Genomic DNA, 144179 nt, shown 5'->3' with positions numbered 1-144179 from the left:
TACCTGAATTTTGGCACACCCAACCGAGTTCGGCCTAGAAGCAAGTATATCAAATTTGGAGAAAATCGGTTCAGATATAGCTATAGCTCCCATATATATCTTTCATCCGATTTGATCTTTAAGTCCCTCACATTCCTACTATGCACTCCACAACCGTGATATTTGGTACCAGGTATTAGATGGAGCACAGAAATAGCTGTTTTAAATTTTATCGAAATCGGTTCAGATTTGGATATAGCTCCCATATATATCTTCATCCGATTTCGCGTTAATTGAGCACCAAATGGACAATATCAGTCCAAATTACCTGAATTTTGGCACACCCAACCGAGTTCGACCTAGAAGCAAGTATATCAAATTTGGAGAAAATCGGTTCAGATATAGCTATAGCTCCCATATATATCTTTCATCCGATTTGATCTTTAAGTCCCTCACATTCCTACTATGCACTCCACAACCGTGATATTTGGTACCAGGTATTAGATGGAGCACAGAAATAGCTGTTTTAAATTTTATCGAAATCGGTTCAGATTTGGATATAGCTCCCATATATATCTTCATCCGATTTCGGGTTAATTGAGCACCAAATGGCCAATAAAAGTCCAAATGGACTGAATTTTGGCACACCCAACCGAGTTCGGCCTAGAAGCAAGTATATCAAATTTGGAGAAAATCGGTTCAGAAACAGCTATAGCTCCCATATATATGTTTTATCCGATTTGGTGTTTAAGTCTCTCACATTCGTAATATGCACTCCACAAGAATGATATTTGGTACCAGATATAAGATACAGCCCAGAAATAGCTGTTTGTAATTTTATCGAAATCGGTTCAGATTTGGATATAGCTCCCATATATATCTTTATCCGATTACGGGTTAATTGTGGACCAAATGACCGATAAAAGTCCAAATGGACTGAATTTTAGTACATCGGACCAAATTCAGCCTAGAAGCAAGTATATCAAATTTAGTGAAAATCGGTTCAGATATAGATATAGCATCCATATATATGTTTCATCCGATTTAGTGTTTTAGTCCCTTACATTCGTAATATTCACTCCACAACCGTGATATTTGGTACCAGGTATTAGATGGAGCACAGGAATAGCTGTTTTAAATTTTATCGAAATCGGTTCAGATTTGGATATAGCTCCCATATATATCTTCATCCGATTTCGGGTTAAATGTGCACTAAATGGTCAATGTCAGCCCAAATCACCTGAATTTTCGTACATAAGACCGAATTCAGTCTAAAAGCTAAGACGTAAAATTTGGAGAAACCCTGTTCAGAGATAGCTATAGTTCGTAAAATGCACGATAGAATTAGATAGATTTTGATTTTGAACCAAATATCTCATAGAGCTCTGAAATGCCCTGTATAAGCCTTTTTACGAGAGCTCTACTAAATATGCATTGTGGTGTAGGGTATCATATAGTCGGCCCCGCCCGACTTTTGAGCTTTCCTTACTGGTTTATCTTCTATATATATAAAAATCAATTTTTGTTTGTTGGTAACGGCTGGGCCGATTTGCATAATTTTTTGCACAAACGTTCGTCATACCCCGAGTTAGGTTTTTATACCCTACAACACTATGTGTTGGGGGTATTATAAGTTTGATTGGGCCAGAATTTATGTAACACCTCGAAATATTGATTTCCCATATAGGAAAGTATATATGGATCTTCCTAGCTCGCCGAGCTGAGTCGATCTAGCTATGTATGTCCGTCCGTCCGTCTGTCCGTCTGTCCGTCTGTCCATGTTAATTTGTAATCACTCTACAGGTCGCAATTATGGCCCGACCTTCACGAAATTTAGAATGGAGGTGGGGCTTAGGTCAGAATAGAACCCTATTTCTTTTGGAGATGATCGCATAATATTTAGGGGTTGAAATGGACCAAATACTGAAAAAATGTCGGATTTTGAAGTAGCTATACAGGTCGCAATTATAGAACAATCGACGCGGAATTTCGCATGTAGCTAGAGTTAAGGGCGGAGAAGAAGCCTACCAATTTGGGTGGTCATCGGATAATATTTAGCGGGTAAAATATACCATATCTTTTGTGTTGAAAAAATTCAAAATTTTTCATGAAACCGCGAATATTTTAAATACCGGCGAAATCCCTAAGCCATGACAAGGTTACTTCTGACCTTTACATTGATGTTAACATCCAACAAATCGGATATATAGCGAACTATGTGCGATATATATGTCTATAAAAGAAGATATGCTTGAAAGATCTCTTATATGTCGACAACGGCTGAACTGATTTCGACAGTTCTCATTAATTCAGAATGGCCTCTTGGCAGGAAAGAAAAAACGTCTAAAAAATCGCATAAAAATATGTCTATGAAGATGAAAATATTGATTTTTTTAAATTTTCTCATATTTTTTCAATTTTGTCATATTTTTGGCATATTTTCATTTTGAATTAAACATTTGGTAATATGTCTACGGCTAACAAAACTAAGTAGTTAGGATATCAGGATATCATATACAGATCGCATTTATGGCCCGATCCTTACGAAATTTTGCATGGGTATAAGATGAGGGTCAGAATAGAAGGCTACTCTTTTTGGAGATGATCGCAAGATATTTAGGGGTTGAAATGGACCAAAAAACTGCAAAATTGTCAGTAGGTCGTAATTATCGCCCGATCCTCAGGCACATTTGAATGGGGGTTACCGGACATTGCAAAAGCCAAGCAGTTTTGGATGGCCATCCAAAAATATTCAATGTGTGAAATAGTTTGCCAACTTTTGTAGACAAAATACGAAAATGTCTATTCCAGTGACTTTTTGGAGAATTCACAAATAACGCTGATTTCTTTGAAGAATATAGTCAAATGTCTGTACCTCATATAGATGCGTTTCAGTCAAAAACCAATAATAAATGTTAATCTTTTGCCACTTCTGGGAGATTATAGGTCTTTGGGAAATATTGGTTCCAGATCTAGGAAGACCATTTACGTGCAACATCTGCCAATAAATTGGAAATAAGGAAATTAGTTTAAGTTGCTATTATTCAAAAATTAGAGAACGAAACCTGATGGTTTTCTTTTATTATTTGTCACAATATCTTGTGGAATTCTTTCGAGTATCTCGCCTATATAAACTGTATCGTTTATTATAGTGTTGTAGGGTATTCAACGGTCGGCCCCGCTCGACTGTAGCCTTTGCTTACTTGTTAAAGAAAAAATATTGACCACGCCTCCTTTTACGTCCACTATTACGATTTATCTAAAATCTTTATATTTGTCAAAATAGTGAAGATATCGGTTTGAGAATTATTACACGAGATGCTGTTGGCTTTCCATAAAACCCTAAGTACTTATTTAGGGGCTGAGGAACGCGCCTACTTTTAAATCTATCTCTCTATATGTAAAAGAAAGTTGTGTTAGTTACTACTCTTATAACATAAAGACCGCCGGTCTGATTTTAACGATTTAGACAAATTCGGAATTGCCTCTTGGCAGAAAGGAATAAAATCCAAAAAAAAAATCGCGTAAAAATGTTAAATTTGAACATTTTTATTTTGACTTTTAAAATGTACAATAGTAATGTTTTATATTGCATATTTTTTCCATTTTGACTTACTATTTTCGAATGTACATTTGTAGTTTTTTTTTTTTTTTTTTTTTTTTTTTGAATTCTAATATGATGTGTAGGTTTTTTTGGGTAGTATAAAGCCACAACGGATAAAACTGTTATTTATAGATTTGATGTATTTATTCGTAATACCCAATAAATACATAAAATCTATAAATAACAATTTTATCCGTTGTCGCTTTATATGAAAATTCTAAAATCGGAAAAAATCGACAATTTTTCAATGGAATCGAATTTCAAAATAATAGTACATTCTACCGACAAACTTCATAAGGACCTTTAAAAATTTGACGCAAAAAAAAAAAATCAGCGAACCAAATGAAGATTCTTTTTCTTTTTTCTATATTGAAGTGTCATTTTTTTATTGGTTTGAATTCTAAATGAATAATACTAAAAATGAAATGAGGGCGCAATACGATGTTAAATGCTTTCTACTCCAGGACCTACATCGGGCTTCAGCTGGAAGATGCGAACACATTTAAACAAACAAATATGACCAAAGAAGCGTTATGGGGTTCATTTCAAAAGTGGACCTTCTTCTTTCATATGACAATAAATTGTCAAATGAGAACACAAAATGCAAAATACATTGGGACTGTAATCAGTCAAATGCCGACTATAAAGAACGCAAAATAGAAATTCTACCTAAACATTCAAGATACCTTTAATCGCTTTGGCAGGTCATGATATGGATCATAACCCCTGATAACGGAAGAACCCGATTTTAAGTAATTTTAGCTTATGTTGATAATTTAAGAAGAAACCATCTTTGCAAAAAATTATCACGTTTTGGTATCACCATCATATGATTTAAGGTATTTTCGGGGTCTTGGCCACTTTTTTCATTTTTTGGCCCTTATTTGACATCTTTGTTTCTAAGGGGGAAGAAAACCTCTTCTTATAAATTTTTATTTTTCGGAAAAGTGCGCATCTTAGTCTTGAGGCTAACTGGGGTAAAAAACCCTGGGGTAGAAAATCATCTTACAGATAATTATCCTCATAGGAATTTATTTAAGTATAGGCCCCACATTAGCATACCCCCAAGTCCACTTTCACAACCAATGTGTGGTCAGAAACGAAAATTGGGTATTCTATTGAATTTGTAACCCCCAAGAGAATATTGGTTGGGAACGTAGATTTGGGATGTACGTCTATATGAAATAAACTCTGAAATGTCAATCTGGGACTCATTCAGTCGGAAATTGTGGCAGAATTGTGTGAAGTAACTTTATTGGATCTTCACCGCACTATTTAAATGACAAATGATTTAAATGACGGAGCAAAAGAGTAATTTTTTTGGCTATTCTGACAACATTCTGCCTTCAAGTATGAGGTGGACAAAACTGAATACCATGAAATTCGGACAAATACCAAAAAGCCGGGGGATATTGTCATACAACGACGCATTGATGGTTCGGAGGATTTCTTCCGACCATGGGCTGATTATAAAAAGGCATTTGGCAATAGTTCTAGAGAGTTTTTCATTGGCATTGATAAATTGAATAAACTCACCAATTCCCGTCCCTATGAGTTGCTGATTCTTATGGCAGATTGGGAAAATGATAGTCGTTTTGCCAGATACGATCAATTCATAATTGGCAACGAAGCTGATAAATATGTTCTCAAGGAATTGGGTAAATACAGTGGTTCCGCTGGAGATGCCTTGGGCTATTCCTTGGGTCAGAAATTTACAACAAAGGATGAAGATAATGATGTTTGGAATAAAAATTGTGCTGTTGAATGTACCGGCGCCTGGTGGTATAAGGATTGTCACAAAAGGTGAGATGACTACTATTTGTTATTTTTTTATTATTGACTATCAATTTTTTGTGGTTTCTCATTGTTCTGGTAGCAATCTCAATGGCCGTTATATCAAAGGCGGCACCACCACTGCCTTTGCCCAAGGCGTTGATTGGGATCCATGGAAGGGACAATATTATTCGTTGAAATTTGTTAAAATGATTTTACATCTCACATAGAAAGGACAATTTATGCACCTAAACTACAAATATAAATACTTAAATAATGAAAAAAATGTGAATTTGAAAATATTTCTTGATGACAATAAAAATAGATTTCAAGATAATGGCAAACCAGTGTAGACATTTTTTATGATATTTTATTGTTGGAATATAATCAAAACAAGTAAACAAGTACTAAAGTTCAACTTATAATACCCTCCATGGGTATTACACTTTTTTATACCCTCCACCATACTATGGAGGGTATATTAATTTTGTCATTCCGTTTGTAACTCCTCGAAATACTCATGTCAGACCCAACAAAGTATATATATAGAATTGAGATAGAAGGCTAACATTTTGCACACATGTATATTTTGCCAGTAGGCAGGTTAAGTTCGTAAATCGGCCATGTAGGTCCAAGTTATCATATAGCCCAATATAACATTACCTCCCGATATTCAGTATTTTGATGATTTTAGCGACATTATTCACTGGAATTGTTTCCAATTTGGCATTTGAAGTTCGTATTGGATACTACAGCCTAAGATAGAAAATTATCTGTACAGGTCCACGTCTTCATATAGCCCCCATATAATGGTACCCCCCGATATTCGGTATTTTGATGATTTTAACGACATTATTTACCAGAATCGTTTCAAATTTAATATTTGAAGTTCGTAATGGATACTACATCCTAAGTCAGAAAATGAGCCATGTAGGTCCACGTCTTCATATAGCCCCGATATAACGGTACCCTCCGATATTAGGTATTTTGATGATTTTAGCTACATCATTTAACGGAATCGTTCCAAATTTGGTATTTGAAGTTCGTAATAGATACTGCAGCATAAAGCAGAAAATGGGCCATGCAGGTCCACGTCTTCGTATAGCGCCCATATACCGTACCCCAGCAAAATCGACGCCAATACATCAAAGCCATTGAAAGTTTATCCTTGTGTGTGGTTTGATCCCCGATATGAATCATTTCTGTAACCAATACAAATCCATTCCAGTGAGAACAAGAGGGAGGCCCAATATTTGCAATCTGTTGAAGATAGTTCCAAATTGGACGGTTCGTATGAATGTATTTTGTGTGCCTCTTGCCCATAATACTTGTGGAATATCGAGTATTACTTGGGCCCTGCTGTGTTCATGCAGGCCTAACGCTGGATCATTTATTGTCTCATTTTTCTGTAAGAAATCGATTACTCTAAAAATTAACATCCACTTACGATTTGTGCAGTGCAGTTAATTTCGGTTTTTTTTTAAACAATTTTCACAAACAACAGCTACTACAGGATAACCATCAGGTGTAAAAGGATTTGTTTTGATATCATTCAGTCAAAATCTTAAAAACTCTTTTAATCCCGCTGGCCATTATAACAAGTCGTACTCATACGTTTCCGTAACTTTAATTTCGTCAAATGACAAAACACATATTTTACGCATATCTAACGAAATATAATTTACTTGGGGCATGATTTCAAGAGGTGACAGTAAGAATCCTTCTTTTACACAAATTTTATTGCATCAGCGATGTAGCGTTGAGATGCTGGGCAACGGATATCACTTGTTGTATAAATGCCTGTATACTCTCTGACCAGCCGTGTGCAAACAAACAGCGCTGGAAATGTCTTTCCACTCCACTATGCCACATTAATTTGTTTTTCATTTGACCATCAGAAATCAAGGCCCTTACTAGCTTGCAAAAGCTCTTAATTTAACTCCTTATTCCGGTTTCGCAGTTCCTTTATCAATTCTACGTATGTGTCCATTACAGCTGCGAAAGTTATGGGACTGTAAATATTTATGATAACTTTAAAATTATCCTGAATTTATTTACGTCTATTATTACCCGGCCTGTGCTTCCTAGTCTTTATACATTTTGGTCGGATTTTCTTGATGGATATTCCTTTGTGTATTGTAAAAATCTGTGCTTCATTTTAAAAATATAAATAACCCAATATTGTGTTCAAGAATTGGAACAACGTAATGTCATAATCCCTCACCTCAAGTTCGAAGTATTACCTATGTGCTTCAGTGGTATTCTGGGACAGCATTGACAATAATCTATTCCGGATTTTACAATATGATCCATATTGCAGCGGTTCGAACACTCGAACTTAACAAAGTGCACTCCATTTTGCCCTTATCCTTGGGGACGGCAAAAAATGATTTCTTCCCTGACACCTCTTTTTTTGTATATCTTGCTTCCTCCGTAATTTCTGTATTTCGAATCGGTTACTGTATACCCACAACCATATGGCTAGTTATACCCTTATCAATATGGCTAGTTATACCCTCAGCCATGCAGAGGGTATATATCATTTGATACGGTCACAACGTGCCTAGTCGAAATAACAGTTTTAAACCCTAGGTCTCCTTGGACCAAATCCGTCCGTCTCTCGAAGGGAGTATCCGATTTGGTCCAAACTTGGTACATCGTAATATTTTTGTCAGACTTATATCGAGTTCGGAGATAGACAATATCGGTACACTCCTTATAGTACCTCCCCCACAAACATTTTCAAAAAATATATTTTTTGCACAGAAAGGGAAACGATAACCCGATTTTGTTTCAACTTTCCGAATCCTAATATTTTCGTCAGTGCTAGGTCAAGAGCGAAAATGGACAATATCGGTCCACTCCATCAAGTTTTGAATAATTACAATTTTTATAAAATGTGATGTAAGAGCCCGATTGTCTTCAAACTTTCACTCATCCCAATATTTTTATTAACCAATGATCTGGTGTTAAAATGGAATATATCGGCCCACATATTCTAGTACATTCCCCACAAAAGATCGACATTTTGAGTATCCATTAAGCTCATTAAAACGTGAAATTAACATCCGATTCCACTTACACTTGGCACGTCTGAGTATTTCTATCAACACAGGATCTGTTATAAAAAAGGTAGACATAGGCCCATTCCTTCTGGTACCTCCCCATATGGGGGTTCAATATTTTAAAAAAATAAATCGCTAAGGAAAGAAGAGAAAAAAGTATTCAACTCTCTTCCGATTTCACACATACAAACATTTTTGTTAACACAAGATCTGTTGTGAAGTTGATATATATCTGCGAACCCCTTCTGGTACCTCACCCACAAAGGGTCACAATTTTTAATAATTTTATCTGTCATAACTTGCGAAACAATCTAGCGATTATTTACAAGTTGAAATGCCTAAATGTTACGTCAACAAGAAGCCTGATATTAATATGAAATTTAGCGGAATTTATGATTTCGCTTAAAATTGGATATAAATATTCGATTTTCTTCTTTCCCAATATTTTTATTTGTATTAGATGAAGTATAAAAATGGAATACTGGTACCTCACGCACATTTTAACATTTTCTAAAACTTATCACATAGGGTAAGTGTACCAGTAGTCGGCAATTTTAGGATTTTCGCCTTTTTAATCGCTCACCATTCTGAGTGGAACTTTTCAATTATTACAAAGTTAGTTTATTCAGATAGTTTTTTTCAATAATAAATAAAGTTTTTATATATTTTTATTAAATTTCATAAATTTGTAGTTTTATTAAAACAATGCTTTTTTGGCACCACTTGCCAATTGTCGGTATGGCATGTTCCAACAGTCGGCATACCAATTTTTTGTAAGAATAATTAATAATAATAATAAATTAATTCATTAAAAATATAATATTTTTGTTTAGTTAAACTGATTCGACGTCTTTATTGTACTTTTCTTAAGAATATGGATTGTTGAGGGCCTTCACAGACAAAAATTTAATTTTTATTAGAATAAATCATCTTTTCTTAGCGAAATTGTACACAAAGATAGCTGACAATATATTTGAAGTAAACAAAATACATTTAGTTATAAAAGTTTCATTTATTTGGGCTTAAAAATAAAAAGTGCCGACTACTGGGACATGCCGAACTTAGGCATATAAAGTGAAGGAAGAAGTGGATATAATCCATACCAGGCACGTCGCAATATTTATATCATATTAATCATAACACAAGTCAAAATATATTTAAATAATCGAACATGGGCTGAGGGTATACATCTATCGGCAAAACCGACTGATACTTTTTAACTTGTTTTTTATCTTTACAATGACCAAACAAATATTTTCGCATAACATTAAAAATTATATTTTGACGTTTGTTTTTTAATTGACAGATCTTTTGATAATCATCTGAGCTGGAAGGTGGTCTTATACTTGTATCATGGATCACTGCGATGTGAGAGTGAAATCTTTATTTGTTAATTTAATTTATAACTAAGATACATACAAGCTATGTGTAAAGAATAAAAGGCTTTCGCAGCGATTGTACATAACTTTGCCATCTAGATTACATTATTTGAAACACTCTTGATGCGTTTTAAGGTACTGTACTTCTAGGATTAAAATTGAAAATATATATTCTATTTTCCACATTTGCATATTAAAGTTAAAATTGAACTTCATCCATGCATATTCCACCAACATAATCACACACGCAGAGAAGAAAATATGTTTGTTCCAACAATATTCGAAGAGTAAAATATGTATTGTAAAGGTATAGTTGGATTTATTATGTAGTATTGTCAGTCCAACTATTGTTATTGTCGCACTGGTCTATAATAGTTTTGGTCGCAAGTAACAATACTTATTTTTGCAAATCACTATAGTTTAGATCAAAATGAAAAATGAATATTGTAAAATTTATAATAGTTTTTATCAAAAGTCACAATATTTATTTTTGCCATTAGCCATAGTTTTGGTCAAAATTGAGAATGGGTATTATAAAAACTTACAATAGTTTTGGTCGGAAGTAACAATATTTATTTTTGCACTTTTGGCATAATGGAAAATGAATATTGTTAGAATTTATAACACCCATAGGTTGGAATGTTAGAAATGCATTATTTTAATAAAATATAATATGTCATTTCGAAAAAAAATTTATTTCATATTCTTATATTCTTAAAAATTACAAATAATACTGAACAAATTATAATTAGTTTAAAAAATAAGAGTCTTCTTTGGATGTGCAAATATATGCCGTGTAACTTGATTCCAATGACAATACATTAACCGAAAGGAATTCATTTTCATATTCCATTCTGAAAGCATGGTAGTGAGCATCGAACCCATGCGATATTAGATTATATTGAAATATACAGTTTGTCAAGTAATTGTTTTCGAATAAAGAAAACGAACAATATTTGGATAAATTTATAACAAAATTCAGATAATTTTAATAAAAACGTGGATTTCAAAAATTAGTTGATCTACTTGCAACGTTTAAAATAAATTTAAAATTTACCTACGTAAACAAGAATAATAACGTTTACTGTTCATTTTCTTGGTTCAAAAATAAGTATTGAAGAACCTGTATATGTAAAATTGGGTATAATTACATTTTTTTAAATTTGTACGCCTATTTATAAGTCCTTGTGTGCTTAATTTAGTTCTTTTATTATTATAGGAGTCAAATAATTTTCCTTTTGCCAAGTGTCCTTTAGTGAAAGGTACGTAGTAAGTTTCAATTACTTCTGATGGGAACACTTCTATAATAGATTGTGAAAGTTTAAAAAAAACCTCTTTGTAAATACTGTGAAATAGAAACAAAAATCAGTGAAGGTAACTCAATAGTAAATTAATGTTATTTTACCGTCTATTTGGGTTTTCTCTCAAGATATGTGATATAATAATTTTTGCAATATTTGTTCTGTCTTTGTTTTCCAGGGTATTATATTTCATTAAATGCCGTATTTCAGCCAATTGTTTAATTTCCTATACCAAAAGAAAATCAAAAGGTTTTCAAGATTCCTAAGTTTTTCAATATACCTCTGTTGTAGGAATACTAGGATAAACATGTCTGTCAACTGAACTATTATGACTTAAGCATAAATCGTCATCATTAAGCGTTTGGTAAATTTCGGACGATGTATTTTGAAAAACGGGTTTTTGTGATAATTGCGATTCGATGTCTGCGGTCGAATTTGATGCTGAATTATCATCTAAAAATGAAAATGTGTGAGAAATATTGATCAATAATCATAAATTACTGAAATACTTACCACTTAATTTTATGTCCAAAACAAAATCGGTTGAAGATATGTATTGTTGAACCAAAGCGGTGAATATACTTGGAATTATTAGAAAATTCTTATTATAAATTTCCACTTCAGCTGCCGGTGGTATATTATAAGTTTTCTTAACTACAAATGTAAACAATAATATTTTATTTAAAATTAATTTTAACATCAATTTGAAATTCAGCATTCGCAAGACGTCAGCTTATTTATATTAATTGTAATTATCCACTTGAACTAAACTTGATGTTATTTTTACTTCAGCTGCTGTTAAGTAAAACAGATCTACAATTATTTGGCCACAATAAAAACAAACCAAATCTATTTCTATTGAAGCTTTCCTTTCGTTTTCTCTTTTGTAACGTCTGCTTCAACCAACTTTTTTTGTTTCAGCTATTCAAAACAACTCACACACAGATTGAAAAGCAGTGGTTTCTTTGATTTAAACTTTGCCGGTATTGCAAAACATATTGGGTTGAATTTAAAATCTAATTTACACGCAGGGTTTTCGACGCAGAAAGCTGGTGGTTTTCTGTTTCTAACAAATTTGATGACACTACAAGAAAAGGGAAGAGAGAGTAACGTTGTTTGTTTGTTTTGTTCTTTATTTCAACAACCAACCACCACGCTTCACAAAAAAAAAAAAAAAAAACACGCGACCAAAACAAAACAAAAAATACACAATGCCTACTATGCTGTCTTTGTTGTTAAATTTTTCACATACAATACACCAACAGTTGTAAAATATTTAAAGAATTCACTTTATTTAATGATGTCAAACTTTTATGATTTGAAATACTTTTTTGTTTAAACTTTTCACATTTGTATATTACCTTCATTTGCAAACAATTTATAATCATTAATTCCATCAAATAACACTGCAACAAATTCATTATTGTTTTGGAATGTTGTTTTTAAAAGCTTGAAGTCACTCATGTCTACTTTTTGTTTTGAACCACCTTCTTCAAATCCCGAACAAAAACTGATTTCGGAGAAGACACAAAAAACTTCACCGGCTGTTAAACACAAAAAAAGAGAGCACGACAAAGAATGCAACTTCAAATAGAGTAAATACTGAGCGAGTTAACGGCAGGGAGATAAGAAAATAGAAAATGTGTATCTCCTGAAAAAAAAGCAATTTCAAACACCAAAAAACCAGTTATTAATGACAATATTTTTTGTAAACATTCTAAATTATGACGAGTCTAACTATCGGTATTGTTAACGATTTTTACAATACTTCGGAATTAGGAAAGTTGTTTTTGTTTTTTATGTTTGGAGCAAAGATTGTGTTTTTGGATTTGCAATTGCAATGTTTGTAGAAAACAAATGAATTGCTGGAACAAAAACATACATGATTGTTCCAACAAAAGCGACAAATATTTTTTCTCTGCGTGCAGCTTCTCGTATATTAATCCCACCTGCATAATCGCTTCCGGATCAATTCGCTCTTCATTCCTCAGATTACGATAAAGGTTGTATATCAATACGAATTTCACACTTTCAATAACTGAAAGATAAGATAATGACACGTGCATGTAATGTCATATATATGTTTGCCAGACTATTACAAACTTAACTGACTACCTACCTATATTGATCGCACATACAAGACGCAGCGTTTCAGCTTTCACAGACCACAGAAATGTTGCAGTAATGCCACATAGATAGGCAACAATTTTCATAAATGTTACCACCAAAAAAGGGATCATTAGCATTGGTCTATTCTAAAGGAGTTAACATAAATAATGAGTGAGCAAGAGAAATTTAATTTTTCACAATTCCACATTGGGATAATAAGACCGTTCTATTTACAAATCTTATCGCGTTCTCAAAATGAGATGATCCACCCAAATGTTACTGTTACTCTTCTGTTAACTGTTATTGTTCTCTTATTGAGTCAACAGAGACCCTTTGTCCTATTTTAAAACTAGTTTTAAACAAGTAAAAAAGCATCTAAGTATGGCCTGGCCGAACTTTTTCTATCCTGCACCATTTAAAAAAAAAAAACTTAAATAATTTCAAAAAAAAAAAAAAAAAAAAAAATCCGTGAAAAAAAACCGCTCAAATGAAACCCGTTATATGGGGGATACACGAAGACGTGGTCCTGTATAAATAATTAGTGTCATAGGCTGTAGTAACGATTCAGAACTTTATGTACGAAATTTGAAATAATTCCGGTGAATAATGTCGCAAAAATCATTCAAATACCGATTATCGGTGGATATACTACATCGTGGACCCATGTAGACAATTCTCTTCTGGGGGGTATAGTACTCAGAAAGAATCCCTTGTTTGGATTTTAAGATAATTCCGTTGAAAAATGTGGTTAAAATCATCAAAATACCGAATATCGGCAGGTACCGTTAGATGGGGCATATTCGATATCGTGATAATTCTCTTCCAGGTTATAAAGTACTCACAAAGAACTCTTTGTGTAGAATATCAGTCAATTCCATTGAAAAATGTGGCTACAATAATCAAAATACCGAATATTGGGGGGTACCGTTATATGGGGCTATACGATATCGTGGACCGATATGGACAATGTTCTTCCACGAGAAAAAGTATTCAAAAGGAACTCCCTGTGTGGATTTTAAGACAATTCCATCGACGAATTTGGCTACAATAATCAAAATACCGAATATCGGGGGTACTGTTACATGGGGGCTACATGATATCGTGGACCGATATAGCCCATCTTCGAACCTCCCTGCAGACAAAAGACTAATTTGTGCAAAATTTTTACTTTCCATTTTAATTCGTTTTGACTCTAGTGTGATTACAACAGACGGACAGACGTCTTTGAATTTGTGCTGACCAAGAATGAGACTCAGTCAGAATTAAGAATGAGTTACGAACTTAATATACCCTCCAGGCTATGTATGGTGGAGGCTATAAAAAATGATATCTTGCGGAAATGTTTAGGAGAGACGGATCGGAATGGGTCATACGTTATGTTTACACTTATATTGAATATACTGAAAAACCGGACCAACCAACTTATTATCTTCCATCATTGCCAACTTTAATACTATCTTAAAATTTCCAAAAAAAAAAAAAACTTTAAAAATACCGAGTATTACACATTCAGGAATGTCTTATTTCTGATATAACATATCTTTTTTACTTACATTTTTCATACCTTTTATAAGAAACCCTGCAACAGCAACCATAATAGCACAATATAAAATGATGATTAAAAACGCGATTGCAATAGCAACTGAAATGATACAAAATTGAATTTCAGAACATACTTGGCAAATTATCGTTATGAAGGTTGTGTAAAAAATCTATAGTGGGTCTCCAAAGAGAATCATAACAAAATATCTAACCTATATAGTGGCTAGAATCTTAAAAAATTCTCGAGTAATATATGCCATGTTTTTTAATTAAAACAAGTTAAAAAGCTGTAAGTTCGGCCGGGCCGAACTTTGAAAACCCTCCACCATTTGGTACAAATTTAGCAATTTTCAAACAAATAAAATCCGTTAAAAATTCTGTTAAAATCTTAAAAATACCGAAACTAGCCGTGTATTACGTACGACGACGTGGACCTGCAAGGGCAACTTTCGTCATAAGCTATTACAATATTCAAATGCGAAACTTAAAAAAAATTGTTCATAATGTAGCTGAAATCATCAAAATACCGAATATAGGGAGGTACCATGGGGGTTATAAGACGTGGACCTACACACACAATTTTCTGTCATAGGCTGTAGTATCCATTACGAACTTCAAATACCGATTTTGTAACATTTCCGGTAAATAATGTCGCTAAAAGCATCAAAATACCGGATATCGGGAGGTACCGTTATATGGGTGCTATACGAAGACGTGGACCTGCACAGACAATCTTCTGTCATACGAACTTCAAATACAAAATTTGAAACAATTCCGGTAAACAATGTCGCTAAAATCATCAAAATACCGAATATCGAGAGGTACCGTTATATACGAAGCAAGGACCTACATGGCCCATTTTCAATACCAAAAGTCCCGCAGACATAATACACATTTGAGTAAATGTTTATCAACTTACTTCATTTCGTTCGGAAGCTAGAGTGATTTCCACAGACGGACAGACGGACGAACATTGCTAAATCGGCATAGAATTTTATGCTGATCAAGAATATACTTTGTGGGGTCTAAAATGTCTATTTGGAGGTGTTACCAACGGAATGACAAACTTAATATACCCTCCATACTATGGTGGAGGGAATAAAAGCATGCATGGCAGAAAAAGTTAATTAGCTGCTCTCCACACCATTAGTCAAGAGGACCTCTTTGTTAGAATTGCTACCTTATTTATAGGCTCTTTATCACTTATTTTGACTTACCTGTACTACTATCATCGATAATTTGATTTCCTCCATTAGCTGCACCGATCGCCATAAACAGTAAACTTATTACAATAGTGGCTCCTCCGGAATATACATCCCAGTATCCAATAAAATAACCAGCATTTACTTGAATCCCCATTTGTATTTTTTTGTTAATTTGCAAATTTGTTTTGGAATGTCTTCACTTAGAAGTGTTGTCCCCTAATGGCATCACAACACTCAAACGAAAAATATTTTGTTTATTATTTTTAAAACAGCCTTTATCATCGCTGAAATCAGTAGCTTAATTTGAAAACTGGCAAAGAAATTAAATTAGAAAAGAACTTTGTGATAAGTTCCACTTGGCTGAACATATGCGAAATGTGTTCTTATCATCCTCTGAATGTTTCCAATCTAAGAAAACCTATTTACTATTAGAATTAATTCTTTTTATTATTAGAATTAAAAGTTTCACATGGGCCACTTACACTCTATGTATTATCAGTAGCACCAAAAATAATTACAAATATACACCCTCTGTTTTGTCAGTAAACAAACAAATAATGTGTCATTCCTATAAAATTTACAAGGCAAATTAACTTACTTTTCTCATACCAAGTAATGAGTTAGGCCTACAGACGGGGTTTGAATATCCGTGCCAAAAATACATACATAGAAGCGAGAGAATACGAAAAGGTTGCCGACATACAAGTCGTTAAACAACAATTAATGTTTGTAGCAGTCGATTAATAAGTACTTGCTTATCGACTGTTGGCACTAAAAGTCATTAAATAAGTGATTATTTATTCGACGTTTAGTGGCAACTTTCGTGGAGTATTCCTACGTTAAAATAATGGGTTGGTAGGTCGAATAAAAGAGTGGTGATGAGTGGTTGCAGATACTAAAATCTCTTATTATACCCTATCCTAGTGGTAAGGATTTTATGTCTTCGTGCATTTGTTTGTACCATGGAGAAGGAAGCAAGATAAAACCAAAGTTACTTTTGAGGATCTTCAAAAATTCACTTTCTGAATCGATTTATACATGTCAGTCTGTTCATGTATTTTTGTGAACAAAATGCACGTCGCATTTATTATCCGATTGAGATGAAATTTTCTAAAGAATATTTGTTTGGCCCAAGGACGAACCCTATTGAAATTGGTGAAAATCAGTTAAAATTTAGATATAGCTCCCATACATATCTTCAACCGATTTCGGCTTAATTGAGCACCAAATAGCCCAATGATCTGAATTTTGACACATCCGACCGAATTCAGTCTGGAAGCAAGCATATCAAATTTGGTGAAAATCGGTTCAGCGCTTGTGGAGAAACATTGTATGTATAGGTCCACGTTTTTGTATAGCCCCCATATAATGGTACCTCCATTTTCATAGATTTGTCTAAAAATTGGTATGTGCAGTTCGTAGTGGATTCTTAATGTGTTTTACTTGTTAAAATTATAAATTTCCGAATTCCTGCTTTAAACAATTCATTGGCTCCAAACAATCCATGAATTCGCATGGCTCCATACAATCCATGTATCCCAACCAAAGCACAGATTAAACTCGGTAGTGAAATTTATCCGCTAGCAGGAGGGCTCGATGGTTGGGAGTTTTATATGGAGTTTGATTTTCTCTCTTTTATTTTTTGTAGGAGCGCTCCCGATTCACTCCCGTTTGAAAAATTGGAGTGGGATTCGAATCGCTTTAAATAGAGTTATAGTGCACTTTATTAGTGAAATCGGGCGACATATTTTTGTTGATTTTGTGTGTGTTTTGATTTAGCTGTGAAGAGTGTTCGGTAAGTGTAGTATATGCTCAGTTTGGGGTGAATTTTGCTCCCACCTTAAAAAAGTGAAGCATGCTCGCTTCTATTCGAGCGACAATTCAAACGAGTATCACAGTTTAATCGTGCTTCAACCGATTTTTTCGGAGGTCCGCTTGTCCTGCAAACATTTGGAAGTGAGTTTCTCACACCCTCTCCCAAAGGACACCTCTACGACGCTTCTTGTCTGGTAAATATCCGATAGGTTGAACTTTACAAAAACAAAACTACTGTTGTCTTCTTTTTATCGTCAATGAGTTACTACTTAGTGGCGCTCTCTGCTCTCTGAACACCCGGGATCTATTCCCAAGGAGGACATCATATTTTCAAACGAAGAAAATTTTGTAAAATATAAACAAGTAAAAAAGCAGCTAAGTTCTGCCGGGCCGAACTTTTAATAGCCTCCACCATTTTGAAGGATCTTGAAATTTTTCAAAAAAATCCGTTGAAAAATACCACTTAAATGCAAATTCTTATATGGGGGCTATACGAAGACGTGAACCAATATTCAAAGTTCTCTTTCAGGTAGTAAAGTACTCAGAAGGAACTTCTTGTTTGGGGGACATACGATATCGGAGACCTATATAGACTATTCTCTTCCAGGAGGTAAAGTACTCATAAAGAACTCCTGGTGTGTATTTTGAGACAATTCCATGTGACTAAAATCATCAAAATACCGAATATCGGGAGGAATCGTTATATGGGGGTTATAAGATATTGGGGACCGATATAGCCCATCTTCGAACTTGACCTGGGTACACATTTGAAGTCGTTTTGACTCTGTTGTGATCAGAACAGACGGACAGACAGGGTCAAATCTTCTTAGAATTTGACGCTGATCAAGAACAAATATACATTGTTAGGTCTGAAATGATTATTTTGATGAGTTAAAAACGGAATGACGAACTTAATCTTAACATACCCTCCATACTATGTATGGTGGAGTGTATAACAATAATAAAAATTTTTTTGTCTTCACCACAGTTTGTCATTCTGGTTGTAACACCTCGAAATATACATTTTAGACCCCACAAAGTATATATATTCTTGATCAGCTTAAAATTCTATGTCGATTTAACTACTGCTTTCTGTCCGTCTGTGGAAATCACTCTAGCTTTCTTACGACTTGAAGTAGTTTCGAATTTGAATATTGTAATGTCCTATGACAAAAAATGCATATGCAGGTCCACGTTTTGGTATAGCCTCAATATAAGGGTAACTCCCTATATTCGGTTTTTTATGATTTGGACGGATTTTATTTTATTTTTTTTTTTTTGTTAAAATTTCCAAATTTATTCTAAACTGTCGAGGAAACGACTTCCGTGATTATTAGAATTAACGCTGTGTGCGCTATTTAGTTAAACTAAACTTAAAATTATCGCGGACGTTGCTCATTTCTTTTCGAAGGATGTAACTTCTGCGATGAGAAAGTGATATCAACTGCGTTGATTTCAATCGCTTAGGTGTGACTGCTTAGTTACTTCCGGGATATTTTTTGCTCAGGGTAATACATAATAAACTACGATGAGTTGTTGATGTCGATTTAAGCTTTCAAACAATCTTTTATGTTCGTGTCCGTGGCCCAGTGTCTTCAACTCAAAACATAACTTTCGGATGACATTCCTTTTGTAAACGAAATGGGATTTGTAGGTTGAGTCAAGATTAGAAAACCCATAATTATGTTTTCTCAAAGAATATATCGATGAAGTAAAAGCTCGTTCTTCGGCGATCCATCCGAAATAGATATCCTATAAAGGCTATGGCCAGAAATAAGATAGAGACATCCTCATTACGTACATATGAATGTATATTTATTCTTATTATAATTAATGTTAAGTGAAATAGCGACAAAACGCTTTCTTATGTTGAACATCTGTGGTCAACCGCAAAAAAAGTATGGGTCATACGCTTGATCTTAAAATAGCGACCATGATATTAATGCCCATATATATAATTACATCAGTTGCAAGAGAAATAGCGCTGTGATCAAATCGACAATAATTTACGATAGAGTAACGTAGTAAAATCAATCATGGGCCTGAGAAAGATATTTACACGGCCAGTTTTTGGTTTATTTGTGACATTTGTTCACATTACAGCCTGTGTTTTATCGGTGGCCTATTTGGTGGGGTGCATCACTCACACCGTTGATGGCGATGAGACACACAAAAAATCCGTCCAGAATTATGTTATAATTCTGTCTGGTTATATCATCGTTTGTTTCGTACAAGTAACTATGTGTCTTATTTTAATTGTGGGAATTCTAAGGGTAAGTTTAAAAATTATTTTGATGTGATTTAAGTTATATTGACTTTTTTTCCAGAAAAATCACCATTTAATGGCCCCCTGGATTGCCACAACGTTTATCAGTTTGGTAGCGGTGTTTTTCTACACTCTGGCCATGGTGTGTTTCAGTTTCCTCAATGAATTCTCAACGAAAGATAATCCCAAGAAACTCTCCAGAAAAGAACATTTCGATCGAATTATACCGGGTCTGGGATATTTTTGTAAGTAGCAACTTAAATAACAAGATGGGATTGTACTATTAGGGTAATATTCTAGCTCAGTTCTCAGCTCAAGCTGAGTCTCTGGCATTTCATACAATTGTCTAAATGCAGATGATGATTAGTTCGAGACATCTAGAGCCATAATATTTTGTACAACACAAAACGATTTAGGGCGAGGCATTTTCGCTCTTATTCGAGTGGCATAAAATCTCGATGTCTTTTCGGAGCTATGATTCGAAAATGTTGACTCCCATTCTTACTTTTCAAATAGGAGTGTTCACAAGCGCTCTAACACAAAACCAAAGATTAGAGAGTGAAATTCCCTGTAAAATTCTTACTCTTCGAGCACTTCTCACTCACGTGTAAAATCGAGTAAATCTGAGATCTGGAAATATAAAACTACAACTGATTCTGTCCGAGTTACACATTTTTGTTCTCCCAATTACTCTCTGCCTTCACAGACACACGTTCTTGCTTTTGCCTTTCCCTGGTTTCGATATTTCTGTGGAGATGGGAAAGATCGTGTAGACTAAGAAGACAAAACAGCAGAGCAGAATATTGAAAGGTGTTTTTTTTTTTTTTAAACAAGTAAAAAAGCATCTAAGTTCGGCCGGGCAGAACCCTCAACCATACGGAAGGAACTTGACAAAATTCAAGAAAATATTCTGTCGAAAAATAGTTTGATACGGGGGCTATACGAAGACGTGGTGCTGGAAAGTAATTGTTTTTGAAGGTTGTTGTAACGATTCCGAACTTGAAATACGAAATTCGAAACAAATTCAGGCGAATAATGCCACTGATATCATCAAAATACCGAATATCGAGAGGTACCGTTGTATGGGGGCTATACTAAGACATGGATCTGCAAAGACAATTTTCCGTCATAGGTTGTAGTGCCCATTACGAACTTCAAATACGACATTTGACGCAATTCCGATATTTCGTATTTTTATGATATTAGCGACATAATTCACCGGAGATGTTTCAAATTTCGTATATAGACAGAAAACTGTCTATGCAGGTCTAGGTCTTTGTATAGCCCCCATATATCGGTATCTCTCTATACGCGGTATTTCCGATGATTTTATTTACATTGTTCACCGAATTTTTCCAAGTTTCGTAGTTGAATATTGTAAAGGTTGCCTATGCAGATCCACGTGGTCATATAGACTTCAAAATAACGGCTACAGGGTGAGATGAAAAAACTGCAACCAACTTCAGACTGCTGTCATTTCTAAGCCACTCGTCCGATAGCTGTTAAAATTATTCCAGTGGCAGCTCATTATATTCTTTACAAACGTGCAAAAGCATTTTGGTGAGAATTTTCCAGAGAAAAAAGTTATTCGTGATGGAATTCAAGCACGATAGTGTGATTTTTTTATATTTGGCTGGCAGACTACAATTGGCTATCGTTAGAGCACTTCAGCTTTTAAATGTGAATAAATCTTTTGTGTCTGGTACCATCGCTCGTTACCATGATACTGGTAGCGTAGGCCGACGTCAAGGAAGTGGACGGAAGAAAACAGCAACATCCGCAGAAATGGTTCGAAAAGTAAATAAGCGACTTGATCGAAGCCTACGAAAAATGGCTCGTGAGCTGAACATATCGCATATTGAAAAATGAGCTCGGGGTAAAGCCATTGAAATTCCGAAAAGTGCAAGAATTTACACCACAAAAGAAAGAAAATAGACTCAACCGAAAGTGGTGAACTGTCGAATTTGGTTTTCTCCGACGAGAAAACATTCGTTGTCCAGCAGTTTGTAATCAAACAAAATAATCGTGTTTACTTGTCAAAGAGGTCGGCTGAAAATGTGCACCTTCGGTTGGCCACCAGAACTCAAGCTCCGGCCATGGTGATGGTATGGGCCGCCATAACAGCCGATGGTCGCACTCCGCTTTTATTAATCGACCGTGGCATCAGAATAAATGCCGAATATTATAGCGAAAATATTCTGGAGTCGCACTCTGCACGCGCCACCCAAGGATGGTTACAAGCAAGCACTTCGCCGGGAATGTGCGAAAATACCGCTGAACAAGATTCAGGCAGCGTGTGACGGCTCCATTGGCCGTTGGAAGACCATAATTCGGGCCAAAGGGGACAAATTCAAACACATCTAAACTTAATCTAAAATTTGATGCAATTTCCGACATTTTTGCTTTCATTCGATAAAATTTAAAAAAAAAATAATGACGTTGTTGAAGTTTTTTTTTATCACACCCTGTATAACTGGCCCTTCTGAACTCCGCCGAAATATTAAATTGATGCTGATTTCGTTGGAAACTGTATCTGTGGCTGGAAACTTTAACGCAAGACATATCTAAAATCTTGCATAGCTTAAATTTTGAAATCCATAATTTGGACTATACACTTATACATACGTTCGCTGAAACTGTGCAGCTGTTCATCCGAATTTCAGATCGAAGAAAACTCTGCATTAATTTTAGTTTTCTTTTAGATTTTTTGATCACCAATAATATTAAAAACTAAATAGAAATGGTAGAGAAAGTGTAAATTTTTTAAGAAACAGCTTTTAATTGAATTTTAAATAAATTATTAAATCTTCTCTTTATAATTTGAGCTATCTATGTAACTTGTCCATAACGACTTTTTTAATATTGATTCTGTATCTATTTTCTATTGTTTCTTTACAGTGACTCACGTTTGCCTATTCTATCCCATCTATGTCCTATACAAAAGTATTTTGATTTTCCGTCTCAAAAAGGAGGGTTTATATGAAGATTCAATCGAATCTGAGGGATGCGATGAACTGGCCGATTCTGTAGAAATTCATTAGCATAGAATATGGAATATTGTATTGAATGTGATATTGTTATAGATGAATATATATATATATATATATATAGACTGTTTAAAAATCTACTAAAACCCACTCGACGCGGAGACATGTGCCTTCGATTTTTATAACCGACACCACTGAGTGTTTTGTCTTTGAGCTTTTGTTTGTAATATGCCAAATGAATAAAGATTGTTCCTTCTGATGATCTTCGTAAAATCACATTCTGAATCGTTCTATGCATGTCTGTCCGTCTCTCTGCCCATTTTGTTTTTGTGAACAAAACACAGGTCGCAGTTATTGCGATTTCACATTTAAGTCCTCTATATGCGAAATGTTCCTTTCAAAACAATGATATTTGGTACAAGAGAAATATCTTTGACTTTTTTTTGGATATAGCTCCCATATACATATGGGGGATACAAGATATTGTGGACCGATATAGCCCAGATCTGTGCAAAATTTTAGCTTCCTATCTTAATTCGTTTTGACTGTAGCGTGATTACAACAGACGGGTGGACGGACAGGGCTAAATCGTCCTAGAATTTTACGCTGATATATATACTTCGTTGGGTCTAGTATTATTATTTCGATGAGTTACAAACGCAATGACGAACTTAATATACCCTCCATACTATGTGTGTTGGAGAGTATTAAAAAATGACCGAAAAAGCATCATGGGGCTCATTTCCAAATGTGGACCTAATTCTTTCAAATGACAGTAATCCGTCCAATGGAACTTAAAATGCAAAATACATTGGAACAGCAATCACTGAAATGCAAATCGGAACCGATCTCTATAAAATTTGGCAAATATATTTCTGAGCTGTATTTGATATATTTACCTGAATATCGTTGTTATGGAGTGCATATTACGGCTGTGGTAACAAATATGACAAATCGGATGAACAGTATATATGGGAGCTATAGCTATATTTGAACCGATCTTCACCAAATTCGACATACTAGCTTAGGTCGTAAGTGCGAAATTCCATCCCATTTGGACAAATATTAGACGTTTGGTGCACAGTCAAAGATAAATTGGACGAAGTTATATATGAGAGCTATATCCAAATCTGAACCGATCTCGATAAAATTTAGCAAATGTATTTCTGAGCTGTATTTGATATATTTCCCAAAATAATGTTGTTACAGAGTACATATTACGGCTGCGGAGGACAAAAATAACAAATCGGATGAACAATATATATGGGAGCTATAGCTATATCTGAACCGATATATTCAGACTGATATTACACGTTTGGTGCACAATAAAAGGCAAATCGGACGAAGATATATATGGGAGCTATATCTAAATTTTGACCAATTATCTCCAATTTCAATTGGGTTCGTCCTTAGGCCAAAAAAATGATTTGTGCAAAATTTCATCTGGATAGGGCAATAAATGCGAACTGTACTTTGTTTACAAAAATACATGGACAGAGGGACGGACAGACGGACATGCATAAATCGACTCAGAATGTGATTCTATGCAGATCATTAAACGGAACTATGGGTCTATCTCGTTTCCTTTTGCCTGTTACAAACAAATGCACAAAGACATAATACCCTGACCACCTTGTGGTGTAGGGTATAAATATTCCATATCAAATGTTAGTGGAAGCTTCTGAGCAGAAGAAATCTTTATACTTAATATGTAACATAAACAATTAAAGAAGCAGCTAAGAAGCTTGAACATTTTTAAAGAATTCCGAAAAATACAGCTAAGATAAAAACTGCAATTTGGGGGCTATACGAAGACGTGGGCCTGCATATGAAATTTTTTGTCATTAAGATATCCACACACGAAATTTGAAACAATTCCGGTTAATAATGTCGATAATATTATCAAAATACCGAATAAAGGAAGGTACATTTAATTGGCTGCTATGCGAAAGCGTTGACCTGAACACGATTTTTTTTTCATAGGCTGTAGTACCCTTTGTCAACTTTAAATACGAAAATTGAAAAATTCCGGTGTATAATGTCGCTAAAATCATTAAAATGCCAAACATTATATTGGGCCTGTACGAAACTTAACCTGTCTACTGGCAATACACACACGTGTGCAAAATTTTAGCCCTATATCTTAATTTGTTCGAAAGATAGAGTGATTACAAAAGACGGACAGACAGACAGAAGAATATCGTAAATTGACTTAGAAATTTACCCTGATCTAGAATATATAAACTTGGTAGGGTCTAGCATGAGTATTTCGAGGAGTTACAAACGGAATGACAATGTTAATATAACCTCCATAGAATGAAGCTTTAAAGCACAATATTCGTGAAATCATTAGTGCAATACAGCTGCGTACAAACAATAACATGCCTAAAAATTGGAGCGATCGTGTAGGCTACGGCATGGCTAGCCGAATCAGCCATTTAAATGAAGTTATTTATCATAATAACCGGAAGGATTTTCAAATTCAATTCAATTGAAATAAAAAAGAATTGTAAGAAAATTCATTAGATTATCAAAGAAAATGTTGTTTGGCGGACCCTGTATATACTTAAAATAAACAACTAAAAAAATGGTGTTAAGTTCGGTCGGCCCTCCACTAGTTGGAAAAAAAACTCATGTAAAAATATATCTGTTAATGTCGAAATTCCAGCATTCGAGGTACATGCGTCACTCCTTTCATTAGGAACATACAATCCAAACAACTAGAATGTAACTTTCAAATTTTAAATAAAACACAGATAAAAACCAGTAAAGAAAGTCCTAAAGTCGAGCGGGGCCGATTTTATGATACCCTACACCACTTTGCTAATTTAGTTGAGCTTAACATAACAATTAAAAGTTTTTATGGGAGAATTCAATCATACACCCTGAATGAGAAGAGAAAACCAACCGAACGGTTTGGCTGTAGTTTCAATTCTAGTTTTATTTCAAAAATATTTTCCTTACGTACTACTGAAACTAATCTAACTTAACCTAGTCGTAGCCACACAATTGTTCTTATCTATTCTAATACTGAATGGAGAACATTGCAGGGCTGCTTGGCATCTCATTCAAGTGGTCTTGTGCATCTACTGAGCGCATCGATATCTGTGCGTGTGGGTCATAACCTTTATTATCTCACACATTATCGTATGTGTCAGCGCACAAGATCACTGAATACTTCACATGTGATATTTTATGGCGGCTGGGAAATATTTAATTTTAGAATATTTATTGTTTATTGCTAGATTTTCCCAGCGCCTCAACCGCACTCAAAAGTATGTACAAAGTATTTTGTACATTATCCCGGGCGGCTTAAATCTGTATGTTAATAGTGGACTGTATTTTTATAAAGTTGAATAAATGTATACTATAAAATATTTAAATATAAAAATATGAAAAGGAAACTAACTATATATGCTCAAACAATCTAAATATTCTATTAAGTAACTGCTTCCAGGAAACGACTCCATTTCTTTGTCCAGTCCTTCTTGCAATTTCCACCACCTTTATCTGCCGGCTTCATTCTCCATACCGCATTCATAGTCCATCGATGCAGACCGCCATCATTTACGTCGGAAAGGATTACCATTGGCTCCATGGTACGCTCTGCTTTGTCGTGTTCTACTTTTACGACCATCGATGATTTGCTATTGGTTTCTCTAAGGCAATACCGTTCAAGAACCGGAACCAGAGAACTTTGTTCGGCTTTACCCATTTCTTCGTTGTATTCTTTTCATATTCGTTGGAAATGAAGGGACCTTCTGTACGTAGAGGCTTTCCTTCTTTTTCCTCTTCTGCTATGTTTTCTTTTCCTCTAGAATCGTTGTCGTAATCAACATCCCCGTATCCGCCGAACATGTTGGGGCCTTCTGCACGTGAATCCATTCGTTCTTCACCGAGTGTTTCATTGCTCAGGGCGGATTCTTCTTCTTCTTTCCGTTCCTCAAAATGAGGACTTGCCGGCGGGAACAATTTCACAATATTTACTTCTAAGCAAGGAATCTGCTTTAGTTGAGCAGCATCATGTTTTATTCTTAAATTTTCCACTTGTTTAGACATGTCATCTCTCTCAGCTTCCAAGACTTGTCGCGCTCTTTCCGAGCTAGCCAATTTTTCATTGACTTTCTCTAACTTCATTTTCAGATGTCGCACTTGATCTTTCTGAACACGATGTTTTTCTTCGAATTGTTCATCTTTGGCCCGCAGGTATTCTTCAGATTTGGCGAGCAGATATTTTTCGTGGGCCTTCGCATTTCTCAATATCATTTCACTTTTTTCCACTTCGGTTGTTAGTTGAGAACGCAATTCGATTGCTTGTCCCTGCAGAGATTGAAAATTGTTTTCATAGGCTTGCATTTGTTCGTGCAAACCATCTTCTAATTCTCTGTCGTAATCTTCCTTTGTTTCGACATAGTTGAGTTGTCTGTTTTCTTCCACTTGCTCTTCCCAAGTTAAATGGTCATATTTCAGCGAGAGTATCCATCGTGATGGAGGTTTCATCGAATCTTCGATTTTTTCATCGATGTCCAAGCCTGTGTAATTGCGACTCCGGGTTGCTAAAAGCTTCATTGCTGATAACATACACATATCCACATCACAGGACAATGTCTTCATAAGGGTTGGAAGATATTTTTGGTGTACCCTCAAGTACCGTCGTAACTGGTAATATGTGTTTTCTACCAGTACCTTCCATGCCGCGACGTGTTTCACCTTTTCAAAGGCTGACGTCGACGTTAATAGCTGGAAATAGTCTGCCAAAGTGGTGATATTTTCTTCCATTTTTTTATTCATTTTTTAATTTTAATGTTTTAGATGGGACTATTTGTCCTCTTTTCAAAACTTTTTTATATTGCCTTCTTGGCTTTTTTCGATTTTTTGATTTTTTCAGTTGGGACTTTGATGTCCTCTTTTCCAAAATTGTATATTTTTATGTGGGACTGTTGTTGTCCTCTTTTTGTTATGTTTTTTTTTTTTTTTAGTTTGCCCCGTGGGTCTTCTTTTTATATTTTTAAATTTTGCCTTTATGGCTCTTTATAATTTTATCCCTCAACGGATTTTTATTGGTAGCTATTCTCCTCTTTTTTGAAGAACAGCTACTTCTGCTTGTAGTGAGTCTCTTACCACTGGTGGTGGAAAACTCCTACTATTTTCTTTTTGTGGTCGCTAATTCGTTTCACTTTGACAAAAGTGAAGGCTCGATTGACCAATGAATGAGAAGAGAAAACCAACCGAACGGTTTGGCTGTAGTTTCAATTCTAGTTTTATTTCAAAAATATTTTCATTACGTACTACTGAAACTAATCTAACTTAACCTAGTCGCAGCCACACAATTGTTCTTATCTATTCTAATACTGAATGGAGAACATTGCAGGGCTGCTTGGCATCTCATTCAAGTGGTCTTGTGCATCTACTGAGCGCATCGATATCTGTGCGTGTGGGTCATAACCTTTATTATCTCACACATTATCGTATGCGTCAGCGCACAAGATCACTGAATACTTCACATGTGATATTTTATGGCGGCTGGGAAATATTTAATTTTAGAATATTTATTGTTTATTGCTAGATTTTCCCAGCGCCTCAACCGCACTCAAAAGTATGTACAAAGTATTTTGTACACACCCTATGATTATAATTACAATTTAAAATTCAAAGGACTAAATATGTCGAAGCATTTGTATCTTTTAAATTCGGACTTGTATTGCCATTTGGTGCAAAATTAATTTGTAATCAGATAAAGATATATATGGGAGCTATATCCAAATCTGAACCGATCTCGATAAAATTTGGCAAAGATATTTCTGAGCTGTATTTGATATATTTCCCTGAATATCGTTGTTACGGAGTGCATATTACGGCTGTGGGTAACAAATACAACAAATCGGATGAACAATATATATGGGAGCTATAGCTATATCTGAACCGATCTCGATAAAATTTCCCCCAAATATTGTTGTTATAGAGTGCATATTACGGCCTTATTTGGTTGCGTGTGCAAAATTCAATACTATTAGGGGTGATATTACACGTTTGGTGCACAATAAAAAGCATCTATCTAGTTTCCTTTTGCCTGTTACAAACAAATGCACAAAGACATAATATCCTGACCACCTTGTGTTGTAGGGTATAAAAATTTATCACACACAATTTAAGCATTTCTCATTACTAAATCCAAAACACAAATGGCAACCCTTGTCCATAACCTTGATCTTGACAATCAAACGCGCTCACATAACCATCTCTTAAATACAACAACAGAAAAAATTAATTTATTTCAAAAATTTACAAGCATGTTTTCACTTTCGTTTTCATTTGGTATTCTGGCTTGTTCATCGTCGCATCACCCAGGCGTGTGTTTATGTTTTGGAATGCCCTTCCTATCCCTCTTCACCACTCACAATTGAAGTTGTTGTTATTATATATATTTTCTAATTTAAGAAATTCCACACACAATGCTTCTTTGTGGGATTAGATGAATGAGTGGCTGTCCGCCGGCCGGTCAGTCAGTCGCCCATAATATCATCAAATTTAACGGCAAATAAGGTGTGTCACAACACACGCTTCCCCCAATGCTGATAGCGCAGGTTTGTTGATGCCTCTCTCCCTCTATCAAAATTGTATTTAAATTTTCAAAATAAATAAAACGAAAAAAAGCCAAAATTATGTTATTTTTTCAGTTTTCGAAGCAAGGGAACGCATATAAAGCTATAAAAATTATGGAGAAGAATGGAGCAAAGCTATAGCTTTATTTATTTACTTTATGATGTTATCAGTGGCAATGTTCGTTATGTTTTGAAATTCATTGGCAAAAGATGAATTGTGCAATACATTAAATTTTAGGAAAATAATAATATAATAATAATTTTATACCTAACAGCGTACAATTCTACGGCGAGGTAGCCCTGCCTATCCCGTTGAAATCACGCTAGAGTCAAAACGAATTAAGATAGGAAGCTAAATTTTTGCAGAGATCAGTCTTTTGTCTGCAGACAGGTCAAGTTCGCAGATGTAGATATATATATATATATATATATATATACATATATATATATATATATATATATATATATATATATATATATATATATATATATATATATATATATATATATATATATATATATATATATATATATATATATATATATATATATATATATATATATATATATATATATATGGGATATTTTGATATATTGATGACTGTACCCACAAAAGAAGTTTCTTCTAAGTACTTTACTGCCTGGAAGAGAATTGTCTATATAGGTCTATGATATCGTATAGCCCCCATGCAACGGTACCCCTGGTATATTCGGTATTTTGAAGATTTTAGGGACATTTGTCACCGGAATTTTTCCAAATTTCGTATTTACAGTTCCTCATGGGTACTACAGACTATGACAAATTGCGTATGTAGGCTCACGTCTTCGTATAGCACCCATAACACGATACCTCCCTATATTCGACATTTTGATGATTATAGCAACAAATTCTTTACGGATACGACAGACAATTGTCTAAGCCGGTCCAGATCTTCGTATAGCCCCCATATATCGGTTCCTCCCTATATTCGTTTTTTTTTATGATTTAGCGACATTAGTACAGCCCCTATATATCAGTATGTAGTTCGATATTTTGATGATTTTAGGTGCAATATTCACATGAATTGTTTCAAATTTCGTATTTGAAGTTCCTGTAACAGAAAATGAAAGTGTCTATGCAGGTACAATTCTTCGTATAGCCCCCATATAACGGTACCGCCCTATATTCGGTATTTTGAAGATTTAAGCTAAAGTATTTACCATAGTTTCGTAATTGTAATTACCGTTCAGGACGTATTTATGGCATGGAGTTGAGGATAAGATTAGAATAGAATCCTATTGTTAGGGGAGTTAATCGCAAAATATTTAGGGGTTGAAATGGACCTAAAACAGAAAAAATCTAGTTTTTGCAATTGCTCTAGAGGTCACAATTACAGATAAATCGACTCGGTTTTATGGAAATTTCCATTAAGCCGTGAATTTGTCATTCCGTTTGTAACACCTCGAAATATACATTTTAGACCACACAAAGTATATATATTCTTGATCAGCATATGTCCGTCCGACTGTCCGTCTGTGCCTCTGTGGAAATAACTCTATCTTCCCAACGAAATGAAGTAAGTTGATAAAAATTTACTCAAATGTGTATTATGTCTTCAGGACTTTTGGTACTGAAAATGGGCCTTGTTGGTCCACGTCTTCGTATATCCCCCATATAACCGTACCCCCGATATTTGGTATTTTGATGATTTTAGCGACATTATTTAGCGGAATTGTTTCAAATTCGATATCTGAGGTTCGTTACAGATACTACAGTATAAAATTGAAAATGGGCCATGTAGGTCCACGTCTTCTTATAGCCCCCATACAACGATATCTCCCGATATTCGGTTTTTTATGATTTTAGCGACATTATTTACCAGAATTCTTTTAAATTTGGTATTTGAAGTTCGTAGTGGATACTACAGTCTTAGACAGAAAATGGGCCAAGTAGGTCCACGTCTTCGTATATCCCCCATATAACGGTACTCCCGATATTTGGTATTTTGATGATTTTAGCGACATTATTTAGCGGAATTGTTTTAAATTCGATATGTGAGGTTCTTTACAGATACTACAGTATGAAATTGAAAATGGGCCATGTAGGTCCACGTCTTCGTATAGCCCCCATACAACGGTATCTCCTGATATTCGGTTTTTTATGATTTTAGCTACATTATTTACCGGAATTCTTTTAAATTTGGTATTTGAAGTTCGTAATGAATACTACATTCTATGACAGAAAATTGTCTGTGCAGGTTCACGTCTTCGTATAGCCCCCATATAACGGTACTCCCCGATATTTGGTATTTTTATCATTTTAGCGACATTATTCACCGGAACTATTTCAAATTTTGTATTTGAAGTTCGTAATGGATACTTCAGCCTATGACAGAAAATTGTCTGTGCAGGTTCACGTTTTATAACCCCCATGGTACCTCCCTATATTCGGTATTTTGATGATTTTAGCTACATTATAAACAGTTTTTTTTTTAAATTTCGCTTTTGAATATTGCAATAGCTTATGACAAAAGTTACCTTTGCAGGTCCACATCGTCGTATATACCCTAATATACAGCTACTTTCGATATTTTTGAGATTTTAACAGAAATTTTACGGATTTTATTTTATCTGTTTCTCTCAACAGGTCATTCTCAATTGCTTAGAATTGTCCAAATCCATCCTGCCGTTCTGGAGTTATAAGCGGTCTGACAAACATCTCCATCATGAGATTGTACGTATTTTGTTATATATGCGATATCTTGGATATCAAAAGTGATCTTTTCGAGTGTCTGTGGTTTCCTTGGAATTAAAAACAAGTAAAGAGGTGTAAGTTCGGCCGGGCCGAACTTGGAATACCCTCCACTATTTGGTAGAAATTTGGCAATTTTCAAAAAATTTAAATCCATTAAAAATTCCTTTAACATCTTAAAAATACCGAATGTAGCCCTATATTAGGGCCTATACGACGACGTGGACCTGCATACGCAAATTTTGTCATAAGCCTTCAAAGACAATTTTATGGCATAAGCTGTAGTATTCATTACGAACTTTAAATAAACAAGTAAGAAAAGGCTATAGCCGTGCGGGGCCGACCATATGATACCCTACAACACTACAATATGTTAGAAGCCCCCTTATCTCCGAATCCATTTTGTAATATTTCCCTTTTCAAATTATGTCATGGACCACTGCCTAGATATTACCCTTAGCGTTTTGACCAGGGACATTTGCCCAATATTTACGCACTCCATCTAGCATATACCTATGGTTATCCAAAATGTTAAAAAATTCCGTGTGGATTAGTTTCCAATTGTGGTCTATGAAGCGACTACAAAAATAGAAAAAAATAATTCTATCTAGGTCTATGAAGCGACTACAAAAATAGAAAAAAATAATTTTTTTAGTCCATTTGCACCTCTAAATGCACATCTTAAGAACAATGGGCTTTAATTCTGACCCTAACCCTACCCCCATGCAAAATTTCGTGAGGATCGGACGATAATTGTGATATGCATATGTAGTGTTGGATGTATGTAGTGTTGGATGGTGTAAAAATTTAGAAAATTTACAATTCAAAATTGTAAGTCAAATTGAAAAAATCGCATGCGATAAAAAATATGACAAAAATTGAAAAAAATCGACAAAAGATATTGACTTTTTTATTGGTATTATTCCGCGATTTTCTTATAATTTATCATTTTCTGGCAAGAGACCATTCCGAATTAATGGGAATTGTGAAAATCGGCCCAGCGGTTCTTGATTTATAAGCAGAATAAATTCAATTCAATTCTTTTACATATATATTGTACCTATTTTGCTACATATCCGATTTCTTGGCTATTAGCATCACTGTAATGGTCAGAAGTGATCTTTTAATGTATTTGTGATTTGGCTGGGATTGAAAATATTCGCGGTTTAGTGAACATTTTCCTATTTTCTTACATAAAAGTTAGCGTCTATTTTACCCGCTAATTATTGTCCGATGATCGCCCAAATTGGTAGGTTTCTGCCCGCTCCTAATCCCTAACTCCAAGTAAATTTTCGCGTCGATTGGTTCATAATTGTGGCCTATAGAGCAACTGCGAAATCAGGAAATTTTTCTGGTTTTGGTCCATTTCGACCCCTAAATATCGTGCGAAGATCACCAAAAACAATAGGGTTCTATTCTGACCATAACCCCACCTCCATTTTCAATTTCCTGAGGATCGGATCATAATTGCGACCTGTAGCTTGATTACAAATTAACATGGACAGACGGACGGACGGACATACATAGCTAGATCGACTCATCTCGGCGAGATAGAAAGATCCATATATACTTTCCTATGTGGGAAACGAATATTTCGAGGTGTTACATAATTTTTGGCCCAATCAAATTTATAATACCCCCAACACATAGTGTTGTAGGGTATTAAAACACTACAAATATATGTTAGTAAAAAGTAAGTCAAAATGGAAAAAATCATTCAAAATAAAACATTACTATTGTACACTTCAAAAGTCAAAATGAAAATGTTAATATATCACATTTTTACGCGACTTTTTTTGGAATTTATCCTTTTTGCGGTTCTAAAGTTATAAGCGTAGTAACTAACACAACTTTCTTTTATATATATATATAGATATGGGAATGTGTCTTAGTGGAATCTTCATTCTAATCAAAAGGGTTTCAGATCTGCAGAAACTTTACCGCAAATTTTAATGCTGTAGGGTATCGAATGGTCTGCTCCGCCTGACTACAACCTTTGTTTACTTATTAAATTTGTATATATTGAAAAAATTTTCCGGCCAAATTGTTCTAATTATAAGAAACCTATATATAAAACTTATTTGTCTGCTATGATTTGGTTTGTTTAAAATCGGAAATTGATGATGACATCGAAAATTATGCAAACAAACGCTATGCTTTTGTTTTTGAGTGCCACTGAATTGGCTGTGCGAATGAATAAAAATGAATGCACAATAACGACTTGCTGAGAGACATCGTTCGAGAGAGAAAAACAAGAAGACTTTGTGAAATACTTATTAATTAGTCTGCTCCAAATGTTTATATACCCTTAGCATAGGAGGTGACTGATTCACCGACAGATTGCTAGATCAACAATATTTTGAATGTTTTCATCGAATTTTCAAATTAGGGGTAATTTAAACATTTTCATTTGGTACCATTTCGTATAATGTGAACAGTTAGAGCTAAAAACTTGAAATTTGAAGAGTAGAGTCGATGTAAGGAGGTATCTATTTGGGTAAACCGATGGAGGTGGAATTCTGAAATTTAGAAATAAAATTATTATTGCATTCTTGGACTGAGCTATATATGATGTAGTTTTGGAAATTCGTATCTATGTGTACTAAATGGTAGTAAATTTGGTGTCGTGGAACGGAGACTGCTTGAAACCTGAAATTTGACATTAGGGTCGCTGTTAGTGTATAGGATTGAGATTTGAAGGAGGTTTTGGAAATACGTACTAAAAAATACTAAATGGTACTAAAATTGGTTTTTGGGTTAGGGATTGACGGTTTGGATGATCCATGGAGGGGGGATTTGGAACTACCAAAATAGTACGAAAAGTACAGGGTGTTTTTTTAAGCCCGATAGAACTTGAAATTGTAAAAAATAACACAAAAAATTAAATAGTAATCAATTTTTTTTTATTCGAAAGATCAATACGTGACCTTAACAGTTTCGGGCATATGGGCACCGCGGCTGTTCTTGACGAAGTGCATTCTGGACGTCCAGTTTTTGGCCACTTTTTCGAGCACTGCTGGCCGTATGTCACGAATAACACGAACAATGCTGGCCTCCAAGGCGTCAATTGTTGCTGGTTTATCAGCATAAACCAGTGACTTCACGTAGACCCACAGGAAATAATCGAGATGTGTCAAATGGCACAACCTTGTAGGCCAATTGACAGGTCCACTTCTTGAAATCAACTCATCGCCAAATTTTGATTTCAATAAGTCGATGGTTGCGTTCGCCGTATGGCACGTAGCGCCATCCTGTTGAAACCACATCTCCTCCGGAACAATGTAGTCCATATTTGTAAACATAAAATCATTGATTATGGTGCGGTAACGATCTCAATTGGCCGTAACGCGAGGTCCGGCCTCATTTTTGAAGAAATAAGGTCTGATGATGCCACCAGCGTGAAAACCGTACCATACGGTGCATTTTTCAGGATGTAATGGAGTCTGTAGGATCTCTTGTGGATTGGTCTCACTCCACATGCGGCAATTTTGCTTATTAACAAACCCGTTAAGCTGAACACAATTTTGCGATAAAACAAAGGGTCATGTGCCAACTGCTCTAGAGCCCTAATTTTGTAGCGTTGTTCAAGCGTGATTCTATTCATGATGATATGTCAGAGTATACTAAAACAAATAAAAAAAAGGTTCATCAAAATTTAATTTTTATACCCTCCACCAAAAAAAGTATGGAGGGTATATTCAGTTCGTTATTCCGTTTGTAACTCATCGAAATAATGATTTTAGACCCAACAAAGTATATATATTCTTGATCAGCGTAAAATTTAGCCCTGTCCGTCCGTCTGTCCGTCTGTTGTAATCACGCTACAGTCTAAACGAATTAAGATAGGAAGCTAAAATTTTGCACAGATCTCTCTTTTGTCTGCAGGCAGGTCAAGTCCACGTTATCGTATAGCGCCCATATAACGGTACCCCCGATATTCGGTATTTTGATGATGTTAGCCACATTTTTCAATGGAATTGTCTGAAAATCCATACAAGTAATTCCTTGTGGGTACTTTATACCTCGGCAGAGAATTATCTATATAGGTCCTCCATATACCGGTACCCCCGGTATTCGGCATTTTGATGATTTTAGCTACATTTCTCAACGGAATTGTCTGAAAATCCACACAAGGAGTTCCTTGTGGGTACTTTATACCTCGGCAGAGAATTATCTATATAGGTCCACGATATCGCATAGCCCCCATATAACGGTACCCCCGATATTTGGTATTTTGATGATTTTATCCACATTTTTCAATGGAATTGTCTGAAATTCCACAAAAGGAGTCCCTTGTGGTCATTTTACCCCTTAAAAAAGAATTGTCTATATAGGTCCACGATATCGTATATCCCCCATATAATTGTACCCCCCGATATTCGGTATTTTGATGATGTTAGCCACACTTTTCAATGGAATTGTCTTAAAATCCACACAAATAGTTCCTTCTGAGTACTTTACCCCCAGACATAGATTTGTCTATATAGGTCCACAATATCCCCCCATATATCGGCACCTTCCGATATTAGGTATTTTAAAGATTTTAACAGAATTTTCAATGGATTTTATTTTTTTGAATATTTTCTAATTCGTTCCATATGGTGGAGGGTATTCAAAGTTCCGCCCGGCCGAACTTACTGCTTTTTTACTTGTTTGTGTTACTTTTTACAATTTAAATTTCTATCTAGCTTGAAAAAACACCCTTTACTAACTAATATTAATTTCGGTATTTGGGGAAGGAATAGAGCTGGATATCTGCAATTTGGAGTGAGAGTGTCTAATGTTGTGTTGGATAGACAAAATAAATATGCACCAAAAGTACTAAAATGCACTAAATTTATTACTACAGGGTGAGATAAAAAACTACAACAAAGTCAAACGCCATAATTTTTAATTTTCGGTATTTAATTTTTAATTTTTATACTCTCCACCTTGGAAAGGAGGGTATATTAACTTTGTTATTCCGTTTGTAACATCCTTAAATATTCGTCGTAGACCCCATAAAGTATATATATTTATAATCAGCATAAAATTCTAAGTCGATTTAACGATGTCCGTCTGTCTGTCTGTCTGTCTGTTGAAATCACGATACAGCCCACATTATTTGACGTAGAGCGCTAAAATTTATCAGAGCTATTTGCATTGTGTCTAAGTCCACGTTCTGGTATAGTCCCCATATAACGGTACCTTCCGATATTCGGTAGTTTGATGATTTATGCCACATTTTTTCACGGATTTGTCTGGAAATTGGTATTTGAAGATCATAACGGGTCCCTGAGCGTGTGGCAAAACATATAAAAGTACCTCCCGATATTCGGTATTTTAGTTTTTTTTGCAACATTTTTTCACGGATTTATCTGAAAATTGGTACTTGTTGATCATAATGGGTTCCAGCTCCGGTGGCGAAACATTGCATGTATGGGTCTATGATTTGGTATAGCCCCCATATAACGGTACCTCTCGATATTCGGTATATTGATGGTTTTTGCCACATTTTTTCACTGATTTGTCTAAAAATTGGTATTTGTGGGTCATAATGGGTCCTAGTTCGTGTGGCGAAACATTGTAATTATAGGTCCACGTTTTGGTGTAGCCCCCATATAACGGTACCTCCCGATATTGGGAATTTTAATGGTTTTTGCCACATTTCTTCTAATGTTTCTTTTACCCTAAGGTGGGGGGTATTAAAAGTTTGACCCGGCCGAACTTAATGTTTTTTTACTTGTTTATTTTAATTTTATTGAATGAAAGCCAAAAATGTCGGAAATAGCATCAAATTTCAGCTCTCTTTGGCAAGTAAACACGATCATTTTGTTTACAAACTATAGGACAACGAATGTTTTCTCATCGGAGAAAACCAAATTCGGCAGTTCACCACTTTCGGTCGAGCGAACCAAATCTTCATTTCTTTTGGATCTATTTTCTTACTGTTGCGGTGTAAGTTCTTGCACTTTTTGGATTTTCAATGGCTTTACCCCGAGTTCATTTTTCAAGTTTTGCTGAATGGAATATTGCGATATGTTTAGCTCTCGAGCCATTTTTGGGCCGCTGCGACACGGGTTTCAATCAAGTCGCTTCTTTACTTTTCGAACCATTTCTGCTTGTTGCTGTTTTCTTCCGTCCACTTCCTTGACGTAGGGCTACGCTACCAGTATCACGGTAACGAGCGATGGTACGGGACGTAAAAGATTTATGCACATTCATATGCTGGAGTGCTCTAACTATAGCCACTTGCGGTTTCCAGCCAAATATAAAGAAATCACACTATCACGCTTGAATTCCATCACGAATAACTTCTTTACTAGAAAATTCTCACCAAAATTATTTTGTACGCTTGTAAAAAATATAATGAGCTGTCACTTGAATAATTTTAACAGCTGTCGGTCGAGTGGCTAAAAAATGACAGCAGTCTGAAGTTGGTTGCAGTTTTTTATACCCTCCACCAAAAAAGGTATGGAGGGTATATTAACTTTGTCATTCCGTTTGTAACTCATCGAAATAATCATTTTAGACCCAACAAAGTATATATATTCTTGATCAGCGTAAAATTCTAAGACGATTTAGCCCTGTCCGTCCGTCTGTCCGTCTGTCCGTCTGTTGTAATCACGCTACAGTCTAAACGAATTAAGATAGGAAGCTAAAATTTTGCACAGATCTCTCTTTTGTCTGCAGGCAGGTCAAGTTCGAAGATGGGCTATATCGGTCCACGATATCGTATAGCCCCCATATAACGGTACCCCCCGATATTCGGTATTTTGATGATTTTACCCACATTTTTGAACGGAATTGTCTGAAAATCCACACAAGGAATTCCTTGTGGGTACTTTATACCTCAGCAGAGAATTATCTATATAGGTTCACAATATCGTATAGCCCCCATATAACGGTACCCCCCGATATTCGGTATTTTGATGATTTTACCCACATTTTTGAACGGAATTGTCTAAAAGTCCACACAAGGAATTCCTTGTGGGTACTTTATACCTCAGCAGAGAATTATCTATATAGGTCCACAATATCGTATAGCCCCCATATAACGGTACCCCCGATATTCGGTATTTTGATGATTTTACCCACATTTTTCAACGGAATTGTCTGAAAATCCACACAAGGAGTTCCTTGTGGGTACTTTATACCTCGGCAGAGAATTATCTATATAGGTTCACAATATCGTATAGGCCCCATATGACGGTACCCCCCGATATTCGGTATTTTGATGATTTTAGCCACATTTTTCAACGGAATTGTCTGAAAATCCACACAAGGAGTTCCTTGTGGGTACTTTATACCTCGGCAGAGAATTGTCCATATAGGTCCACGATATCGTATAGCCCCCATGTAACGGTACCCCCCTGATATTCGGTATTTTGATGATTTTACCCACATTTTTCAACGGAATTGTCCGAAAATCCACACAAGGAGTTCTTTGTGGGTACTTTATACCTCGGCAGAGAATTATCTATATCGGTCCACGATATCGTATAGCCCCCATATAACGGTACCCCCCGATATTCGGTATTTTGATGATTTTACCCACATTTTTGAACGGAATTGTCTGAAAATCCACACAAGGAATTCCTTGTGGGTACTTTATACCTCAGCAGAGAATTATCTATATAGGTTCACAATATCGTATAGCCCCCATATAACGGTACCCCCCGATATTCGGTATTTTGATGATTTTACCCACATTTTTCAACGGAATTGTCTATAAATCCACACATGGAATTCCTTGTGGGTACTTTATACCTCAGCAGAGAATTATCTATATAGGTCCACAATATCGTATAGCCCCCATATAACGGTACCCCCCGATATTCGGTATTTTGATGATTTTAGCCACATTTTCCAATCGTATTGCCTGAAAATCCACACACGAAGTTCCTTGTGAGTACTTTACACGCAGACATAGATTTGTCTTTATAGGTCCACAATATCGTATATCCTCCCATATATCGGCACCTTCCTATATTACATATTTTAAGCATTTTAAAAGAATTTTTATTGGATTTTATTTTTTTGAAAATTTTCTAATTCGTTCCAAATGGTGGATGGTATTCAAAGTTCGGCCCGGCCGAACTTACTGCTTTTTTACTTGTTTTTATCTCACCCAGTATTTGAAATTATTTGGAGTTTCGTATGTGAATCATGTGTGACAAATACGGTGGTATGGTAATAAATTTGGTACAATGTTGTTTTAGACGAATGGAAAAAAGAGGAACATTGAAATTTGTTATAGAAAGAGGTTGATCTGCGAAAGCGTATAATATTTGACGAGAAGTACTGAACGGCACTAAATATGGTGTAAAGAGTAGGAAAAGATTTTGAATTGATCATTCGGTGTTAAGATAAATTTGATATTTCTTTAGACTTTTGACATTTCTTTAGTGCTTTTTTATTTCAAGGCCTAACCAGGAATACAAGTAAAACAAATTGAAAACATCATTCATTTATTTGTTGTTTATTTGTAATAATTTACAAAACTTATATACGAGGTATAAATGCATGCGAAATAACATATTAATTATAATCAGTTTTATACAATGGCTGATTTGTGCTCAAACCATACTGTTCAGGAACGGAATTTGCTTTGCGTATTCTCTTATAGAGAATGTAGATGGGTGAGAAGGCCAATATTTCAATACCTGCAATGAAACGGTGGAAATATTTTATTAACAAAATTATTAAATAATTTAAGATATTATCTATGAACGAAATATATAATTACACATTAGGCGCTTTCATATTGAACTAAAGTTTATTGGTATATGGTTAAGCTTTAATTAATTCAAATAAAAAGACAATAAGTTAAAAAGTATCAGTCTGTTATGCCGACAGTCAATGTTCGGGGCCGATTTTATGATATCCTACACCACTTGGCTAATTTAGTTGAGCTCCACATAACAAGTAAAAGTTTTTATGGGAGAATTCAATCATACACCCTATGATTATAATTATAATTTAAAATTTAAAGGACTAAATACGCCGAAGCATTTGTATCTTTTAAATTCGGACTTGTATTGCCCATTTGGTGCAAAATTAATTCTTAATCAGATAAAGATATATATGGTAGCTAAATCCAAATCTTAACCGATCTCGATAAAATTTGCCAAAGATATTTCTGAGCTGTATTTGATATATTTCCCTGAATATCGTTGTTACGGAGTGCATATTACGGCTGTGGGTAACAAATACAACAAATCGGAGGAACAATATATATGGGAGCTATAGCTATATCTGAACTGATCTTCACCAAATTTAGCATACTACCTTCTAGACTCAATTCGGTCGTATGTGCCAAATTCCATCCCATTTGGGCAAATATTAGACGTTTTGTGCACAATAAAAGGTAAATCGGACGAAGTTATATATGAGAGCTATATCCAAATCTAAACCGATCTCGATAAAATTTGGCAAAGGTATTTCTGAGCTGCATTTGATATATTTCCCCAAATATTGTTGTTACAGAGTGCATATTACGGCTGCGGAGGACAAAAATAACAAATCGGATGAACAATATATATGGGAGCTACAGCTATATATAAACCGATTTCCATCAAATTTGGCATGCTTATTTTTAGGCCTAAATTGGTTGCATGTGCAAAATTCCATACTATTCGGGATGATATTACACGTTTGATGCACAATAAAAGGCAAATCGGACGAAGATATATATGGGAGCTATATCTAAATTTTTACCGATTATCTCCAATTTCAATAGGGTTCGTCCTTGGGCCAAACAAATGTTGTTGTCAGAAAGTGATTCTATGCAGATCATCAAAAGGAACTATGGGTCTATCTCGTTTCCTTTTGCCTGTTACAAACAAATGCACAAAGACATAATACCCTGACCACCTTGTGGTGTAGGGTATAAAAAACTGCAAGCAACTTCAGACTGCTGTCATTTCGACAGCTCATTATATTGTTTACAAGCGTACAAAAGCATTTTGGTGAGAATTTTCCAGAAAAAAAATTATTCGTGATTGAATTCAAGCGTGAGTTCTTTATATTTGGCTGGAAAACCACAAGTGTCTATCATTTGTTTCTCGTACCATCTCTCGTAACCGTGATACTGGAAAATGATACGAAAAGTAAAAAAGCGACTTGAACAAAACCCGCGCCGCAGTGGCCGAAAAATGGCACGCGAGCTGAACATATCGCAATATTCCATTCGGCAAATATTGAAAAATGAGCTCGGGGTAAAGCCATTAAATTCCAAAAAGTGCAAGAACTTGCATCATAACAGAAAGAAAATAGACTCAAAAGAGCTAAAGAGTTCCTTCGCTTGGCCAAAAGTGGTGAACTGCCGAATTTGGTTTTCTCCGATGAGAAAACATTCGTTGTCCATCAGTTTGTAGAGAAACAAAATTATCGTGTTTACTTGCCAAAGGGGTCAGCTGAAAATGTGCATTTTCGGCCATGGTGATAGTGTGGACCGCCATAACAGCCGATGGTCGCTCATATTAATCGACCGTGGCATCTGAATAAATGCCGAATATTATTGCGAAAATATTCTGGAGGGTGTATTAAAGCCTTGGACACGCAAACATTTTGGCCGCAGACCTTGGACATTCCAACAGGACTCAGCACTCGCCACCCAAGAATGGTTACAAAATGAAGTTCCTCGCTTCATTTCCAGCGCACAATGACCACCAAAATCTCCGGATACCAATCCATTGGACTATTGTGTCTGAAGAATTTTGGAATCCAAGTTTGGCACTAATACCAAAGTGTCTTTCACCTCAAGCAAGCGTTTCGCCGGGAATGGGCCAAAATACGGCAGAGCAACATTCGGACAGCGTGTGACGGTTTCATTGGCCGTTTGAAGGCCATAATTCGTGTCAAACGTGACCAATTCGAATAAATCTAAACTTATTCTAAAATTTGCTGCTATTTCCGACATTTTTGCTTTCATTCAATAGAATATAAAAAAAATTAAAAATTATGTCGTTTGACTTTGTTGCAGTTTTTTATCTCACCCTCAAGTTTGGACTATATTGGCTACATCATAGTATGGAGGGTATATTAAGTATATGGTTATTCCGTTTGTAACTCCTCGAACTATACATTTAGACTCAACAAAGTGCATATAATCTTGATCAGCATAAAATTATATGTCGATTTAACGTTTTCCGTCCATCTGCCTGTGTCTGTGGAAACCACGAATTGAAAAAGATTGATAAAGTTTTACTTAAATGTGTGTTTGGTCTGCAGGACTTTTGGTATTGAAAATGAGCTGTATAGGTCCCAACATAATAGTACCTCCATATATTCGGTATTTTGATGATTTTACCGATATCATTCACCAAAATTTTTCCATATTTGTAGTTCGCTGTTGGCAATACTGTCTAGGACAGAAAATTGACGCTGCGGGATCACGTTGGTACTACTGTCTATGATATAGCATGGATATTCAATATGTTGACCCCATGTGGGGGAGTTACCAGAAGGAATATTCCGATATATTCCATTTTAAAATCAGATCTTCTGCAGCTGGAAATTATGAGGTGTGTGAAATTTGAAGAGAACCGGATGTTTTTTTCGGATTTTAAAATCGTTTTGGTTATTCTAAATGTTGACCCTTACCAGAAGCAATGGTCTGATCTCTACCATTTCTATAACAGATCTTGTGTTGATAGAAATATTGGAATGTGGTAAGTCTGAATGGACTTAAATGTTAATTTCGTGTTTAATCAGTTTCATGGATATTCAAAATTTTTATCCTTTTTATAGGGTAGGTACCATTGTGAGGTGCGTAATTTGAAGAAAATCGGACTCTTACATCACATGTTATAAGAGTTATAAATATTCAAAATGTTGACTCTTTGTGGGGCAGGTACTTAAGGGAGTTAACCGATATCGTATATTTGCGCACCTGACCTAGCACTGATGCAAATATTTGGATTTGCAAAGTTGAAGCAAAATCCGATTATCTTTTCTCTTTCTGTGCAGTAAAATATTTTTTTTTTTGAAAATATCGGACTGATAATAACATTACGAGGTACCATGTTGGGATCGGATCGGATACTCCTTTCGTGAGTTATCGTGCGCACAGACAGACGGACGGGCGGACTCGCTAGATCGACTACAAATGTCCTGAAACGGATTTGGCCCTAAGAGACCTAGGGTTTGCAACCGTTATATCGATGAAGCACGTTTTGGCCGTATTAAATGATATATACCCTCTCTAGCCATATGTCTGAGGGTATAAAAAATTTAGTCAACACTTTTGAATTCAAAATGTATCTTCGATATTATGAATCGTTACGTTAGCTGAGACGATGACAGAGTGATAATCGAAATTTCTATTCAATAAATTATATTAAAACTAAATGTGCCAAGATTAATAGAAAACCCCGTTACAAGGTATTGTAAACAAACTCAAAACCTACAAGGCCTCTGCATTACCAATAAGCTAAAAATAATGATGTTGATAATGATGATGAGTATAAATATGAATGTAAATATTGTTTTTTACATTGTCAATATCTCAGCTTCAGTATATCGAAAATATTCAAATATTTATGTTTATGAATTTTCAAACTATTTTCTTCTGGTTTTTCGTTTGGCTCGAGGTCAGAATTTAAAAAAAAACAGACGAATTTGTTTTTTTTATATATTAATTTATTTGTCCGATATTTCGACTATCTTCGATAGTCATCATCAGGGATTTTCAAAATTTTCAAATTTCTTAATCTATTCCTCTTAACACTTACCAATACAAATAAGGCCGACAACGAGCACCACAATTGAATACACAAATTCGTGTTTAAGAATAATTAATAGGAATATGAAAACGCCAATCAGAACAATAACTCCAAGGACAATGCCAACAATTGTGGTATAGACAAAAACGGCCATTAGACGATGACGTTTCTGCAAAGAAGAAAATAAAGAAAAATACATTTTAATACGGACATCTGCCCATCCTCCATTTCAAATACATTGTATCTTTATTTTAATTTTGAATAACATACCTGATAGATGCCAACCAGCAGCAAGACATACAAAACTATGTTGATGATACACACGATGCATGGTATAAGAATATTCAGAATAAACATTCCCTGCCTTTCATCTGTTTAAAAAAGAAAAACAAAATGTTATAATTTCTACCAAATTCTTTGTGAATAAATTTGAGAGCAAGCCAATTTTAATTATCTCTTAGATTGCTCCCATTCAGTTGAGGAAGTAAACGGTCAATAAACGTCAGACCATTCTGCAATCTACCTCTTGGATTAAATTCTAACAAAATTTGAGGTGGTTTTGCAATTGTGTACTAAAAATGTACGAAAAGTATTTATTTAGTACGGCATTGGGGGAAAGGATATCGCTGGAAATCGGAAATTTGGAATATGGATTCTTAATTGGGTGTAGGATAAATGGAAATTCGAACTACAATTGTAGGAAAGGAACTAAATTTGATACAATTTGATATCATGTAAACATAGCTAAAATTTTGCATACAAATTTAATTTGATATGTAGGTCTGTACTAATTGACTAAATTTGATACAATTTGGTTTTAGGTGAATGAATTGAGCTGGAAATTAGATATGTTGGTATTGGAGTCACTACTGGAATTGAAATAAAGATGTGGTTTTGGAAATGTGTACTACAAGTATACGAAATGTACGAAATAGTACATAATTTAGCATTGGTTGAAAAGAGAGTTTGAAATTATTATTATTGTTATTATCATTATGGTCACTGTTAGTATGTAGGGTTTATATTTGGAGGAAGATTTGAGAATACATACCAAACCAATAAGGAAGGACAAAAGTGGGGGGTGGTGTCTACTATATGATACCATACACCACTATGTGTATTTATTAAAGCTCACGTAACAATAAATTTATATTAGGAATTTATGTGCCTCGTTTGAAGGATTATATATCGTTTGAAGGATTATATATATATTTCTGGAGCAAGATATATCGGACCGAGTTTTACCAAATGGTAAAGGTTGAAATCTATTCAATCTTGGGATGAAATTACATAAATGGTGAGCAATAACCGTAAAATCGGATGAAGATTTGTATAGAAACTACATAAAAATCATAACCGATATAGATAACATTTGGAAGGGGTATTTTCGAGCTGTATCTGATGTCCGGTATAAAATATCATTGTTGTGGAGTGCATATTACGCATGTGAGGGACTTTACTACCAAATCGGTTGAAACATATATATGGGAGCTATTGCGATTTTCACCAAATACTTTATGCTGAATTCCGTCGGATTTGCCACAACTCACTGATGTAAGCCATTTTGGGCTGATATTAGCCACATTTGGGTTGATATTAGCCATATGGTCCACACTAAACCCGATATCTGATAAAGATATACATGGGTGCTATATCCACATCCGATCCGATGAGGGACTTAAACACCAAATCGGAAGAAACATATATATGGGAGTTATAGCTATATCTCAACCGATTTTCACCAAATTTTATTTACTAGCTTTTATGCCGACTTCGTTCGGATGAGCCAAAATTCAGGGTTCGCCTTTGGGCCAAACAAATATTATTTGGGAAATTTCATCTCAATCGGATAATAAATGCGACCAGCATTTTGTTCACATGGTCTGTCCACAGAACAGACCTGTCTGTCGGACGAACAGACATGCTTTAATCGACTTGAAAAGTGATTCTTTGAAGATCCTCAAAAGTCGCTTCCTTCTCCATGTTACAAACAAATGCACAAAGACATAATATTCTGAGGTGTAGGGTGTGAAAAGTACGAAAAGTATTAAATGGTATTACATTTGGTTTTTGAGGAATGAATTGAGGTGGAAATCTGAGATTGGGAGTGAGGGTCTTTGATATTATTTAGGATTGACGAACCAAAGGGTTTCTTGGAATTTCGAACAATAATTTGGTAGAATTTAGAATTTAAACGGATAGGGATACAATGTAGTTTTTGGTGAATGGAATAAGGTGGAATGTGAAAGTGGTTGTTCAGGAAGGTTCACTGGATCACTGTGAATGCGAAGCTTTTAGTTGGGGAGGCGATTTTGACATGCTTACTATAACATGTACGAAAATTACTAAATTTAGTAATGGGTTGGGACGGGGCATGATAAAATTAAGAAGGTAAAATCATTTCATATAAGCATATCCATATCTGTATTTTCTTTAATTTATCTTTTAAAATTTCTTTGTAACTTGTTTTCATCGGATTTTTTTGTTTTGAAAAAAAATGCATCAATTTGAAGAAATTGTATGCAAAATTAATCAAAAAATTGAGGAAATATTTTCGAGCCCTTTTTTATACCCTCCACCAAAAAAGGTATGGAGGGTATATTAAGTTCGTCATTCCGTTTGTAACTCATCGAAATAATCATTTTAGACCCAACAAAGTATATATATTCTTGATCAGCGTAAAATTCTAAGACGATTTAACCCTGTCCGTCCGTCTGTCCGTCCGTCTGTCCGTCTATTGTAATCACGCTACAGTCTAAACGAATTAAGATAGGAAGCTAAAACTTTGCACAGATCTCTCTTTTGTCTGCATGCATATAACGGTACCCCCGATATTCGGTATTTTGATGATGTTAGCCACATTTTTCAGTGGAATTGTCTGAATATCCACACAAGTAGTTCCTTGTGGGTACTTTATACCTCGGCAGAGAATTATCTATATAGGTTCACAATATCGTATAGCCTCCATATAACGGTACCCCCCGGTATTCGGCATTTTAATGATTTTAGCCATATTTTTCAATGGAATTGTCTTAAAATCCACACAAGTAGTTCCTTGCGAGTCATTTACCCCCTGAGAGAGAATTTTCTATACAGGTCCACGATATCGTACATCCCCCATATAACGGTACCCCCCAATATTCGGTATTTTGATGATTTTACCCACATTTTTCAACGGAATTGTCTGAAAATCCACACAAGGAGTACCTCGTGGGTACTTTATACCTCGGCAGAGAATTATCTATATATGTCCACAATATCGTACAGCCCCCATATAACGGTACCCCCCGATATTCGGTATTTTGATGATTTTACCCACATTTTTCAACGGAATTGTCTGAAAATCCACATAAGGAGTTCCTTGTGGGTACTTTATACCTCGGCAGAGAATTATCTTTATAGGTTCACAATATCGTATAGCCCCCATATAACGGTACCCCCCGATATTCGGTATTTTGATGATTTTACCCACATTTTTCAACGGAATTGTATGAAAATCCACACAAGGAGTTCCTTGTGGGTACTTTATACCTAGGCAGAGAATTATCTTTATAGGTCCACAATATCGTATAGCCCCCATGTAACGGTACCCCCACGGTATTCGGTATTTTGATGATTTTTGCCACATTTTTCAATGGAATTGTCTGAAATTCCACAAAAGGAGTCCTTTGTGGGCATTTTACCGCCTCAAAAAGAATTGTCTATATAGGTCCACGATATCGTATATCCCCCATATAACGGTACCCCCCGATATTCGGTATTTTGATGATTTTACCCACATTTTTCAACGGAATTGTCTAAAAATCCACACAAGGAGTTCCTTGTGGGTACTTAATACCTTGGCAGAGAATCGTCTATATAGGTCCACAATATCGTATAGCCCCCATATAACAGTACTCCCCTATATTTTTTATACTTCAGGGATTGTCATTTACCAAATCTTCTCAAATACCAACTTAGAAACAATTTCGTGGGTAAATGTGACTAGGATCGTAATATGTGTGGAACTAAATATTTAATGTTCTGCCACTAGAGCTAGAGCCCATTATGAACTAAAAATACAAATTTTTATACAAATACCTGAAAAAGATAACAAAAATCATCAAAATGCCCAATAACGGGAGGTACCGTTATATGGGGGCTATACCAAAACATGGACCTATGCATACAATGTTTCGCCACACGAGGTAGAACCTATTAATCCGTGAAAAAATATGGCAATAATCATCAAAACACCGAATATCGGTGAGTATCGTTATATGGGCTTATATGTTAAATCGACTTAGAATTGTATGCTGATTACGAATATATATGTATACTTTATGGGGTCTACAACGAATATTTAGGGATGTTACAAACGGAATGACAAATTTAATATCCTCTTTTCCAAAGTGGAGGGTATAAAATTGTTTATATATGGAATTTCAGTGAAAAAGATCATATGTATATGATCGTATTTGAATGCGTATCATGTCTTTAGATCGGTTATAACATGAAGCCTAAAGGAACTAATATATGGGAGGTATATACTATACTGAAATTTAAAAGCGGCATTTATGTCTGAACCGATGTTCACCAAAATTCATCTCTTTGAACTGATATCACACTTCTGGTGCACAATAAACGTGAATTCGGACGAAGATATATGTGTGGGACCTATAGCTTTGTCTAAACATATTTTTACCAAATATGGCACACATTCTTCTAGTTTGAATTCGGTCGAATGTGTCAAAATTAATTAATTCGGGCTGATATTAACCACTTTGTGCACAATAAACTTAAAATCGGATAAATATAGGTGCAAATCTAAACCGATCTAGATAGAATTTGGCAAAGTTATTTCTAATCGGTATCTTATATTTTTCCTAAATATTGCTGTTATGGAGTCCATATTTCTAAATTGAGTGGATGCACTAGACATGCAAACTTTCAAAAAATTCGCCATGCCAATAGCCCTACATAAAGGGACACACTGATTTGAAATTACTTTAAAATTAAAACTATTCTTCAAAGCAGAAAATTTTTATAAACTGGTGCCTAATTGCCGCGTAATACCCCCATTGCGCGAGATGTTGGTGAAAAAAAGTTGTCATTAAAATTCGTTTTTCTCTCAAATATTGTTTCTCCTCTTTACGAATTGACTCATTAAAGTAACATGAAACCGAATTCAAGGCGAATGAAAGTAATATTCAACAATAAAATTTGATACTATAAGTTTTATAACTACATACATAAATGTATATGTAGACGCGAATATTTTTTTTTGAAAATTGCGATGTTTATTTGAGTATATAACAAAAAAATAAAAAGGAAATATTTGTTAACTTCCCTTTTGTATTAATTTCCTACGTTGCCCAAACTGAGCCTAAATCTCCCACAGAATTCGATTGTATGAGTATGGCGCCAAAGAATGAAATATTTTGCGACGAATTTAATTATGAGTCAGCGAACAAAAGAAATTTGTATACACAATATATATTATTAAAAAAATTAACACACATTTGGGTAGAGAGAATATTGTTTTTTGTAATTTCGCACTTGTTTTGAATAAATTGCAAATAATCGTGCAAATAGACACTTTTGGGAGGATGTTTCTAATGGGCGAATTATTCTACATTAGAATTCATTATCAGGCGCCTACATTTACATGCATACAAAACATACATGATGTCACATTAAAATATATTGGGAGATAACTCTTAAAAGCTCCTAGGGAGAGCAATGTTATCTTTGGACAACTTAAATTTAATATTTTGTTGAATTTGAAAATTAGACAATATTTTAATTTCTCTAAAGCAGCTAATGTCAAGGGGTTTATCCAAACAATTAGGCAACTCATTAAAGACGTGACCTTGACATACAAGGAGTACCAAAAGGAGGGCTATCGCATGTATCAGAGTACCACGTATATATCATTTGATACGACGAAAACGTGGCACAGCGAAATAACGGTTTTATACCCTAGATCTCTTTGGGCCAAATCCGTTTCAGGACATTTGGAGTCGATCTAGCGATGTCCGTCTATATGCCCGTCTGCTGGCTGGTGTGCTCGATAACTCTCTAAGGGAATATCTGATTTGATCGTAAAATTATTATCTAACTTATATCGAGTTCGGAAATATCGGCCTCCTTCTGGTACCTCACCCACAAAAGACAAAATTTTCAAAAAACATTTTACTGCACAGAAATAGAGATAATCCGATTTTTTTCCAACTTTGAAAAACCTTAATATTTCCATAAGTGCTCGGTTATGTGTGAAAATGGTCAAAACTCATTCTGGTAATTCGCCCACAAAGGGTCAAAAATTTGAACATTAAATGTGAAATTAAAATCTGATTCCTTTCAGACTTGGTACATCTCAATATTTACATCAACACAAGATCTTTTATAAAGATGGTAGAGATCGGACCATTTCTTCTGGTACCTCCCCCACATAGGGTTCAAGATTCGAAAAAATAGAATATTTTTAACTTACTAACTAAAAACTTCGCAAAATACCAAACCCGGCCCCCAAAACACAGATGTGGATGGGTTGCTCAAAGACAATGTTCCAATGCTTACCACTTCCACTGACGCATCAGGCAAACCAACACCTGTATGAATGTATGGGAAATAAATATTCGACTTAAATTAGAGGTTATTATATGGAATAGAAATAGTAACGCAGAGATTGACAGTAAAGGATCAATCGCCCATTGTCGATTGAAGGATATTAAAAGAATGATTTTCCTTGGTTTCCCGATTAAATTCTAAATAAGGAATTTATCCGAAACCTCATAACACCCGAGAAAGGCAGTGTGGAAAACGTTGGTGCAATAGGCATCTAAACTGTTATTGGAATGGACCCTTAGTTTCGGATCAAAGTCTTTGAATTAGTTAAGGCCATTGATTTTAAATTTTTCTGTAGGTCACCAAATAAAGAAAATCTATATTTCAATTACATATCAAGAAAATAACAATGTTTGTATCAATGTTGCCGGAAAATATTTCATAGTTTTTATGTATTTTTTCTGACCTGTTTAGAATTGATACATGAATGTTACCTAAAACTTCTTTTTAGATTGAACTGATTTTATGTATTTCGACGGTTCCAGCCGATTTTGGAATTAACCTGTTATCTTTGTTTCTCAGAGCGCAGAACACATTTTCGTAATTCAGTGCAGGTGCGTTTTTCTGAGTAGAGCCCATAAATTAAACCTCCTGTATAAATTATATATAGACAATTTTCAACACCAAAAGTCCTGAGTATCTACCTACTTCATTTTGTTCGGCAGCTATAGTGATTTCCACCGACGGACAGACGGACATCGCTATTTCGAAGTATTATTTTATGCACATTCTCTGTGGGGATCTTAAATGTACATTTCGAGGCGTTACAACGAAATGCCAAACTTAATATCAATGGAGGGTAAAATAACCAAAAAAAAAAAAAAAAAAAAAATTAAATAAAAAAAAAAATAAATAAATAAATAAATAAAAATTGTCGAAAATAATTGGAAACCAATAAAGAATGGAGACTGTACCAAAAACTTGGACCGGCATAAACAAATGATAATTCACGATCCCTATAAAAGTTCAAAACTCTACACAAAACTTTCCGAGATATATCTCAAAGTATTGAGGTTCTTTTGTATAGTAAAGTAGCTGTCCGGGCCGCGTTGCCGGCCCCTACTTTTAGTCATTATTGCATATTTTTTAAAACATAATAAATCACAGATCTGACTTATGTTAGTGGCACAATTTATTTTAGATATTTTGAATACATCTATAATAGCCCCATGTGAATTATTAACTTTTTCCATTCAAATAAGCTGTAATTTGGATTTTGTATTTCCAACATTTAGAATACCGTCCAGCGTGGCATTTACTTTTGTCCACCCCATAATTGAGGGCAGAATGATATTAGAATGTCAAACATAATTACTCTTTTACATGCATTACCGTAAGAATGGAATTTATTTTTCTCTATCAATCTCCTGTCAAAACTACATTGGAAAATAGTAAGTCAACAAGGAACAAGTAAAAAAGCAGTAAGTTCGGCCGGGCCGAACTTTGAATACCCTCCACCATTTGGAACGAATTAGAAAATTTTCAAAAAAATAAAATCCATTAAAAATTCTTTTAAAATTTTCAGACACTTCCGTTGAAAAATGTGGGTAAAATCATCAAAATACCGAATATCGGGGGGTACCGTTATATTGGGGATGTACGATATCGTGGACCTATATAAAAAATTCTCTCTCAGGATGTAAAGTACTCACAAGGAACTACTTGTGTGGATTTTCAAACAATTCCGTTGAAAAATGTGGGTAAAATCATCAAAATGATGAATATAGGGGGTATTGTTATATGGGAGATATACGAATCGTGGACCTATATAGACAATTCTCTTTCAGGGGGTAAAATGCTCACAAGGGATTCCTTATGTGGAATTTCAGACAATCCCATAGAAAAATGTGGCTAAAATCATCAAAATACCGAATACCGGGTGGTACCGTTATATGGGGGCTATACTATATCGTGGATATATATAGATAATTCTCTACGGAGGTATAAAGTACCCGAAAGGAACTCCTTGTGCGGACAATTCCGTTGAAAAATGTGGGTAAAGTCATCAAAAACCCGAATATCGGGGGTACCGTTGTATGGGGTATATACGATATCGTGGACCTATATAGACAATTCTCTCTCAGGGGGTAAAGTACTCACAAGGAACTACTTGAGCGTATTTTCGGACAATTCCATTGAAAAATGAGGCTAGCTTCATCAAAATACCGAATATCGGGGGTACCGTTATATTGGGGCTATACGATATCGTGGACCGATATAGCCCATCTTCGAACTTGACCTGCCTGCATACAAAAGAGAGATCTGTGCAATTTTAGCTTCCTATCTTAATTCGTTTAGACTGTAGCGTGATTACAACAGACGGACAGACGGACGGACAGGGCTAAATCGTCTCAATCAAGAATATATATACTTTGGGTCTAAAATGATTATTTCGATGAGATCCAAACGGAATGACGAACTTAATATACCCTCCATACCATGGCACAATGAAGAGAAGGTAGGTCAACTTTGAAAAAATTGCAAGTATAGAGGTCTACCTGTTTGGCTTGTAATGTCAGAATTACTATCAAAACAATAAAAAAGCAAACAACTTGTTGCATTGATTTTGAATAAATAATTTAAAACCGCGAAAACTGAATGAATGGTCAAAATTTCTTTTCAATATCATGTTCTATATATCTCTTATGGTTTATTTCGCGACAAAAACTGTAGATTTTGTCGATGCATTCGTTGCAATAAGCATTTTGAAAACACCCGAATTTGAATATTTTCTGTATAATTTTTTATTATTGAAAAGAAGACACACACATAAGCAAATGAAGTTGACTTATTAAGCCAGAAAAATAAAAAAAATTAAATCATATGGTAGTTCTGCCCTACCTTGAATTCATTGTACCATGCTCCATACTATGTATGGTGGAGGGTATAAAAAATCATGAAATATAAAACATTACTATTGTAAATTTCAAAAGTCAAAATGAAAAGGTTCAAATTTCACATTTTCTCGAAATTGTTTGGATTTTATCCATTTCTGACAAGAGACAATTCCTAATCTGTCTGAATCGGTTTTTGAGTTATAAGCGTACCCAACATACCAAAATGGCTTGAGAATAATATTACAATAAGCTTATGAACATAAGCCTTAAGCTTGAGAAAATCTTGAGAAAACATTGAAAAATGTTTGTATAACAAGTATAGAATAATCGAAACGGAACCCTTATTTATAAGCTTATACTTGAAATTGTAGAATAAGCTTACAAAAATAATGTTATAATAAGCTTATTTATGTAATAGTATAAAATATTATTTTTTTTTAGTTTTTAATCATTTTTAACATTTTTTTCTTGATGGAAATCCCAGTAGTCACTGCCTCATGTGGCCTTGATACCCTGACGTTTTCTTCTCCCTTATTTGAACTTCTGCATCTCTTCCACTAAGACTTCACATCTATTGAATTCCTGCAACTTTTTTGATGCTTCCAAACTGAAATGGGATTGGAATAATTTATGTGAAAGATTCCCGGATTTATTATTCAACCACACCTTAAGGGTTCGGTCCAGAAATGGGTGCTAAATTCGCGTGATTTTGTTTTTTGCCAAAGAAAATAATTTTTTTGCTGACAATTTTCACAAAAAATCAAAACTAATTTGTCAACAAGGGACAGACTTGAGAAATGTTTGTGGAACATAAGTGTTTCTCAAGCATTGTTGAAAAATTATATTTTTATAATATTGTTTTCAAGCTGTATTGTATTTTTGGTATGTTGGATAGTAACTAACAGAACTTTCTTTAATATATATGATGTATAAAAACATTTTTGGGCTAAGAACCCCGTTTGATCCGAGTCAAATCCAATCTACTTGGGATTTCCACAACCCATACTTAGAATGCACGCTGTATTCTATGGATACTAGGTATAATGAAATATTTTTTATTTTCACATGAAATTGCTCTCCTCACTCGTTTTCATTTACTGAACTTTTCCATCAAACTTTTCTATCGAATAAGATTTCGAAATAATTTCTGCAACTTATTGAGATATTGTTCAAACCTAATATTCACAGTTGATATACAAATCCCAAGTTCGCAACGTGACTTGGAATTCTTCATAAATTGAATGTTTGAGTGATAGTTTGCGATTAATAAAAATCCAGTATTAAAACTTTTGTGTACATATGTAAATTAATGTTAATTCCTTAATAATACACCTATTGTGTTTATATTTTTAATTTGATTTTCACTTGTAAAAATTCTACGTAGAATACTATTTGGGTGACAAAATGCTTATCGGATAAACAATTTTATTGGATAATTTGTCTCAATTTAATAACGTGTGAAAAAAAGTACATAAAGCACGTCAACTCTTTAGAATTCGATGGGGGAACTTGAATAATTTGATGTGTAATGGGGAGAGGACAAAATTGTGTTTGCCAAAAGTGAAGTACGATATTTGAAAGAACTGAAAAATACGTTTGCATTTCATAAAAATTATAAAAACACTACGCGACAAAATTAAATTGAGCAAAACAAAAACCGGTAAGGTATTTTACGGATGTGAGGGAGTAAAATGCAAAATCGGATGAAACATATATTTATGGGACCCATAGCTATATCTTAACCGATGTTCACCAAATTGGATACACTTTTTTCCAGGATAAATTCGTTCATATGTGCCAAAATCCATTCAATTCGGGCTTTTATTAACCATTTGGTGCACAATACACATGTATAGGAATTTCTGGTGTTTAGGTAGCATTTAGACACTTGACGTCTTCTAGGACCTACAGTAGAACTTTGTGAAAAATAATTTTGTAGGATATTTTGGCTTCCTACGATGAAGTTTTTGCCCACCAACCATAAAATAAAAAAAAGATTTAAAGGACCTCTTTGTTAAGTCGTTTGAGACCTAAAAAATTCTCCTTATTTTTATACCCTCCACCTTGGAAATGATATGGGTATATTAACTTTGTCATTCCGTTTGTAACATCCCTAAATATTCACCATAGACTCCATAAAGTATATATATTCTTGATCAGCATAAAATTCTAAGTCAATTTAACGATGTCCGCCAGTCTGGCTGTTGAAATCTCGATATAGCCCACATTATTTGACGTAGAGCATCAACATTTAGCAGAACAATTTGTATTATGTCTAGGATGGTTGGTTTTGAAAATGAGATTTATCGGTACACGTTTTGGTATAGCCCGCATATAAAGGTACCTCCCGATTCGGTATTTGATGATTTTTGCCACATTTTTTCACGGATTTGTCTAAAAAATTAGTCTTTGTAGGTCATAATTGGTAGTAACTTGTGTGGCGAAACATTGTATGTAAAGGACCACGTTTTGGTATAGCCCCCATATAACGGTACCTTCCGATATTCGCTATTTTGACGATTCTTTACCACATTTTTTCAGGGATTTGTCTAAAAGTTGGTATTTGTAGGTCATAATGTTTTCTAGCTCTGGTGGCGAAAAATTGTATGTATATGTCCACGTTTTGGTATATCCCCCATATAAAGGTACCTCCCGATATTTGGTATTTTGACGATTGTTGCCACATTTGTCTTAAAATTGGTATTTGTGGGTCATAATGGGCTCTAGCTCGTATGGCGAAACATTGTATAGGTCCACAATAATAAAAATATCGAATATCGGCAGGTAATATTCGTTATTTTGATAATTTTTGCACATTTTTCCACGGATTTGTCTAAAAATTGGTATTTGTAGTCCGTAATAGGTTCTAGCTCCTGTGGCGGAACATAATATGTATAGGTCCACGTTTTCGTTTAGCCCCCCCTTAATGGTACATTTTGATTATTTTTGCCACATTTTTGGCGGCAGAACATTGAAACTAACGATACCCACCTACACTTGGCATTTTGATAATCTTAGTCACATTTACGCACACAATTGTTTCAAATTTGGTATTTTGGAGGATTTGATAGATGAAAATCCTTGAAGTGAAAAATTGTCCATAGATGGTATGACCTCATATAACTGCCTCATTCACTTTATAGTTTTTTTATAATTTTTTCTGCATTATCCAAATGGTCTTGCTGGTACATGAAGTTTAAAGTAAAAACACGCTTGAGTTCAGATATTTTTATATAAAAATGTTTTCTTTTCCCAAAGGTGGAGGGTATTAAAAGGGCGGCCCTGCCAAACTTAATGTTTTTATTTGTTATCTACAGTATTACTGTATCACTATATTACTGTATTACTATATACTTAAAATGCACTGATTCCGAAAAACTGTTATTTGTAAGTTTCCGATTTCATATGCCAAATTCTGAGGCTATATATCTATTGGAACACGAACTGAAACTTTTTAACTTGATGTAAATATATATATTGGATAAAAAATAATAATTTTTACTTCAAAAACATTTTTTCAAACACATTAAGGACATACAGTTGGGCGCCACACTCACAATGTCAGTAGATAATAAACTGTTGATTAGGTCCTTGTTATCTCGTGTTAGAGTACAATAATTATAATCCAGGGATAGGCTTATGACGTGGGACGTGGCTAACTCATTTTAAATTTTAATACTAATTAAATAACTGTATATGTACATATATAAACATCTATGATATGTACATATATTCTTATAACGTGTGCAAGAAATTGGTGAAACTTTGCCATATGTTTGCAACGTTAGAATTTTTTGATATACACAAGTTGTTTTTTTAATATTTTTTTGCTTGCATTCAAAATGCCTTATATCACAATAACAAATTAAAGTTTTTTTTTCAATTAATTAACATTTTCTTTTGTCTATTTACCCTGCATTTCGCTATTAGCGCCAACGAATATCAAGGCCACGGTGAGAATAAAACCAATAACACAGCCAATTAGATTTGACCAGGCCAGGAATAAACTCCAACATCTGACCGTGCAACAACACATCTTGATGATTTAATGTTTTTCGATTTTTTTTTATTTTATTGTTATTATATATTATTTATTTGATGATGCTTAATGTTTATAATTTGGGACAAAAACGCACATCAACTGGGATGTGCGCTTCGCCTGATGTTCGTTCTAAGACTGATTGAATTTTGGTATATTCAGTTTGCAAGCAACGTTAACGTTCTATGGAGCCCAAAGAATGAAAAAAAAAAATAAAAAAAATCTATTATCTTCTTCGTGCGAACCCCTATCCCGGTATTTGCACATCGAAAAAAATAATGAAAAGGGAAAACGAAACAAAAAACGAGAAAAAATAACGCATGAAAGAAATGAAACATTAATGTTGTGCGCTGTGTGTGTGATGACACAAAGCTTAAAAGTGTTTTGTGGGCTGTTTGTTGATATGCTTCTGGATGCAGACATGACGAAATATTTGTTTGTTTCTGAAAATACACTGTGCGACATTTCGTCTGGATCTATTGAGGGAGCATGGGAATTTTAAGGGGGCAAGAGTTAATGAGATCACCCATGTAGAATGAAAAATATATTGAGAATAATATTCGTCTTTCATGCAAAAGCCAGTGAGGAAAAGTCAAAAGTCGGACGGGGCCGGCTATATGATACCCTACACCACTCTGCATATTTAGTAAAGCTCCCGTAACAAAAGAATTTATTTGAAGTAGATCATTTGGCTTAAGAGCAGTTATAATTTGGTTTCAGAAGGAACTAATATATGGGGGAGGCATATCAAATTCTGAATCGATTTTTACTAAATTTGACGGAGACATATTAACCTTTTATATAAAGGTATTTCTGAGCTCTAAGATATCTGGTACCAAATATCATTGTGGTCGAATGCATATTACGAATGTGAGGAACTTTAACACCAAATCGGATGAAACATATATATGGGAGCTATAGCTATATCTGAACCGATTTTCACCAAATTTGATATACTTGCTTCCAGACTGAATTAGGTGGGATATACCCAAATTCAGGTAATTAGGACTTATATTGGCTATTTGGTGCACAATTAACCCGAAATCGTTTGTATACTGTTTATTTTCGAACGCAGGTAAATTTAATAGAGTTAAAGTGGTAAATGGATATATATCGCCCATCTTAAGGAACTCTCAGTTTTTTCCTAACTATATACAAATCAAGCTTCACATTCAATTAAATTAAAAAAAAATTAAAAATTATGGCGTTTGACTTTGTTGCAGTTTTTTATCTCACCCTGTATGAGGGTACCTCCCAATATTCGGTATTTTGATAATTTTAGCTACATTTTTTAACAGAATAATTTTAAACTTTGTGTTTGGAGTTCGTAATAGGCACCTCCATATCCGGTAGATAATTGCCTGTAAAGGTCCACGTTTTCGTATATCCCCATTCGACCGTAACACGTAATACTCGGATTTTTTAAGATTTTTTTCAATGGAATTATTTTACAGTTTGTTTTTTCCAAATGTTGAAGGGTATTAAAAGTTCGTTTTTGTTAGCCAATAGGTGAGTCGCAATTTCTTAACTCTTTATTGGGTTGTTCGCTATCCAGTTAACTTTGGGAACCACTGGTCTGCAGGGTCTAGGAGGCCAATCGAACGGCCACGAACGTGGAATAAATTGTTCACCGAATTCACCTCTAAATTAATCCATTGTTATGCGTGCTGTGTGTGGTATGTGACACCATCTTGTTGAGACCACATGTCACACTCATAAAGTGAAACTAGCAAGCATTTCGGATCTATGATTTTAGATTGTTCGACAAATCTCTATTATCAAAAATTCGACTTTTCCTTTTTTACAAAAAAAAAAAAAAAAAACCGACTCTGACTTAAAGACTTTTCGATTCGAAACGTCGAATACGTTTCCATAGTATGACATTTAATTTTAATACTTAGCGTAATATTTTGATCAGTGTGCCTCTTTTGTTGTTTAGTGTTATTCTTCACATATGCATATAGCTAAATATGTACAAATTGTTTACTTTTTTTTATAAAAAAATCAAAGAATTGATTCTTTCACTGAAGTAGAAAAATTCAAATTTATATTATATTGAAATGCATGCGTTATTTTGTATCTGAATTTTTCTATATAATTAACATAATTCGCAGTTGATTTGTTTTTGTATCTTTGGATATAAGTAGCTATTTCTATTGTTGTATTGTTAAGAGTTCACGTCATTGCGATAGATACACATGGAGAATGTCATTCCGTTATAGGGGAACAGGTAATTCTTTCCCAATCTGGCAAAACTAGATGTATCTTTTACGGAATTAAATTTCAATTAAAACGGGCTGTTTGAATTTTGTTATATTATTTTCTTTTGCAGGCAAACATTTTGGCACATGGAATATTTTGTTCACCCATTAAGCGGTCATAATATGGTGCTTATCTATATACACAATATCACTCAATTGTTGAGTTATGCACGCGTGGAATTAAGTCAAATATTAATAAGAAAAAAATTCTACAGTCATCGGCAGTGTCGTCCAGTCAATACTCATAAATGATATACATACATAGTTTTTATACCCTTCACCATAGTATGGAGGGTATATTAAGTTTGTTATTTCGTATGTAACACCTCGCGAATATACAATTTTTGTGACATATTATACAAGTTCTCTGTCGAGACCCTGTATTGGCAATGAACAGACCTTGATAATAGTTCTTCCAGTAGACCGGCCTCTTAAGGGTCGGTGATCTCTGCATCGACTCCCTGCTTTGTGTTGCTCGGGGGCTCCTCTTTCTCATCCTCGCTGTCACTTTTTATACCATCCACCAAAAAAGGTATGGAGGGTGTATTAAGTTCGTCATTCCGTTTGTAACTCATCGAAATATTCATTTTAGACCCAACAAAGTATATATATTCTTGATCAGCGTAAAATTCTAAGACGATTTAGCACTGTCCGTCCGTCTGTTGTAATCACGCTACAGTCTAAACGAATTAAGATAGGAAGCTAAAATTTTGCACAGATCTCTCTTTTGTCTGCAGGCAGGTCAAGTTGGAAGATGGGCTATATCGGTCCACGATATCGTATAGCCCCCATATAACGGTACCCCCGATATTCGGTATTTTGATGATGTTAGCCACATTTTTCAATGGAATTGTCTGAAAATCCACACAAGTAGTTCCTAGGTATACTTTATACATAGGTACTTTATACATCGGCAGAGAATTATCTATATAGGTCCACAATATCGTATAGCCTCCATATAACGGTACCCCCAGGTATTCGCCATTTTGATGATTTTAGCCACATTTTTTCAATGGAATTGTCTTAAAATCCACACAAGTAGTTCCTTGCGAGTAATTTACCCCCTGAGAGAGAATTATCTATACAGGTCCACGATATCGTACATCCCCCATATAACGGTACCCCCCCGATATTCGGTATTTTGATGATTTTACCCACATTTTTCAACGGAATTGTCTGAAAATCCATATCCATAATCCATAATCCATAGGAGTTCCTTGTAGGTACTTTATACCTCGGCAGAGAATTATCTATATAGGTCCACAATATCATATAGCCCCCATGTAACGGAACCCCCGATATTCGGTATTTTGATGATTTTACCCACATTTTTCAACGGTACTCCCCTATATTCGGTATTTTGATGATTTTAGCCACTTTTGCCAATGGAATTATCTGAAAATCCATACAGGGAGTTCCTTGTGAGTACTTTACACGCAGACATAGATTTGTCTTTATAGGTCCACAATATCGTATATCCCCCCATATATCGGCACCTTCCTATATTAGATATTTTAAAGATTTTAAAAGAATTTTTATTGGATTTAATTTTTTGGAAAATTTTCTAATTCGTTCCAAATGGTGGAGGGTATTCAAAGTTCGGCCCGGCCGAGCTTACTGCTTTTTTACTTGTTTCACCTTATTATTCTTGAATCTGACAGCGTTTGAGGCATAGAAAGCAATGCGCTTAGTCTTTGTCATACTGGCCATGGAGATATCGTCAACTTCAATCACAAGGAGAGTGCCATCTCGAACTTCCTGCCGAATCCGCTGACGTACACCGTTGCTTTAGTTAGGCGAGGAATTTCATTCCTCATCACCTACCGTTTTCCCAGAGGGTTTTATCTTACCGATAATCTCCCTTAGGACGTCAGTGTTTGCATGTGTAGCAAGCTTAAAGAACACCTCCTTCATGATGTGGTCCAAGATTTTATTGTTGACAATTTCCTCTATTGTTTCAGTGGTCTTTTGGTAAGTTGCCTTAACCTCTGTTGGTATTGATCAATGCGTAATGCAATCAATTTCGTCCCTATAAGGCTTCCTAGCTGATTTAGCATAAGATGGCGGCTTTCTACCCGTTTCCTCGGTCCGCCTCCGCTTCTGTTGGGGAGAGATTTCTTCTCAGAAACCCCTGGTTTACCTGTCGATTTCACTGCGCTGGTTTTTAGTGTTCTTTTCCTCAGGGGACCTGACCCTCCAAGGAAGTGTTGGGAGTATTCGTAGGCCCCTTTGGAACATCCTGCGACTTTGCATTTTTGTTCATCTGTTGCTTCCTGAACTTAGGCCGTTGAGCCCCAGACAGCTTTTTCTTTTTTGTTGTGAGCTTCGCCAAGCTTTCACGCACTTCTTCTATCATCTTGTGCACCTCCCCCCCTTATTGGGATCTGCAAAATGGTAGTATTGTTGTTGCTGCTGTCAGACTCGGAATCTAAGGCGCTACCTGTCGTTGAAGGCTGGATCGAGCGTAAGCTTCCCCGTAGTTCCTCAGACTTTCTGTCTATCTTTTTGCTGAAGGCTTTTTGCTTGTAGCAATACCTTCGACCACAGAAACCACGCTCACGATCGTTGTGACTCTGACTGGATCACAAACACCCGCCGGTACTGGGTTATATAGGCCCTGCACCGTAACATTATTAATTTTTCATTCTTCCAATTTTTTTTTTTGTTTTAGGGGAACACCCCCGTAGTCAGTTTTTAGTCCGCGGGGAATCCGGAGATCCCCTGAGACGTGTATGATCATCCATCCCCCCTATCCGCCAGTAGGGACGCTCCAAATAGGAGAACTGACAAACACCCCCAGGGGAATTGTTTCAAGTTTCGTATTTCAATACTATAATGGCTATGACAAAAATTGCCCATGCACATCCACGTTTTCGTATGGACCCCAATATAACAATAACTCCTAATATTCTGCATTCTTGGGATTTTAAAAGAATTGTTAACTTTTTATACCCTCCACCATAGTAAGAAGGGTATACAAAGATTCTTATTCCGTTTGTAACACCTCGAAATATGCTTTTTAGACCCCATAAAGTATATATATTCTTGATCAGCATAAAATTCTATGTCGATTTAGCGATGTCCTTCCGTCTATCCGTCTGTTCGTCTGTCCGTCTGTGGAAATCACTCTAACTTCCGTACGAATTGATGTAGATTAATTTAAGCGACATTATTCACTGGAATTCTTTCAAATTTGGCATTTGAGGTTCGTAGTGGATACTTCAGCCTATCACAGAAAATTGCCTGTGCAGGTGTACGTCTTCGTGTAGCCCCCATATAACTGTACCTCCCGATATTCGGTATTTTGATGATTATAGCAACATTATTCAACGGAATTGCTTCAAATTTGGTATTTGAAGTTCGTAATGGGTACAGCCTATGAGAGAAAATGGTGTGTGCAGGTCCACACCTTCGTATAGCTCCCATATAACGGTACCCCCGATATTCTGTATTTTGATGATTTAAGCGACGTTATTCAACGGGATTCCTTCAAATTTGGTATTTGAAGTTTGTAATTGGTAATACAGCCTATGAGAGAAAATTGTCTCTACAGGTCCACGTCTTCGTATAGCCCCCATATAACGGTACCTCCCGATATTCAGTATTTTATTGATTTTAGCGACGTTATTCATCAGAATTGTTACAAATTATGTATTTATAGTTCGTAACGGGTACTACAGCCTATGACGAAAAGTTTCGTATGCAGGTCCACGTTTTTGTATGTCCTCTATATAATGGTACCTCCCTATATTCGGTATTTTAATGATTTTTGCTACATTATTTACCGATTTTTGTTTGTCAAGTTTCCCATTTAAATATTGTAATGGCTTATTGGCTATGCATGTCCACGTCGTCGTTAGACCGTTTTATGTAGGCTATATTTCTTTTAACAGATTTTTTCACGGATTTTATTTTTTTGAAAATTGCCAAATTCGTTCCAAATGGTGGAGGGTATTCAAAGTTCGGCCCGGCCGAACTTACTGCTTTTTACTTGTTTTATCTCAATAGATCACTTTTAAACTGCTGAAGTTCTAACCAAGAGTAATTTCAAAGTCTGGTGCTCAGACGATGATGCAGTCATCTTTTTGTCTTATAGTTGTTCAAACATCAAAAACAGGTTTTCAAAATCACAAAAAAAAAAAAAAAAAACAACATGGATTGCAAGAAACAAAATAAAATAAATGTTATACAAAATTAAAAGTCGCGTTCGACGTCACAGGCATAACCACAGTGTGGGACATACTTATATACTAAAACAGTGCAGAGTGTATCATTTTTGTGATTGCAAACTTGCATTTGGACAGTGGCCGAGATTCAAGGTCAATTGTAGGTATTCTGTGTTATCTTGAAGCTCTTATATGTTCATGATTTTCAAAGCTGAGAATATCAATGTTGCCAGTTTTCGCAACAATTAGCTACACTGTGAAATTAAATTGGTTTTCAAAATGAGTGGAAAAAGAAGAGCACGTATATCGTATATTTACATTCTTATTGTGCTCTAACGATATCCATCACGAATAACTTTTTTCTGGAAAATTCTCACCAAAATGTTTTTGTACGCTTGTAAACAATATAATATAATCAGCTGTCGGATGAGAGGCTTAGAAATGACAGCAGTCTGAATTGGTTACAGTTTTTTCATCTCACCCTGTATGGTCCACGATATCGTACGGCCCCCATATAACAGTACCTACCGATATTCGGCATTTTGATGATTGTGGTCAAATTTATCAATGGAATTGTCTGAAATTCTACACAAGGAGTTCTTTATGAGTACCCTGGAAGAGAACTGTCTATTTTGGTCTACGATATCGTATGGCCCCTTTATAACGGTACTCCGATATTCGGTATTTTGATGATTTTAGCCACATTTTTCAATGGAATTGTCTGAAATTCCACGCGAGGAATTCCTTCTTAGCACTTTAGTCCCTGCAAGAGAATTGTCTATATTGCTCCAGGATATCGCATATCCCCCATAAAACGGTACCTCCATACATTCGGTGTTTTGATGAGTTAAGCCACATTTTTCAATGAAATTGTCTCAAAGCCCACACAAGGAGTTCCTTCTGTGTACTTCACCCCCCGATATCGTATGGCGCCCATACAACGGCACCCCCCGATATTCGGTATTTTAATGATTTTAGCGACATTTTTGACCGGAATTTTTTCAAATTTCGTATTTAGTGTTCATAATGGGTACTACATTCTATGATAGAAAATTGGCTATGCAGGTCCAGGTCTTCGTATAAGCCCAATATATCGGTTCTTCTCTATATTCGGTATTTTGATGAGTTTAACTTCATTATTTTCTGGAATTTTTCAAGTTTCGTATTTGAATATTATAATGTCCTATGACAAAAGACGCCTATGCAGGTCCACGTCATAGAACCAAATTTAATGGCTACATTCGAAAATTTTATGATTTAAACATTATTTTTAACGGATTTTATCTTTTTGAGAATTTTTAAATGTGGAGGGTATTCAAAGTACTGCTTTTTTACTTGTTTCGGTTCAAAACTATTTCAACGACTCAATATGTAAACCCCAGAATACAACAGTGACCTTAATATCAAATTTCAGAATCTCAGCTCCAGACACCAAAATTTATTCAAAATTAGTATAATTTAGTACGTTTAAACAATTATAGTTCACGATCCGAAAACACCTCCATATGTCAAGGCTACACACAAGTAGCGACCGACTAGGAACCCATTGCTTCAAATTTAGAACTGTTCGCACATTATCCGTTCGGACAATACCAAATTGTACCAATATAGCACTTTACTATAACTTTGTAGTTTTCGTAAAAGTATAGTACACATTTCCATGTTTCAATCCAAGATAGCAACAGTGACATCTATATCAAATTTTAGGATTTCAGCTCTATTCCTTTACTCAATGCCAAAATTAATACCATTTAGTAATTTTCGTACAATTGTAGTACATATTTGCAAAAAAATTCCAGATACCAACAGATACCGCAATATTAAATGTCGGGTTTCAAGTTCTATCTCTTCACCCAATACTAAATAAACTACCAATTAGTACTTTTTGTACAAATATAGGCCGCTTTTCCAAACTACCACCAAATCTCAAACACAAATACCATCAGAAATGGAAGTATTAAATTTCCAATTTTTATATCTATCCCAATACCAAATTTAATATCATTCGATACTTTTCGTACAACTATAGTACATAATTTCGAAACTACCTCCCAAGCTACGCATGAAAAGCGACCTAACACCAAATATCAGATTTCAAGTACAGCCTGTTCACATAATACAAAATTCTGTCAAATATACAGTATGTGGTACTTTTCGTGCACTTGTAGTACACATTTCCAAAATCATATCTATATCACAAACCTACCACCGATAGACATCTCAATACAAAATTTCGAAATTCCAGCTTAATTCTTTCACCCTAAACCAAAAAGTTCCAAATTTAGTACATTTAATACAGTTTGCTTACTTAGTACATATTTTTAAGTCACTTTTATATATATCAAATTTACTTACCTTGATTTTCATACCAAATTTCAAGTTTTTAGCTCTATAAATTCTCACGATATCATTTTAGAACTTTAGTAAGCTTTTAGAACATTTCGTAGCCTTAAAATTCGAATTTCCAAAAACCCTTTGATGCGTCTATCTATCACTTGAATTTTGTCGCACAGTGTTATAAATAACAAATGAACTTTTTACATTTTTTATACCTAGACATTTAACAAAAATAAGTTTTTCGGCAATGTTGGGTATTATTGACACATTACTCCTCTTTGTGTGTTTCAAATATTTGCTAATAGTTATTGAAATCAGTAACTCATTATTCCCAATAACTGTGAATTGTGTTTCCAAAGTTGTTTTAATGTGTGTTGCAGTCGAAACTGTAGGACATTTAAAATCTTGAATTGCAAGTGTAATTTAAGATGCCAACTTGTCAAACATTACACATCCACAAACTATTTTCCTTGTAAATGATGCGAATTCAAGCGAATAACTAGAAGCGACAGCTAAAAAGAAATGCCTTAAATAATTAACAAACAAGTGTTTTCTAATTTTAAATCTAAAAGCATTTACAAAAAATCTCTATATTTAGCATTTGTTAACGGCAATAATATTTACATGCGCTAAAATCAAGTTTATAGGATGACATATATTTGACTTTTTTTCCACAATAAATTCACAACCATGTCCTATGCTGTGCATCTACAATGCGCATCGAATGCAAAATTTAGATTTTTTTTGTTTTTTGGACCATTCTAAACCCTAAATAGATTTTTAACATCTTCCAAAGCTTCTTTTCTGATCCTAACCCTAACTCCATCTTAAAAATACCGAATATAATTGTTATGTTGGGGTCCATACGAAAACGTGAGAGTGCATAGGCAATATTTGTGATAGCCATTAAAGTATTCAAATACGAAACTTTAAACAATTCCTGTGAATAATGTCGCAGAAAGATCAAAATACCGAATATAGGGAGGTATAGTTATATGAGGGCTATTCGAAGACCTGGACCTGCATTGGCATTTTTCTGTCACAGGATGTAGTACCTATTAGGAACTTCAAATACGAAATTTGAAACAATTCCGGTGAATAATGTCGCTAAAATCATTAAAATACCGAATGTGCAGTTATATGGGGGATGTACAGTTATGAAGGGGCTATACCTAAACGTGAACCTAAAAGAGGGCGGTCTGGAACTTTTTAGCCTATCAATGAAAGAGAATAGTTAGTTTTTCAAAAATATTTTTATTTTTCAATATAATCTCCTGAAACTTGAATACACTTAGTCCAACTCTTTTTAGCAATTCTCTCCCTTGATTAAACTAGTTTTTTTTCAAGGTCTTCAAAATAGTGGTTTACAACTGTAATTGCATCTTCATTTGAGGTAAAATGCTTGCCAGCAAGGATTTTCTTAGATTTGGAAGCAATTAAAAGTCATTTGAAGCTAAGTCAGGAGAATAAGGTGGGTGGTCAAACAACTCGTAATTTAATTCGTTGAGTTTGGCCATTGTTAAAACAATCTTGTGCGCTGGGGCGTTGTCTTGATGAAACATTATTTTTTGTGTTGTAAGCCAGTACGTTTTTCTCGAATTTGTACATTTAATTGATCCAGAAGGTTGCAATAGTACTCTGAATTTATTGTTTAACCCTTTTGCAGATAGTCAATAAATAAAATACCTTTGAAGTCCAAAAAAAAAAAAAAAAACGTTGTCATAACTTTCCTCCTCTATAGTATAGTATAGTATAGTATAGTATAGTATAGTATAGTATAGTATAGTATAGTATAGTATAGTATAGTATAGTATAGTATAGTATAGTATAGTATAGTATAGTATAGTATAGTATAGTATAGTATAGTATAGTATAGTATAGTATAGTATAGTATAGTATAGTATGGTATAGTATAGTATAGTATAGTATAGTATAGTATAGTATAGTTATAGTACCAAACAAGCTTGAGAAATGTTAATTTTTATGCTGTTTTGATAGACTGTTAACAAATGCGGCACCCATCTTCAAGAAAGCCTTTTCATCTTTAGTTCTTCATTCCAAAATTAATGGACTCGATCATTTGAAATGCCCATCATGGCAATTTCACGCACTTTTATACAATTTCTGTTGTTGTTGCTGCTTTTGGACGTCCAATACGTGGTTCATCTTCAATTCATGTACGACCACGTTTAAATTCAGCAATCAGCACTTTCACCTAACAGCCCCCATTTAATGGTACCTCCCTATTTTCGGTATTTTGGTGATGTAAGCGACACTATTCACCGAGTTGTTTCAAAATTGAAATTCGTAATAGATATTACAGCCTAAGACAGAAAATTATCTGTAGAGGTTCACGTTTTGGTATAGCCCCCATGTAATGGTACCTTCATATTTTGATGATTTTAGCAACATTATTCACCGATTATTTTTTAAGTTTCGCATTTGAATATTGTAAAGGCCTGTGCAGGTCCACGTCGTCGTATAGACTCTAATATAACAGCTACATTCGGTTTTTTTAAGATTGGAGGAGGGTATTCAAAGTTCGACCCGGCCGAACTTTCAGTTTTTTTAGTTGTTTTTATATATATACATATATAATTTTGATGTAGTTCAAAGAGAGTTTTGTTCAGCTGTTCTCGAGCTAATAGCCGTCTTACTAACATCCCCTTCTGTGATATATGAGATTGTATATATATTTTGCTATAAATCAATGTTATGGCCAGAATAACCTTTTTGTGTATTTGTGATTTTGCCGGGATTAAAAATATTCGCGGTTTAATGAAAATTTTAGTATTTTTTTTAAATTAAAAGTTATGGTCTATTCCAGCCACTAAACATTATCCGATGACCAGTCAAATTGTTAGACTTCTGCCCTATCCTACCCTCTTGCTGTATGGGTTGGTCTATAATTCTTACCTGTAGATCAAATGCAAAATCTGTACATTTTTCTGTTTTTGGTCCATTTGAACTCTTAAATATTTTGCATAAACTCCTCCAACAAAAGGGTTATATTCTGACCTTGTTTCATACCAAATTTCGAGCGAATCGGGCCGTAAGTGATTGCCAATTAAGATGTACAGATGGATGGACGGATACATCGACTAAGCTCGGCTAGGTAGGAAGATCCATATATAACACCCTATGTTGAGGATCAATATTTTGAGGTGTCGCATAATTTTTGTCTTAATCAAAGATATAATAACCTTAACATACACATAACCCCTACAACACTTAAGGGAAAAATATTAAAGACACCAATGCTTTTGAATATATGTCTATTAAAAGAATTGACATAGTCACTTTACCTTGCTTCCACAGAATTGCACTACGAATAGGCATTCTCTTAAACTGCATACATATAAACTACGAATATATTTAATAAGAATTTATTCAAATAATTGATTTTTTTAAAATATTTAAGGTAATTATAGAAATTAAAAATTAGTGTCTGCTTCTACATTCTCAGCTCATATGTGGCCACTGTATGGAGTCGACTTGTTCGCCGAATCATTATTGCTGGGACGTCGATGTTCCTGTAACTCTGGCTCGGGTTCAGTTATCTTCTTATACAGCATGTAGACCGGTGAGAAGATTATCACGTTTTTCTCGAATTTGTACATTTAATTGATCCAGAAGGTTGCAATAGTACTCTGAATTTATTGTTTAACCCTTTTGCAGATAGTCAATAAATAAAATACCTTTGAAGTCCAAAAAAAAAAAAAAAAGTTGTCATAACTTTCCTCCTCTATAGTATAGTATAGTATAGTATAGTATAGTATAGTATAGTATAGTATAGTATAGTATAGTATAGTATAGTATAGTATAGTATAGTATAGTATAGTATAGTATAGTATAGTATAGTATAGTATAGTATAGTATAGTATAGTATAGTATAGTATAGTATAGTATAGTATAGTATAGTATAGTTATAGTACCAAACAAGCTTGAGAAATGTTAATTTTTATGCTGTTTTGATAGACTGTTAACAAATGCGGCACCCATCTTCAAGAAAGCCTTTTCATCTTTAGTTCTTCATTCCAAAATTAATGGACTCGATCATTTGAAATGCCCATCATGGCAATTTCACGCACTTTTATACAATTTCTGTTGTTGTTGCTGCTTTTGGACGTCCAATACGTGGTTCATCTTCAATTCATGTACGACCACGTTTAAATTCAGCAATCAGCACTTTCACCTAACAGCCCCCATTTAATGGTACCTCCCTATTTTCGGTATTTTGGTGATGTAAGCGACACTATTCACCGAGTTGTTTCAAAATTGAAATTCGTAATAGATATTACAGCCTAAGACAGAAAATTATCTGTAGAGGTTCACGTTTTGGTATAGCCCCCATGTAATGGTACCTTCATATTTTGATGATTTTAGCAACATTATTCACCGATTATTTTTTAAGTTTCGCATTTGAATATTGTAAAGGCCTGTGCAGGTCCACGTCGTCGTATAGACTCTAATATAACAGCTACATTCGGTTTTTTTAAGATTGGAGGAGGGTATTCAAAGTTCGACCCGGCCGAACTTTCAGTTTTTTTAGTTGTTTTTATATATATACATATATAATTTTGATGTAGTTCAAAGAGAGTTTTGTTCAGCTGTTCTCGAGCTAATAGCCGTCTTACTAACATCCCCTTCTGTGATATATGAGATTGTATATATATATTTTGCTATAAATCAATGTTATGGCCAGAATAACCTTTTTGTGTATTTGTGATTTTGCCGGGATTAAAAATATTCGCGGTTTAATGAAAATTTTAGTATTTTTTTAAATTAAAAGTTATGGTCTATTCCAGCCACTAAACATTATCCGATGACCAGTCAAATTGTTAGACTTCTGCCCTATCCTACCCTCTTGCTGTATGGGTTGGTCTATAATTCTTACCTGTAGATCAAATGCAAAATCTGTAAATTTTTCTGTTTTTGGTCCATTTGAGCTCTTAAATATTTTGCATAAACTGCTCCAACGAAAGGGTTATATTCTGACCTTGTTTCATACCAAATTTCGAGCGAATCGGGCCGTAAGTGATTGCCAATTAAGATGTACAGATGGATGGACGGATACATCGACTAAGCTCTGCTAGGTAGGAAGATCCATATATAACACCCTATGTTGAGGATCAATATTTTGAGGTGTCGCATAATTTTTGTCTTAATCAAAGATATAATAACCTTAACATACACATAACCCCTACAACACTTAAGGGAAAAATATTAAAGACACCAATGCTTTTGAATATATGTCTATTAAAAGAATTGACATAGTCACTTTACCTTGCTTCCACAGAATTGCACTACGAATAGGCATTCTCTTAAACTGCATACATATAAACTACGAATATATTTAATAAGAATTTATTCAAATAATTGATTTTTTTAAAATATTTAAGGTAATTATAGAAATTAAAAATTAGTGTCTGCTTCTACATTCTCAGCTCATATGTGGCCACTGTATGGAGTCGACTTGTTCGCCGAATCATTATTGCTGGGACCTCGATGTTCCTGTAACTCTGGCTCGGGTTCAGTTATCTTCTTATACAGCATGTAGACCGGTGAGAAGATTATCACTTCAAATGCTAAAGGGAAAAAGAGAGAGTTATTACAAAAGCTAATAAATTTTTAAGCTGGTAAATTAAACTCTATCACTCACCAATATAAACTAAATTTCTCAAGAAATTCAGAAAGGCATCTCCTGCCGGATCTTTGTAGATTAAACGAACAATAAATGTTATAACAGCTGCAATAACGCCGAGACCAATAGACACATACATGGCGTATATATAAATGGCTAGTAATTTAATTCGGGCCTGTTCGGAAAAAAGATGCATCCAAATTGAGTATATGAAAATAATATTTAAAATGTAGAACAATTACCTGATAAATACCGACAATCAGCATAACATTAAGAATAAAGGAGATGACGCATAGGACACATCCCAAAATTGTTGCCGCAAAGTAGGCATTTTTTTGATCCTCTGTGGAAGCGAGAGTGAGAGAGAGAGAGGGGCGGAGAACAATAAATATTAGTTTATATGAAATTGTATAATTGTACTTATAAGTAGGAAATCGATATAGACCACCTAGAGAAATGTGAAACCATATATAAGATATTTTTATACCTTCAGTAATACGATTTAAGAGGGTAAATGTATATATTATTGATAAGGGGAATATGCCGGTATGTCAGACTGATACATACGATAAGTTCGGAATGTAGTATCCAAATATGTCCAATATGGGCAAATCCCTATATTTTTGTCAAACTTACATCGATTTCTCCATGGTACAATAAAAAGGTAAGGTAGAGCTACCAGATGATTACGATTTTTTTACTAAGTGTGCCCGACTTCTGCCAATTTTTTGTTTGTATTTATTGTTTTGAAAAGTGAAAACAAAATATTTTCAAAATCAACGATTTGAAGACACGTAGATTGCGGCTCGCGCATTAAAGCTATTAACCTGTTTAGCCATGAAATTGAAAGACTAAACGGTTTGGATAATTTTTTGAGCAAAAATCCAGGCATTTCATTCTATTTTCGCGCTTTTTAACTCATTTAAAACATGAGGAAAAATATGGAAAAAATGAAAACAACTTGCTGCATGTAATTTTGAATTAGTTTGACAGGGCTGTATTTCTGTAATTTTACGAAGCTTTTCTACCTCCTTATTGTATCATGGGTTTCTCTTTCAGACACTCCTAAAATGGTAAAAATGATAAAAACTAAAACAATTCAATGTATCGTAGAAAGCGGGAGGGGCATTGGATTGGGTTCAAATTTGGCATATTTTATCAAGCCTTAGTTAGGTGGGAAAATGGTAAATATCAACTTACTCCTACTTCCACATAAATCATTCAAATTTCGAATAAACACAACTCTTATATATTGCGAAATGAATAACCGATTTTCTTTAAACTTTGTACATTTAAATATCTACCAACACAAAATCTAAAGGGAGAATGGTTTATACCTATCCGCTCCTCCTGGTAAATTCCCCAAAAAAGTTTTCAAAAAAAAAAAAAAAATAAATAAATAATTAAATAAAATAAATAAATATTAAGCCTATGAAAATGATAGGAAGTATCCGATATGGTTGAGATTTTGTATATGATAACATTTTTATCAGACTATAGTTTGGCCCCAATAATAGCTAAAAGCGAAAAGTCAATATTTAAGAAGTTATGGCCATTTTAATGTATTGAATAATTCATGCCTAAAAAAATGACAACAAATAATAGCTAAAAACGGCGAAAAGTCAATATTTAAGTAGTTATGGTAATTTTGAAATTTATAATAATTCATGCCTAAATTATGATCAGATCTCTTGAAGAGGAGAAGAGAATGTGATTCCCGCCTTCAAATGCTTCGAACAAGTCCCCTTAAGAAATAGCGCATCATAAAAGTTTATTAGAGATTAATTACCATTACCAGCGAGACATTGTAGTAAACATGAAGTGAACTTAAAAGAAGGCTGGGAAGCATTTGTTTGACGAAATAGACGGCGAGAAGGATTCTTTATAACCGTTGCGAAAGTAAGCATTAAATACGATCAGGGGGATTTTTACACGACTTGTTAAATTACATCGACAAGCAAAAATTCTTTGTACATCACCAGAAAGATTTCTATACACTGGTAGGACACCTGAATTAAGTCTCAGATGGAGTCTTTATAGATGACCACGAGGCCGACTTCAAAGAAGAAAAGGGGATAGTCTTTGTAGGCCAAAGGGAAAAATTGAGTATATTCATGAAGCTCATAAAACATGAAATTAACATCCGATTCCATTCAGACTTGGCACATCTTAATATTTCCATAAACACTAGATCGGTTATAAAGATGGTAGAGATCGGACCATTCCTTTGGTACCGCCCCCAAAAAGGTTCAAGGTTTTGAATAACCAAAACGATCATAAAATCCGAAATAAACATGCTGTTCTGTTCAAATTACACACATTAAAATACTTGTATTAACCCAAGCTCTGGTGTGAAATTGGGATACATCTGTAGTTGAATTCTCTAACTCACTTTTTGAGTTACCGACAAAAGTCGGTAAAATTAAAACGCTTATCGGTAATTTATCGGTAAGTTATCGACGAAATCAAAATAGTCGCTAAGACCTTCCAATAGATACAAGTGTTTTCAATCTTAACTTATTTTTTATATCAAAATTTTGGCTTTCAAAGTTACCGATTTTTGTCGGTAACTCAAAAAATGAGTTAGAGAATCCTACTACTGGTACCTCATAAAACGCGAAATTAACATCCGTTTCCATTCAGACTTGGTACATCTCAATATTTCCATTAACATAGGATATTTTATAAAAATGGGAGGGATCGGATCATTTTTTAAAAACGAAACTCTCAAAGGAAACGAAATAAGCAACCAACTCTCTTTAAATTTCGCCAACACAAACATTTTGTTAACAAAAGATCTGTTGTGAATATGATATGTATCAGCCAACCCCTTCTGGTACCTCACCCACAAAGGGTCACAATTTTCAATACTTATATCTTTCATAACTTGCAAACCAATTCAGCGATTCTTTACAACTTGCTATATTTAAATATTTATCTTAACCAGAATTCTGATATGAATATGGAATTTACCGAAATTAAATCTGATATAAATGTTCGATTTCCTTCCAATTTTGCACATACCAATATTTTTATCTGTATTAGATTAATGGCTTATGACAAAAGTTACCTCTGCAGGTCCATGTCATCGTATGGACCCTAATATAACAGAAACATTCGATATTTTTAAGATTTTAACAGATTTTTTAACGGTTTTTATTTTATTTATTTATTTATTTTTTTTTTTTTTTTGAGAATTGTCAAATTTGTTTCGAATGGTGGAGGATATTAAAAGTTCGGCCCGCCCGAACTTGTAGCTTTTTGGCTTGTTTTTGCTTTTATTCAATAAAATTTAAAAAATAAATGTAATAATTTCAAGTTTAAAATTTAAAACAAATTTGTAAATTAAAATTGAAAAATATCAAGGAAACATTTAAAGGATTTGGTCCTGCAAGATCTGGAAACAAAAAGTTGGTATGGAAAAATAATTTTTATATAAATTCCCCACCGTTTTTCGGCAAAAAAAAAAATACAAAGGGAAAACATTTTATTGCGTTTGTCACTCACAGAAAATGAATTGCACTACCTAAAAAAACTCAAAATATATTTTCTTTTGCCGAAATTCCAAGCGATTGAAAAAATACTGTTACAAAAATTTAGAACTCAAACTAACATAACATGACTATATTAAAATATAACACCTTTATACACACCAACACCTTTATATGTGTTCCACGCTACGAAAATTTAACTGACATGACCTATTTTTTGAACCACCTCTATCTTAAATAGGTTTTTGTGTATTGTTAAAACTATACACAATTTATACAAAATGGGTTTGGCTTGAGCATTCTAAACCCTTTAAAAGTTTTTTTCTTGCCAAACGGGCTTTCCTTTAAGCGATGCAATTATTTGCTATAAACAACATTTTATTTGATTTGTGATACAGGAAACATTTACTTCATTTGTTTTCGTTGTCGACTCTGAATTTGTGAAAATATTGGGCTGAAGTTGGGGTCTTGCTTCATACATACAACGCCTTTTCATGTTTTGTAACACTTCATTTCTTATTATATTTTCCGATTTAAAGTTTGGTATATCTTTACACGCCTCTATTCCTGGAATACTACCATTTGAAAAGATGTAGTTTTTACGAAGTTTAAAAAAAAAACTCCAATATAACAATTTTATATTGGGGCGTATACCTGTTGACGTAACGTATACGCACTAAAATACCCCACACATTCATTACATTGATATTTAATATGTTTATCAATTCCTCACGTGTAGCATTATATATTTTGCACATTTCTAAGATGAATGTCAGCATTTAATTTTTTTCACCAAAATAATTACCATTCCAATTATTCTCTTTGGCATAGTTATCATCAATGACACAGGCGAATGCGACCAATGCTATAAAGACCAAAAGCGCCACCACCGCATTGACCCAGCCAATAATTAAACTCCAGCTACGAATGTTACAACAACTCATTTTTATTTTGGCGGTGTTGAAAGAATTTTAATTATGTCTCTTTTTAATATATTTTTCGTAATCCGAAGTTTCTCTACTTCGATTGTCGACCGATGGCTAACAGACTGACTGACGAGTTAGATCTTCTTTGACCAACTGAAACGGATGTCTAGGAATTCTAAGCACTTTACAGCAAAAAAAATAAAAAACAAAAAAAAAAAAAAAAACAACAACAATGTCGTGCTACTTACGGTTAATTCGTCATCCCCGCCGTTTTGCAGGCGAAAACTAAAGAACTTAAAATGCTCAGTGGAGGTAAGTAAACGAACGCAGACACACAGGAAGATAGCCGAGTGGTTAATTAAAAGAAACGCCCAAACTTAGCGAAGGGGACAATTAAGTTGCTAATTCTTTTGGGGGAGAAAGTCATGTTTAAGTGAAATAAGAATTAATATTGCTTGAAATTATGTGGAGCGTTAAAATTTTTAGGTCTTTTTTTAAAGGGCGCTATAATTATTTTAAATTCAGTTATCATTTAGTTAAAGAGGAGTAGGAGGATTTATGTAGATAAAATGATAAAGGAGAAGTAAATGTTTCATAATGAGTTTGAAAAGAGCATGGAGATCGTAGTACACATTAAGTATTAGTTCTGCCGCAGGAGAGAGGAGGTGAAATATCCATTGCCGCATATTAAGCGAAGTGTAATAATTAGGACCATTAGGATTGCAGTGCTGGGTTCTTATCTTATGAAAATAAAATTTAAACAAGTATGCAAAAGTTATATTTATGTGATAGCCTAGAACACTATAATATATTGGAAAACACACCCTGGTCCAAAACCAATTTGGTCGATTTAGTTTTTCAAATAATGCCATACAGTCCTGCAAAAATGTTATCTTGGGTAGGACTTCCCCTATATTTACACCCTATGTCGTACTGATTCATTCAAAAAAATTTCACACAATAGTTTTGATCAATTTTACCCGTTAAATATTATTCGAAAGCCATCCAAAATACTAGACTTCTGCCCTGACCTAAACTCTTAATTCATTCAAAATCTGTGTCGATTTTTTCAGTTTTTGATCAATTTCAAATCCCAAATATTATGAAAATATCTTCAAATCCAATGGACTTCAATTCCAGGCTTGATCTAACCCCCATGAAGAATTCTGTGAGGATTGGACGATAATTGCGACCTCTATATAAACCTCCAACACATAGTGTTGTAATGTGAAAAAAATTTACAAAATTTACAATTCAATTTGTAAATAAAATTTGAAAAGTCCCATGTGATACTTAACAAAGAATATTCACATTTTTATACCCTCCATCTTGAAAAGGTGGTTAATCCCATAAAGTATATATATTCATGATCAGCATAAAATTTAAGTCGATTTAACGATATCCGTCTGTCTGCTGAAATCTCGATAAATAATTTAAATAATTTCGTTAAAATCATCAAAATACCAAAGCCCACATTATCTGACGTAAAGCCTCAAAATTTGGCAGAACAATTTGTACAGTGTTTAGGATGTTTGGTATGGAAAATGAGATACATCGGTCCACGTTTTGGTATAGCCGCCACATTCGGTATTATGATAATTTGCGCCACATTAATCCATGACCTCTAAATTGGTAGGCTTCCGCCTTCCTTTAAATTATTTCTTACGCGTCGACTGACCAATAATTGTGATCTGCAGTGGAACTGCAAAATTAGGAATTTTATTTAAATAAATATTTTGCGATCATCTCGAGCAAAAATAGGCTTCTATTTGGACTCTAACCCTACATTTATGCAAAACTTCGTGAGGATCGGTCCAAATTGTGACACCAAACTAACTTAAAAACCACCAACGCATAGTGTTGTAGATTATAAAAATATTTTCTTTATAATTTTTATATTCTCCACCATACTATGTATGGGGGTATATTAAGTTCGTCATTCCGTTTAAACCCATCGAAATAATAATTTTAGACCTAACAAAGTATATATCTTTGATCAGCGACGATTTAGACCTGTCCGCCCGTCTGTCTGTCGTAATCAGGCTAGAGTCCAAACGAATTAAGATAGGAAGCAAAATTTTGCCCAGATCAGTTTTTTGTCTGCAGGCAGGTGAAGTTCGAAGATGGGATTTAGCGGTCCACAATATCGTATAGACCCCATACAACGGTAACCCCGCAATATTCAGTATTTTGATGATTATTCACCGGAATTGTTTCAACTTTGGTATTTGAAATTCGTAATAGATATTACAGCCTATGACAAAAATTTGTCTGTGCAGGTCCACGTCTTCGTATAGCCACCATATTACGGTACCTCCCTATATTCGAAATTTTGATGATTTTAGCTACATTATTCACCGGATTTTTTCATGTTTCGTATTTGAATATTGCAATGTCCTGTGACAAAAGTTGCCTATGCAATTCCACGTCTTTGTATATACCCCGGCCACTTCCTACATCCGGCATTTTTAAGAACATAACAGAATTTTAAACGGATTTTATTTTTTTGAAAATTTTCAAATTCATTCCAAATGGTGGAGGGTATTTAAAGGTCAACCCGGCCGGATTTACTGCTTATTATCTGGCAACGAGGAGTTCTTATACCTTCAATATATATCAACATTTGTTGTTTTTTAAGTTTTAAGTTTGTCATTACGTTTGTAGCACCTCGAAATATATATTGTAGACTCCATAAAGTGTATATATTCTTGATCAGCATAAAAAAATTCTATGTCGACTTAGCGATGTCCGTCCGTCTATCCGTCTGTGGAAATCACTCTAGCTTCCGAACGAAATGACGTAGATTGATAATATTTTACTCAAATGTATATTATGTCTGCAGAACTTTTGGTGTTGAAAATGGGCCATGTACAGGCAATTTTCTGCCTTAGGCTGCAGTATCCATTTCGAACTTCAAATACCAAATTTGAAACAATTCCGGTAAATAATTTCGCTAAAATCATCAAAATACCGAAAATCGGAAGCTACCGGTATATGGGGGCTTTTCGAAGACGTGGACCTACATGGCCCATTTTCTGTTTTATGCTGTAGTATCTGTTACGAACTTCAAATACCGAATTTGAAACAATGCCAGTAAATAATGTCGCTAAAATCATCAAAATACCGAAAATAGGAAGGTACCATTATGGGGGCTATACGAAGACGTGGACCTACATATCCCATTTTCAATACCAAAAGTCCTGCAGATATAATACACATTTGAGTAAAATTTTATCAACCTACTTCATTTCGTTCGGAAGCTAGAATGATTTCCACAGAGGGATAGACGGACAGACGGTCGGGCATTGCTAAATCGACATAGAATTTTATGCTGATCAAGAATATATATACTTTGTGGGGTCTAAGATGTATACTTCGAGGTGTTACAAACGGAATGACAAACTTAATATACCCTTCATACTATGGTGGAGGGTATAAAAATATTTATCAATTACAAGTCTTTTTGTGAACGAACGATTGAAGTAAAATTAAGGACAGAATATAAAGTATTTAAGAACAAAACGGAAGGATCGATTATGCTTAAAGGAACAATCAAAGTAAAATGAATTATATGGACCACCTAGTTCTTCTTGGATAATTCAAAATATTGTTTTTAAAATTCAATTCCATATACCTTCCCAAATAATTGCATACTGTCTTAGCGGTTTAAATGGCTTAACATTGGTAACTATGTTGTTACGATATCATAACAACAGAGGTATTTTTTTACAGAGTTGCCATATTTTGACTCTGTTTTGTCCCATTGTAATTTTGTCCCATAGAAGTAATTCTATGTCTTTGTGGATTACTTAGAAATCATTTTATGTAGGGAAGACTCTACATAAGATTACATTACAGCTTAAATCTACCTCAAACAATACATACGTTTTTTTTTTTTTTGTTTTTTTTTTTTTTTTTTTTTTTTTGTAAATTACTACCGCTTAGTATGTATATGTAAATAAATATCCAAATGAAATAATGTAATTTAGTTCTTATTTAATTTGAAATTAAAGACTCTATTCTCCAGGTCTTATACATATATTTCTGTTGTGTATGTGTGCTCGCAAAACTTTAAATGTTAATTGCGATTTGTTAATGTGACCTGACCTACACCCAGTTACATCTACATATATGTACGTATGAACAGTTTGAAAAACATTCTTGGCTATTCCAGTCAAGGTTAAGGTGTGACAAGTGGAACCAAATGACATCATTAACAACAGCAACAACACTAACAATAGGAAGTTTTAGCCGAAATTCAACAGTATCCTATTTCAAAACATTCGAAAGTTTAAATGATTTATATTAGGTTCTCATCGTATCCTTAGTTATTTTTGATGATGGGTGTTGAAAATCCATGACGTCAGTTTTTGCGAGAGAGAGAGAGAATGACAATTTCTCTGCTCTTCTTTAAATATGGGCCTAACTTAATTATCTTAGACCTTTTTGTTATTGGCATTGGACACGCGAAATATTGCGAATGGCTGAAAAAGAAAAAGACAACATTGAACAAAACATCGCAGAGCGAGCTTACCTACCATAACGACCCACAAAATTTTAATTATAATCCTCTGTACATGATTTAAAGTTCTTAGATGACCATTCGTGACACTCAGTGAATGGTGGCAGTAGGTGGACTAATTTTTGTAGAGTTACATTGGTCGAATTGATGTAATTCCAACTGATGTAGTCTACTCCAAAATGGCTTCGCTTGATTTACTCGAATTGACTCGATTGTGTTTGGGTCGGCTCGATGGTTTTCTGATTATGGCGGCGGTTTGATGATTGTAGAAGTCCGTTTAATGATACTCGAATTATTTAATCAGCTTATATCTATTTCCAGAAATAAACGAGCTAATGTAAGCGTTTATTCCCCAAAAAATCCTGGTTACCAAGTAGTAAGTAACGTCGGCACTGAGTGTGTGTGTCCGACTACAAAATCGAAAGGTTTGAGTTCGAGAAGGAAGCGAGATAGACCCATAGTTACTTTTGAGGATCTTCATAGAATCATTTTCTGAATTGATTTATGCATGTCAGTCCGTCCGTCCGTCCGTCTGTCCATGTATTCTTGTGAACAAAATGCAGGTCGCATTTATTATCCGATTGAGATGAAATTTTCCAAACAACATTTGTTTGGCCCAAGTATGAACCTTATTGAAATTGGAGATAATCGGTAAAAATTTAGATATAGCTCCCATATATATCTTCGTTCGATTTGTATTTTATTGTGCACCAAACGTGTAATATCAGCCCGAATAGTATGGAATTTTGCACATACGACCAATTTAGGCCTGAAAATATGTATGCCAAATTTGATCGAAATCGGTTCAGATATAACTATAGCTCCCATATATATTGTTCATCCGATTTGTTATTTTTGTCCTTCGCAGCCGTAATATGTACTCTGTAACAACAATATTTGGGGACATATATCAAATGCAGCTTAGAAATATCTTTGCTAAATTTTATCGAGATCGGTTCAAATTTGGATATAGCTCCCATATATAACTTCGTCCGATTTACATTTTATTATGCACCAAGCGTCTAATATTTGGCCAAATGGGATGGAATTTGGCTCATACGACCGAATTGAGTCTAGAAGCTAGCATGCCAAATTCGGTCCAGATATAGCTATAGCTCCCATATATACTGTTCCTTCGATTTGTAATATTTGTTACCCACTGCCGTAATACGCACTCCGTAACAACAATATTCAGGGAAATATATCAAATACAGCTCAGAAATATCTTTGCCAAATTTTATCGAGATCGGTTCAGATTGGGATATAGCTCCTATATATATCTTTATCCGATTTCAAATTATTTTTGCACCAAATGGGCAATACAAGTCCGAATTTAAAAAATACAAATGCTTCGGCATATTAGTCCTTTGAACTTTAAATAATAATTATAATCATAGCGTGTATGATTGAATTCTCCTCTTTGCTCTACTGAATTGGCAAAGTGGTGTAGGGTATCATAAAGTCGGCCCCGCCCGACTTTAGGACTTTCTTTACTGCTTTTTATTATACCGTTGTATGTGTATTTTTCTGTAACAGATAAAATCTCCTCTAACAGATCAAATTGTCTTCTACGGTACTCAGCAACACCAAAACCCATTTGATGTTACACTCACGCACACCTTCTTCCCTCCACATACATATTATGGAGGTTTATTACTTACAAAAATATAATTACAAAATAATAATTTTAGACAAACAAAATATATCCTATAGCCTCCATATAATTGTATTTTGAAGATTTTATTATTAGATTCCAAACTACATTTTGGCACCAGTAACTACTTACAAACCAGACACATGTTCCGACAGATGTATACCCTCAGCCAATGTACAACAATCTATACAGGGTGAGATAAAAAACTGCAACAAATTCAAACGCCATATTTTTTAATTTTTTTTTAAACTTTATTGAATGAAATCAAAAAATGTCGGAAATAGCATCAAGTTTTAGAATAAGTTTAGATTTGTTCGAATTGGTCACCTTTCGTACGAATTATGGCCTTCAAACGGCCAATGAAACCGTCCCACGCTGCCCGAATGTTGCTCTGCGATATTTTGGGCCATTCCCGGCGAAGCGTTTGCTTGAGGTGATCAACACTTTGGTATTTTTAAGTGCTAATCTTGCTTTCCAAAATACTCCAGACAAAATAGTCCAACGGATTCCGGAGATTTTGGTGGCCATTCTGCGCTGGAAATGAAGCGAGGAACCTTATTTTGTAACTATTCTTGGGTGCTGAGTTCTGTTGGAATGTCCAAGGTTTCGCGATAATGAAGGTCGGTTTGTGATAAAGAGGTGGCTTTGGAAATGTGTACTACATGTGCACGAAAAGTACTAAATGACATTGGGTGAAGCGATAGATATAAACAATGTAGAGGGGAGGTTCCGAAAGAGTGCGTCAATATTGCTTACTTCGTAACTGACATAAGTCTGATATAAATATTACAACGTGTCTAATTGGCACAATATCGACTACTTCTTTCACTTTGTATGAGATATGTGATAGTTTTTAGAAAATACAAATATGTACCAATTTCATCCGATACTGATAGTCCAAAATTTAAAGAAAATCGAACACTTATTTCCAAAATTATATGAATAATTTTTAACAAAAGTTTTAAATTTTTGTAGAGGATATATTAGAAGGATTTTGCTGATAAGTTCCACAACTAGATGTACAAACTAATTGCTATTTTGTATTCAAAATGTTGACCCGTTGTGGGGGAGGTACCATAAGGAATGTTTTGTTCTACCACATCTTCATACCATGCCACACCGTCTTAGTAGAAATATTGAGATATACGAAATTTGAAGAAAATTGGACCTCTATTTAGGCCAATAAAAGAGTTATAATTTTTCCAAAGTTTGTTTGCCGATATTTTCAGTTTTTGCACCAGATGTAGTACTGATAAAAACATCCGGATTTGCAAATTTTACACAAAATTGGATGTTCCTCTCTTGTTCTATAAGCTAAAATATTTTCTCTGAAGATTTTGCCTTTTATGTGGGAGGTACCAGAATTATCGTGTTCAGAAATGTATTTGGCTCAAAGACGAGACACGTTTTGACCGAATCAAATTCATATATACCCTCTGTAGTCATATGGCTGAAAGTATAAAAATTAGGATTCTTTTCAAATTCTGATTGGATATCTTTACTTCAGGATTCAAAAAGGATCCAGCATATGTTTACCATATTTTGGCAGTGAATGGGGGAGAATTGGTGCTGACGAAATCTTATATTGAAACAGGGAATTTATTTTTGAGAAAAGAAATTGGCTATTTGAGTATTAATTACATGTTATGTCTTTAGAACGGTTTAAATGTGAAATAGGTTGATACTTACTTATTAAAACTATGTCTAAATCGATTTCTTCTCACTGATGTAAGTTTAGGTTGTATGTGACCTCCCGAACCAAATATCATTGCTATGAAGTGCAGTCTATGACTTTCAGAATACTTAAATATAAAAGCGGATAAAACATATATTTAGGAGCTGTAGTCATATCTAAACCGTTATTTATCAAATCTAAAAAAAACTTAGTTAAAGGCTTAATTCATCTGTGCTAAAATGTACCAAATTTTGGCATATATTACGCATTTGCTGAAATATAGACCGAAAATCGGGCTATAATCGGGTGCTATAACTAAATCTGGAAGGATTATCACGAATTACAATATCGTTCGACCTTGGGCTAAACAAATCATTTGTGCAAAATTTTATCTTGATCGGGCAATAACTGCAAACTGCATTTTGCTTACAAAAATATGTTTTTTTTTAACTTTAAATATTCCTTCAAAACTAATGCTGGATAACCAACTATTTCAATATTTGTATTATCTTTTCTGCAAAGAAATTTACGAATTCAAGATACCAGTTCATTAGTCTTATAGAAAAGTTGTATATTTATTAGTTGTTTTTAATATTTTTCCAACGACAAAATTCCGCCACTTTTCGATTTAGTTGCATTGTCCGTATCTTGTTGCTTCAGTTCCTCTCGCAACTCATTATGCCACTGCCTATAGAGAAGATAAACTGGCCAAAAGATTGCTGCTTGGATTGCTAACAGAAAATGTTAACTTAGAACCTATTTCATTGTGGGATATTAAACTGTTTAAACTTACAAACACAAGACAAATTAACAATTAGCTTGATAAAAAGTTTCGCAAATGGTCCTCTATGCCAAAGACCCCAAACGAAATGACGAAATGATAGGAAGGCATACATCCATGTACCGCCATATACCAAATAGACAAAGGGTGCCATCAGCTTAGGTTGTTTCTGAAATTAAGAAGAAAAAAAGAAAAATAGATAAACATAAGTAAAAAAGCGTAAAGTTCGGCAAGTTCGAAATTTAAAGCAATGTGACTCTTTTAAAAATATGCCTCTAAGTGGCGAGATCTATTATTCGAGCAGTGCAAGCTATTTCTGCTTGGATATCATATTTCTAGTTTTGAAAAAAAATATAACTTGAAAATTGTGGTTAAAATCATTAAAAACGTGAAATGGTGAGGGGGAGGGGGTGTAACGTAATATGAGGTTTATATGATAAATTTGATCTATATATGAAGAAGTTACCATCAGAGGAGATGGATGGTAACTTTAAATATCAAATTTTTATATACTTTACTATACTATATATTTTTTTCGAGGAAAATCATCAAAAGACTCTGGCTACCTGTTTGCGCCAGGTGTGCGAGACATTAACACGCTTAAATAACCACTTTACTCTGACCCACAATCCCTACGGTATCCCAGTACAAGCATTTCTTTTCATGACTTAATCCCTTATTCAACACGTGGTTTTATCCTTCAGAATTGAGTGGTTAAATGCGCAATATTCCATCCATGTACTTTTACTATACATCATTTCCTTTAAAAGATCATCAACTGTCATCCGACAATAAATTCCATTCATCTCTCTTACGTTTTCCCACCTTCTGAATTTATATTCTATAGATTCACGACACATTCCACAAATTGAATTTCCTTTTATTTGGAATCTGTGCAAATAGCTGCTGAAGTTACCATGTTTACTAAAAACTTGGCTATAATAGAAATCTAGATCTTCGTGTTTTCGGTTTAACCAAGGCTTTATATATGGTATAAGTCTATAAATCCATCTGCAGAATTGCTCCACGAAATCTGCCATTGCTCTAGCAATATGTTCCTCCCTCGTTTTATGTCCTCCACCTTGAAAAGGAGGGTATATTAATTTTGTCATTCCGTTTGTAACATGCTTAAATATTCGTCGTAGTATGGGGTCATAATCAGCATAAAATTCTAAGTCGACTTAACCATGTCCGTCTGTCTGTCTGTCTGTTGAAATCACGATACAGCCACATTATTTGACGTAGAGCGCCAAAATTTAGCAGAGCATTTTGTATTGTGTCTAGGATGATTGGTATTGAAAATGATATAACGGTCCACGTTTCGGAATAGTCCCCCTATAACGGTACCTCCCGATATTCGGTATTTTGATCATTTATGCCACATTTTTTCACGAATTTGTCTGAAAATTGGTATTTGTAGGTCATAACGGGTCCCTGTGCGTGTGGCAACACATTGCATGTATAGGTCCACTCGTTGGTTAAGCCCCCATATAAATGTATCTCCCGATATTCGGTATTTTGATTATTTTTGCCACATTTCTTCACAGATTTGTCTAAAAATTGGTATTTGTTGGTCACAATGGGTTCCTGCTCCGGTGGCGAAACATTGCATGTATAGGTCCACGCTTTGGTATAGCCCCCATATAACGGTACCTTTCGATATTCGGTATTTTGATGATGATTTTATCACATTTTTTCACTGATTTGTCTAAAAATTGGTATTTGCAGGTCATAATGGGTCCTGGTTCCTGTGGCGAATTATAGGTCCACGTTTTGATATAATCCCCATATAACGGTACCTCCTGATATTCGGTATTTTGATGATTTTTGACACATTTTTTCAAGAATTTCTCTGAAAATTGGTAGTTGTAGGTCATGATGGGTCCTAGTTCGTGTGGCGAATCATTGTAATTGTAGGATCATAATAGGGTCATAATGAGCTCTAATGTTTCCTTTACCCTAAGGTGGAGGGTATTAAAAGTTTGGCCCGGCCGAACTTAATGTTTTTTTACTTGTTTGATTTCGCTCAGCTCATTTTTCGAGTATCCATTTGGCAGAGATCTTCGCTGCTCGTATGTGTATTTTCTGTCTCTAAGCTTATAGTGATCGGTGGTACTCCTGATATATATGGTTAGTGCCTCTGTTGATGTCGTTCTGTATGCAGATATAACTCTTAGTGTGCATACTCGGTGTACTCTCTCTCTCTAAAAGTCTGCAAAGTTTTTTGCTTTTCCCTACATCATTACTTATAATAGGAGTCGCGTACATTGTTTGTGCACATGCATAGCAGCAGCAAGCTACAACTGTTTTGAGGTCAGCCATCTTGAGATCCTTGCCAGACTATCATTAGCAGTAATTTTAACTAGTGGAGCTAGAGGTTGGTCAACGACAAGTTCTAATTGATTTTTCATCAGGGTTATATTCATTTTTACCCTTTGTCCGTTTTACAACTAACCACTGGGGTGTGTTTATGTGTCATCTACGTCTTTCTCTGGTTTAAACGTACGCACTTTTTTATTTAATGTGCTCTTGCTCCTCCTCCAGTTCTAACTGTAAGATATAAAAATAATCATCTTTTGCGTTGGATGTGGTTATACTTTGGAATATCATTCCTATCAGTGTAGATGTTATCCTAGGTGGGGTTCTTCGTAAGGTACTGCTTGGTTTAAAAGGGTTTACCATCGTTTTGTTTTCTTCTCCATTAATGTTGTTATTGCTATTCATTTCTTCACTGGGTCCCAACTTATGTCCGTTATCTTAGTTCGATGTGTAGTTACGTTTGTTGGTCCTATGGTTGTGTATGCAAGCAGGGAGGCGATGCAAGGGTTGACACAGGATCCTTACGAAATCCTGCGTTCAGAGCCAAACCCGTATAAATCAGAACAACAGTCAACTGAACCTACACCACCAACGAAACTAGGAGCGTACCATAAGCCTTCTCACATTTTAAAGGGACGACGGCAGCTGGAGCATTAACCCGAAAGCCATTTCAGTCAGATTTCACTCCACGCACTCAGGTTCCGGCATACTGCAGCTGTCAGGCCAGGGTTTCAAAAAATCAAAGGAAATGGTTGAAATGGCTAAAACTAGGGTCCGCGGGTTCGGAAAATGTGTTATCTATTATCCACTCCAAAGACCAAAAACCATCGAAATACCAATAATTGGGAGGAGCTTTTATATTTAGTCTATAACATAACTTGGATCCATATGCACAGTTCTTCTTCCAAACCGTGAATTTGGGTTCTTTCTATTCGGAAATATTTATTATATAAAAATAAGTATTTTCCAATATTTTACAATACTCACCCTACTTATGCCAACAATTAAAACTATAGAAAACGCCAACATGCACAGGAAATACAGTAGCAAGGCGACAAAATAGGACAGGATAATGGTTCTGTTATCTTCTGGAAATACAATGCAGCTATACAGTAAAAATAAATACAAAACAAAAAAGTATTTCTCACCATAATCCTTCACCGCCACAGATGCCACATCCTCGTGATCACATACCATGGCCAATATGGTCATGAAAACAAATGATCCCACCACACCGAGGGCCACATGAAAATAGGTTGATATAACAGATAAACATTTGAGTCGATCCCATGTGTACATCGGAACAAGTTCGGCAACCCAAAACGAAATATCCAATAAATCCAATCTGCCAACAATACCGTCCGCCTTGCCTCTTTGCCACAAACTAATACTGAAAATTGAAACGCTTCACAAAAAAGGAGTTTTGTAATATCTCCCAGTTTTGTGTTTCTTTGCTCTTCATATCGTGTTTTTGTGTCGTGTTCTGTTCCAGTTGAAATTCAACATGGGCCATTAAAGGACACACGTGCACACACGTGCACACACAATTACACATTATGGTACGTGTATACACACCTGTTAATTTATTTAAATATAAATCTCGACAAGCCCAAAAAATGGCGAATAAATTAAGAGCGAGTTGAGATGGGATAAGGGAATTTAGTTTTAATATATGTAAAAATAAAATTAAATTCGGCCGGCTTGAAATGATAATTACAAAATTATGAAGAACGTTTCAAACTTTAATAATTCTGTGTACAAGCGAGAGGGTATCATAACATGAGGGATGGAACAAGTAACAAGTAAAAAAAAAATAAGTTCGGTCGGGCCAAACTTTTAATACCCTCTACCTTAGGTTAAAGGAAACATTAGAGTCCATTATGACCCACATATACCAATTTTTTGACATACTCATGGGAAAATGTGCCAAAAATCATGAAAATACCGATTATCGGGGAATACGGCTATATGGGGTTATATAAAAACGTGGACCTATACATACAGTGTTTCGCCAAAAAAAGCTAGAAACCATTAAGACCAACAAATCCGTGAAAAAATGTGACAAAAATCATCAAATTACCAAACATCAGGAGGTACCTATACGATACCAAAACCTGGACCTATAATATACCATATAAGGGTACCTCCCGATATTCGGTATTTTCATGATTTTTGTCCCATTTTTTCATGGATTTTTCTAAAATTTGGTATTTGTAGGTCATAATGGGTCCTAGTTCGTGTGGCGAAACATTGTATGTATTGGTCCACGCTTTGGTATAGCCCCATGTAATGGTATCTCCCGATATTCGGTATTTTGATGGTTTTTGTCACATTTTTTTCACGGATTTGTCTAAAAATTGGAATTAGTTGGTCTTAATATGTTCTAGCTCCGTTTTTCTATATCCCTACATAGCGGTACCTCCCGATATTCGGTATTTTGATGATTTTTGCCACATTTTCCCAGGAATATGTCTAAAAATTGGTATTTGTGGGTCATAATTGGTTCTAATGTTTTCTTTACCCTTAGGAGGAGGTTATTAAAAGTTCGACCCGGCCGAATTTAATGTTTTTTTTTTACTTGTTTAATATAATCGTTCTCGAAGTCACACCATGCACTCTATAGCAATGTTAGTTGGCATAAAAGGTTAAAATGTATCCGTTAAATTTAGTTAAAATCGATTCAGAATTTGTTATACCTCCCATATATTATTTCCCTCTGAAACCAAACTAAACCTGTTCTAAAGTCAAATATTGATTGGTGGTATGATCTACTTCAAATAATTATTTTGTTACGGCAGCTCTACTAAATCTGTATAGTGGTGTAGGTGGTGGTATCATATAGTCGCCCAGCCCGACTTTTGAATGTTATGACAAAAATATTTTGTCTTGTACTTTTTTGTTTCAAACTATTTTATTCTTTTTCGACGGTCTGCCAATTCTTCAAAAATGCACTTACCTCTGTTAATGTTTCTTACCTGATTGAAAAACACATGTATAGTTTTATTAACGTTTTTTTTTATTTTATGCAACAATTTCCATTTCATATCTATTTTTATTCGTCGGCTCATTTTCCATCTCCTTGGACCATTTTTGGTATAACTTCTTTACAAGTCGCAAATATGACATTACAAAAACTGCAATGGAAATATTAAAGGATGAAGGTAACTATTTTCAAGTACGTAAAGAAGTGGAAATCTGAAATTATTACCAATAAACATCAAATGTAATAGCACCTTTTTGAAATTCTATAAAAAGGGTTTGCGTTTAAAGAAATTCTCAAAAAATGTACATACTACTAGAAAAAGGTACAACCGACAGCAAAGGTCAGTCACATGAACAAACGGGCTTAAGAATTTGGGATTTTTCTGAATAGGAAAAAAACAGTAAATATATATAAAAACAAGTAAGCAAAGTCTATAGCCGTGCGGGGCCGAACATGTGATACCCTACAACACTACACTTGTTTTTTTTATTTGAAACCCTAAATATTTTGCGATCACCTCCAAAAGCAAGAAGCCCCTCTGCATCTCCAAATTTAGACTCATCCATATGATTTTCTTGTCTTTTGTGTATTTCGGATATGGCCTGTAAGTAATGTTGGTATTTTTTTCACCCAAAAGAAGTGGTCCATTCAACCCGATGTCCTAACTCTAAATTCATGCGAGATTTCGTGTCTTTTGGTTTCCATTTGTGACCTTTATAACGGTTGCAAAATCAGGAACATTTTTAGCTGTTGGTCCATTTCAACCCCTAAATATATTGCGGACATCTTCGAAAACAATAGACCTAGCCCTGAGTCTAGTCCTACCCTTGTGAAAATTTTCGTGAGAATCGGACAATAATTGCAATATGTATATAATAACCCAATATGTGTTGTAAGGTGGAAAAATATTGCAAAAAAATACACAATATCAATTCAATATTATAAGTCAAATTGAAAGAAATCGCGGTTTAATGGAAAATTTGACTTTTATTTAACACAACTGTTATGGTCTATTTCACCCACTAAATATCAAAATTGGAAGACTTCTGGCCAGCCCAAAGCTTTAGCCCCATGCTGACTTACGCTTCGATTGGTCTATAATTTTTGGTCCATTTCAACTTCTAAATATTATGCGATCATCTCCAAAAGAAATAGGGTTCTATTCTGACCTTAACCCCACCTCCATTCTAAATTGAGGATCGAGCCTGCGACCTGTAGAGTGATTAGAAATTAACATGAACAGACGGACGGACCGACATATATAGCTAGATCGACTCGACTCGGAGAGATCGGAAGATTCATATATACTTTCCTATGTGGGAAACCACTATTTCGGGGTGTTACATATTTGTTGGCCCAATCAAACTTATAATACCCCCAACACATAGTGTTGTAGGGTATGAAAAGTAATGAACTGCCGGACATCGGCTGGGCCGGTAAAAAATCAAGAAATGCAAAAATTCTAAAATCATGTAAATATCGAGAAAAAAATTCAATGGAATCGAATTTCAAAATAATGGTACATTCAACTGACAAACCTCGTAAGGACCTTTAAACATTTGTTGAAAAATTGCAGCGAACAAGTTGAAGATTTCTTTTTGTTTTCTGTATAATATACGATTATATATATGTATATATGATTATATATATGTATAAAAGTAGTTTCTAACCATTTGTTGAAAAGAGGACCAAAAAGATCTCTTGGGCGACTTGTTTGAGGACGAGTAGTAATATTTATTTTAGTAATATTGCCAAAGACACCACATGTCATAAATACAAGGCTTCCATGGAATGTTAATCCGAAAGTTTTAGAAAATATACAAGAAGGGAAATTTCCCCCTTCAATATAGGAGATGTAAACTTTCAAAACGCTGATACATGTTCCTCCTATTCTTAGCGGTATCTTTAGATTTTACAGCTATTTTGGATACCAAATTTAATTTTGTTGCACATTTTGGTCGTATCAAATAATGTATTTCATTTGGAATAAATTACAGAGTGTGCAAAGCTGTGGGGTCTTTGTAGTAAATGCATAATTCCTTAACTTTTTAATTCCAATAACTAATGTACCTGAAACGCCAATCTACATGGCCGAGTATAGAAATAGACAACTATAGACAGCTATCATCCAATAACTGTTTCGGTCTGAAAAGATGATATAAAAGAAAATATCACTTAAATTTTGATACATATAACTTCCTATTCTATTTCTTCCCTTTAAGACAGTTGGTAATCATCATGAAGATAGTAAAAAATCTGGTCACTGGTCCAATGAAAAAGGCGACTTTGTAGATATCACATGTGTTTCTTTGTAAACCCTCCATATTTCGTAGATCCAGCCATGTCATGCAGACCAACCGTCTTTTTGGTTCCGTTTTAGGATGTTTACAAATTACGATGAGTTTTCTTACCTTTGAATTCAGATTTAACAATTTCGGCCATTTCCCCAACTGAGATTCCGATTCCAATTAGGGCCACTATCAAATTGAAGTAAGCCGCTGATAGTGATAAAAATTTAAAATGATACTCTATCATGTTTTTTCTTAAAAGTCTGTATTAATAATTATTTTTTAATTTTGTTCGACGCGGGCTTTGTTGCTTTCACTTTCACTGTTTGTCAAGATGAAAAGTTTTGTCAGAACTGACGTATTCAATACGAGAGCAATGGATATGTAAACATGTACAATTGTATATACGAGGGATTTCCTTGTGGCTGATAAGATTCAAGAAAAATTATTATAAACTTTTCACAAAAACCCGTAATGAAGGGATAAAAATACGGATCGACCGATTGTGGGACACCTCACAGTGTTCTAAAAAAAGAAATGCGAAAATGGACATTTAATGATATTTCTGAATCTGACCCGATTAGAACGACATTTAATAACATAGTTGTCGAAAGTTCAATGCTATGTGTAGACATGAATAAATTAAAACAGAAACTGATTCTGAAGGGATCATACAATATAAGAATTTGCTTTATTTTATATCCTGTACGATAGGGGATAGGGATAGGGGAATATTAAGTTTGTCAAAAACTGAAATAATTACTTTTTCGAACTCTTTTTTTGTACCATTTAGATGGAATTTTTTAATGGATTTGCCAGTTTGTTCCCAACGAAATGATTTCTTTTTATACCCTACACCACAAGGTGGTCAGGGTATTATGTCTTTGTGCATTTGTTTGTAACAGGCAAAAGGAAACGAGATAGACCCATAGTTCCTTTTGATGATCTGCATAGAATCACATTCTAATTCGATTTATGCATGTGAGTCCGTCCGTCTGTCCATGTATTTTTGTAAACAAAGTACAGTTCGCATTTATTGCCCTATCCAAATGAAAATTTTACACAAATCATTTGTTTGACCCAAGGACGAACCCTATTAAAATTGGAGAAAATCGGTCAAAATTTAGATATAGCTCCCATATATATATATATATATCTTCGCCCGATTTGCTTTTTTTTGTGCACCAAACGTGTAATATCAGTCCGAATAGTATAGAATTTTGCACGTACGATCAGAATGGACCTGAAAATAAGTATGCCAAATTTGATCGAAATCGGTTCAGATATAGCTATAGCTCCCATATATATTGATCATCCGATTTGTTATTTTTGTCCTCCGCAGCCGTAATATGCACTCTATAACAACAATATTTGGGGGAATTTATCAAATACAGCTCAGAAATACATTTGCAAAATTTTATCGAGATCGGTTCAGATTTGGATACATCTCCCATATATAACTTCGTCCGATTTAACTTTTATTGTGCACCAAACGTCTGATATTTGTCCAAATGGGATGAAATTTGGCACTTACGACAGAATTAAGTCTAGAAGCTAGTATGTCAAATTTGGTGAAGATCGGTTCAGATATAGCTATAGCTCCCATATATACTGTTCATCCGATTTGTCATATTTGTTACTCACAACCGTAATATGCACTCCGTAACAACGATATTCAGGGAAATATATCAAATACAGCTCAGAAATATCTTTGCCAAATTTTATGGAGATCGGTTCCGATTTGGATATAGCTCCCATATATATTTTTATCCGATTTCAAATTAATTGTGCACCAAATGGGCAAAACAAGTCCGAATTTAAAAGATACAAATGCTTCGGCATATTTATGATTGAATTCTCCCATAAAAACTTTTAATTGTTATGAGGAGCTCTACTAAATTAGCAAAGTGGTGTAGGGTATCATAATGTCGGCCCCGCCCGACTTTAAGACTTTCTTTACTGGTTTTGTCAATAATTTTTAATAAGGCGGTTTAATATGCACCACTACGTAAAAAATTGCAATGTATTTGGGTGGAAATTATGAACATTTTTGTCAAGGAAGGTTTATATCCTCTGAGAACATGAATTGAGAAAATAACAAGTAATTTGGTTAAAAAATTCTTCAAATTGTTTGAGAGGAGAAAACTTACTTACAGTTTATTTGGTTGGCAATTTTGGTTGGCAGTTACACATTTATGAGACTACATAATCATTGAATAAATTTCTACTGCCCTGTGTATCCGTCCCCATAGACTCCTAACGAATTGAAAAACAAAATTAAGCTTTAATCGCTTTCATATAAATGTGTTCATTTTTCAATTTTACATTTAAGGTTTTCAACAAATAAATGTTATAATTTTATATAGAAATCGGAAATGTTTAAAAAAATCTATTGAAAAATTTGGCTACAATCACCAAAATACCAAATATCGGAAGGTACCGGTATATGGTACAATTCTCTTCCAAGGGGGCAAAGTACTCAGAAGGAACTCCTGGCGGATTTTGAGAAAATTCCATTGAAAATTTTCGCTAAAATCATGAAAATACCGAATATCGGGAATGGGGGCTATACGATAACGATAAGGAGTTCTTTTTGAGTACTTTACCCCGTGAAAGAGTATTTCCCTATCTTATATCCCCCATATAACGGTACCCATCAAAATTCGCTATTTGGATGATTTTAACGACATTCGTGCTTAAAGTTCGTAATGGGTACTACAGCCTATGAGAAAAATTGTGTATGCAGGTCCACGTTTTCTAATAGCCCCCATATAACGATACCTCCCGATATTCGGTAGTTTGAAAATGTTGGGTACATTTTTTTACTGCAATCTCGTTTTTAAAGTTCGTAATGGGTATTACAGCCTACGACGGAAAATTGTCTCTACAGGTCCATCTCTTCATATAACCCACATATAACGGTTTCTCCCAAAATTCGGTATTTTGATAATTTTAGCGACATTATTCACCGGAATTGTTTGAAACAGCCTCCATATAACGGTTTTCATTTGAGTAAAATTTTTCGACGGAATTTCTTGGAAATTTTTCAATTTCCTTTTAAATGGTGGAGGGTATTAAAAGTTCGCCTCGGCCGAACTTAGCTGCTTTTTTACTTGTTGTTACTGACTTTATTCTAACCTTTGCAAAAATTCTCAAATCGGGAAAAATCGAAAAAAATCAATGGAATCGAACTTTAAAATAATAGTACATTCTATTGACAATATTTGCTCTGAAACATCAGCGAACAAGTTGAAGATTTTTTCAATTTGTTATTCTTCTCTTGTCAATTTTTTGCGACAATAATCCGTCCAATGAGAGCGCAAAATGCTAAATTCTTTAGGAGTACAATCAGTACAATACCAAATATAAAGGGTGCAAAATAGTAGAGCGAATGGGACTTTTAGTAAGAAAAGGATTTCTATCCTTCCAGAAATTCTTCCCAAACATTCCAGATACCTTAAATCGCTTTGGCAGGTCATGATATCGATCATAACTCTCGGATAAGGGTACAACCCGATTTCATATTTATATAACCATCGTATGATATATGCTAATTTTGGGGTCTTGGCCACTTTTTTCATTTTCTGGTCCTTATTTGGCATCTTTGTTTCTAAGGGGGTAGAGAACCTCTTTGCATACATTGAAATTTTCAGAATAGGGCCCACACTGTTCTTACCTACATTCATCAATTTATTTGGCTAAAAAGTTGTATTTATGCTACCCTGCGGTAGGGAACCATCATACAGATAATTGTCACATAGGAATTTATTTAAGTTAAGTCCCCATATTGGAGTATCCGCAAGTCCACTTTCACATCTAATGAGTGGTCAGAAAAGAAAATTTTGTATTCTATTGAATTTGTACTTCAATAGAATATTGGTTGGGAACGTAGATTTGGGATATGCATCTATATGAAATAAATTGTGAAAACATGAACAAATTACAAATATAAGAAAGTAGCACGGGACCGAATATTGAATCGTCATTGAATTATACTATGATGAAAAATATGGACTTTATGGGGTCTCCAACTTACAATTTAAATGGAAAATAAAATTAATTCCCATCTTACGGTAATGGGTGTAAAATAGTAATTATATTTGACCCTTCCCTTCAATTATGAGGTGGATAAAACTATTTCAACTTATTTAAATCACGCGAATTTTTTTTAGTTTGACATGCTATGTTGTTCAGCTATGTTTTTGATTTGGTACAAAATACAGTAAATTCCAAATTACTTGAAAATTTTGCTACAATTTTTACCATACTAAAAAAATTAATTAATTAATAGATTTGTATAGCACATCTACACATTTGAAGCCCACGATTTAAATATTGAAGCCCACGGCTTAAATATGGAATATGAATTTGCACATACGACAATATTGGGCCTAGAAGCAAGTGTAGTGAAAATAGTTTTTGATAATAATAGGACATATTTAATAATCAAACACGTAATCAAATTTAGCTCAAAAACAATTTATAAAAATTATTATTAAACACTATCAGTAAATGGTTATAATTTATGTTTCATTCATAACATATGTTCTTGTTTCTATTGAACAGACCTCGGGCATAGAAACAAAATATGGCTGTTTTTTATTCTTACTGGAGGTAAATGGTGCTAGATATTGGTGTTTCGCTTTCTGAATTACGATGTCTATATAAATTCCACATTGGCCACAGTATTTGAACTTGGAGAACTATAATAAAAATATAAGATTTACTTTCAATTTCTTTAATGAATTCAAAGGCAACTTACCAACTATTGACACAAACAATAGCAAAATGAGATACGGCGAAACAAACGTTAGAAGAATTAAGCCCGAAATAAAATTGACAATTATCAAGAAGCCATGAACAAAATATATAGACATGGTAAAAAAGACAAAGGGTGTCAGGACCTTCAACTCATTCTGAAAAGAAAAAAAAAAAAAAAAAACAAGTACAATATAATGAAAATGATGTTCCTATCAACTGAGCAATTGTGTCAGTTTTAATCAGTAAAGAAAGTCTTAAAGTCGGGCAGGGCCGACTTTATGATACCCTACACCACTTTGCATATTTAGTAGAGCTTTACATCACAATTAAAAGTTTTATGGGAGAATTAAATCATACAAGTTTTGATAATTATTATAATTTAAAGTTCGATGGACTAAATATGCCTAAAGGGCTAAATACATAAGAAGCTTGAAATCATGGCTAGGCATATTAATGTCAAATTATAATGGAAAACGACGGCTGGATTTTAGTGCGGCTCTGTAATCCCTTTGTGAAATGTCACAAAATATGCCTGGCCATGACTTCAAGCTTTTTATGTATTTGCAGCCTAAGCATTTTTATCTTTTCAATTCGGGTTGTATTATCCATTTGGCGCACAAATAATTTAAAATCGGATAAAGATATATATGGGAGATATACCAAATCTGCACAGCAAAGATATTTCTGAGCTGTATTTGATATATTTCCCTGAATATCGTTGTTACGGAGTGCATATTACGGCTGTGGGGAACGAATATAACAATTCGGATGAACAATATATATGGGAGCTATAGCTATATCTGAACCGATTTTTACCAAATTTGACATACTAGCTTCTAGACTCAATTCGGTCGTAAGTACCGAATTCCATTCCATTTGGGCTAATATTACACGCTTGGTGCACAATAAAAAGGCAAATCGGACGAAGATATATATGGGAGCTATATCCAAATATTAACCGATCTCGATAAAATTTAGCAAGGGTATTTCTGAGTTATATTTGATATATTTCCCCATATATTGTTGTTACAGAGTGCATATTACGGCTGCGGAGGACAAAAATAACAAATTAGATGAACAATATATATCGAAGCAACAGCTATATCTGAACCGATTTCGATCAAATTTGGCATAATTTCAGGTCTAATTTTGTCGTATGTGCAAATTTCCATACTATTTAGCTGGATATTACACGTTTCGTGCACAAAAGGCAAATCGGGCGAAGATATATATGGGAGCTATATCTAAATTTTGACCGATTATCTCCAATTTCTCCAATAGGGTTCGTCCTTGGGTCAATAGGGTTCGTTCTTGATTTTATCTGGATCAGGCAATAAATGCGATTCATACTTTGCTTACAAATATACATGGACTGAGGGACAGACGGACATGCATAAATTGACTCAGAATGTGATTCTATGCAGATCATCAAAAGGAACTATGGGTCTATCTCGTTTCCGCATGCCTGTTACCAACAAATGCACAAAGACATAATACCCTGACCACTTTGTGTTGTAGGGTATAAAAATTAAAGAAGCAAACACGCGTTAAGTTCGTCCGGGCCGAACTTTTAATATCCTCGACCATTAGAAACGGGCCTGAATAATGGATCCATTTTAATTTTTAATGGTGAACGGCTAAAAAAGGTCGATTGTACCGGTTTTCTGACAAAATGGTTGTTAAAGTGTCAAATATCAAGTTAAAAACAAGTAAGCAAAGGCTATAGTCGTGCGGGGCCGACCATGTGATACCCTACGACACTACAATATGTTAGAAGCACCCTTATGTCCAACTCCATTTTGGAAGATTTCGCATTTTGAAATTTAGTCATGGAGCACTGCCCAGATATTGCCCTTACCATTTAGACCAGGGACATTTGCGCACTCCGTCGTGCTGTTAGTTGTTGTGGTCCATTTTACAGCTAAATATAATCCAATGGCCATTCAGAAAGCTAGAATTCTTCCCTATCCTTAACTCTCTTCGCAGGCATGTCGATTGGCTTCAATTGTGTGATCAGTAATTTTTTTCTGTTTTGGTTCATTTGAGCCCCTTACATATTTCGCTATATACATCCGATATATTTACTATCGGCATCTACGTAACGGTCAGGATTGACCTGTTCGTCTATTTGTGATTTCGCCGGGATTAAACATATACGCGGTTTAATGGAAAATTTGATTTTATTTAAGACAAGTGTCATGGCCTTTTCACCCACTAAATATTACCCGATTACTATCAAAATTGGAAGACTTCTGCCCAGACTTAAGCTCTAGCCACATGCTAACTTCCGCGTCGATTAGTCTATAACTGCGACCTGTAGAGCAACTGCAAAATCAGGAAATTTTTCAGTATTTGGTCCATTTCAACCCCTAAATATTATGTGATCATTTCCAAAAGAAATAAGTTTCTATTCTGGCCCAAACCCCACCACCATTCTAAATTTCATGAAGGTCGGACAATAATTGCGACCTGTAGAGTGATTACAAATTAACATGGACAGACGGACAGACGGACATACATAGCTAGATCGACTCAGCTCGGCGAGATAGGAAAATCCATATATACTTTCCTATGTGGGAAACCAATATTTCGAGGTGTTACATAATTTTTGGCCCAATCAAACTTATAATACCCCCAACACATAGTGTTGTAGGGTATAATTACCTGTTATAAATGTGGGTAATATAATAAAAATACCGAATATTCGGAGGTACCGCCTTATCAGTAATACAAGAAATAATGGGCCTATTTCAGCAGTCTTCTGTCACAGAAGACAGAGCATAAACAACTCTAAGTACCGAATCTTAAACAATTCAGTTAGAAAAAGAAAGACAAACTTATGCTCGCCATATTATGGTGGAGGGTATAGAAGGATTTTCCGTCCGCTATAAGCATTAAACTCGCCATTTATGATTTGTTGTTAAATACTCTACACATACTTGCCCATGGGTACGTTTACATTAATATGCATTGACAATTTTTTCGTATTTTTTATTATACCCTCCACCATAGTATGGAGGGTATATTAAGTTTGACATTAAGTTTGTAACAACTCGAAATATATATTTTAGACCCCATTTTTGATCAGCATAAAATTCTATGTCGATTTAGCGAAGTCCGTTCGTCTGTGGAAATCACTCTAGCTTCCGAGCGAAATGCAGTAGGTTGATAAAATTTTGCTCAAATGTATATTATGTCTGCAGGACTTTTGGTATTGAAAATGGGCCATGTGGTATAGCCCCCACATAACGGTACCTATTTTCGGTATTTTGGTGATTTATGTGACATTATTAACCCGAAATGTTTCAATCTTACAGCTTTTTACTTGTTACTTGTTTTACTTTCGACTTTGTAATAATATAAAAATAATCAGAGAAACAAGTTATTTTATTTTTATTTTTGAAGGTATAATCCATTATTTTTGATCTATTGGTGGTTTACAACCAATGGGTTCTTCAGCCTATACTGTCCCAAGTTTTTGTGGAGTACTTACCTTTTTAATTCCAATAACTAATGTAACTGAGACACTAATCAACATGATCGAATATAAAAATAGGCAACTATGGAAACCAACCATCCAATAACATTTTTTATCTGAAAAGATGAAAAAATATGAAAATTCGAATATATATAAGAGACAGAATGAAAGTTCGTATCTGTTGATATGGCTGAGAATCACTTTGGATGTGATACTCAAAATTTCCACCGATTTCATACATTTATCTGTAGGCAATTGCTAAATACGGCAAAATCACCTCGATAGCTAAACCAACCCCAAAGAGGCGATGTGGTATACACCACATATGTTTCTTTGAAATACATCCTTTGTTCGTCGGTCAGGCCATGTTAAATATTTTTGTATTTGTTAATATTGCAAGCTCGGTAAATTTTTCTTGACTGATGCGTTCTAATTCTATTTTTTATCACCTTTGAACTGAGATTTTGCAATTTCGCTTACTTCCCCAATTGAGATTCCGATTCCAATAAGGGCGACTATCAAATTGAAGTAAGCCGCTGCTAGTGATACAAATTTTAAATTATACTCTATCATATTTTTTTAAAGCGTGTGTTAATAATTTTTAATTCTGTTCGACGCGGGCTTTGTTGTTTTCACTTTCACTGTTTGTCAAGATGAGAAGTATTTAAGGACTGACGTATTCTATACGCAAGCAATGGATACTCGCATGTAATCATGCATAATTGTATGTACGTACATGCTATTGCCGAGGGATTTCCCTGTAGCTGATAAGATTCAGAAGAAATTTATACATACTTATAAAAAACCTGTAAGGAAGGGTCAAAAAACCGGATCGGTCTACTGTTTGATACTTCACAGTATTCTTAATTAAAAAAATGCGAAAATGGACATTTCATGGGATATACCTTAATATCGGCAATCCTTGATGTATAAAATTGTCTATGGAGGTTCCCGTTTTGGTATGGCCCCAATATAACGGCCTCACCCACTTTATATATTTATACCCTACACCACATAGTGATAAGGGTATTATGTCTTTGTGCATTTGTTTGTAACATGGAGAAGGAAACGAGATAGACCCATAGTTAATTTTGAGAATCTTCATAGAATCACTTTCTGAGTCGATTTATGCATGTCAGTCCGTCTGTCCGTCCGTCCGTCCGTCCGTCCGTCTGTCCATGTATTCTTGTGAACAAAATGCAGGTCGCATTTATTATCCGATTGAGATGAAATTTTCCAAACAATATTTTTTTGGCCCAAGGACGAACCCTATTGAAATTGGTGAGAATCGGATCAAATTTAGATATAGCTCCCATATATATCTTCATCCGATTTCGGGTTAAATATGCACCAAATATCCACTATCAGTCCAAATTACCTGAATTTTGGCACACCCAACCGAGTTCGGCCTAGAAGCAAGTATATCAAATTTGGAGAAAATCGGTTCAGATATAGCTATAGCTCCCATATATATCTTTCATCCGATTTGATCTTTAAGTCCCTCACATTCCTACTATGCACTCCACAACCGTGATATTTGGTACCAGGTATTAGATGGAGCACAGAAATAGCTGTTTGAAATTTTATCGAAATCGGTTCAGATTTGGATATAGCTCCCATATATATCTTCATCCGATTTCGGGTTAATTGACCACCAAATGGCCAATATCAGCCCAAATGGCCCGAATTTTGGCACATGTGACCGAGATTAGCCTTAAAGCAAATACAACAAATTTGGAGAAAATCGGTTCAGAAACAGCTATAGCTCCCATATATATATATATTCATCCGATTTCGGGTTAAATGTGCACCAAATGTCCACTATCAGTCCAAATTACCTGAATTTTGGCACACCCAACCGATTTCGGCCTAGAAGCAAGTATATCAAATTTGGAGAAAATCGGTTCAGGTATAGCTATAGCTCCCATATATATCTTTCATCCGATTTGGTGTTTAAGCCTCTCACATTCGTAATATGCACTCCACAAGAATGATATTTGGTACCAGATATAAGATACAGCCCAGAAATAGCTGTTTGTAATTTTATCGAAATCGGTTCAGATTTGGATATAGGTCCCATATATATCTTCATCCGATTTCGGGTTAATTGTGCACCAAATGACCGATATAAGTCCAAATGGACTGAATTTTAGTACATCGGACCAAATTCAGCCTAGAAGCAAGTATATCAAATTTATTGAAAATCGGTTCAGATATAGATATAGCAACCATATATATGTTTCATCCGATTTAGAGTTTTAGTCCCATACATTCGTAATATTCACTCATGGAGCACAGGAATAGCTGTTTTAAATTTTATCGAAATCGGTTCAGATTTGGATATAGCTCTCATATATATCTTCATCCGATTTCGGGTTAAATGTGCACTAAATGGTCAATATCAGCCCAAATCACCAGTCTAGAAGATAATACGTAAAATTTGGAGAAACCGGGTTCAGAGATAGCTATAGTTCGTAAAATGCACGATAGAATTATATAGATTTTGATTTTGTACCAAATATCTCACAGAGCTCTGAAATGCCCTGTATAAACCTTTTTACGAGAGCTCTACTAAATATGCATAGTGGTGTAGGGTATCATATAAACGGCCCCGCCCGACTTTTGAGCTTTCCTTACTGGTTTTTTTTTTTTTTTTTTGAAAAGTTGAACAGCATTATCCAAACGTTCTTACTGGTATTTGTAGTTTAAAGTGGAACATCTTTGAATTCAGATACTTTTATATAAAAATGTTATCTATATCCAAAGATGGAGGGTATTAGAAGTTCGGCCCGGTCGAACTTAATATTTTTTTACTTGTTTTTTAATTGTTATTTATGTGATTTCAGTTACTACATTTAAAATTTCAACTTTGTTTCAGGCCATTTTTCAAGTACAAGCGAAATTGTATGAGAATGTCCAAAACATAAACTTATTTCAATGATTTTTAATAAGGTGGTTTAATATGTACAAAAATCACTACATACGAAATTCGCAATAAATTTGGCTGGAAATTATGAAAATTTTAATGAAAAAGCGTTTATATCCTCTGAAAAAATGAATTGCCAAATTACAACTAAACCTTCGGAATACTTCACATTTTCTTGAGAGTAGAAAACTTACACTTACAAAAACTTGAAAAACATTTATAAAATTTTACCTAAATATGTTTTAAGTCTATTACATACATGAAAATTGGCTGCATAGGTTCGAGTTGTGGTAATTGGTTCCTCTACTTAAATAGAACATTTTCTATTTAGTAATCGTTTCTCAGGCCGATCTTAACTGATTTGTTCTTGCTTTAAAGAGACTTTTAAAAAGTCAGTCGGGGCAGACTTTATGATACCCAATACCCCTTTGCATATTTGTAGAGCTTTATATAACAAATAAAAATTATAATAAATCAGATGAACAAGTATATGTGGAAGCTATAGCTAGATCTGAACAGAAACCAAATTTGGCAAACTCCTTTCTAGGATCAATTTGGTCGTAAGTGCCAAATTCTTTTACACGTTTGGGGCACAATAAAAGGTACACCTCAACCGATCTCGATACAATTTTGCAAATGTATTTCTGAGCTGTATTTATGCGAAGGACAAAAATATTAAATGTGATGAACAATACATATGGGAGCTATAGCTATATCTAAACCGATTTCTATAGAATTTAGCATACTTATTTCCAGGATTTATTATGTTGTATATGCAAAATTCCATAATATTTGGGCTGGTAATAAAAATCAAATCGGACGAAGACATATATGGGATCTATATCTAAATTTTGACCGATTATCCCCAATTTAGGGTTCGTCCTTGGATCATACACATTACTTGTGCAAAATTTCATTTTGATCGGACAGCAAATGCGACCTGTACTTTGTTTACAAACATACATGGACAGACAGCCGGACGGACGGACGGACGGACAGACGAACATGAAAGGAATTATCTCGTTTCCTTTTGCATGTTGCACTACCACCTTGTTGTGTACGGTATACTCTATATTTATAAAAAGAATGTTGTGTCAGTTACTACGCTTATAACTCAAGAATCTCTGATCTGATTTTAACGTGATGGCGAAACGGAATAATGATATCGAAATAATTTAACGCGGTCACAGCAAAGTTAAAGGACAACTACTTTTTCAAAATCGTTAAAAAAAAAATCACGAAAAAAGAGATTCCATGGCAAAAATTCTCAAATCCAGAAAATCGTGAAAAAAAAAATCTAAAAAAGCTTCAATGCAATCTAATTTCAAAATAATAGTACATTCTATTGACAAAATTTTGCTGTAAAAAAATCATCGAACAAATTGAATATTTTTTTCTTTTTATACCCTCCACCATACAACGACGGGTATATTAACTTTGTAACTCCTCGAAATAATCACGTCAGACCCAACAAAGTATATATATATATATATATATATATATATATATATATATATATATATATATATATATATATATTCGAATTTGAATATGGTAATTGCTTATGACAAACAATGCCTATGTAGGTTCATCTCGTATAGACCCCAATATAATGGCTACATTCGGAATTTTTAAAATTTAACAGCATTTTTTAAAGATTTTATTATTTGAAAATTATCTAATTCGTTCCAAATGGTTGAGGGCATTCAAAGTTCGGCCCGGCCGAACTTACTGCTTTTTAACTTGTTTCAATTGGTTTTTCTTTTTTTGGCAATTTTATATAAAGTACGATTTTTTCAATTTGGCTTATCATATTGAATTCAATCGATATTTTGTAAACAAAATAAAGAATTATTTTCACAATATAAAAGAAAGCCTTGACGAATCGCAGTAATATGTGTCAATAAAAATGTGAATGAAAAGAAATCTTTTTGGTGTGATTTTTATTTTAATTTGACATACTATATTGAAGTGTACATTTTTTATTGTTTTCAATTCTGAATGAATAATGAGTAACCTACGTGAACCTACTTCTTTCATATGACAATAATCCGTCCAATGAGAACTCAAAATGCAAAATTCATTGGGACTGCAATGAATGAAATACCGAATATAAAGGGTGCAAAATGGTGGATTTATTACCTTCCAGAAATTCATCCTAAACTTTCAAGAGACCTTAAATAGGATTTGATATGGGTCATAAATTCCGGATAAGGGTACAACCCGATTTCAAATATTTTTTGATCACGTTTTTGTATAACTATCATATGATTTAAGCTATTTTTGGTGTCTTGCCCACGTTTTTAATTGATGTTGGCCCTTACTTAGGTGTTAGAAAAACTCTTAGCATAAAATTTTTTAATTTTCGAATTAGCACCCGTCTTGGTCTTGACCACATTTTTGGCTAAAAAAATTAGGATACTCTGAGGTAGAGCACCGTCTTATAGATAATTGTCCACATAGGTATTTGTTTAAGTATAGTCCCTACATTATGTATACCCCCATGTTCGCTTTTCTAAAAAATGTGTGGGCAGAAAAGAAAATTATGTATTCTGTTGAGTTTGTAATCCTCACGAGACCATTGGTTAGGAACGTAGATTTCGGATGTACGTCTATATGAGATAAAACCCGAAATGTCAAACTGGGATTCATACAGTCCGAAATTGTGGCAGAAACATGAAAAAATTAAGAATATTTAAAAGTATCACGGGATCCACCATTTCTTTAATCGTCATTATACTAATATGAACCAGTAAGGAAAGCTCAAAAGTCGGACGGGGTCGACTATATGATACCCTACACCACTATGCATATTTAGTAGAGCTCTCGTAAAAAGGTTTATACAGGGCATTTCAGAGCTCTATGAGATATTTGGTACAAAATCAAAATCTATCTAATTCTATCGTGCATTTTACGAACTATAGCCATCTCTTAACCGGATTTCTCCAAATTTTACGTATTAGCTTCTAGACTGGTGATTTGGTCTGATATTGACCATTTAGTGCACATTTAACCCGAAATCGGATGAAGATATATATGAGAGTTATATCCAAATCTGAACCGATTTCGATAAAATTTAAAACAGCTATTCCTGTGCTCCATGAGTGATTATTACGAATGTATGGGACTAAAACTCTAAATCGGATGAAACATATATATGGTTGCTATATCTATATCTGAACCGATTTTCACTAAATTTGATATACTTGCTTCTAGGCTGATTTTGGTCCGATGTACTAAAATTCAGTCCATTTGGACTTATATCGGCCATTTGGTGCACAATTAACCCGAAATCGGATGAAGATATATATGGGACCTATATCCAAATCTGAACCGATTTCGATAAAATTACAAACAGCTGTTTTTCTGGGCTGTATCTTATATCTGGTACCAAACATCATTCTTGTGGAGTGCATATTACGAATGTGAGAGGCTTAAACACCAAATCGGATGAAAGATATATATGGGAGCTATAGCTATATCTGAACCGATTTTCTCCAAATTTGACACACTTGCTTCTAGGCTGAACTCGGTTGGGTGTGCCAAAATTCAGGTAATTTGGACTGATAGTGGATATTTGGTGCACATTTAACCCGAAATCGGATGAAGATATATATGGGAGCTATATCTAAATTTGATCCGATTCTCACCAATTTCAATAGGGTTCGTCCTTGGGCCAAAAAAATATTGTTTGGAAAATTTCATCTCAATCGGATAATAAATGCGACCTGCATTTTGTTCACAAGAATACATGGACATACGGACGGACGGACGGACGGACGGACAGACGGACTGACATGCATAAATCGACTCAGAAAGTGATTCTATGAAGGTTCTCAAAAGTAACTATGGGTCTATCTCGTTTCCTTCTCCATGTTACAAACAAATGCACAAACACATAATACCCTTACCACTATGTGGTGTAGGGTATAAAAATATGAACTTAATGGGTTCTCCAACGCACAATTTAAATTACAAAACCAGTAAAGAAAGTCTTAAAGTCGGGCGTATTACCCATTTGGTGCACAATTAATTTGAAATCGGATAAAGATATATATGGGAGCTATATCCAAATCGGAAGCGATCTCGATAAAATTTGGCAAAAAAATTTCTGAGCTGTATTTGATATATTTCCTTGAATATCGTTGTTACGGAGTGCATATTACGGCTGTGGGTAACAAATATGACAAATCGGATGAACAGTATATATGGGAGCTATAGCTATATCTGAACCAATCTTCACCAAATTTGCCATACTAGCTTCTAGACTCAATTCAGTAATCCGTAAGTGCCAAATTTTATCCAATTTGAGCAAATATTAGAAGTTTGGTGTACAATAAAAGGTAAATCGGACGAAGTTATATATGGGAGCTATATCCAAATCTGAACCGATCTTGATAAAATTTAGCAAATGTATTTCTGGGATGTATTTGATATATTTCCCAAATATTGTTGTTACAGAGAGCATATTACGGCTACGGAGGACAAAAATAACAAATCGGATGAACAATATATATGGGAGCTATAGCTATATCTGAACCGATTTCGATCAAATTTGGCACACTTATTTTCAGATCTAATCTGATCGTACGTGCAAAATTCCATACTATTCGGACTGTATTGCACGTATGGTGCACAATAAAAGGCAAATCATACGAAGATATATATGGGAGCTATATATCTAAATTTTGACCGATTATCTCCAATTTCGATAGGGTTCGTCCTTGGGCCATGATTTGTGCAAAATTTCATCTGTACTTTGTTTACAAAAATACATGGACAGACGGACGGATGGACATGCATAATTAGACTCAGAATGTGATTCTATGCAGATCATCAAAAGGAACTATGGTTCTATCTCGTTTCCTTTTGCCTGTTACAAAAAAAACACAAAGTCATAATACCCTGACCACCTTGTGATGTAGGGTATAAAAAGTTGGATCATCTCACGGTTACGTTACGTTACGATTCGCAGCATCTTTAAAAAAGTACAATTCAATGTTGCCACCAGTCCATAAACCGCACCAAACTGTGACTTTTCCTTTAGAAACTTTTTTATTCCGATCTACTATTTGATGTAGGTTCCTGTAGTGGATTACTCCAATTTTCGACATTTTCCTCCATATAGCGGGTCCGGCCTTCGAAAGTATCTGTAATTCGATATTTTCAATTATTACACCTTCTGATAAAAAATGCGCCATATAAGTCCAGGTCTGGTATGTAACCCATGTGTGTTTGAAGTACCTAGCCAAATCGTTATCTGACGCATTCGCCTTATATTTTTTTGGATAGTGCTAAAAAGGTAATGGTTAATTTAATAATTATCTTATTTTTTATTTAATATTTATCAAACAAAAAATATACAAAAAATTAGCTCAAAAATAATTGTTGAAAATTATCTGTACATGCCTTTTTATTGATGTTTCAATCACGACAGAGAACACACAAACGCAAGTGTATAAACACACCTCGTACTCGGTATTTATTCTTACTATAGGTTTCTAGTACCAAAGTTTGGTATTTCTCTTTCGGTATGACGATCTCTATATAGTCTCCATATTGGCCGCATGATTTGAACCTGGATAACTGTAATAAGAAAATTCTAGAATTAATTGTTAGTAGCACCCGTAAAACTAACCAACTATTGACAAAAACAATAACAAGCTGAGATATGACGAAACAAACGTTGGAAGATTTAAGCCAGAGATAAAATTGACAATTATCAAAACGCCATGAACAAAATATATAGACATGGTGGAGAAGACAAAGGGTTTCAAAAGTTTGGACTGAGTCTGAAAAGTGAAAGCCGCAACAATATATTGGAAATGAGGATCCTTTCAACTGAACACTTCTAGAAATTATAACATCTTCAAAAATTTAAATCAATCGCATGATTATTGGCTCTGAAAAATACTCAAAACACCATAATATTTTATAGGCAATAGAACCTAACTATTTTTTGAATTTCTATAGTCCGATAAAGACCTTTACCTTTTCTATTGTTTATACTTTATTGTTATATATATATTATAATTAATATTAAATATTTTAATTCTTTTACTCACCCTTCATAGAGTTTCCGAATTCAAGACGTTTGAAAAAGCACAGAGTAGAACAAATCCCAAAAAAGTATTCTCAATTTTAAACTTTTGCAGATAACTACCAAAAAATTTAATTAATAAGTACAAAGTAATGAATATACCCAATTTCGATATGGCAATAACTTAGCAGTGGCAGAGTCATTAAAGAGAACCCACAGTCTCAATTAATTGATTGAAATAAAAATTCCGAAAATGCTTAGCAAAAAGTGTACACAAATGGATACCCATGAGCAACATTTAATAATAACATGCATTGGCATATTTATTGTACCTCTGATTTATTTATATTTTTAAACAAATTAATTTACATTCTCCGATATGGGAGTTAAAGCAACATACCTATACAAAATATATTTCCTTGTATTAAATTCCGTCAATACGTAATAGATCAAACCTAGGAGAAGATTCTAAATGTGCATGTGTATATTTAGCAAATTTTATTTATTAAAAACCTTGTGGGGAAAAAACTTCTGTGGTTTCGAATTACTTCATTATGTAGTTATAGCTTAATAACATAATATATATATATATATATATATATATATAATATGATTCAATTTAGGTCTAGATATACCGCCTTTCAATTTCTTTTGCATTTCCCAACAACATAGAACAAATTCGTTATGTAACCCAAATAAAGAAGGCAATTCACCCCTCTTCCACGCATTTTATAAATTTTAGGATTACGATTCCTTGATATTCGTGCATTCTATGTATATAGTACATGCTTCAAAATTACTGATAACAATACGACGATTATTTTAGTGGAGAATGTTAAGCCTCATGCGAGTCTCCAAAAAGGTTCTTTTGGTCCTTTTTATACACCACATAGTGGTAAGGTAATTTGATAAAAATCGGTTCGGATATAGCTATAACACACATATATATGTTTCATCCGATTTGGAATTTTTAGGTCCCTCACATGCGTAATATGCACTCCACAACAATAATCTTTGGTACAAGATATCAGATACAGAACAGAAATTAGTGCCTAAAATTTTGAAAAGATTGGTTAAGATTTGGATATAGCTCCCATATTTATCTTCATCCGATTTCCGGTTTATTGTGTACCAAATCGCTAAAATCATCCCAAACGGAGTGAATTTTGGCACCTCCGATGGAATTCGGTCTAGAAGTAGGTATATACAATTTGGTGAAAATCGGTTCAGATATATGGGAGCTATATTTGTTTCATCCGAATGGGATTCTTCAGATTGAGCAAAAAGGATACACGAAAGTCTTTTTTGGAAAATTGGAACTTTAAGGTCACAAAGTTCTAGAGTGATACTAAACTTCTAAAAAGGAACCATTTGGTTTTATGTGAACGGATGTAGTTTAAAACTTTAAATGTCCTTTCTATTTCTGTGCTGTAAATTATTTTCATTTGACCTTTTGTGGGGGATGTTCTAGAAGGAGAGGATCTATATTTTCTATCAACGAACTCGTTCTAAGTTTAATAGTAACATTATGATGTACCAAGTTCGGGCAAAATCGGATACTCCCTTCGAGAGTAATCGTGCACACCAGCCAGATAGACAGACGGAAGGGCGGCCACCGTAAGAACGACTCCAAATATCGTGAAACGGATTAAGTCCAAAATACATATGGTCTAGAATTGGTATTTGGTATATACAAAAGGTCCCCAATATTTGGGCTATATTTCCCAACAATTAATATAGAGCTTTGAAATTTTATAGAGAACTTTGGATTACTTTAAAAATCATTGGTTAAAAAAATGGGTCATGTCGGCCCATATCTTTGTATAGTCTATATATAAGAGCAAACTACGATTTTTATACCCTACACCACAAGGTGGTCAGGGTATTATGTCTTTGTGCATTTGTTTGTAACAGGCAAAAGGAAACGAGATAGACTCATAGTTCCTTTTGATGATCTGCATTGAATCACATTCTGAGTCGATTTATGCATGTCCGTCCGTCTGTCCATCTGTCCATATATTTTTGTAAACAAAGTACAGGTCGCATTTATTATCCGATCCAGATGAAATTTTGCACAGATCATTTGTTTTGCCAAAGGACGGACCCTATTGAAATTGGAGAAAATCGGTCAAAATTTAGATATAGCTCCCATATATATCTTCGTCAGATTTAACTTTTGTTGTGCACCAAACGTGTAATATCAGCCCGATTTTTGCATATATACGTAAATTAGGCCTAAAAATAAGTATGCCAAATTTGATCGAAGTCGGTTCAGATATAGCTATAGCTCCTATATATATTGTTCATCCGATTTGTTATTTTTGTCCTCCGCAGCCGTAATATGCACTCTGTAACAACAATATTTGGGGAAATGTATCAAATACAGCTCATAAATACATTTGCCAAATTTTATCGATATCGGTTCAGATTTGGATATAGCTCCCATATATAACTTCGTCCGATTTACGAATTGAGTCTAGAAGCTAGTATGTCAAATTTGGTGAAGATCGGTTCAGATATAGCTATAGCTTCCATATATATTGTTCATCCGATTTATTGTATTTGTTACCCACAGCCGTAATATGCACTCCGTAACAACTATATTCAGTGAAATATATAAAATACAGTTCAGAAATATCTTTGCCAAATTTTATCGAGATCGGTTCAGATTTGGATATAGCTCCCATATATATTTTTATCCGATTTTAAATTATTTGTCACCAAATGGGCAACACAAGTCCGAATTTAAAACATACAAATACTTCGGCATAACTTTAAATTATAATTATAATCATAGCGCGTATGATTGAATTCTCCCATTAAAACTTTTAATTGTTATGCGGAGCTCTACTAAATTAGCAAAGTGGTGTAGGGTATCATAAAGTCGGCCCCGCCCGACTTTAAGACTTTCCTTACAGGTTAAAGAATATATTACGTTTCAGTCATATATTTGCTGGAAAGGAACAGTGTTTTCTAGTCACCTACCAGAAGCAAAAAATTAATTTAGTTTTAATAAGTGTTGTAAATCAAAATTGTCTTGCACCTTAATTCTGGAACCCATAACATTTTGTTTGGTTTATTTCAAATACATCCTAAAAAGCATTCTTAAACTAATTAAAAATTAGTTGTACTATTATTGCAGACAGTAGACATTGATATTTTGCGTTCCTTGCGCCATCTCTTGTGCAACTTTAATACTGGCCATAACATTGCAACTAGAATACCTGAAACGGATTTGATTTTATATTTGCACGAATTACGAACAAGTATCAAAGATAACTTACCAATAATTGTCAAATGTATCAAGAGATGAAGAAAAAGAGGTAAAAATGGTCCGCGGTTAAATAAGCCCGAGATGAAATGTCGAAGTGCTACGAGGCCATACAGCCAACAGCCAATGTATGTCAAATAGACAAAGGGGCTCAATAATTTAGGTTTATTCTGGAAGAAAAGAAAAAAAAAACATAAATTAATATTTTAAAGAGGAGGACCAAAAAAAATTAGAGCTAAGTTAGTAATATCTATATATATAAATGTAAGTTGTGTTAGTTACTACGCTTATAACTTAAGAACCGCTGGATTAATTTTAACGATTCACACAAATTCGGAGTTGTCTACTCTCCGAAAAGGATAATATCCAAAAAAATCGCGTAAAAATGTGATATATTAACATTTTCATTTTGACTTTTCAAATGTACAATAGTAATGTTTTATTTTGCATGATTTTTTTTCCATTTTGACTTACTTTTTTCTAATGTACATTTGTAGTGTTTTTTTATATTTTATTTTTGAATTCGAATATTTATACCAATTTATTTAATTGACTTGATTTTTTGAGAACTGAAATTGATGGCGGGTTACATGGAAGTGTAGTAGCGAATTATGTGGTGGCGAAACGGAATAGATGATATCGAAATAATTTAACGCGGTCACACCAAAGTTAAAAGATAATTACTTTTTCTAAATCGCTGAAAAATCATGAAAAAGAGATCTCATTGCAAAAATCAAAAAAAACATTTTCAATGGAATCGAATTTTAAAGTAATAGTACATTCTATTGACAAACTTTGTAAGGAAGGATCTTAAAACATTTGCTGTAAAAAATCAGCAAAAAGTTGAAGACTTTTTCAATTTGTTATTCTTTTTTTTGTCAATTTTTTTTTGTGAACAAAATAAAGAATAATTTTTCACTAAAATAATTAAATAAGTGCGAAATAGGATGTTAACTGACATCTACCTTTCAACTCCAGGGCCTACACCGTGGGTTAGCTGGAAGATGCGAACACGTTTAAACAAACAAAAATGACCGAAAAAGCTTAATGGGGCTCATTTCAAAGCGTGACAATGATCCGTCCAATGAGAGCTCAAAATGCAAAATTCTTTGGGAGAATAATAAGTAATATACCAATATTGAAATAAAAGGTGCAAAATAGTAGAGCGAATGGGACTTTTAGTAAGAAAAGGTTTTATATCCTTCCAGAAATTCTTCCCAAACATTCAAAATACCTAAAATCACTTTTGCAGGTCTTTATATCGATCATAACTCATGGATAAGGGAACAACCCGATTTCATATTTATATAACCATCTATGATTTAAGTTATTTTTGGGGTCTTGGCCGGCCACTTTTTTCATTTTTTGGCCCTTATTTGACATTTTTGTTTCTAAGGGGGTAGATAACCTCTTCGCATAAAATTTGAAATTTTCAGAGTAGGGCCCATATTGGTATTGACCACATTCATCAATTGATTTGGCTAAAAAATTTTATTAATGCCACCCTGGGGTAGGGAACCATCATACAGATAATTGCCACATAGGAATTTATTTAAGTAAAGTCCCCACATTGGAGTATCCCCAAGTCCACTTTCACATCTAATGTGTGGTCAGAAAAGAAAATTTTGTATTCTATTGAATTTTTAACCCCCAAGAGAATATTGGTTGGGAACGTAGATTTGGGATGTGCATCCATATGAAATAAATTGTGGAAACACGAACAAATTACAAATAAAAATATGGACTTTAAGGGGTCTCCAACTTACAATTTAAATGGCAAATAAAATTAATTCCCATCTTATCATTCTGCCCGCAATTATGAGGTGGATAAAACTATTTTTACTTATTTAAATCACGCGAAATGCTATGACATGCTATATTGTTCTGCTATATTTTTGATTTGGCCTCTATTTGTCATCTTGGATTATAAGGGGTAGAAGAAAGTTTTCAATGTAGGTCGATGTTTCGGAGTAGTGCCCATATAAAGGAGGTACCTCCTAATTTAACCACATTTCAAAGAATTTGGCTAATAATGCATATTAGGGGGGGGGGGGGTGGTGAAAATCTTACACTAAAATTTCAACATATCTACAAATTTTAGAATTTTTATCCATGTTATAATACCCTCTCAAGTCCACCTTTTGGCGGACAAACAGACTGACATGGTTAGGGGGACTTATGAGGACTCTAATGCACAATCTAAGTTGCTAATGGGTTTAAAAAAGTAATTAACTTTGGCTATTCTTAAATCATTCAGCCCTCAATTATGTAGTATACAAAATACAGCAAATTCCAAATTACTGCTCATTTGACTGGAAGATTTTGCTACGATTTTTACCATATTAAAAATTAATTTGATCCCTTATATGGCGATAAGATTGATATATACTTTTTAATAGATTTGTATAGCACATCCACACAGTTGAAGCCCACGGTTTAAATTTTGAAGCCCACTGGTTAAAAATGGGTACAGGTATTTTAAAACACTTTAAATCGACATGTACGTGAACACTTATATCAGTCATATCTGTGAATAATTATGCTTGGGAATATATGCATAATAGACAAAAACTACGGGCCGGCAACGCGGACCGGGCCAGCTAGTAAGTTATATACAAAAACGAATTTTTATACCCTCCTCCATATTATGGAATTTCATTTCGTCCGTAATACCTCTAAATGTGCATTTTTGACCCCACAAAGTATATGTATTCTTGATCATCATAAAATTCTACAGCGATTTAACGATGCCCGCCGGCCTGTCTCTCTGTCCGTTTGTGTAATTCACTCTACCTTCCGAACGAATTGTAGTAGCTTGATAAAATTTTACTGAGGTGTGCATATATATGTATGGTACAAATTTGTAAGTTTGCAATGGGTTATACGTTCCCCATATAATAGTACCTCCCTACATTCGGCATTGATAATTTTTATAACATTATTCATCGGAATTATTTCAAATTTAGTATTTGAATTTGTAATGGCTTATAACAAAAATTGTATGCAGGTCAACGTCTTCGTATAGACCCCAATATAACGATAACTTCCTGTATTCGGTATTTTTATGACTTGAACCGTGTTTTCGACGTTTTTATAGGCTCTACCATGCATAGTATGGAGGGTATTTTAAGTTCGTTATCCGTTTGTAACACATCGAAATAATAATTTTGGACCTTAGAAAGTATATATGTATATTGTTGATCTGCGTAATATACTAAGATATGTCTGTCAGTCCGTCTGTAATCTTGAGACAAAACGAATTAAGATGGGAAGGCCGGTTCAAGATGGAAAAAGGGCTATATCGGTCTACGATATCATATAGCCCCCATATTACGGTACCCTCCGATATTCGGAATTTAATGATGTAAGCAACATTTTTCAATGTCTGAAATTCTACGCAAGGAGTTCTTTGTAGGTGCTTTACCCCTTGAAAGAGAACGGTCCACATTGTGAGATAAAAAACTGCAACAAATTCAAACGCCATAATTTTTACATTTTTATATCCTACAGCACTATGTGTTGGGTGTATTTTAAGTTTGATTGGGCCAAATATTATGTAAGACCTCGAAATATTAGTTTCGCACATAGCAAAGTATATATGGATCTTCCTATCTCGCCGAGCTGTGTCGATCCAGCTAAGTATGTATGTCCGTCTGTCCTCACGAAAACTTGCATGGAGGTGGGGCTATGATCAGAATAGCAGTCTATAGCTTTTGGCGATGATCGGACCAAATGGACCAAAAAAGTTTCCTGATTTTGCAGTTGCTTTACAGAATGAGAGAGAATTGTCTATACAGGTCCACGATATAGTATATCCCCCATATAACGGTATCCCCCGATATTCGGTATTTTTATGATTTTACCCACATTTTTCATCGGAATTGTCTGAAAATCCACACAAGGAGTTCCTTGTGGGTATTTTATACCTCGGCAGAGAATTATCTACATAGGTCCACGATATCGTATAGCCCTCATATAACAGTACCCCCGATATTCGGTATTTTGATGTTTTTAGCCATACTTTTCAACGGAATGGTCACAAGAGGTTCTTTGTGAGCACTTTACCCCCCGACAGGGAATTCTCCATATAGGTTAACGATAACGTATAGCTCCCATATAACGGTACCCCGCGATACTCGGTATTTTGATGATTTTAGCCACATTTACCAATCGTATTGTCTGAAAATCCACACACGGAGTTCTTTGTGAGCACTTTACTGCTGAAACGGAATTGTCTATATAGGTCCACAATATCGTATATCCCCCATATAACGGTACTCCCCTATATTCGGTATTTTGATGATTTAAGCCACTTTTTCCAATGGAATTATCTGAAAATCCACACAAGGAGTTCCTTGTGAGTACGCAGACATAGATTTGTCTTTATAGGTCCACAATATCGTATATCCCCCCATAAATATTTTCTAATTCGTTCCAAATGGTGGAGGGTATTCAAAGTTCGGCCCGGCCGAACTTAATGCTTTTGTACTTGTTTTTTTTTTAATTTCCAAATTTCTAATCGTAGAGGGTATTTATAGTTCGGGCCGGTCGAATTATGTATTATTTGTATACCCTACACCACAAGGTGTTCAGGTTATTATATCTTTGTGCATTTGTTTGTAACAGGCAAAAGGAAACGAGATAGATCCATAGTTCCTTTTAATGATCTGCATAGAATCACATTCTGAGTCGATTTATGCAAGTCCGCCCGTCTGTTCATTTATTTTTGTGAACAAAGTACAGTTCTCATTTATTACCCGATCCAGATGAAATTTTGCTTAAATCATTTTTTCATTTTTTTGGCCCAAGGACGAACTCTATTGAAATTGGAGATAGAAAAATTAAAAATTTAGATATAGCTCTCATATATATCTTCGTCCGATTTGCCTTTTATTGTGCACGAAACGTGTAATATCAGCCCGAATAGTATGGAGTTTTGCACATACAATCAAATTAGGTCTGAAAATAATTATGCTAAATTTGATCGAAATCGGTTCAGATATAGCTATAGCTCCCATATATATCGTTCATCCGATTTGTTATTGTATTCCTCCGCAGCCTTAATATGGAAATATATCAAATACAGCTCAGAAATACCTTTGCTAAATTTTATCGAGATCGTTCCGGATTTGGATATATCTCCCATATATAACTTCGTCCGATTTACATTTTATTGTGCACCAAACTTCTAATATTTGTCCAAATGGGATGAAATTTGGCACTTACGACCGAATTGAGTCTAGAAGCTAGTATGCAAATTTGGTGAAGATCGGTTCAGATATAGCTATTGCTCCCATATATATATTGTTCATCCGATTTGTTATATTTGTTACCCACAGCCGTAATATGCACTCCGTAACAACGATATTCAGGGAAATATATCAAATACAGCTCAGAAATATCTTTGCCAAATTTTATCGGGATCGGTTCAGATTTGGATATAGCTCCCATATATATCTTTATCCGATTTCAAATTAATTGTGCACCAAATGGGCAATACAAGTCCGAATTTAAAAGATAGAAATGCTTCGGCATATTTCGTCTTTTGAACTTTAAATTATAATTATAATTATATAATTATAATTATAATTACAATTATAATTATAGTTTTTATGGGAGAATTCAATAATACACGCTATAATTATAATTATAATTATAATTATAATTATAATTATAATTATAATTATAATTATAATTATAATTATAATTATAATTATAATTATAATTATAATTATAATTATAATTATAATTATAATTATAATTATAATTATAATTATAGCGTGTATTATTGAATTCTCCCATAAAAACTTTTAACTGTTATGTGGAGCTCTACTAAATTAGCAAGGTGGTGTAGACTTTCTTTACTGTTTTTTTTTTTTTTTTTCTTTTTTTGTAAATGGCTGCATTAATGCATATTATATTTCATTCACACTGACCTTATTATCGAATTGCACAATTATAGATATAGTTATATCAAATTTAGTGTTGTCATTTAGTACTTTTCATAAACGTCGTTATAGTATTTATTTTAAATTCAGCGCCTTATCTAAACGATCCACACTTGCTGTTATGCTTTTATCAAACTTCATAATTCCGGTTCTATTTCAAAAGTACAATTTAATAATGTTCGTACACTTATTGTACGCATTTCCAAAACGAACTCTTCTGTACTAAATTTAACTTTTCTCAATAAACCAGCCCTATCTCTACAACATTTCAATATTCTTCCATAACCCTAGCCCCATTTTGGCATGATGGGTTTGAATTTAGATATAGGTTCAATATATCAGCACTTTTTTGTTCAAAATTTACATTTTGGGTATTGAAAATGGATCATATAGGGCCTCGTTTCAGTATAACCCCCATATAACTGTATTGGCGCATTTAAGGTTTTTTTGATGTTTTTGTCTCAATTTTCGCGACATTTTTCAGCGGATTTATTTTTCAGTGTTGATAGAAGGTACTGTCTTCTCCGATAGACAATTATCTATACAGGTCCATATTTTTGTAAAGTCCCATATAAATGTGCCTAACAATATTCTGTATTTTGTTTTGGTATTCGAAGATCGTAATGGCTTTTCTCATGATAGAAAATTATCTATTTAAGTCAATAGCTTCGTTTATCCCCATATTCGGTATTTTGCCAATTTTAGCAAAAATATTCTACGATGTTATGTCAAAATTTGTATTTCTAGCTCACAATAGGCACCGCCTTCTATGGCAGATAATTGACTTAACAGGTCCACGTTTTCATATAGCCTCCACCTACACCTGGTATCCAGAATTTAAATAATTTTAACGGCATTATTCAACGCAATTTTTAATATTTTGCAAATAATTTCCAATTGGCGGAGGGTATTAAAGTTCAGTCCCGCCGAACATAACTGCTTTTTTACTTGTTTCTATACCCTCTACCACAGTATGAAGGGTACATTAAGTTTGTCATTCCGTTTGTAGCACCTCGAAATATACATTTTAGACCCCACAAAGTATATATATTGTTGATCAGCATAATATTATATGTCGATTTAACGATGTCCGTCCATCCGTCTATCCGCATCGATCGCATATAAGTAGATTGATAAAATTTTACTCAAATGTATATTATGTCTGCAGAATTTTTGGTATTAAAAATGGGCCATGTAGGTCCACGTTTTAGTAAAGCCCCCATATAACGGTACCTCCCGATATTCGATATTTTTATGATTTTAGCGACATTATTCTCCGGAATTGTTTCAAATTTGGTATTTGAAGTTCGTAATGAATACTATAGCCTAAGACTGAAAATTGTCTGTGCAGGTCCACGCCTTCGAATAACCCCCATACAACGGTACCTCCCGATATTCGGTATTTTAATCATTTAAGCTACATTTTTCGCCGATTTTTTTAGTTTCGCATTTGAATATTGTAATGACTTATGACAAAAGTTACCTATGCAGATCCATGTCGACGTATAGATCCTAATATAACAGCTACAATCGGCATTTTTAAGATTTTAAGATATTTTATTGGTTATGAGAATTGTCGAGTTCGTTCTAAATGGTGGAGGGTATTCAAAGGTCGGCCCAGCCGAACTTACAGCGTTTTTATTTGTTCAAACTGTTATAGCTGTTCCCCAGTCATAGGAAGTTTCTTTATTACTTTTACGGTGTTATTATAACATAAGAATTACTTTAAGATTGTCTGTGTCGTCGTTATCATTTAATATTTTGGATTCATAGCTACGGCTTTCGAAATTTCACTTACCTTTTCAATGCCCACTATCAAAGTAATGGAGAAACTAAACAGCAACAATAGATATACTAGAACGCAGCTCAAATAGCCCAACATCAAATATTTGGTAACTTCTAAAAATTATTTTATTAATTAAATCTGTCAGTGAAGAAAAAGTATTGAACTTGACTAATAACTACTGCTTTACCATAATCTTCCACCGCATCGAAATTATTTTTTGCAACCACAACTATTGTAGCAATGACAACAGCGATTCCAATAAAGCTCAGAACTAAATGTAAATAGGCTGAGAATCTGGACAAACATTTTAAGCGACCACTGGACATGTTTTTTATTGTTTGGAATGAACACAAATCTAGTATATTTCTTATATATCTGTGTTTTTGGTGGTGTTCTTTCGCTGAGTTGCGTAGCCTTTTGTCACTGTCAGACGAGATGGAAAGTGTTTCTGAACTGAGACATTTAACGCACAAAGACGATGTGTGTTTTGGCAAACTCAAGTGGCGGACGCAATTAATGGGTATTTTATTATTTTCATTCAGCTTATTTTTATTCTCTTTATTTTGGACAAAAAACGCCAGGAGAGAATATATGCATATACGAATAAAAAATACGGGTATACGTATACTTTTCTTGATGCCTTGCCCATATTGTCGGCAAAAGTGAAACGCATTTGTGCCAACAAACAAAAGGGGAAATATTAAAAACTTGATTGTAAGACTTCAGTTATTCACATAGAAGGCGTTGGTTTACTCTACTTATTAAAATTTTGAATATTTTCATTATCTGCCCATATTTTCTGAATCCTTCCCATACACATGCTTAAATTTGGAATAACCATAACTCTAATTATATACGAAACAAGTAAAAAAACTGTAAATTCGGCCGGGACGATCTTTGAATGCCCTCTACCATTTGGAACGAATTTGGCAATTTTCTTAAAACCTTAAAAATACAGAATGTAGCCGTTATATTAGGGTCTATATGATGACGTGGACCGGCATAGACAACCCATATTGGATGCATTTTTGCACAGTCAACATAATTTTTCGTGAAACGCGGTTCACATATATCAATAGCTCAGATATATTTTTATAGCCTCCACCATACATAGTTTGGAGGCTATAATAAGTTCGTCATTCCGTTTATAACTCATCGAAATAATAATGTTAGACCTAACAAAGTATATATATTCTTGATCAGCGTAAGTTCAGAAGTTCTTTCTTTATCCCTTGGAAGGGAATGTCTATATTGGTCCACGATACCGTATAGCCCCATGCAACGGTACCCCCGATATTCGACATTTTGATGACTTAAGATACATTATTAACCGGTGTTGTTTCTAATTTCGTATTTAGAGTTAGTAATGGGAACTGCAGTCTTTGACAGAAACTTATCTATGCAGGTCCAGGTCTTCGTATACGCGCCATATATCGGTACCTCCCTATATTCGGTATGTAAACATTTACCGAAATCGTTTGAAATTTCGTTTTTGAAGTTCCTAATGGGTACTACAGCCTGTGACATGAAATTGTCTATGCAGGTACAGGTCTTCGTATAGCCCCCATATAATGGTACCTCCCTTCATTCCGTATTTTGATGATTTTAGGGAATTTATTCAACGGAATTGTTTCATATTTGAAGTTTCTAATATAGTCTATGACCGAAAATTGTCTATGCATGTCACGGAACCTCCGTATATTCTGTAGGTACAATATTCACTGAAATTGTTTCGAATTTCGTACTTGAAGTTCCTGATGGATACCACATATATTGACCCCAATATAACGGTTTTATTCGGTATTTTTAAAATTTTAATAGAAACATATTGTTTCAAATGGCGGAGGGTATTCAAAGTCCGGGCCGGGAGAACTTGCTGCTTTTTTCCTTGTTTAATATAATCCTTCTCGAAGTCATATCATGTACTCTATATCAATGCTATTTGCTACGAGAGGTGAAAATGCCTTCGTCAAATTTGGTGGAAATCGTACAGATTTGGATGTGCATTTCATATATTAGTTCCCTCGACCAAAAATTATAACTGATGTAATACCATAATACGCACATAAAAAAAGTTTCATAGATGGTATTTACATAAATAACCAATACTTTACACTGGTTCCTAATATAAAAGTTTATTTGTTATGGGTAGCTCTTCTCAATATGCATAGTGGTGCAGGGTATCACAAAGTCGTCACCCGACTTTTGACCTTTCTGTAATGGTTTTAATTTTCGAAATCGAAAATCATTGTAATCATATTTCCGCGGATTCCCAAAAAATAGAATTATTTTGTATGGAAATGTAAGTTATAATTATATATATATATATTTCAGAGAACGTTAAAAAAAGTTTATGTACATCTATAAATACCACATGTGTATATCATCTTAGGAAAATTTATTCTGGATATCCATCAAATGTTTTCAGATTGAATTAGCATTTTTTGTATTATCTGCAGGATTATGAAATCGCTCCTTTTGCATTGTTCGATAAAGACTGAATATGGGTATGAATATTGCACTTTGTATAACTGAAAAAGAAAACAGAAAGAATTTTTATTTGAGTGAAAGACGAAATGTTTCATACAATATACATAAAATACAAATACATACAATATACAAAAAATGTTGTAAATAACATCAAATTTTAGAATAAGTTTAGATTTGTTCGAATTGGCAACCTTTGACATGAATTATGGCCTTCAAAAGGCCAATTAAACAGTCACAAACTGCCCGAATATTGCTCTACGGTATTTTACCCCATTCCCGGCGAAGCGCTTGCTTGAGGTGATCGACACTTCGGTATTTTTTAATGCCAACCTCGCTTTCCATTTCTCTGGAAATGATGGAAGGAACCTCATTTTGTAACCATTATTGGGTGGCGCGTGCTGAGTCCCGTTTGAATGTCTAAGGTCTGCAGCCAAAATGTTTGCGTGCTTTAATACATCCTTCACAATATTTTCGCGATTATATTCGGCATTTATTCTGATCGATTAATACGTGCGGAGATTAATACGAGCGGAGATCGACCATCGGCTGTTATGGCGGTCCACACCATTAACATGGCCGGCGCTTTAGTTGGGGGGGCCAACCGAAAGTGCACATTTTCAGCTGACCTCTTTGGTAAGTAAACACGATAGTTTTGTTTGTCAAAAACTGCTGGACAATGAATGTTTTCTCATCGGAGAAACCAAAATTCGGCCAAGCGAAGCGAATCTTTTGCTCTTTTGAGTCTATTTTTTTCTGTTGCGGTGTAAGTTCTTGCACTTTTTGGAATTTCAATGGCTTTACCCCGAGCTCATTCTTCAATATATTTCGAATGGAATATTGCGATATGTTCAGCTCACGAGCAATTTTTCGGCCACTGCGACGCAGGTTTCGATCAAGTCTTTTCTTTACTTTTCGAACTATTTCTGCTGATGTTGTTGTTTTCTTCCATCCACTTCCTTGACGTCGGGCTACGCTACTAGAACATGCGGTAACATGCGATAGTACGAGACACAAAAGATTTATATACATTTAAATGCTGGAGTGCTCTAATGATAGTCACTTGTGGTTTTCCAGCCAAATAAAAAAAAATCCCACTATAATGAGCTGTAAACAATATAATGAGCTGTCACTGGAATAATTTTAACAGCTGTCGGACGAGTGGCTTAGATATGGCAGCAGTCTGAATTTTGTTGCAATTTTTTCATCTCACATGTATATGTGACATGCAATGGATTAAATTATTAAATCCCTAATATATATTAACATCATTATTGTACATTCCCATTGAAATTTATGTTTTATATTATTCCGTTAAAATCGTTTATGAATTATTGGCTCTTTTCAAAACCATAATCTGGCCTGCCTTTCTGTAAAACTTTTCATTTTTCTCTACTATAAAAGAAACGATAATAATAACAATGGGGTTAAATCTGACTATTTTGAAACAAATGTCTACGACCATCTGATTTAGAATACAATTTTAAACACCAAAACCGCGATTTCTTTATATGGGATTCGATAGTACAAATATTATGGGATTCGGCTGTAGAATTATTGAAAGTAAATAATTCAAACATTGCACAATGTTTTGGAAAATGTACCAGTTTTTGGTAATTTCTGGGAAAATAAATCAATTTCTAGAACCTAAATTTTCAAATAAGCGTCCTCTTTCATCTCATTTCTATTATAATTTTACTTGTATTTGTGAAAGTATAAAAATTGTACTAGGCTACACCCATATTGATGATTATGTCTTAAGTGATTCAATTCCCATTAAAAACTGCATACCAAAGAACAGAAAAAGTTGGCAATTTGATGAGAAAATGCTAAAATTTTTGAAAAACAAGTAAACAAGTTAAAAATTTCCAGTCGAATTTGTAGACAGATGTTTACCCCCGACCAATGTTCGATTATTTATGATTATGTTTGTTATGATTATTCAAATTGTTGACCCTCTATGGGGCAGGTTCCGAAGAATTGGGCCAATATTGTCCATTTTGTATCGGTTCTCAATAACGTACTAAGTTTGGACTATATTGGTTTCTTCCTTCACTTTATATGAGATATGTGATAAATTTTAGAAAATGTTGAAATGTGCGTGAGGTGCAGGATATTATCGACCTTATCTAATATAGATAAAAAAATTGGTATGGGCAAAATTACAAGAAAATCAAACATTTATATCCAATACGAAATCATAAATTTCATATTCTTCCCAGGTTTCTGGTTGAGAGAAATATTTAGTTGTAAAGAATCGCTGACTTGTTTTACAAGTTATGACAGAAAAACGTATTTAAAGTTATGAAACTTTATGGGTGAGATAACATAATCACAACAGGTCTTATTTTAGCTAAATTGTATGTATGTGTGAAATTTGAAGAGTTTTGATGTTCATATCTTGAACCCCATGTGGGGAGGTACCAGAAGGAAAGGTCCGATCTCTACCATATTTACAACAGATCTTGTGTTGATAGAAATATTGAGATGTACAAAGTCTGAATGGAATCGGATGTTAAATTTTGACCCTTTGTGGGGGATGTACCAGAAGGAGTGAACCCCAGACCTTGGGCTAATTATTATATTGTGATATGTGTAATTTGAAGACAATCGGACTCATACTTCACATTTTATAAGAGTTATAAATGATCAAAATGTATACCCTTTGTGGGGGAGGTACTTGATGGAGTGGACCGATATTATCCATATTCGCAACTGACCTAGCACTGATTTCCAACCAAATCCGTTTCAGGACATTTGGAGTCTATCTAGCAATGTCCGTTCTTCCGTCAGTCTGTATGGTATATATCAAATAAATATTGGTAATATTATTATCAAACGTAGATTGAGTTTCGAGATGGACAATATCGGTCTACTGCTTCTGGTACCTCCCCCACAAAATGTTAACATTTTCAAAGAAAATAATTTACTGCACAGGAAGGGAAAATATGATCCAATTTTGCTCCAACTTTGCAAATCCTAATATTTGCTTCAGTTCTAGCTCTGGTGCGAAAATCGACAATATCGGCCCACTTCATCAATTACCTCCCCCCGCAAAGGGTAAACATTTTGAATAATTATATGTCTTAAAATATGTGATGCAATAGTCCGATTGTCTTCAAATTATACACATCACAATATTTTTAATAACCCAAGGTCGGGTTTGAAGATGGAATATATCGGTTCACTCCTTCTGGTACATCCCCCACAAAAGTTCGGAATTTTTAATAACCAAAACACTCATAAAATCCGAAATAATCATCCGGTTCTCTTCAAATTGCACACATCACAATATTTTTATTAACCCAAGGTCTGGTGTACCTCTCACAAAGGGTCAAAATTTTGAATATTCACGAAGCTCATAAAACGCGAAATTAATATCCTATTTCATTCAGACTTGGTACATCTTAATATTTCCATCAATACAAGATCTTGTAAAAAGGTGGTAGAGATCGTTCCATTTCTTCTGGTACCAGCCCCACATAGGGGTCAAATTTTTGAAAAACAAAACGCTCAAAGAAAGCTAAATAAGCATCCGGTTCTCTTCAAATTTTACACATTTGAATATATTTGCTAACGAAAGATCTGTTGTGAAGAGGATATATCTGTCAAAACCTTCTTCTCTTATCCAGAAATCTGATATGAATATCTAATTTATCGGATTTTATGATTTCGCATAAAATTGCATATAAATGTTTGACTTTCTTCAAATTTTGCACATTCCAATATTTTTATCTTTGTGTTTGTGTTTGAAGTATGAAAATACGATACCTCGGTCCGCTATTTCCAAATAATTACTCATATCTCATAAAAAGTATAGGAAGTAGTCGAAATCTGGGAATCTCACCCCACTGTGCGTCGTGGCTTGACTGATTTATTTTCTTGAAGTAGAAATTGTATTATAGTATAAATAGAAGTGGCACTACCGAATTTATCTTGTTATATTTAAATCAGTCTTAGGTCAGATACGAAATAGTCAATATTGGCCAACTGCTTCGGAACCTCCCTCATTAAGGGTCACCAGTTTGAATAATCATAACTCTGTCGGCAAAGCTGACTGATACTAGTTTACTTGTTATTCAACGTTTTTTGGGGCAGGTACATGATGGTGTAATATTATTTTAGTGGTTTTCAGTGGTTTTTCTTGACAAGATATGTTCATGTAGATCAACTATAGACAACATATACCGCTCCGTTCTTTTAAAGATACATAAACATTTTTATTTATTTTGAAAGCTCAGCCAAAACTTCAACGGAATTGGCTGTAATTTGGCATTTGGGCCTCTCGTTAAAATACCCTTGTACAGATATATTCATTGTATTAGATTTCAATTGTAAGTAAAAACCAAGTAGATTTTTACATATATGACCAAACTCAACATAGACAGAGCGAAAAAAGGTGACCGGACCGAATACCCTCCATCGCTTGGAAGAAAAATTGCAAATTTTCAAAAAAAAAAAAGTTTTAAATACTGCAAAAGTCATAAAAATACCGAATATAGGGAGGTACCGTAAACGGGCTATTCGAAGACGTGGACCTTCATAGATAATTTTTGGTTACAGGCTGTAGTACTCATTACGAACTCACAACACGAAATTTGAAATAATTCTGGTGAAATAATTCACACTACTGAATATAGGGAGGTCCGGTTATACAGGGTGAGATGAAACAACTGCAACCAACTTCAGACTGCTGTCATTTCTTTCTCTAAGCCACTGTCAAGATTATTCCAGTGACAGCTCATTATATTGTTTACAAGCATAGAAAAGCATTTTGGTGAGAATTTCCCAGAAAAAAAATTGATTCGTGATGAAATTCAAGCGTGAGTGTGTGATTTCTTTATAATTGGCTGGAAAACCACAATTGGCTATCGCTAGAGCGCTCCAGCATCTAAATGTGAATAAATCTTTTGTGTCTCATACCGTTTGGGGATAAAACCATTGAAATTCCAAAAAGTGCAAGAACTTACACCGCAACAGAAAGAAAATAGACACAAAAAAGCTAAAGAATTGCTTCGCTTGGCCGAAAGTGGTGAACTGCCGAATTTGTTTTTTTCGATGAGAAAACATTCGCTCTCCAGCAGTTTGTAAACAAACAAAATGATCATGTTTACTTGCCAAAGAGGTCAGCTGAAAATGTGCCCCTTCGGTTGGCCACCAGAACTCGCCGGCCATGGTGATGGTGTGGGCAGCCATAACTTTCGATGGTCGCTCTCAGCTCGTGTTAATCGACCGTGGTATCAGAATAAATGCCGAATATTATAGCTAAAATATTTTGGAGGGTGTATTAAAGCTTTGGGCACGCAAACATTTTGGCCGCATACCTTGAACATTCCTACAAGACTCAGGACCATCGCACTCAGCACGCGCGTATCAAGAATTTCCAGCGCACAACAGTTCTACGCAAGGATGTTTCGTACAACACCATTTTATAGCAAATTCGGGTTAACATTATTACTAAAAAATCAAATAAAAAACCTTAAATCCCTTGGTAAAGTTATATGGGGGCTATACCAGAACGAGGAACGATATCAAAATGATTTAATTAGATTTGTTCAGCCCGGTCGAACTTAGCTACTTTTTTGCTTCTTCAATTTTATTCATTACCGTGGAAGCAGTTCTATTTTGTTGATTTTTGCGCTTTTATGTACTTACCCATATTGACCACAAGAACAAGAAGAACTGTATTATCAGCATAGCGCAATGATATAACAATGGCACCACATAGGTAGGCAATTATTTGAGTGAATGTAAACAGAAGGAAAGGAATCATTGCTTTTGGACGATTCTGAAAGGGTTGGAAACAATTAAATGTGTGACTTAAATTCGACTGAATAGTATATGACTCACCTCTTTAATGCCCCTGACAAGAAGTGCCGATACTGTGATAATCAAAACACAAACCGCAAATGCAACACTGCAAAACCAGGTGAAGGCAACTGGAGTATAAAAGAATAGAATAATTTAATTTCGCGTTACACTATAGGTTAGTCTCAGCAAACATGTTTGAGAACACCTCTGAAACCACGGTAATGTATTTGAAACTCCAAAATTGACAGGTAGAAAGATTAAAGAGAGCATGTATTCAGATTGTGATCATGCTTGATCGTTAAAATTATTCTCTCTATTAATTCTACTACATTCATTCAAAATTTATTCACTCACTTGCATCTTCTTCCTCAAAACTCTCCTTCGTTATAAACATTTGTTTCATGGCAATTATAAGCAAAAAGAAACTAATGTTAATGGCAATAAATCCCCACCAATATATGTTGATCCAGCCAATACAATTTCCAAAACATGTGCGTAATCCCATTTTTAAGAACTAATTTTATTTTTTTGTTTTTAATGCTTGATAATAAAGTTGAATTTGTTATTCGGTGATATGTTCAGTAATGTTTTTAATTTGAATAACCAATGTCTACTGAGGAAATAATTGCCGAAAGACAAACTTAATATTCACCCCATTCAAACTAGTCGTCAACATTTATATATATGTATATAGGGTAAGTGTACCAGTAGTCGGCACTTTTAGGATTTTCGATTTTTCAATCTTTCAACATTCTGAGTGAAATCTTTCAATTGCAGAAAAATAAAGTTGTTCAGATTCCAAATTTTGTTTAGTTATCGAAATAATAAACAAAAATTTAATTTGTTTTTATTAAATTGGCAAAATTTGCAATTTTACTAAAATAGTAGTTTTTTGCTAGTAGTCGGCACCATTTTCCAATGCTCGGCATGTCTATTTGCCAGTAGTCGACATATGCTTTTTTTATTTCAAATAGTATAAAGCAATGCTATATTACTAATTCACAGTTTAATTACCTAAATTCGTTTTTAAATAGTGTTTTATTTAATAGAACAGTGTTTGGCTTGCTTGTTTGGGATACCATAGTATTTTGTTCTTGCAAAATCGTCAGGCAAAATCCCATTATTGTTGTTTTTATAAAAACAACGTTTGTTTATGAGTGGAGAACGATGGTAATGTTTACCAGGGGGTAAGGCAGGGAATACCTAGGTTTCGGAAAGAGCCACCAATCCTCATCAGTTCCCTTGTTTCTTGTCTGGGATATTCTCCCCAGAAGTTATTTTAAAAAATAACTTCTATGACAAAAAACATTTTTTTACCCAAGTGACGAGATCGTAAGCTCAATAGAAGAGGAACAAAAGAATTACATAAAACTAAAATTCTTTTGGAAAATCTTCTAAATCTTACAACCGCACTTATAAACATTTACATCTTTCTCCACTTGTTATGCATTCGTTCAACCTGAACGAAGTAACATAACCATGTAAGTTTGTTTTGTCTGTTACAAAAAAACCCCTTTTATTTAATTATCATTCTAAACTAAATATAGGTAGAAAATCAAGAATAGTATGGTTACCTTCAGTAACGTATGGACTTTCAATTAAAAAAAATGTGATTAAATAAAAAGAAACAAGTACCATTCTTATATTTGGAATTTGTGAATTGATCTCTTTCCTTTCGATAGGCAACATTTTTTTCAAAAATGCCACTGCTATCTAAAACGTCAAATAGCTGACTTAAAAAACCTACTTAAAAGTTGGTCAAAAAGCACAAATAAAAGCAACTACGGACTCGAAGCTATTTATACCCTACAACACTATGTGTTGGGGGTATTATAAGTTTGATTGGGCCAAAAATTATGTAACTTTCGAAATATTGATTTCCCACATAGGAAAGTATACATGGATCTTGCTATGTATGTCCGTCCGTCCGTCTGTCCGTCTGTCCATATTAATTTGTAATCACTCTACAGGTCGCAATTATTGCCCGATCTTCACGAAATTTAGAATGGAGGTGGGGATAAGGTCAGAATAGAACCCTATTTCTTTTGGAGATGATCGCACAATATTTAGGGGTCGAAATGGACCAAAAACTGAAAAAAATCCTGATTTTGCAGTTGCTCTACAGGTCGCTATTATAGACCAATCGATGCGAAAGTTAGCATGACTCTAGATCTTAGGGCTGGGCAGAAGCCATCTTGCCATTTGGTTGTCATCGGGTAATATTTAGTGGGCGAAATAGGCTACAACATTTGTGTTAAATAAAAGTCAAATTTGCTATTGAACCGCGAATATTTTTAATCCCGGTGAAATCACAAATAGACGAACAGGTCAATTCTGACCGTTACGTAGATGCCGATAGTAAATATATCGGATATATAGAGCGAAATATATACAGTGTGTATATACAAAGGAAGGGGATGTTAGTTAGAATGCTTATATCTCAAGAATGGCTGGACCTATTTTGACAAATTTTGTCAATTCAGAATGCCCTCTTGACATAAAAATATAAAATCTAAAAAAAATCGCTGAAAAATATGTCAATAATGATGTTAATATAGATTTTGTAGTATTATGTGACATTTTTTTATTTTTTCATATTTTTTATCGCATGTGATTTTTTCAATTTGACTTATAATATTGAAGTGTATATTTTGTAATATTTTTTCACTTTACAACACAGGTTGGGGTTATTATATATAGATTGCAATTATTATCCGGTCCTCACGGAAATTTTCGCAAGAGTAGGTTTAGGCTCAGAAGGGCTAGGCCTATTGTTTTCAAAGATGTCTGCAATATATTAAGGGTTGAAATGGACCAACAACTAAAAATTTTCCTGATTTTGCAGCCGTTATAAAGTCACAAATAGAAACCAGAGGACACGGAATCTCGCATAAATTTAGAGTTTAGAACAGCGGGTACAATGGACCACTAATTTTGTGTGGAAACATACCAGCATTACTTACAGGCGATATCCGAAATACTCAAAAGGCGAACTTCAGGCTGTTTTATGCTGATTTCGTTGAGGAATATAGCCAAATATCGTAGACAAGCAAATCATATAGATTAGTCTAAATTTGGAGATACAGAGGGGCCTCTTGGAGATGATCGTAAAATATTTAGGGGTTCAAATGAACCAGAAACCGAAAAAAATTCCTGGTCACACAATTGAAGACAATCGACATGCCTGAGAAGAGAGTTAAGGACAGCGAAGAATTCTAGCATTTTTGATAACCATTGGATTATATTTAGCTTTAAAGTGGACCACACTAAAGTGGACCACAACTAAAAGCACGACGGAGAGCGTAAATATTGGGCAAATGTCCCTGATGACATAATTTCAAAAGCGAAATTTTCCAAAATGGATCTGGACATAAGGGGGCTGCTAAGATATTGTAGGGTATCACATGGTCGGCCCCGCACGACTATAGCCTTTGCTTACTTGTTTTTTAATTGAGTAGTTTTTGGATTATTTTTTAATACTTTTCTCAAGTTTTGGTGAAATTGGTCAAAAATTATATTTTTCTAGTAATCCTCACCCCCTGCCGACTGCTGGCAAATCTGTTTTTTTCTATTCCTAATGTCGGCATTAAATAATATAACAGAAAAATGCTTGACTTGTATATTTTTGAGTTATAAAATGATCTTTAGACTGTTATTTTCTATTATAAAATATTTCTGATTTCAAAAGTCATAAATTTAATTTACTTAAATCGATTATTAAGTTGACGCCACCACTAATTTTTTCTTTACAAACAAGCACTATCGCATGCGTTGGAAGACACTCACTAACGAAACCCGTTATTCTCTCGTAATAAATGATCGGAGCTCATTGTTTTTTTTTTTTTTTTTTGCAATTATTTCATTATTTGGTCAATTCTATTCATAGTTATTTAAGTTTAAATTTCAAAACTGCCGACTACTGGGGCATGCCGAACTTAGGCGCACTTACCCTATATATATATATTTTTTTTTTTTGTACACAATCTTCAAAATTTCAAGTTCATGTTGAGCCTAAGTCTTATCAGAATTCATGAAATTGAGAATAAACATTGATAACGTTAGCTGGACAGAGTCATAGCTAGCGGGTGTTTAATTTAATTATACCCTATACCACACTGTTTTACAGGGTATTAGGTTTTTATGTATTTATTACGTTGTATTTATTTTTTGTAAAAGACAACAGGAGTTAAAATAGATCCCTAGATCAATTTTATGTAGGAGACTTCAGATTTTATGGACAAAAAGTTCTAAGGTCTATTAAGGAAACATATGGTGGGAGCACCAGAATAATTTGTAACATGGAGAAGGAAACGAGATAGACCCATGGTTATTTTTAAGGAACTTCATAGAATCACTTTCTGAGTTGAATAATGCATGTCAATAAAATACAGGGCGCATTTATTATCCGATTGAGATGAAATTTTCCAAACAATATTTTTTTGGCCCAAGGACGAACTCTATTGAAATTGTTGAGAATCCGCTCAAATTTAGGTATTTCTCCCATATATATCTTCAACCGATTTTGGGTTAATTTGGCACCAAATGGCTAATATAAATCCAAACGACCTGTATTTCGGTACATCCCACCGAATTCAGTCTAGAAGAAAGTAAATCAAATTTGGTGGAAATCGATTCAGATATAGCTATAACTCCCATATATATTTGGGGTTATTTATTCGATTTGGGGTTTAAAGTCCCTCACACGCGTAATATACATCCCACAACAATGATCTTTGGTACCAGATATCAAATACAGCTCTGAAATAAGCGTATCAAATTTTGTCAAGATCGGTTCAGATTTGAATATAGCTCCCATATATATCTTCAACCGATTTCGGGTTAATTGTGCCCCAAATGGCCAATATCAATTCAAATGACCTGAAATTTGGCTAATGCGACCTAATTCACTGTAGAATCAAGTACATCAAACTTGGCGAAAATCGGTTCAGATATAACTGTAGCTCCCATATATAAGTTCCACACATTCGCAATATGCATTCGACAACAATGACATTTGGTATTAAAGAAGTCAGTTCAGATTTGAATATATCTCCCATATATATCTTCAAGCGATTTCTGGTTTATTGTGCACCAAATGGCTAATATCAACATATACGAACTGAATCTTGGTAATTCCGACTGAATACATCCTAGAAAAAAGTACTTCAAATTTGGAGAGAAATTGTTCATATATTGCTAAAGCTACATGTTTCATCCGATTTGGGGTTTTAAGTAACTCACATGTGTAATATACACTCCACAACAATGATCTTTGGTATCAGACATAAGATATAGCTCAGAAATAAGTGCCTAAAATTTTGTCAAGATGGGTTCATATATATGTTCAAGCGATTTCAGGTTAATTGTGCCCCAAATGACTAATATCAGTCCAACAGGACTGAATCTTGGAAATTCCGACTGAATTCATCCTAGAAACAAATGTCGTGAAAATCGGTTCGGGTATAGATATAGCTCCCATATATATATACTTCATACAATTTGGTGATAAAATTCCTCACATGCGTAATATGCACACCACAATAATGATATTTTTTCCTATTCAACCGAATATTTCCATTTGGTGCAGGTCGGTCCAGTATATATATTGCTCCAATATATTTATACCCTACACCACATAGTGGTAAGGGTATTATGTCTTTGTGCATTTGTTTGTAACATGGAGAAGGAAACGAGATAGACCCATAGTTACTTTTGAGAACCTTCATAGAATCACTTTCTGAGTCGATTTATGCATGTCAGTCCGTCTGTCCGTCCGTCCGTCCGTCTGTCCATGTATTCTTGTGAGCAAAATGCAGGTCGCATTTATTATCCGATTGAGATGAAATTTTCCAAACAATATTTTTTTGGCCCAAGGACGAACCCTATTGAAATTGGTGAGAATCGGATCAAATTTAGATATAGCTCCCATATATATCTTCATCCGATTTCGGGTTAAATGTGCACCAAATGTCCTCTATCAGTCCAAATTACCTGAATTTTGGCACACCCAACCGAGTTCGGCCCAGAAGCAAGTATATAAAATTTTGAAGAAATCGGTTCAGATATAGCTATAGCTCCCATATACATTTGTTTTATCCGATTTGGTGTTTAAGCCTCTCACATTCGTAATATGCACTCCACAACCGTGATATTTGGTACCACGTATTAGATGGAGCACAGGAATAGCTGTTTTAAATTTTATCGAAATCGGTTCAGATTTGCATATAGCTCCCATATATATCTTCATCCGATTTCGGGTTAATTGACCACCAAATAGCCGATATCAGCCCAAAAGGCCCGAATTTGGCACATGTGACCGAGATTAGCCTTGAAGCAAATACAACAAATTTGGAGAAAATCGGTTCAGAAACCGCTATAGCTCCCATATATATGTTTTATCCGATTTGGTGTTTAAGCCTCTCACATTCGTAATATGCACTCCACAGGAATGATATTTGGTACCAGATATAAGATACAGCCCAGAAATAGCTGCATGTAATTTTATCGAAATCGGTTCAGATTTGGATATAGCTCCCATATATATCTTCATCCGATTTCGGGTTAATTGTGCACCAAATGACTGATATAAGTCCAAATGGACTGAATTTTAGTACATCGGACCAAATTCAGCCTAGAAGCAAGTATATCAAATTTAGTGAAAATCGGTTCAGATATAGATATAGCAACAATATATATGTTTCATCCGATTTAGTGTTTTAGTCCCTTACATTCGTAATATTCACTCCACAACCGTTATATTTGGTACCAGGTATTAGATGGAGCACGGGAATAGCTTTTTTAAATTTTATCGAAATCGGTTCAGATTTGGATATAGCACCCATATATATCTTCATCCGATTTCGGGTGATTGACCACCAAATGGCCGTAATAGCATAAATTTTGGCAAATCCGACTGAAACCAGCTTAGAAGCAAGTACACCAATTTTAGTAAAAATCGGTTCAGATATAGCTAAAGCTCCCATATATATCTTTCATCCGATTTGGTCTTTAAGTCCCTCACATTCGTAATATGCACTCCACAGAAATGATATTTGGTACCAGATATCAGATAAAGCCCAAAAATAGTTGATTTTAATTTTATTAAAATCTGTTCCGATTTGGATATGCCTCCCATACATATCTTCATCAGATTTCGTGTTAATTGTGCATCAAATGGCCAATATCAGCCCAAATGGCATGAATTTTGGCAAATCCGACCGAAACCAGCCTATAAGCAAGTACACAAATTTTAGTAAAAATCGGTTCAGATATAGCTCTAGCTCCCATATATATGTTTCATCCGATTTGCTCTTTAAGTCCCTTACATTCGTAATATACTCTTCACATGAATGATATTTGGTACCAGATATCAGATAAAGCCCAAAAATAGTCGATTTTAATTTTATCAAAATCTGTTCAGATTTGGATAAAGCATAGCATAGCATACTCTTCACAGGAATGATATTTGGTACCAGATATCAGATAAAGCCCAAAAGTAGTCGATTTTAATTTTATCAAAATCTGTTCAGATTTGGATATAGCACCCATATGTATCTTCATCCTATTTCGTGTTAATTGTGCAACAAATGGCCAATATCAACCGAAATAGCATGAATTTTGGCATACCTGGCCAAATTCAGCCTAGAAGCAAGGACACCAATGTTAGTAAAAGTCGTTCCAGAGATAGCTATAGTTAGTAAAATGCACGATAGAATTAGATAGATTTTGATTTTGTACCAAATATCTCATAGAGCTCTGAAATGCTCTAAATAAACCTTTTTACGAGAGCTCTACTAAATATGCATAGTGGTGTAGGGTATCATATAGTCGGCCCCGCCCGACTTTTGAGCTTTCCTTACTGGTTTTTTAATATAACTGTTATCAAAGTCATATCATGCACTATACAACAATGTTATTTGGTGCTAGAGGTACAAAGGCCTCTGTCAAATTTGTTGAAAAAATATCCAAAGTTGGATGTAGTTCTCAAATTGTGACTACTCTAATGACATTATACGCATTCAAATAAGGTTCATGGTTGGTATGATCTACTTCCCATAAATTCCCAATATAATTTTTTTTTGTTACGGGAGCTCTACCATATGGTCAGCCCAGCCCTCCTTTTGATCTTTTCTTACCGATTTTATGAATAAAAACTTCTGAGATTCATTAAGAGGAAACCTATAAGGGAAACACTAAAATACTATATACCTTCTTTTTATGTATCGCAAACCCTGTAGTAGCACATTTTTGTATAAAAATTATTGCATATATTTATATGTTTTATATAAATATAATTGTATAATAGAACAGTGTTTGGCTTGCTTGTTTGGGATACCATAGTATTTTGTTGTTGCAAAATCGTCAGGCAAAATCCCATTATTGTTGTTTTTATAAAAACAACGTTTGTTTATGAGTGGAGAACGATGGTAATGTTTACCAGGGGGTAAGGCAGGGAATACCTAGGTTTCGGAAAGAGCCACCAATCCTCATCAGTTCCCTTGTTTCTTGTCTGGGATATTCTCCCCAGAAGTTATTTTAAAAAATAACTTCTATGACAAAAAACAAAGTGACGAGATCCTAAGCTCAATAGAAGAGGAACAAAAGAATTACATAAAACTAAAATTCTTTTGGAAAATCTTCTAAATCTTACAACCGCACTTATAAACATTTTCATCTTTCTCCACTTGTTATGCTTTCGTTCAGCCTGAACGAAGTAACATAACCATGTAAGTTTGTTTTGTCTGTTACAACAAAAACCCCTTCGTCGACCGTACCTGTGTCTATTAATAGAACAGTGTTTGGCTTGCTTGTTTGGGATACCATAGTATTTTGTTGTTGCAAAATCGTCAGACAAAATCCCATTATTGTTGTTTTTATAAAAACAACGTTTGTAAGATTTAGAAGATTTTCCAAAAGAATTTTAGTTTTATGTAATACTTTTGTTCCTCTTCTATTGAGCTTACGATCTCGTCACTTGGGTAAAAAAATGTTTTTTGTCATAGAAGTTATTTTTTAAAACAACTTCTGGGGAGAATATCCCAGACAAGAAACAAGGGAACTGATGAGGATTGGTGGCTCTTTCCGAAACCTAGGTATTCCCTGCCTTACCCCCTGGTAAACATTACCATCGTTCTCCACTCATAAACAAACGTTGTTTTTATAAAAACAACAATAATGGGATTTTGCCTGACGATTTTGCAACAACATAATTGTATAATATAATAACTATTTTATCATTATTGCGGCCTTTGTGACCATAACATGTCCCATATAACTTATATGTAAATTAAATTTTTCTTAAATCTATACAAACTATTTATTTTCTTCATGCTTGTCCCTGCAACGGATAGTTCGGTTTATTGATCGGTTCGTTGCCATTCAAGGTATGCTGCTCTGGCAAATATGGACGAGACTTTATATCCTTGTAATATCTATAGACAGGGTAGAGTAATAATCCTTGAAAACCTAAAACAGGAAGATGGAAAAAACGTGAACATCATTATTATAAAATCATAAAGTGTTTTGCTCAGCTTACCGCAGACAGCCACATCGATAAGCAATTCGACAACAAGCTCACCAACGGGTTGCTTTTTCTTCAGGCCTCTGAAGAAGAGACGCACCGAAACGGCCAAGGTGAAGGCAATGCCCGTGTAGATAACATAAATGAATGGTGTCATATATTTACGACGATTCTGAGTAGGAAATAAGTAAAAAAATATGTGTATGGAAGTTATTAGCAATGTTAATATATGTATAACTTGGAGGCATACCTTCTTAAGTCCCACAATCAACAGAATCGATGAGATAAACACAGCAAAGGTGTAGATGGTGAAAAGTGAGACACAGGCATAAGACCATGCCTTGGTTTCACCTGAAAATAAATATAAGAAATGTTAAGAATTCGTGACTAAATAGTTATTAAAGATATTAACGGGTATCACAACGAGCATTCTCTGTAGATGGTCATATTATTTTGCTACGTACTATGAAGCATATATTAAAGTAGTTTTGAATAAAAATGAGACATTTTATATCCAACTAGCAACTATACTACACCAAAACCATCTTCATATCAATAAAATCTATATCAAATTTCGGGATACCAGGCCTATCTCTTCACCTGTTACCAAATTTAGTAGCATTTAGTTCTTTTCGAACAAATATAGCATTTCAAAAAAGTCTCTATAATTCAACCTCAGATACTAATAGTAACTTTAATATGAAATTTCAGGATTTCAGCTATTTAATTTCTTCCATTACCAACAGTATCAAATTTCAGGATTTCTGCTCAATTCATTCACCCAATGTCAGTTTTAATACCACTTAGTACTTTTCGAACAATTATAGTTCACATTTCCAAAACAACTTCTATGTCTCAATTCATTATACCAACAGAGACTTCCATATCAAATTTCGGAATTGCAGCTTTTCCGTACAAATATAGGATGCATCTTCCAACCACCGCCAAATCTCAAACACTGAAACCTTCAGTAATCTAAATATCAAATTTTAGAATTTTATCTCTATCAGCCAATATCAAATATAGTATCACTGAGTACTTTTCGTACAATTATAGTTCAAATTTCTGTACACATATGTCCAGGCAATAGTGACCTGATATTCGACATTTTTATGATTATGATGATTTTACCCCCTGGAAGAGAATTGTCTATATATATCCACAATATCGTATATCACCCGACCTCCCGATCTTCGGTATTTTGATGATTTTAGCAACACTATTCAATGGAATCGTCTCAAAATCCACACAAGGGGTCTGAGTATTTTACTCCCTGTAAAAGAATTGTCTATATATATCCACGATATCGTATATCCCCCATATAACGGTACCTCCCGATATTCGGTATTTTGATGATTTTGGCCATATTTTTCCATAGAATTGTATGAAAATCCGCATAAGCAGTAACTTCTGAGTACTTCACCCCCTGGAAGAGAATCGCCTTTATAGGTCCACGATATCGTTTATACCCCACGCAACGGTAACCCTAGTTATTCGATATTTTCATGATCTTAGCCACATTTTTCAATAGAATTTTTTCAAATGTGATGATATTAGTGATATTATTCAACGGAATTGTTTCAAATTTCTTATCTGACGTTCGAAATCGGTACTTCAGCCTATGACAAAAAATTATTTTAGAGGTCAACGTCTTCGTATAGCCCCCATAAAAGGATTTTCATTTAAGGGTATTTTTGATGGATTTTCTGAAAATTTTCGGGAAGATGGTGTTAAATGTTCGGCCCCACGTTCTTATTTGTTAGCACTTGCTTTACCCAATATTATAAGTATTAGATGAAGTGAAAAACCCAGTCCCTTACATCTGGTAACTTTCAAAATTTTCTAAAAATTATCACATATCTCATATATAAAATCATATATCGTCCTAATCTGGAACGTTGTAATACTTATGCGGACAAACTAATTTTTTCCACACGGTTTCACTCTTAAAGCAAACTCCTACTCTTTTTCGAGCGATTCATCTTCCTCTCTAATTTACCAAATAAGAGTGATACATAAAAGAACAGAACACAAAACTCGCACTCCCCCTCCCACATGTTTAACCCTCGAGTGAGAAAAAGCAAACACAGGGTGAGATGAAAAAAACTGCAACCAACTTCAGACTGCTGTCATTTCTAAGCCACTCGTCCGCCATCTGTTAAAATTATTCGTGATGGAATTCAAGCGTGATAGTGTGATTTCTTTATATTTGACTGGAAAACTACATGTGGCTATCGTCAAGGAAGTGGACGGAAGAAAACAGCAAGATCAGCGGAAATAGTTCGAAAAGTAAAGAAGCGATTTTATCGAAACCCGCGTCGCAGTGGCCGAAAAATGGCTCGTGAACTGAACATATCGCAATATTCCATTCGGCAAATATTGAAAAATGAGCTCGGGGTAAGCCATTGAAATTCCAATAAGTGCAAGAACTTACACGGCAACAGAAAGAAAATGGACTCAAAAGAGCTAAAGAGGCGATTCGCTTGGCTGAAAGTGGTGAACTGCCGAATTTGGTTTTCTCCAATGAGAAAACATTCGTTGTCCAGCAGTTTGTAAACAATCAGAATTATCGTGTTTACTTGCCAAAGAGGTCAGCTGAAAATGTGCACCTTCTGTTGGCCACCAGAACTCAAGCGCCGGCCATGGTGATGGTGTGGGCTGCCATAACAGCCGATGGTTGCTCTCCGCTCGTATTAATCGACCGTGGCATCAGAATAAATGCTGAATATTATCGCGGAAATGTTCTGAAGGATGTATTAAAGCCGTGGGCAGGTCATCATTTTGGTCGCAGACCTTGGACATTCCAACAGGACACAGCACCAGAATTGTTACAAAATGAGGTTCCTCGCTTCCTTTCCAGCCCACAATGGCCACTAAAATATCCGGATACCAATCCGTTGAGTTATTGTATCTTGAGTATTTTGGAAAGCAAGGTTGGCACTAAAAAATACCAAAGTGTCGATCAGAGTAACATTCGGGCAGCGTGTGACGGTTTCATTGACCGTTTGAAGGACATAATTCGATACTGTGTGGCGCCCAATCTCCAATCCAATCTATCTAAAACCAAAATGTTGACATTTTCCGTGTTTATTTTAGAGGCCATCTGCTAATTTTAACTACTGGATCGACATTTGTGATCGAGTTGCAACCTTGAATTTAATGGAGGTTGTTAATAACTATAGAATTCATGTTCACTTGATCACTTTTTTATTGTTTCCTTATATTTCAGCTTTTCAATTGCGTTTACACTTAACTCAACTAATGTATCGGAGCTTGTCAGCATATTGTTTTATTGGACAGTCAATTCGGCATAATGGGGCATATGTGACACATTCTCATTTAAGATACAAATTTTATATAAATGTTTACATATTTATATGTATGTGGCGTCATAAAATCCAATATACGAAAATTAAATTGTATTCAGCTAGCTGCTATATATAATATTTATATTCCAGTTGGAATATATTTTTTAATTTATTTTCTTTCTTTTATTGCAATATAAAATATATTTTTAATCATCCTCAGTTTTTTTATTTTTACTTTTATTTGACTTTCTTTTTTAAATTGAAATTATTTCAATTTATTTACCCAGTTCTTCCCAAAACTCTTCATTTTTGGGCACGGCGAAGAATAGGAGACAAGATAAAAATCCAAGAAACCCGAAAAGGAGGAAAAATATTGCCGAGGTGTAATTTAGTTTTCGAAGTGAACAGCAAGTTGCCATTTTACGATAAGATTTTTGGCGGTTAGAAAATACTTTTAAATATCAAACAGAACCGTATATTGTTATCGCACAACATTTAACGCTGTACTCTAAACAACAACTGAAATTCATTGTGCAGAAAATGTTGCACAGACACCATCGCAAAATAACAAACCTCAAAAATACATAAATCTTTTGTTTTTGTTTCTTCTTCGGACGCTATTCTTTATTTGCCGGTTTCTACTGCGTATTCGTTGATATTCTCTCGCTCTCTTAGTGTTTTAATTGCATTTCTGCTCTACTAAGGCAGAGTTTTGTTGTTGTTCTGTTTTTTGTTTTGCCAAAAATATTGGCAGCAGCATTAGCCGGCATCTAAACAGACCACCTAGGTAGCTTTTAAACAAAAATAGACAACAAACAAACACGGTGTTCCACTTTTGTTTTGGTTTCGTTCGCCTGAATTGAGTGAATTGGAAGAGGGGTATTTTTATATGGATATTGCGTGTGCAACTTAACTTATCAACAACACTGTGAAACAATTTTGGTTAATTTATAGTTGGGTTGAAAGTTATCTCAACCCCAAAAACGGAGATTGATTTTACTTGCTATATTTGTATCTTGCAAATAGCAAGTGTCCGCTACTTCGTCAACGAAAATTCCACCTTTAAATTGTAGATTCCTTCTAAAATTTCGTGTTAGGCCTTTAAAATACTCAAAAAGCACATTTTCTCAATTTGAAAAAATTGTTTAATCAAATCTTCATACATCGTACAAAAGTTTCAAACATTCAAGTTTTCAAATAAGGGTGAGATAAAAACCAGTAAAGAAAGTCCTAAAGTCGGGCGGGG

General features: G+C 34.5%; 9 protein-coding genes across 13 annotated transcripts in view; 2 read left to right on the top strand and 7 right to left on the bottom strand.

Annotated features, from left to right (window-relative positions):
* LOC131801756 (ryncolin-4-like) overlaps nucleotides 1–5693 on the top strand; it is a 7231-nt gene extending 1538 nt beyond the window's left edge. The window contains exons 2-3 of the mRNA XM_059120702.1: nucleotides 4941–5386; nucleotides 5460–5693. Of these exons, the coding sequence (XP_058976685.1) occupies nucleotides 4941–5386; nucleotides 5460–5586 (573 nt within the window). The 3' untranslated portion in view covers nucleotides 5587–5693. The remainder of the gene's footprint in view (nucleotides 1–4940; nucleotides 5387–5459) is intronic.
* A 4821-nt stretch (nucleotides 5694–10514) lies between these two features.
* Nucleotides 10515–12694, bottom strand: LOC105261834 (uncharacterized). The gene is made up of 5 exons (XM_059120660.1): nucleotides 12463–12694; nucleotides 11615–11755; nucleotides 11382–11554; nucleotides 11206–11327; nucleotides 10515–11145 (listed from the first exon to the last, which is right to left on the bottom strand). The coding sequence occupies exons 1-5, from the start codon at nucleotides 12563–12565 to the stop codon at nucleotides 10902–10904; spliced, it is 783 nt and encodes a 260-aa protein (XP_058976643.1). The 5' UTR covers nucleotides 12566–12694; the 3' UTR covers nucleotides 10515–10901.
* Nucleotides 12695–12876: 182 nt separating this feature from the next.
* LOC131800526 (uncharacterized) lies at nucleotides 12877–16201 on the bottom strand. Its single transcript, XM_059120701.1, has 4 exons — nucleotides 15970–16201; nucleotides 14764–14852; nucleotides 13221–13356; nucleotides 12877–13139 (listed from the first exon to the last, which is right to left on the bottom strand). Exons 1-4 carry the CDS (start codon nucleotides 16109–16111, stop codon nucleotides 12877–12879), a joined length of 630 nt encoding a protein of 209 aa, XP_058976684.1. The 5' UTR covers nucleotides 16112–16201.
* Nucleotides 16202–19751: 3550 nt separating this feature from the next.
* LOC131801721 (uncharacterized) lies at nucleotides 19752–24677 on the top strand. Its single transcript, XM_059120659.1, has 3 exons — nucleotides 19752–20045; nucleotides 20100–20283; nucleotides 22937–24677. Exons 1-3 carry the CDS (start codon nucleotides 19809–19811, stop codon nucleotides 23077–23079), a joined length of 564 nt encoding a protein of 187 aa, XP_058976642.1. The 5' UTR covers nucleotides 19752–19808; the 3' UTR covers nucleotides 23080–24677.
* A 16119-nt stretch (nucleotides 24678–40796) lies between these two features.
* LOC131801720 (uncharacterized) lies at nucleotides 40797–58608 on the bottom strand. Its single transcript, XM_059120658.1, has 4 exons — nucleotides 58424–58608; nucleotides 45336–45436; nucleotides 45075–45234; nucleotides 40797–41003 (listed from the first exon to the last, which is right to left on the bottom strand). The coding sequence occupies exons 1-4, from the start codon at nucleotides 58545–58547 to the stop codon at nucleotides 40879–40881; spliced, it is 510 nt and encodes a 169-aa protein (XP_058976641.1). The 5' UTR covers nucleotides 58548–58608; the 3' UTR covers nucleotides 40797–40878.
* Nucleotides 58609–72746: 14138 nt separating this feature from the next.
* LOC131801718 (uncharacterized) lies at nucleotides 72747–77460 on the bottom strand. The gene is made up of 4 exons (XM_059120657.1): nucleotides 77255–77460; nucleotides 73201–73301; nucleotides 72977–73133; nucleotides 72747–72902 (listed from the first exon to the last, which is right to left on the bottom strand). The coding sequence occupies exons 1-4, from the start codon at nucleotides 77391–77393 to the stop codon at nucleotides 72763–72765; spliced, it is 537 nt and encodes a 178-aa protein (XP_058976640.1). The 5' UTR covers nucleotides 77394–77460; the 3' UTR covers nucleotides 72747–72762.
* An 8322-nt stretch (nucleotides 77461–85782) lies between these two features.
* LOC131801717 (uncharacterized) lies at nucleotides 85783–102429 on the bottom strand. 2 transcript variants are annotated; one of them, XM_059120655.1, is made up of 4 exons: nucleotides 102286–102429; nucleotides 101852–101952; nucleotides 86020–86176; nucleotides 85783–85957 (listed from the first exon to the last, which is right to left on the bottom strand). In XM_059120655.1, the coding sequence occupies exons 1-4, from the start codon at nucleotides 102407–102409 to the stop codon at nucleotides 85815–85817; spliced, it is 525 nt and encodes a 174-aa protein (XP_058976638.1). In that variant the 5' UTR covers nucleotides 102410–102429; the 3' UTR covers nucleotides 85783–85814. The 2 variants fall into 2 exon arrangements, with proteins under 2 accessions (XP_058976638.1, XP_058976639.1); XM_059120656.1 differs by lacking the exons at nucleotides 85783–85957; nucleotides 86020–86176 and adding exons at nucleotides 98130–98300; nucleotides 98360–98513.
* An 11385-nt stretch (nucleotides 102430–113814) lies between these two features.
* LOC105261429 (uncharacterized) lies at nucleotides 113815–130704 on the bottom strand. 4 transcript variants are annotated; one of them, XR_009341905.1, is made up of 5 exons: nucleotides 130460–130704; nucleotides 130145–130233; nucleotides 129950–130082; nucleotides 114087–114243; nucleotides 113815–114026 (listed from the first exon to the last, which is right to left on the bottom strand). XR_009341905.1 is itself a non-coding variant. In XM_059120653.1 (4 exons), the coding sequence occupies exons 1-4, from the start codon at nucleotides 122131–122133 to the stop codon at nucleotides 113917–113919; spliced, it is 504 nt and encodes a 167-aa protein (XP_058976636.1). In that variant the 5' UTR covers nucleotides 122134–122297; the 3' UTR covers nucleotides 113816–113916. The 4 variants fall into 4 exon arrangements, 3 of the variants coding, with proteins under 3 accessions (XP_058976636.1, XP_058976635.1, XP_058976637.1); XM_059120653.1 differs by lacking the exons at nucleotides 129950–130082; nucleotides 130145–130233; nucleotides 130460–130704 and adding exons at nucleotides 121820–121917; nucleotides 121995–122297 and having other exon boundaries at nucleotides 113816–114026; XM_059120652.1 differs by lacking the exons at nucleotides 129950–130082; nucleotides 130145–130233; nucleotides 130460–130704 and adding exons at nucleotides 121820–121920; nucleotides 121995–122294 and having other exon boundaries at nucleotides 113818–114026.
* Nucleotides 130705–139338: 8634 nt separating this feature from the next.
* LOC131801716 (uncharacterized) lies at nucleotides 139339–143477 on the bottom strand. The gene is made up of 4 exons (XM_059120651.1): nucleotides 143217–143477; nucleotides 139876–139976; nucleotides 139641–139797; nucleotides 139339–139570 (listed from the first exon to the last, which is right to left on the bottom strand). The coding sequence occupies exons 1-4, from the start codon at nucleotides 143350–143352 to the stop codon at nucleotides 139431–139433; spliced, it is 534 nt and encodes a 177-aa protein (XP_058976634.1). The 5' UTR covers nucleotides 143353–143477; the 3' UTR covers nucleotides 139339–139430.
* Between the last annotated feature and the right edge of the window lie 702 nt (nucleotides 143478–144179).

The sequence above is a fragment of the Musca domestica genome, unplaced genomic scaffold, assembly GCF_030504385.1.
Source record: "Musca domestica strain aabys unplaced genomic scaffold, Musca_domestica.polishedcontigs.V.1.1 17, whole genome shotgun sequence".
Classification (NCBI taxonomy): Eukaryota; Metazoa; Arthropoda; class Insecta; order Diptera; family Muscidae; genus Musca; species Musca domestica.
The sequence above is the reverse complement of the archived record's forward strand: the minus strand, read 5'-3'. Positions and strand labels throughout refer to the sequence as shown.

Bases quoted from the DNA above. Each gene is read 5' to 3' on its own strand.
- LOC105261429 (XM_059120652.1), bottom strand. From the start codon at position 122,133: ATGTCCAGTGGTCGCTTAAAATGTTTGTCCAGATTCTCAGCCTATTTA. The intron at 121,921-121,994 runs GTAAAGCAGTAG...AATAATTTTTAG, and splicing joins CGATGCGGTGGAAGATTATG to AAGTTACCAAATATTTGATG. The intron at 114,027-114,086 runs GTAAGTTATCTT...AATCCGTTTCAG, and splicing joins GATACATTTGACAATTATTG to GTATTCTAGTTGCAATGTTA.
- LOC131801717 (XM_059120655.1), bottom strand. From the start codon at position 102,409: ATGATAGAGTATAATTTAAAATTTGTATCACTAGCAGCGGCTTACTTC. The intron at 101,953-102,285 runs GTGATAAAAAAT...TCATCTTTTCAG, and splicing joins TGCAAAATCTCAGTTCAAAG to ATAAAAAATGTTATTGGATG. The intron at 85,958-86,019 runs GTAAGTTTAAAC...ATTTTCTGTTAG, and splicing joins TGTTAATTTGTCTTGTGTTT to CAATCCAAGCAGCAATCTTT.
- LOC131801716 (XM_059120651.1), bottom strand. From the start codon at position 143,352: ATGGCAACTTGCTGTTCACTTCGAAAACTAAATTACACCTCGGCAATA. The intron at 139,798-139,875 runs GTATGCCTCCAA...TTTCCTACTCAG, and splicing joins TGATTGTGGGACTTAAGAAG to AATCGTCGTAAATATATGAC. The intron at 139,571-139,640 runs GTAAGCTGAGCA...TTCCTGTTTTAG, and splicing joins TATCGATGTGGCTGTCTGCG to GTTTTCAAGGATTATTACTC.
- LOC131801718 (XM_059120657.1), bottom strand. From the start codon at position 77,393: ATGAGTTGTTGTAACATTCGTAGCTGGAGTTTAATTATTGGCTGGGTC. The intron at 73,134-73,200 runs GTAATTGTTCTA...TTTTCCGAACAG, and splicing joins TGATTGTCGGTATTTATCAG to GCCCGAATTAAATTACTAGC. The intron at 72,903-72,976 runs GTGAGTGATAGA...TTTTCCCTTTAG, and splicing joins GAGAAATTTAGTTTATATTG to CATTTGAAGTGATAATCTTC.
- LOC131801721 (XM_059120659.1), top strand. From the start codon at position 19,809: ATGGGCCTGAGAAAGATATTTACACGGCCAGTTTTTGGTTTATTTGTG. The intron at 20,046-20,099 runs GTAAGTTTAAAA...CTTTTTTTCCAG, and splicing joins TAATTGTGGGAATTCTAAGG to AAAAATCACCATTTAATGGC. The intron at 20,284-22,936 runs GTAAGTAGCAAC...GTTTCTTTACAG, and splicing joins ACCGGGTCTGGGATATTTTT to TGACTCACGTTTGCCTATTC.
- LOC105261834 (XM_059120660.1), bottom strand. From the start codon at position 12,565: ATGAGTGACTTCAAGCTTTTAAAAACAACATTCCAAAACAATAATGAA. The intron at 11,555-11,614 runs GTAAGTATTTCA...TTTCATTTTTAG, and splicing joins TTTGGACATAAAATTAAGTG to ATGATAATTCAGCATCAAAT. The intron at 11,328-11,381 runs GTATATTGAAAA...CTTTTGGTATAG, and splicing joins CTAGTATTCCTACAACAGAG to GAAATTAAACAATTGGCTGA.
- LOC131800526 (XM_059120701.1), bottom strand. From the start codon at position 16,111: ATGGGGATTCAAGTAAATGCTGGTTATTTTATTGGATACTGGGATGTA. The intron at 13,357-14,763 runs GTAAGTAAAAAA...TAACTCCTTTAG, and splicing joins TTATAAAAGGTATGAAAAAT to AATAGACCAATGCTAATGAT. The intron at 13,140-13,220 runs GTAGGTAGTCAG...CTTATCTTTCAG, and splicing joins TGTATGTGCGATCAATATAG to TTATTGAAAGTGTGAAATTC.
- LOC131801720 (XM_059120658.1), bottom strand. From the start codon at position 58,547: ATGTGTTGTTGCACGGTCAGATGTTGGAGTTTATTCCTGGCCTGGTCA. The intron at 45,437-58,423 runs GTAAATAGACAA...TTTTTTAAACAG, and splicing joins CGCTAATAGCGAAATGCAGG to ATGAAAGGCAGGGAATGTTT. The intron at 41,004-45,074 runs GTAAGTGTTAAG...GTTTCATTGCAG, and splicing joins TGTCGGCCTTATTTGTATTG to GTATTGAAATATTGGCCTTC.